Source organism: Protomyctophum parallelum, assembly GCF_964188405.1.
Source record: "Protomyctophum parallelum genome assembly, chromosome: 8".
Taxonomy (NCBI): Eukaryota; Metazoa; Chordata; class Actinopteri; order Myctophiformes; family Myctophidae; genus Protomyctophum; species Protomyctophum parallelum.
Window position 1 is genome coordinate 38879454 of NC_139703.1, and position 144179 is coordinate 39023632.

Consider the following 144179-nt stretch of genomic DNA (forward strand, 5'->3'; position numbering starts at 1 on the left):
TGTGTGTGTGTGGTTGTGTGTGTGCGTGTGCGTGTGCGTGTGTGTGTGTGTGTGTGTGTGTGCTACAGCTGCGCCCTGTGTGTGTGTGTGCTACAGCTGCGCCCTCTGGTGGCGGGCGGGTGGTGTAACAGTGGGACAGACACACACACAGACACACACACAGACATTCAGCCCTTGCTGTCATAGTAAGTGGCTCACTGCGTTCGCAATTACAATTACAGTTTAGGAGTGTTTAAATTTGTATCCATGAACATTTTGTTCAGTAAATGTGGAACCCGTGGTGAGTCTTTGTCTTTGTCACCGTTGCCTATTTTCAGTAAGTCTTAAACAGGCCAGACACGATGTACTCTGAGGTTATCAGTAAGTCTTGGGGCCGATTCATACTCCTATTTTACCGCTGTTTCGGTGCTGTAGTGCCGAAATGATTTCGGCTCATCAGAAATTTTCAGTAGCACCGAAGAGCCGACTTTAGGACTGTACCCAGCCCCCCGAACCTCAAATGACGTCACATTGTAGGCTCTACAGAGCCGAACCGACTTTTATTCGGCTCTAAAATAGGAGTATGAATCGGCCCTTAAACAGGCCAGAAACGATGTTACTCTGAGGTTATCAGTAAGTCTTAAACAGGCCAGACACAATGTACTCTGAGGTTATCAGTAAGTCTTAAACAGGCCAGAAACGATGTTACTCTGAGGTTATCAGTAAGTCTTAACCCATTCTGACCTGAGATCAGATTCATACGAGGTTTCCGCCGGACACACACTGGTCTGATGAACCCATTCTGACCTGAGATCAGATTCTAAAAATGTCAGTCGCTCTTCGATTTTTCAAAAATAGCAGACCTACAAGCTCGTATCGCGCCACTCGGTGGCGCGATACGAGCTTGTAGATCTGCTATTTTTCAATAGATAAAGCATAACATGATGCCAACACCAAAATGGGTGCCCGTTCAGAATGGGTTAAACAGGCCAGACACAATGTACTCTGAGGTTATCAGTAAGTCTTAAACAGGCCAGACACAATGTACTCTGAGGTTATCAGTAAGTCTTAAACAGGCCAGACACAATGTACTCTGAGGTTATCAGTAAGTCTTAAACAGGCCAGAACACAATGTACTCTGAGGTTATCAGTAAGTCTTAAACAGGCCAGACACAATGTACTCTGAGGCCTCTCCATCTAGGAGGCCTGTTCCATTACTATGAATGAACCAGCAGGGAACATTTACTCCATTCTTCACGTCATTTCTATAGTCCTTCTGCCAGCCTCTGTGGACCAATGAGAAAGAGACATTATATTAACTCTCATTAAAAAAACCTGCTACATTGACAGAAACACATGCTTACATAGATCACAGCCAGTGGTGGGAAAGTACTCACATGTGTGTGTGTGTGTGTGTGTGTGTGTGTGTGTGTGTGTGTACCTGGTTACAGTGAGCTCCTGGCCCTTCACATACATGGTGGCATCAGGTTTCTCAGGGGCCTCTCCTGGACGCAGCGCTCCCACCTCAAACTCAACCCCGTGGTAGAACTGACCTGGAGGACACATTTGGGTTCATTGATTTAATCATTTATTAACAGTTTGCAAAAAGTAGCTATTTAGACAACGTTAAAAAAAAGTACACTACTGGTTCAGGGGGTCTCCATCACAATAGCCACACCAGGGACCACGTGTGGCACGCCAGCCACACTGACGCACTATTGCTCCGCCCTCTCTGTGTTCCTATTGGCTCCGGTTCCTAGCATGCTAAAGGCTCCAAACGTGGTGGGTGGTCCCCACGGAGCTTCCTACTTCCGACTTGTCGGATTGCCCACACACACTTACTGCGATGGTGTGGAGTTCAATGGTGCAATCATTTACCAATGCAGGAAGTGGGTGTGTAGGCCCCTACCTCCCGAACACAAGGTCGCACAAGTACTGTATGACTGCTCAGCAGCAGTGTTATAGCAGTGTTTAATACTTCAAATGGTCATACTGTACATCAGTGTTATAGCAGTGTTTAATACTTAAAATGGTCATACTTCAGTGTTATAGCAGTGTTTAATACTTCAAATGGTCATACTTCAGTGTTATAGCAGTGTTTAATACTTCAAATGGTCATACTTCAGTGTTATAGCAGTGTTTAATACTTCAGTGTTATAGCAGTGTTTAATACTTCAAATGGTCATACTTCAGTGTTATAGCAGTGTTTGATACTTCAGTGTTATAGCAGTGTTTAATACTTCAAATGGTCATACGTCAGTGTTATAGCAGTGTTTAATACTTCAAATGGTCATACTTCAGTGTTATAGCAGTGTTTAATACTTCAAATGGTCATACTTCAGTGTTATAGCAGTGTTTAATACTTCAAATGGACATACTTCAGTGTTATAGCAGTGATTAATACTTCAGTGTTATAGCAGTGATTAATACTTCAGTGTTATAGCAGTGATTAATACTTGTGTTATAGCAGTGATTAATACTTCAGTGTTATAGCAGTGATTAATACTTCAGTGTTATAGCAGTGTTTAATACTTCAAATGGTCATACTTCAGTGTGACAAATATTTACCTGATGAAGACCTTGTAGGTCGAAACGTTGCAATTGTTGCCTCTTAATAAAGTAAGTCTCGGAGCGCTAGAAACTAGTGTGCGGATGTTCTTTCTCCTCCTTAACACTTCAAATGGCCATACATATACTTCGGTGACCATTGTTCTTATCAGCGCAACATAGGACTAGGTTGGAAGGATATTTCCGCACAAGAATATTTACAGACAAACAGCAGGGGGTCATTTATTTATGGTGGTTTTGAATCATTTTTTTAAAATAATTTGGGGACCCCCCCAAAATAATTTGGGGACCCTCCTAAATAATTTGGCAACCCCCCCCCCCCCCCCCCCCACCACGGATTGAGAGCCTCTGCCCTAGTGTGTGGTTCTGTCTGTACCTAGCAGGCCGTGCACCGTAGGGGAGAGAAGATGGCTGTCCAGGGTGTAGAAGCCCAGGTAGTCTTGGTGGTATGGGTGGCTCTTCCGGACCCGGTGCAGCAGGACCACAAACGTCACGGAATCCTTCAGACTGACCATCAGGCTGTGGTCTTTGGTCAGCAGGAGGTCCATCCTGGAGGTGGAAAGGAGACGCCATGGGCAGAGAGAACAGAGGGGGGAGGAAAGGAGCAGAGACGTGCACACAGTGTAAAGGCTCATACATACAGCTTATCACCGCGGTGTAGTTTTTGACCTCCCATAATTCCCAAATAATTGGACAGAAATGTTAAAAGAGCAGCAGAATAAAGTAAAACAGTCTACTACTATCTATTTTCACGTCAGAAAGGCTGACTGACGTTATCCGTCTGCATTGAAATGCACGATTCAACTTTTCACGGTTTATATTGTTTATATAAATGTTAAAAAAAAGCAAAGTAACTTGAGGGTGGAAAAAAAATAATTGTAATATCGAATCGCAACAATTGTTGGATCGCATGATCGCAATATAATTAAGCATCGCGATATATATATATATAATCGGCACCCTAGGTATCGAGATCGTATTGAATCAGGAGGTATAAGTGAATCGTCCCACTCCTATTTAATATCAATGTCTCCAGTACCTACTTCATGAAAGCATGAACTTACTTGGGTCCATCGAGGGCAGCTGTATCAGACCACAGAAACTTGACACGTTTGCCTTCGTCCAGCACAGAGATGTCTTCAGTGGTCACCTCCAGTCTCACACCGAGGGTCTTGTGAACGATGCCGAAACGGCCAAAGTAGGTGTTGATTTTACCGTCGGGCGCAACCTTCTTATCTCCAATAGTCTGACCGTTGACCAAAACACCTAAGGAAGCGAAAACTGGATTCAGACACACTTGAAAACGGTATACAATGAAAGAGTATGTCCCCTGACATAAAACATTTAACTCATACAGTACACTACAGTACAACACTATTCAAATCTTGCAAATATTCAGACAGGTCAATGCTGTGTCCAGATTTGAGGCCTAAAAAATAAATTGGTGTCAGAATAATAATCCAATGCTGTTCAGTGTCAAACTTATACTGTATGGATGTATGTGTGTGTGTGTGTGTGTGTGTGTGTGTGTGTGTGTGTGTGTGTGTGTGTGTGTGTGTGTGTGTGTGTGTACTCAAATATTTGCTTCTGTGGGTCCCTGGAACAACATATTTTGAGATGGGGGTCGGCAGCCAAATTGACATGGACAAGCGTACACGTTTTTCAGAAAACTGTTGTGATTTTGCAGGTCTTAAATGGGCTCTAATCACCTGTGGTTGTGTCTCTGACCAGGTTGTAGATGGTGCCTGGCATGTCGTTGATATTGAAGCACAGTGCGTCGTCTCTCTGTGGAAGTTCTATTATGAAATGAGGATCTCCGTCCACTGAAAGGACACCATCAAGGAGAGCACTGTTAACATTGGACACTCAAAGAACTCAGAGAAAGAAGCACTCACATTATTTACTTAAAAGTATCAATATCGCAATTTAGGTCTCTCACAATTATATTATGTAATCTAATCGCAATTATTTTAGATAATCGCAATTATTCTGTCATGTTGAAAAATGCAGATCTACAAGCTTACAAAGCGTCACTTTGCTTTGCGATACGTTGTGAGCTTCTATAGATCCTATCTTCATATAATTATCTAATATTATCTAATTATCTAATAATCATGATAAAAAATAACAACATTCTTTTCTACTCCAAGCTCCAAGCTAATAGAAACTGAAGGATATTCCTGAAAAGTTGTAATGCCAAAATGGAAACCATCGTTCTCTCACGATAATAACAAATTAAATATATACTGTATGTAGCAGAGTGGCTCAGAGCCTCAGCCTGATGGCCTTAACCCATTCAGGCCTGACGTCGAAATTAAAAAAAAAAAAAGTTTTCTAAATCATGACAATTTTCTGAAAGATTGAGGCACATTTTAACGATTTTTCAAAAATAGCAGACCTAGATCTGCTATTTTTCAATAGCTAAATTATAACATAATGTTTAAAACACCAAAAGGGGTTCCCGCCCAAGTCTAACCTTTGGTCTAGTGGTTAAGATGTTGGACTTTCATGCGAGAGAGACCCAAGTTTGAATCCCGGGTGTTACATATATATATTTTTTTTAATTTTGTTTAAAATAATGCAGCTTCCAATACCTGAAGCTGGGCTATACTATACGTTAGCACTTTGATATTTACCTAAGTATGTAGGAGCTGGAGGTGTAGCTGAAGCGCTCATTAGATATGATACACCTGGTTAGACACAAGTACAACATGACATCCCATTAAAACAATGCATAGATGGAGAGCAGAAAGCTATTATTCTGTTAACTGAATTCTTTACTTAGTCTCTCTGCCATTTGTCGTTGCTCTGTAGAAAAAAAAGAAAGAATGAAAAGCTTTTAGGCAAGAAGGTGACAACATAATTATACTGTACTGTTTATGCTATGGATTCAGCAGGTTTAAAGGAGTTCACCCCACCAAAAAGAACGTATCTTCTATCAGTAACACCCCCCATGAACGTGTGGCTGGCATCTCCCTTAAGCTAAATTCCAATACCCAAAATGTCGGCCACTCGCTCACTCCCACTCGGTCACTCAGGGTCATTCCAGCGTGACCCGGAAATGGTTAACGTTCCGATTGTTAAAGTGCTCCATCGAGGAGGAGAGTGGAGTCGAGTGGAGGAGCCGAGTGGGCTCTCCGAGACCGCATAGAGCGAGTGTACATCAGGTGCAGGCTCGTTGGGGCATTTTGTCTCCTCGCAGCGGATTTCCGCATCACGTGTACATGTTTTTTTTCTTCTCCAGTGACATAAGTCCGCCTCCTCCACATGTGGCACAGAAAACAGGGTAGCACTTTACAATAATGACCCGTTATAAAGCATTTATAAACGTTTATAAGCAGTTTGTAGACTATTAACAAATCATTATTAACCTGTTTGTTGACATTCGTAAATGATTATTAAAACCGTTATAACTATGTTTACAAATCATTTATAAGGTATTAGTAAGTAGTAAACTATTCATTAATAAGCCATTTATATACATCTGTAAATGATTATTAAATCATTTGTAATGACCCCATGATAAAGCATTTATAAACGTTTATAAGCAGTTTGTAGACTATTAACAAATCATTAACAACCTGCTTGTTTACATTTGTAAATGATTACTAAAACCTTTATAACAAATTTACAAATAACTTATAAAGTATTAGTAAGTAGTAAAACTATTCATGAATAAGCCATGTATAATACATCTGTAAATGATTATTAAATCATTTGTAACTGATGTTATATAATATATACAAGCTATTTGTATATTTGGGAAATGTGTTTGTTCATGTTTAACATATACTTTGTAAAACATTCCTAAAATATCTATAAATCCTTAGTAGGCCTACATGTTATTAAGTGTAGGAGGACAGTCATACTCGGATACGAGTGACCGCCGATGATGATGAAAGTGACGACAGTTCATCATTTACAACTGTCTGTTAATGTTTGTTCATGTTTAACATATGCTTTGTAAAACATTCCTAAAACATATATAAATCCTTAGTACATGTTATTAAGGTCCCTATAGTAAAGTGACGACAGTTCATAATTTACAACTGTCTGTTAATGTTTGTTCATGTTTAACATATGCTTTGTAAAACATTCCTAAAACATATATAAATCCTTAGTACATGTTATTAAGGTCCCTATAGTAAAGTGACGACAGTTCATAATTTACAACTGTCTGTTAATGTTTGTTCATGTTTAACATATGCTTTGTAAAACATTCCTAAAATATCTATAAATCCTTAGTACATGTTATTAAGGTGCCTATAGTAAAGTGACGACAGTTCATAATTTACAACTGTCTGTTAATGTGTTTGTTCATGTTTAACCCTACATCATTTTATGTTGAAGATGTTGTGTTGCATTGTGGGTAATCCTCAGTACAGAGGAACTCCATACTGAGGGTAAGATGGTCTCCTGTTTGCTCAGGCACAAACAAATTAATTACAAACATCTAAGCTTCATATAAGTGGCCAGATATGCACTCATGTTTACATAGTGTTATTCAGTAACATTCGTTTTTGTATGACATGGTATCATATGACATTGTTTATTTAATTGTTTGGAAAACGGTTAGCATGTTAGCTAGCTGTTAGCTGTGCTGTGTAGCCTGTGTTACATGAGAATTCACTGACACTCCATGTAAGTGAATTCTCAAAAACGAATGTTACTGAATAACACTATGTAAACATGAGTGCATATCTGGCCACTTATATGAAGCATAGATGTTTGTAATTAATTTGTTTGTGCCTGAGCAAACAGGAGACCATCTTACCCTCAGTATGGAGTTCCTCTGTACTGAGGATTACCCACAATGCAACACAACATCTTCAACATAAAATTATGTAGGGTTAAACATGAACAAACATTAACAGACAGTTGTAAATTATGAACCCTACATAATTTTATGTTGAAGATGTTGTGTTGCATTGTGGGTAATCCTCAGTACAGAGGAACTCCATACTGAGGGTAAGATGGTCTCCTGTTTGCTCAGGCACAAACAAATTAATTACAAACATCTATGCTTCATATAAGTGGCCAGATATGCACTCATGTTTACATAGTGTTATTCAGTAACATTCGTTTTTGAAAATTCACTTACATGGAGTGTCAGTGAATTATCATGTAACACAGGCTACACAGCACAGCTAACAGCTGTGCTAACAGCTAGCTAACATGCTAACCGTTTTTCAAACAATTGAATAAACAATGTCATATGATACCATGTCATACAAAAACAAATGTTACTGAATAACACTATGTAAACATGAGTGCATATCTGGCCACTTATATGAAGCTTAGATGTTTGTAATTAATTTGTTTGTGCCTGAGCAAACAGGAGACCATCTTACCCTCAGTATGGAGTTCCTCTGTACTGAGGATTACCCACAAAGCAACACAACATCTTCAACATAAAATGATGTAGGGTTAAACATGAACAAACATTAACAGACAGTTGTAAATGATGAACTGTCATCACTTTACTATAGGGACCTTAATAACATGTACTAAGTATTTATATACGTTTTAGGAATGTTTTACAAAGCATATGTTAAACATGAACAAACATTAACAGACAGTTGTAAATTATGAACTGTCGTCACTTTACTATAGGGACCTTAATAACATGTACTAAGGATTTATATACGTTTTAGGAATGTTTTACAAAGCATATGTTAAACATGAACAAACATTAACAGACAGTTGTAAATTATGAACTGTCGTCACTTTACTATAGGGACCTTAATAACATGTACTAAGGATTTATATATGTTTTAGGAATGTTTTACAAAGCATATGTTAAACATGAACAAACATTAACAGACAGTTGTAAATTATGAACTGTCGTCACTTTACTATAGGGACCTTAATAACATGTACTAAGGATTTATATATGTTTTAGGAATGTTTTACAAAGCATATGTTAAACATGAACAAACATTAACAGACAGTTGTAAATTATGAACTGTCGTCACTTTACTATAGGGACCTTAATAACATGTACTAAGGATTTATATATGTTTTAGGAATGTTTTACAAAGCATATGTTAAACATGAACAAACATTAACAGACAGTTGTAAATTATGAACTGTCGTCACTTTACTATAGGGACCTTAATAACATGTACTAAGGATTTATATACGTTTTAGGAATGTTTTACAAAGCATATGTTAAACATGAACAAACATTAACAGACAGTTGTAAATTATGAACTGTCGTCACTTTACTATAGGGACCTTAATAACATGTACTAAGGATTTATATATGTTTTAGGAATGTTTTACAAAGCATATGTTAAACATGAACAAACATTAACAGACAGTTGTAAATTATGAACTGTCGTCACTTTACTATAGGGACCTTAATAACATGTACTAAGGATTTATATATGTTTTAGGAATGTTTTACAAAGCATATGTTAAACATGAACAAACATTAACAGACAGTTGTAAATTATGAACTGTCGTCACTTTACTATAGGGACCTTAATAACATGTACTAAGGATTTATATATGTTTTAGGAATGTTTTACAAAGCATATGTTAAACATGAACAAACATTAACAGACAGTTGTAAATTATGAACTGTCGTCACTTTACTATAGGGACCTTAATAACATGTACTAAGGATTTATATACGTTTTAGGAATGTTTTACAAAGCATATGTTAAACATGAACAAACATTAACAGACAGTTGTAAATTATGAACTGTCGTCACTTTACTATAGGGACCTTAATAACATGTACTAAGGATTTATATATGTTTTAGGAATGTTTTACAAAGCATATGTTAAACATGAACAAACATTAACAGACAGTTGTAAATTATGAACTGTCGTCACTTTACTATAGGGACCTTAATAACATGTACTAAGGATTTATATATGTTTTAGGAATGTTTTACAAAGCATATGTTAAACATGAACAAACATTAACAGACAGTTGTAAATTATGAACTGTCGTCACTTTACTATAGGGACCTTAATAACATGTACTAAGGATTTATATATGTTTTAGGAATGTTTTACAAAGCATATGTTAAACATGAACAAACATTAACAGACAGTTGTAAATTATGAACTGTCGTCACTTTACTATAGGGACCTTAATAACATGTACTAAGGATTTATATATGTTTTAGGAATGTTTTACAAAGCATATGTTAAACATGAACAAACATTAACAGACAGTTGTAAATGATGAACTGTCGTCACTTTCATCATCATCGGCGGTCACTCGTATCCGAGTATGACTGTCCTCCTCCACTTAATAACATGTACTAAGGATTTATAGATATTTTAGGAATGTTTTACAAAGTATATGTTAAACATGAACAAACACATTTCCCAAATATACAAATAGCTTGTATATATTATATAACATCAGTTACAAATGATTTAATAATCATTTACAGATGTATTATACATGGCTTATTCATGAATAGTTTTACTACTTACTAATACTTTATAAATTATTTGTAAATTTGTTATAAAGGTTTTAGTAATCATTTACAAATGTAAACAAGCAGGTTGTTAATGATTTGTTAATAGTCTACAAACTGCTTATAAACGTTTATAAATGCTTTATCATGGGGTCATTACAAATGATTTAATAATCATTTACAGATGTATATAAATGGCTTATTAATGAATAGTTTACTACTTACTAATACCTTATAAATGATTTGTAACCATAGTTATAACGGTTTTAATAATCATTTACGAATGTCAACAAACAGGTTAATAATGATTTGTTAATAGTCTACAAACTGCTTATAAACGTTTATAAATGCTTTATAACGGGTCATTATTGTAAAGTGCTACCGAAAACACTGCTTGAAACCCGATACACACACACCCCCCCCCCCCCCCCCCCCCCCATGCACCAGCCGGCTGAGTCGCTGACCCAACACACACATGCACGCACTGTGCCTACATGTGAAAGTGAAAGGACCACAACAAGCCTCTGTGCATGCCTGAATGCACAAACTGCTATGAATGACGGTGACAAAAATGTATTTATTTATATGTGGACTGAACTGAATATGTAAGTCAGAGAGACTATACCTAATTCCTGTTATAGTGTCCGTTATTTGCAAAGACCGTCGGAGGAGGACTGACTGTCGGAGAAGGGGGGGGGGGATTTATACGTGTGCGCATCCTGGCGCTTATTCACTATTTCAGGAATAAATAGCCTTGCCTTGCACATGTTACCAATACATACACATTGGCCTCGGTTACATGCACAAAATGATGAATTGTGACAGTGACACTGTATTGTTCCACCACTTTTGCTTTGGCAATGTAAACGTATGTTTTCCCATGCCAATAAAGCCCTTTGAATTGAATTGAATTGATACACGTCATTAGTGATCGCGGAATGTGCCGTCGCTTTGAAATGACAGCGTAGTACATTCCGATTCTAGAGGAAAATTCGACCACCACTCTGTCCTCGCATCAAATCCTCTCCTCCTCCTCTCCTCCTCGCTGGGGGCGGAGCCGAGGAGCGAGTGGAGGACGCGAGGAGAGTGAAAGTTGTGGTATTGGAATTTAGCTTTAGAGATAGAGTGAGAAGTTCAGTCACACGAGAGAGACTCGGAGTAGAACCGCTGCTCCTTCGCCTGGAATGGAGCCAGTTTAGGTGGTTCGGGCATCTGGTTAGGATGCCTCTCGGGCGTCTCCCTAGGGAGGTCCTCGAGGCCCGTCCCACTGGGAGGAGACAACGGGGCAGACCAAGGATCACGTCCCACTGGGAGGAGACCCCGGGGCAGACCAAGGCGCAGTTGGAGGAAACACGTCGACTCACTGGCCTTGGAACGTCTCGGGATCCCCCAGGAGGAAGTCACTAATGTTGCTCTGGAGAGGGAAGTCTGGAGCACTCTGGTGGAGCTGTTGCCCCCGTGACCAGACTACGGATAAGCGGTTGAATATGGATGGATGGAACACCCCGTATGAAAGTGCCACTTCAACCCCTTTTCGCAACCAGGTGTTATTTTAATGACGTTTGGGAGACAAGAAACACTTTCCTGGGGGTTTTTATGTGGGAAATGACCCCTGATGACCTATTTTCATAAGTAACTTTTTGGGGTGAACTCCTTTAATAGTGTGTTACTGATTATCACACACTGTTCCCATTCCATGGTCCTTACCCTCGGTCAGTTTGTCAGCGATGAGGGAACCGGTCTCTCCGTCCTCAGACCAAGGCTTGGTGACCACCATGGAGGTCAGCGGAGTGACAAAATTGTACAGCAGGGACATTTCCAGAGCCTTGGCTGTGGCGTTGCTTTTCTCCCTCGCACTACCGGTCTTACTGGAGAAAGATGAAAGTGAAACATGGTTACGGTTTCAGACAGTATTGACTATTAGCCTTCGGCGGTGGCTCAGGGGTAGAGTGGCTGGATGGCAACCGCAAGGTTGCCAGTTCGAACCTGGGCTCCCCCAGAGTTAGTGTCGAAGTGTCCTTGAGCAAGACACTGAACCCCTGATTGCTCCTGATGTGCTGGTTGGTGCCTTGCATGGTTTCCGCCGCCATCGGTGTATGAATGTGTGTGTGAATGGGTGAATGTAATGCACAATCTATGTAAAGCGCCTTGGATAAAGGCGCTATATAAATGCACCATTTACCTTTATTTTAGCCTTCCCACATTCTAAGAAACGGAATAGCCTCAAAGTCCTGAAGGGGACTGCCCATAAGTCCGACATCCCGTTAGTCCGACCTACGTGGCCGGTTAAAACTGAGGTCAGTGTTGGGATAGTGCTAGAAATCGGTGGGACTAACTGGAGGTGGGAACAATGCTTGATAGGATTCAAACAGACCTCTGCTCCAGCAGCTGTTGGATGGTGATGTAGGCCCACATGCGCTCCGTGAAGTCCCCAAAGATGTACTCCTTCTCCGGGTATATAACGCTCCAATCTACGGAGCTCGCCATGCCCTCAATCTGGAAGTCTTCCTCAGCCTGCGGAAACAGAAGAGAGGGAAGCGAAACGGTTGATTTTTCAACTAATATCTTGTGATATGTAGTCGACTTAAACTAGACTAAATCAAAACGTTTTCAGATGACTAAAATATTAAAATGTATTAAAAAGACTATGACAAATACTAAATCAAAATGTGCTGTCAAAAACAAAATCAACGCTGCTTGCCAACCACGGAGGAGACGAGGCCCGAATTCTCCTGTCCTCACTGCATCCGGCCAGGCTGGGCAATATAGGACCAAACAGTACAAAGACCAACCAGTAGGGGTCAGCAACTACAAGATTACACAAGCGTGTGGTGAAATCAGTCAAACTATCCACACTTTTCCTGGGCTGTGTGTGCTCTCCAGTTCCTGTTGATTTTATTGGATATCATTGGTCATCTGACCAATGATATAAATGGGTGAGCGATACTCAGCTAAAGAGACTACAGTGAACTCCTCCGTCTCACCCCCTTGGCGAACACCTCCACCATGAAGCTGTCGATGTCAATGTCACTCAGACGCCCGGCCACCACGATCTCTGAGCCGTCGAACAGCTGATTGAAGTGGTTGTTGGTCAGAGAATCCACCGTGTTGTCAGGGTAACGAAGGTCCACCTCCAAGAGGAGAGTACTGGCCACCTCCTCATAGAAACCCTGGGGAGGAGGAGGAGGATGAGGAGGAGGAGGAGGAGGAGGATGAGGAGGAGGTGGATGAGAGGAGGATGATGAGGAGGAGGAGGATGAAGAGGAAGAAGAGGATGAGGATGATGAAGAGGAAGATGAAGAGGAGGAGGATGAGGAGGAGGAGGAGGAGGATGAGAGGAGGATGATGAGGAGGAGGATGATGAAGAGGAAGATGAAGAGGAGGAGGATGAGGAGGAGGAGGAGGATGAGAGGAGGATGATGAGGAGGAGGAGGATGAAGAGGAAGAAGAGGATGAGGATGATGAAGAGGAAGATGAAGAGGAGGAGGAGGAGGAGGAGGAGTAGAAGGAGGATGAGGAGGAGGAAGAGGATGAGGAGGATGAAGAGAATGAAGAGAATGAGGATGAGGATGAGGATGAGGATGAGGATGAAGAGGATGAGGAAGAGGAAGAGGAAGAGGAAGAGGAAGAGGAAGAAGAGAGGAGGAGGAGGAGGAGGAGGAGGAGGAGGAGGAGGAGGAGGAGAGAGGAGGAGGTGGAAGAGGAGGAGGTTGAAGAGGAGGAGGAGGAGGAGGAGGAGGAGGAGGAGGAGAGAGGAGGAGGTGGAAGAGGTTGAAGAGGAGGAGGAGGAGGAAGAGGAGGAGGAGGAGGTGGAGAGAGGAGGAGGTGGAAGAGGAGGAGGTTGAAGAGGAGGAGGAGGAGGAGGTGGAGAGAGGAGGAGGTGGAAGAGGTTGAAGAGGAGGAGGAGGAGGAAGAAGAGGAGGAGAAGCATTATTTATACATTTGCACATTTCCTAATATAAATTTAAAGTACATCCGAAACTAAAGTACAACGTGCTTTGCTCCCCTACACACACACACACACACACACACACACACACACACACACACACACACACACACACACACACAATTTACAATTTAGGCATTTAGCAGACGCTCTTAATCCAGAGCGACTTACATTAAGCAAAAACCAAAAAAAAGCATGGGAATACATCACATAAAAACATTTATCAAGAAACATGCGTAAGCTAAGAAAGTAACAGTGGAATATCTATATAATGAGGCTATACATATAAACTATACATCTATACTACTATGCTATTATGTACTATGACGTGCTATGGCTATATACAATGCAATGATATATAGTGCTGTCTACATAACATGCTATAAGTCTGTATCAAATGCTATCTAAGTCTACAGAAATGTTATCTAAGGGGGTAGGATGCTATGGGCTATGGGGGTAGAGTGCTATGGGCCATGATGGAGTCTGAAAAGGTGGGTTTTCAGACTACGGCGGAAGATTGGGAGTGACACACACACACCTGGAGTTGGATGGTGGCATCTGAGGCCTCGTAGATTCTGCGGGCCAGTCCCTTGTTCTCTTGGGCCATCACATCCAGAAAGGAGTAATCCACATCGTTTCCAATTCCCAGACAGAAGAGAGACATTTTCCCGTCAATAGCTTCACGGACGTTTCCTTGGATTGTTGGGAGGTCGGTAATTCCTGCGTGTCCATAAATGCACACATACACAAGTAAATCACTAACACAAAAATTGTCAGTGTCGTAATCCGCCACTGACGCCACAAACATTTCCCAGACTATATGGGTCCCCCAAACTGATATGGATGTGGCCGCAAACCAGCCATCTGAAAATGTTTTGTGTCATGAGAGCAGATTTCTAATTCCGACTACTAGGTTTCAGCCATAGAGTTACAACAACGCTGTTCACTTCATGGGGCCAGTCCAATGGCACCTCTTCTACATAGACTTCTATTGCCGAAGAGCATTGCGAAGAGTGACAATACAATGTCTGCTTAGTTTGCTTGGGTAATAGTACAACATAAACATTACAGAGGCTTTAGTTTAGTTGTCACTGTACAATACTTACTCTATGTCTCTGGTTTCAGACTAGCAGGGATAACGATACTTTTACGTTCAGAGTGAGTTCTCTTTACTTTAATTGCATTACTTTTATTGTAAATGTATATGAGGGCAGATTCTGCCAATACATTTCAATGAATGGAGCGTTGTTTTTATCTTTTTTGTTTTTTCAGGTGAAACCTGAACAGGCCCGTTTTTATTAGCGACCTAGTCATGATTGACTGCCCGCTAAGCCAATGGAAGTCTGACTACATACTGCCTAAGCCAATGTGAGTCTGAACCACTCATGTAGCCAATCGCATAGTAGCGTACCTAGTCATGATTGGCTGCCTCCTGAGCTATGACACACGCAACGCGGAAGAATGTTATGAGCTAACTGCAGATCAAGAAAGCCACAAGAAAACACTGTGATTTAACCAACAAAAGAACGTCGCAAACGAACGAAAACAAAACAACGGCCGTGTGGTTGTGACAGAGAAACATACACGGTACAAAATAATTTAATGCATTGGCAGAATCTGCCTAATAGGTACAATAATAAGTGCCGGCGTGCCCTCATCTTATAGGCTTCATTTCAGGAGTTGAGCTCACCGCCGCTTGGCATTCCATCAGTCATGAAGATGATCATGTCAAAACTCCTTTCTGGGAGTCTGTTGTGTTGCCTGTCTGTCACCAGCATGTTTACAGCAGCCAGCGCTGCGTCGTTGATATTGGTCCCTGAAAGGTGCACGCACACACGCACGCACGCACACACACACACGCACACACACACACACACACACACACACACACACGCACACGCTATTTTAAAATGTCTGAAATGTATACAGTATACTGTACTAAGTTTTTAATGTATGTTTTGGAATAATAATCACAATCTACAAAGTAACTCAAGTTTTCAAATAATTGTAGTTGTGTAAAACTACAATGAAATCAGTGAAATGTAGTGCAGTTGAAGTAAAAGTACCTCAAAATTTTACTTAAGTAAAGTACGTTAAATGGACTTTCCACCACTGTAAAATCGGTATCGGTATAGGGCAGGCCAACGTGTCTACTTACCAGTGGCGTGCTCAGACATTTAGAGGGGCAGGTGCTCAAGTGAAAAAAAGGGCACCTTGTGCAGTGCGTGGAACCGGCCGGTTGCCTTAATAGTGTGAGATTTATAGATTTTGGGGCCTAAATAATATATTAGAAGCTTTTTATCAAGAATTGATCAATGTCACCATGGTCCACATACTGTACAGTGTACACTGTAAAAAAAAGAAAAGGAAAAAAAAAGAAAATATGTTTTTTCTTTTTTTTAAAGGGCACATTTGTCCAGGGGAAAAGGGCAGGGGGTGCCCCTATAGCAGGGGTGCCCAAAAGGTAGATCGCGATCTACCAGTATACAAAGGCTGTGCATCTGAGGCAGAGGCATCTGCCACTACCATGCCTGAAGAAGGTCTTTGACCGAAACGTTGCCAATAAAGTTCGTATTGCAAGTGCAGATGGTGTGCGGGTCTTTGTGCACTTTATGTGCATTTTTCTGAAGGCATCTGCCACTTGAATTAAGTCGACTTGATTGACTGACATCAAAAAGGGCCTGTCAGCCTGTCAATGCAATACTTTGTTTTCAAGAGTGTTGCTGCTCACAATGTTGGTAGAATTACAAATTAAATCCAAAACCCTTACAGATTCCATTTGTCTCCCTCTATTTACCATTCCAAGTGCATTATACTGTACATAACGCCACCGCCGCTATTCCAAAGCCGCCCCAAGTACATTTTTTAATTTTATTTCGGTGGGTAGATCTTGTTGAGCTGGTCATTTTCAAAGTAGCTTTCAAGTCAAAAAAGTATGGGCACCCCTGCCCTATAGTGTCTATCTGTGCACGCCACTGCTACTTACATCCACGTTCCTGTATCCCCCTGGCGAAGCCACTGCTACTTACATCCACGCTCCTGTATCCCCCTGGTGAAGCTCAGGGCCTGGGGCCACTGCTACTGTACTTACATCCACGCTCCTGTATCCCCCTGGTGAAGGTGAGGGCCTGGGGCCACTGCTACTGTACTTACATCCACGCTCCTGTATCCCCCTGGTGAAGGTGAGGGCCTGGGCCACGTTGTCCCGGCTGGCCCTGGTGAGAGATTCTCTCCAGAAGACCACCTCGTGGTCAAACAGGACGATGGCAAAGTGGTCGTCCTCGTGGAGGTCCTGGAGGATGGCCAGCAGGGCCTCTCGCGTCTGCACGGGGTCACAGAGGTCACAGCTCAGCAGGGGTCGGGGGGGGAAGTATCTTACTTAAAAGGGATAGTTCCGATTTTTTGAACTTAAGTTGTATGAAATACTTGCCATTAATATAGTGGTTGCAACTGTATTCATTGATTGCCAGAGTCCTGTGGTGGGAGTTCTGCTCTGGTTTTGGTGAAATATCAAGTAGTTCCGGTCATTTTGTATTGTTGACCTATTTCTAAAATATTAGTGCAACTTCCGTTCTTTTTTTACCCCTCTATCACATGGAACTATGTTTTTTGTGTCCATATCACTACGCCCAAAAAATAGTTCCATGTTGTTAGTTCCAAGTTCCAAGTTCCAAGTTGAACGAAAGTCGCGCTAATATTTTAGAAATAGGTCAACAATACAAATTACGTTAGTTTTGTGGATTAATTTGCATTTACTGTGTGGCCGCAGTGCCTCCCACAAAATGACCGGAACTACTTAATATTCACTAAAACCAGAGAAGAACTCCCACCATGGGACTCTGGCAATCAATTAATACAGTTGCAACCACTATATTAATGGCAAGTATTTCATACAACTTAAGTTCCAAAAATCTGAACTATCCCTTTAAAGGGTAAATGTGCGTTCAGACTTGGATGGTTAGAGCGGCGCGGCGCGGCGTGACCTGCCGCTGATTGGTTGTTCCACCACCACCGATTCTCATTGGATAATACATTTTTGTACCGAAGAAATGATAGGTTCACAGTGCAACACCAGACCAAGAGATGCAGTCCACTCAGAGAGTGGGCGGGGTCTTTAGGCTGGATCCAGGCTAGCTTTAGACCACTTTTGTAGAGGTTTAGGGTTGGGTTGGGTTGTGTAGTTACCTTGCCATGATGTAACTCCAAATGTGGACAAGAAATAAAAAACAATAATTGCGCCAGTGATTAGAAATTGATAATTCAAAGTTAACGTCGTGTTGATTCCCAGACTGGAGCCGTGGGCCTGGATCCGCGTCTTCAAAAAGTAAAATCAACAGGAAGTTAACATTTGTATTAAAAAAATGTTGGTGATGCTCAGTCTAGTGTCTATATTATTGTCTGAATCAACTTTGTCTGTGTTTGTTTACGTACTAAAAGAGTGACTTTGAGAGCTGTTTCAGCGTACAATGTAAGTCAGCGAGGAGCCTATTTTGAATTATCAATTTCTAATCACTGGAGCATATTTATTTATACAGTTTTTAGATGTTTCTCTCACAGCCTCCTCACCTGCTCCATCTTCCTCCCTCTCATGGAGATGCTGATGTCGATCACAAACACCACGTTCTTTGGCACTCTGGGCAAGTCAGGAGGCGCAAAGAAATGGACAAAGTATCCATTCGCAATCTGAGGAGGGGGGAAAAAGACAAGCAGGATACATCGTCTCTGTCGGTTTGAATCCTCGTATGTTTGGAACAGTTACTTTTTTGAATTAAAATCCAAGAAGTCAAAAGTAGTACATCGAAAAGCTAAAACGCACACATTTCCACCATGATTTGATTTGCTACGTTTGATGCTTTTGTGTGACACTGTAGTAGTACGATGTACAATTTTTAATTAATTGCATTTTTATAGCGATTTTTCAAGTGCTCAAAGCACTTTACAAATGGTTCATTCATTCATACATTCATACATCGGGAGGTGAAGTGGCGAACAGCCGACGCTAGCGTCCTCACTTCCCACATTCACACACCGATGGTGGCGAGCTCACACCAACCGACTCATTGGAGGCAACGTGGGGTTCAGTGTTTTGCCCAAGGACACTTCCACATGTGGACAGGAGGAGCCGGGATTCGAAACGCCGACCCAGGGATCATTGGACGACCTGCTCTACCTCCTGAGCCACAGCCGAATAGGATGAGATACGAGGTTTCTGCCCGACAGCAACAATATCTACATTATATTAGTTACATTTTGGGCAGCAGCTTTGTTGCATTAAGAGTTACGGGACATCATGCTTTGCAATCATTCAGGGATTTTCATTTCAGGCCAAGAAGTATAATGTGAGATTTTAAGGTTCCAAACTGTTTATATTTTGTTGACAGCTGACCTGAACGTCCCCTAGGCTCGTGGCATGGTTTACGTCGTACTTGATGATGAAATCTCCGTCGATCAGAGTTCCATCGCAGCCCGGACACTTCCTCTGCTGCTCTGGTGTCGGCGAGAAGGAGATGTGTGCCTGAAAGAAGAAAAGAAATGGCAGGGTACAACACTTTGTTTGTTGTCACCATCCGAGTTGACTTTGTCCGAGGCTTACAGGTCTTTAAATAAATACTTTCTGAAACGTCTATGGGGAAAAAAATGGGAAATTATCTTCCGGGCCGCTCGTCGTCATGAAAGGGGGCGGGACTGCCACGCTCTGTAGGCCAGGTCACGGGTTGCCCGGCCGTGACAGGGACCTTAATTGATGTTAATTAAATAGATACATTTGATGAAGTATGTTATTCAATAGGGTAGAAGATACACAAAGATGATGAATGGAATGAATGAATGAAACAAGTACAGAACCCTACCTTTGTGTCTGTGACCGTTTTCTCCACCAGAGGGAGCAGCTCATTGGATAGGAAGGTTCCATAGGCATCACAATATGTGATACCCTGTGGCTCGTAGATATCTACCACAATCTGACACACACACACACACACACACACACACACACACACACACACACACACACACACACACACACACACACACACACACACACACACACACACACACACACACACACACACACACACACACACACACACACACACACACACACACACACACACACACACACACACACACACACAGTGAAGGGATATTTCACTTTCAAATATGTTTGATGTCACCGTCATGTTAACGTCTACCCAGGCTTTTGTGATCCACAGGTGAGTCTTAACTAGCCTGGGTAAACCCCTCCCCCCTCGCCAGATTTGCATTCTGCCTGAGGGGAGAATGCAATGCAATGAATTATCAACCACAATCATAGTAAATGCGACCTTCTGTGAAGTTTGGTCGCAACAAGGAGCTCCACCTGAAAGTTGCGGACAGGCTGCTTGGGTTTGACCCGGGTCAGGATCTCATAGTGGCCTAGTTTCCTGTTGAGAAGCTCCTCGTAGGTCAGAGTGAACTTCACGTTGCTGTTTGCAGCGATGTTCACCGACACAGAGAACTTCTCCATCGTTCGTCCAGAGGCCCTGTGGAAACGCAGACAAACCAGAACCAATGAAACACTACATATCAGGAATCATGTGACACTATAATGAGCATGCACGCCAACAGATATACAGAGTGAGAGAGAGATGTCGCCACGTGCCTCCTAAGCAGTGGCGTACTGTAACTAAGTACATTTACTCAAGTACTGTAGGTACTTTGTGAGGTGGACCCCAGCAGGGAGAAGGAGTCGACTCAGTCAAGGTCGACCCAAAAGCACCTGGCGACGAACTGTGACAGATGAGCTGAACCCATTAAAACCGGAAAAAACAAGTGTCATTTTAGATTTGGTTCTCAAACCTCGGAGTCCAGGGGTCCTTGAGGGCATACCAGGGGATCCAGAAGTATAGTCACTATAGCGCAAAGTGAGCTTTATGTTCATCTGGTGTTGTTGAATAATGTTGAAAAACTTAGAATACTGTACATATTCTTAAAGCAAACATGTATAACTTAAATCTTTGCTTCTGGAGGTCCATGGAAAAACAGATTTTGAGATGGGGGGGCGGCAGTATGTCAAATACATTATCATTTTGGGTGGTCCTTGATGAGCACCACCGAACAGAAAACGGTTAGGACTTAGGAAACATTTTGTATAATCGTCCGTATAAGGTCTCAATGCGTGAAGTAATTACAGTAAGTATAACTTTCCCCTGACTTACTTGACCAGTCCAGCAGTCTGTCCTGATGACACCGCTTCCTCGTACTGCTTTTTGGCCATCTTCTTCTCCTGGATCGCCCCGACGTACATATCATTCTCTATCTCCCTGGAAACACAATGAGAAGACTTAGAAAGCACACAATGCTTAATAATGTGTAGTCTCTCTCTCTCTCTCTCTCTCTCTAAAAAGCAGGCAAATGTGTGTGAAAATGTTCAGGGAGATACAGGGGGCACGCACACACACACACACACACACACACACACGACGAAGAGACAGAGGGGTGGCACTGACATGCTGAAGTTGGTGATGTAGGCGGTCTTGGGCATGTCCACCTCGAAGAAGATCTCCCGCGGGGAGTCGCCGTTGTTCCGAGCACTGGAGGTCATGACGGTGTGAGAGAAACGAGATGCCACGGTACAGTCCACTGTGACGCTGTCCACCTCCACCTGAGACAGACAGACAGACAGACAGACAGAGGAAGGTTAGACCCAATGGGCCTGACCTATGATGTAACTTCGGAAAGCCATGCTTTCATGTTATTGAGGGACTAGCGCCCCTCAATAACACACTCTGAATTCAGTGATTGAGGGGCTATAGCGCCCCATCTATAACAAACGCTGAATTCAATGATTGAGGGGCTATAGCGCCCCTCAATAACACACTCTGAATTCAGTGATTGAGGGGCTATAGCGCCCCTCAATAACACACTCTGAATTCAGCGATTGAGCGAAGAATCGCCAAGCCGTGTAGTAAAGGGAGTTACAGTAACTACCTCTATTGGTTTAAAGAAACACTTTGCTCACATGAAAAACATGAAGTCAGTAATTCCACATGTAGGCCTACAGCAGCTATGAGCTCATTTGGGAGAGTCTTTCTAACGACAGCTCTGTTTTTCCTCTCATCACCAGGCTGAGGGAAAGAGATATTTATTTCTTACCTCTGCGTTGTTTGTACTTCTTTTCTGCAATAAAAATATAAAGGGAGACTCGTCATAATGTGATGGATAAATAAAAAAACTTAAAAGACAATCTACAGTTATTTATTCAAGTAAGTTCTGTGAGTACCTTAAGTAACCTTGGAGGGGCACCCTGTGTCTCCTGGAATTCAAAAAGAAAGGTGAATTATCATCACTGATACAATTATATTAAATTAACCCAATATTCATTTGATTATAGCTGCAGATGTGTTGCTTACATCAGTGGTTCCAAAACGTTTTCATGTCAAGGACCCCCAAAATGATACTCATTAGGCTGCGGACCGCCCATTTGAAAATACATGTCAAGGACCCCCATATGAAAAGAGTTTTACGGCTCTAGGGCCACCAGTTTTGATTTTTTTAACCTGATGTGGAAAACTAACGACAACATCAGCCCAGGGAGTTAGTTACATGGTTTGAACGACAGATTGAGGATCCAATGGAGTTAGGAGGTTTAGGTAGAAAGCGCTTGGTTCAATATTTGTAAAAGCCCACACACAGAGGGTGTTCAGGTTGTTCAATAGCACAGAACAATTACAATAAAGAATAAAGGAAAACAAATGGAGATAGTTGGTTTCTCTCCACAGCGAGTCAGCGAAGATATGATCTGTGTGCATAGTATTGGAAGTGTATTGTGCTGTGATGAAATGATGATATTGCAGTACGGTAGACACTAGACCATAGGGAGAGGAAAGGCTACGATTGTATTGATATATATATATATTTAAACCATTTACAATTTTGCGTATCGGTCCAATTATTTATCTTATATTGATTCCCTGATCAGTGGGGAAAAGATAAAGCGTACAGTTTTATCATCAGTCTAAAACAGTATATAGAAAAAGATGAAAGCTGTTCAAATCAATTATAATGCTCCTTGTCCTTTGCGTATAGTCACATGACATCATTGTTTTGCAATGACACAATTCTGTCTCATTTTAGATTTTACTTAAACATAGAACAGTGGTTCCCACAGTGGGGTCCGGGGACCCCAGGGGTCCTTGAGGGAGTTCCAGGGGGTCCCCAGCTAAATGATAGTTTGGAAACAAATGGATCGTTGTGGTAACTCAGCCTAAATGCATGTAAAACTGGAGGGTCCTAGAAATGAAACGGGTTGAGAATCACTGCTATATCTTTTCAAATGGGGGTCCACGGGTTAATAAATGTCAATGTGGGGGTCCTTGACATGAAAAGGTTTGGGAACCACTGACAGAACATGAGTTTTTCAGAAAACTCTATTTTAGGAATAGTGGTTTGAACAGTAGTTCTCAAATAGCAGATATACAAGCTCACTGTGAGTCACTTTGTGCCACGCTGTGATCTTGTATATCTGCTATATTTGAACACAAATCTTTGATAACACAAATCCTCTCTTCTGGGGGTCCCTGGCACTGATTGGCCAAGCAGCCAATATAAGTAGTAATGTGCTCGACAATAAATGTTGCATTTTATATTGCTCTTTACACACACACACACACACACACACACACACACACGGCGGAAGAAACCATGCAAGGCACACATCGGGAGCAATTAGGGGTTCAGAGTCTTGCTCAAGGACACTTCGAAAACAACTCTGGGGAAGCCCGGGTTCGAACTGGGAACCTCACGGTTCCCATCCTGCCGTTCCACCGGCCACTCTACCCCTGTGCCAATGCCGCCCCAATACAGTTCTGATTTATCAATCAATAAGAATGGCATCATAATTTATAAATAAGATCTGGTTAATATCATTTTAAATTCAACAGCAGAAACAGAAAGCATACTGCTTACCTGTATGGCAGCATCATGTCGGGAGATAACCAACGCTCCGTGAGCCTGGCTGAGGAACCAGAGGCAGACACAGCTCCACAGCAGCAGCACAACACTCCTCCACCTAGACATGACTAAACTCCACTAAACACTTCATTGCCCAGAGGAGAGCCCAATGACCCTCCCTGTCCCTGCCCAGGAGGAGGGCTGGAAAAAAGAAAGTGTGTTGTGTTTACAAGTAGACTATTGACCAAACCAATTAAAGGCCTGACCGCATGTTGTGCATGCTGAGGTTTTACAGGTTAAGTGCTGGCACATCTGTTTGTCTTAACCCAACTATAACTTAACCCCCATTAAGACCTGAGGCCGGTTCTAGAAATGCCTTCTAAATGCTACTTGCAAAAAATAGATTTCAACCTTACTACTACTTTGTACTACTATGACTTATCAGAGGAAATTATGTAAAAAAAATATATATATATATTATGCAAATTGTATGCACATTTATAATAATTATTAAAATAATAATACATTAATAATTTACATTTGGGAGATATATTTCACAATAATGAAATAATGGTGAAAAATGGGTTACACAATCGTGGGATAAAAAATAAATGAAAAAATAATGATGTTTAGGTGGAAAGAAAAACAGAAAAAAATATTTATTAAGTAATTAATTAAAATAGAAATGTCTAGAAAAAGTCTTACAGGGTTAAAGATTTTTCAAACATTTTGAAAATTTGACGCAAGTTATTTATATCCATTCATGCAATAAAATCTAAAATGACACAACTCGACAGGTTTCTGATGTTTTGTTACATATTTTTCAAGCGTGGACTCAAGCAACAGCCTACAGTGAATACTAAATACAAACAAACAGCCCCAGTAGTACTAAATAGAAACAAACAGCCCCAGTAGTACTAATCCAGAAATGACTGTTTAGCAGAGTATAGACTATCCCTCGTACGACTACAGTACTTATTTATTAGGTAACACACGTATCTGTTGTTGATCTAGTTGTTGACCTACTGTTTCACTACTAAATGGTCATAGTGTTGATGCCATTGCACGCGTCTGTGCAATGGCACAGACACGTACTTTAGCTGTTGAATAATAGCACTCAGGATACTCAGGCATACCCAGGTTGTAGATCTGCTATTTTTGAAGAATCGCAAAAACGTGGCACAAATCTTTGAATTATATTCTTTCAGAGCGAACGTTTTTAACTCAAATATTTGCTTCTGGAGAGTCCCTGGAAAAACACATTTTCAAATAGGGGTCAGCAGCCAATTAGGTTACATAATTATGATATTGGGGGTCCCTGAAATGAAATAGTTTGAGCACCACTGACATTGAAACATAGGTTTTTCAGAAAACTGGGCCCAAAGATCTTTGTTTATTACAAAGTCATGATTTGTCACCATCCGAGTTGGCTTTGTCCGAGGCTTACAGGTCTTTAAAGGAATACTTTCTGAAACGTCTATGGGAAAAATGCATGGGGACTTAATTATCTTCCGGGACAGGAGGAGGAGCTGGGATTCGAACCGCCGACCCAGGGATCATTGGACGACCTGCTCTACCTCCTGAGCCACAGCCGCCCAGTCTATTGCACTTAAAGCTAAACACCCCCGTCCTAAAAAAAAGAAAAGAAAGAAAGAAATTCATGCCCACGGGCTGTAGAGCAATGAGGGCTTTGTGTCTTCAGAGCGGCATGTCTGTCTGGATGGACAAAAACGGCAGTCAAACATACCATGTTAACTTAACATTAAAAACACTTCTACATTCACTAAAATGCGCTGTGACATATTTAATTTGAGCACAACACGTGCCTATACGCAGTAAAGTATCACGCTGCAGAGAACACTATAGCAAGGAACCTTCAACCTATAATAAATGGAAAATAATAAAGGAGAAAAACAACAACCAAAGGGTGTCATCTTTTTTATTTAGTCACAGTGGTCATAGAGAAGTAAACATTTGTAGTACACATATCAAAAACAAGATACAAAAAAAACATCAGTGTATCTACAATACAGCAGCCGTTACCAGTCACACCAATGCGTAAGTATGCCCATTAGAGATGTAGGCTACACTGTGCAAACTACAACTACAATATAGAGATGTACACTGTGCAAACTACAACTACAATATTGATGAGTGTATCAATATTGCACACATTCACGCTGGATTTGTTAGGTTTTTTAACTCCAGATCCTCTTGAAGAAAGCAGTGCCGTTATGGCACGATACACACATTTTACCATTCACATTATAAAGTGTATACGTGTGTTACACACACACACTCATTGACAAAGTCTCTAGAGATCAAATTTCCTCAGCTCTTCGCCGTGTGCCGCTGGCCATCCAGGGGGTCTTTGCGGGTGTCTACTTGCCAAAGACACTGGCTCCTGGGGCCCCAAAGACACTGGCTCCAGGGGCCCCAAATACGCTGGCTCCAGGGGCCCCAAAGACGCTGGCTCCAGGGGCCTGGGCGGGAGGCTTGCCTTCTAGCACAGTCTCTGCTCCCGACCGTGCGCTGCTGAATACAGACGGTGCCACCTTCCCCATGCGCTCTGCACAGAAGGAAAAACAATACAGATGTTTCAACCGACAGGGCCATGGACTCCGTCCACACAACTCCACAACCAGATGTCATACAGTACATCGCCAGTTCAGATAAAGTTAACCCATTCTGACCTGAGATCAGATTCTATAAACGTCTTCTACATCCTGACAGTTTTCTGATAAAGCTACGTTTACTATGTCAGTCGTTCTTCGATTTTTCAAAAATAGCAGACCTACAAGCTCGTATCGCGCCACTCGGTGGCGCGATATGAGCTTGTAGATCTGCTATTTTTAAATAGCTAAAGCACGACATGATGCCAACACCAAAATGGGTGCCCGTTCAGAATGGGTTAAATTACCCTGGTAGAAAACTGTAGTACAGCCCTTGAGATTATATCATCTCGTTTGCAAATCTGCAAATACAGCAGACAGAACAATACAAGAAAATAGTGCTCAGGATTCTGAATAGTTACTACAGAGGGTGTGAAGCAGTGGTTGGCGGTCCTGGTCAGGCCCACCATTACCACATGAACGTCACTGAAAGACTTAAAGGGATTGTGACATAAAAAAAAGGTTTTGGAATTGTTCTTGTTTTTTTTAGGTTTTCTAATCTCAATTGCACCCAAAAAACATGAACTTTTAACATTCAGTAGATTTTCTGTGATCTGGGGTTTTCTGGCTCAAACAGGTGCTCTGATTTGCCGGCAGTAAGTGACATCACTTACTGCAAATCCCATATATGTCAATGGAATTTGCCAGCAGATGTCACTGTTTCACTGTGTTGCCTGTTTTCATTGTAGCTCAAAAGGCCCAAAAAACCCCAAAGAAAACTTCAGACCACAGAAAATCCACTGAATGTTCAAAGTTCAGGTTTTTTGGGTGTAATTGAGGTCATAAAACCTAAAAGAAAAAAGAAAAATAAATGAAAATGAATGTCATAAAACCTTTAGGATCTTCTCATTGGTCACTTCTTACTGCCAGTGGCCTGGGTTTGACCGATTCCCGTCAGGGACCGCTTATATTTTATTTGTAATGGTTAAAAGAAAAATCACACCTGTGTGAAGTGAGTGGTGCAACTCCGTGTGAGGGTGGGGGGAGTTCCAGACCCACAGGAACGCACCCAGGGGGTCGGCCCGATTCCGGCGAGCCGCACCGCATCCGAAACGGTTGCGAAATGACGGAGTTACTGTGTGGGGGTCCCTCTACTGTACTGTACTGTACTGTACTATACTGGCACACGCAAATTCACCATATATACAGTTAATATGTGCGTAGGTGTTTGTGTCAGGTTGCACACAGGTGGTGAATAACAACCATGCTGTTTTCGTGCTCAGACGCACCGAGCCACCCACCCACCCACCCACCCAGCCAGCCAGCCAGCCACACACAGCTCCGTAAGGGAGTGGTTGCACCACTCAAAAACATAGAAAGAGGGGTAGGATAAAAACTCCTATCCCTATAAAAGGAATGGAAACTCAACAACTTCTGTGCAATCTGGATGTAAACAGAAGAGGACATATGTAACCCAGGTTTATAATTGTATGTCTGTATTTGTATCTGTTTGTATGCATTTGTATGGTCACATGTACCATCTGCATCAGTTCACAGCTCATCACACCGATCACTCACTCACTCACTCACTCACTCAGTAACACCAGTTTCAATCAGCAATCACCACACCCTAGTAATCACCACACCCTAGTATAAAGCACAGCCATTTTGTCTCAGTCAGTGAGGTGCACATCACTGGCTGTGGCAGGTCTGTATCCCTATCCTTCTGCAAACATTTTACCATTTTACTCTTCATTACAATACATGATATTAACACTGACACTGATGATTGATTTTAGACTCCAAATACTGACACTGATGAGAAAGAACTGAACTGATGAGCTGGATGAGCTGTTGCATTTGAACTGAATTGGTGAGTTTGTTTGAAATGTTGTTTGTTTGAAATGTTTGAAGTGTTTTGTTTTGTTTGTTTTCATTTTGAATTGAAAAGATTATTTGACATTTGTTTATGCTGTATGCTGTTGTAGATCAGCTACTTTAATTATTATTTTGATAATGTATTTAATTTGGCCTCTTTTGTGTTCAGGCCAGGTTTTTTCCCTTAGTTAATGCAACCCCATGATGATCTTGAACACAATGGCGAGCTAGTCCCAGAGCGATCCCCTGATTCTGTCCTACCTGGACGGTAGGATATCAGCTTCACTCACACACACACACTTCCCCTCCATAACTGCATACACTCTAAAAACTGCCTCACATTCCCCCTGACTTGAATGACTTTGAACATTGACTTTGAACACACCATGACTGGATTTACACTTTTGGGTTGATTTATGTTATTGTTTGATATCTGAATTCATTGTTGTTGTTTATTTTTCTTTTGTCTTTTTCAATAATAATATCCTTAAGCTTAATTTTCAGTCTCTTGGTTATTTATGTTTTTCAATGCAAACTCCTTTCTACCAATCGCCTACTTCTGACAGCAGTACTGGTCCAATCATATTCCCATATCACGAAGTATATGCTACATAATTGTGGCGAGCCAGCCAGGAGAAAGGTTTTTGATTTTCATAAAGGTTTACTCAAGTTTAAGGGTTAAAGATGGAGGTGTTTGAAAGTATCAATATCAAAATTCCAAATGCAGTGTTGGTAAATGGACTGGTGGAGACAGAGGATTATGAGGAGGTTGTGGATTTTCTGAAGCAATATGGTTCAATTAACAAGACTGAAATAATCAATGACACTGAATCACAATTTGCTCACTATCTGGTTGTCGAATTTGTCTCAGGATCTGCTATGCTATCTCTAGAGCCGCTATTGCCATATTCTCATGTTACGGATGACAAAGGAAATACATTCATTATTCAAAACCTGTCTGATTTGTACACAAAGGGTGTAGGAAGTACAAAGACCCAATCCTACTTGGATGATTTAAAAACATTGTCTCAAGCTAGTGGAAAGGACTACAATGAAGTCCTCAAGGACATGATGTCTCAAATTGGTGACTCCATTGCTAGTCGCAAGTCACCGGAGGATCCAGCAGAGCAGCTGAAAACCTCACCCCAAACACCTTACAAACCCACTTCAATGTATACAGCTCAACCAAGCTCTAATATATCTCCTGATTTGAATCCCCCTGAAATCCAGCGGTATGTTGTGGAGCATATAGTTAAGACTGAGGACAATGCACGCAATGTTTCCTCTCAACGACTGAGAGTCTTTTCCGGCAAGGTACCAAGACCCTCTCATGAAGTTGACTATGATGCTTGGCGCTTCAGCGTTGATTTACTAATGAAGGATCCTGCTGTGTCTGATCTTCTGAGATCCAGAAAGATCCTTGAAAGCATTCTTCCTCCAGCTGCAGATATGGTGAAGCACTTGAGTCCAGACACTTTGCCTGTTGTTTATCTGCAACTGCTTGATTCTGCTTTTGGCACAGTGCAAGATGGCGACGAACTGTATGCCAAATTCATGGATACTGTTCAAGATGCTGCGGAGAACCCATCTGCTTACCTGCAACGTCTTCATGTAGCGTTGAATCTCACTGTCAAGCGAGGTGGCATTCCTGTCACAGAAGTAGATAAACACCTTCTGAACCAATTCTGTAGAGGATGCTGGGATAATTCTCTTCTTTCAGAGCTTCAACTGAAACACAAGAAAGCAAATCCCCCATCCTTTGCTGAGCTACTCTTGCTTTTGCGTACAGAAGAAGATCGTGAAGCAGCAAAATCTATGCGCATGAAACGGCATCTGGGTACTGGGAAACAGAAAGTGGCATCTAACTGGCAGGTTGCCCATAGTGAGAAGGATGACAGTGATGAGGAGAAAGGAGTGAGTGCTACACTGAAAGCCCTCACAAAGCAAATGGCAGAGATTCAAACTCAGTTAGCAGCGCTAACGGCTAACCAACAGAAAGCTAAAGGTTCCTTCTCTCAAACGCCAGCTAGTACCAGCAAGAAATCACATACAACTGGTAAACATAAACAGCCTGTACAATACTCACAGTCCAAGTCACCAAGTCTCAGACCAAAACCCGGATACTGTTTCCGATGTGGAGAGGACGGTCACATCAAACCACAGTGTGACAATGACCCAAACCCTGAACTCGTGGCGGAGAAAAGGAAGCAATTCAATAACGAGTGTCAAAAATGGGAGAAACAACACCCCGGTGACCAGTTAAACTAAAGACAGTTCCTGTTGTGGGACAAACGGGGACTGTAACGGCTCAATGTCCTAAGCCTAAACGCAAACGTTGTGCTAAACTCAACATGTCAAGTGCAAAGAACTCAGTCACTAAGCTTCCAAAAGGATTAGTTGGTTCCAGATGCACAGCAGTAGTCAACATTGCTGGTATTGATTTCAATTGTCTTATGGATACTGGTTCTCAAGTAACCACAGTTCCACTGTCCTTTTACAAGCAGAACCTGGCTGAGCAACCCCTCAAACCTATCTGTGATCTATTGGAGGTTGAGGGTGCAGCAGGACAGTCTGTTCCATATTTGGGATATGTAGAAATGGTTGTTCGATTCCCAAAAGACTTTGTGGGAACAGACATTGATGTACCAACTCTTGCACTTGTTGTTCCAGAGGTACGCCAAACTCCATCTCCAGTTCTCATAGGAACCAATACTCTTGACATACTCTATGAGCAATACTTTGGTGGCAAAACACCGCATCATCAACCCAGTCAGTATGGTTACCGAGTAGTACTCAAAACACTTGAGTTACGGCGGCAACAACAGAACCAAGATGGAAGTGTTGGAGTTGTGAGAATGCTCAGTAAGACACCTACCGTCATTCCTGCATGCCACAGTGTCATTCTTGAAGGCTCCGCTAAGGTCCATAGTCCATCTGCAGATTGCTGGGTGATTGTAGAGCATCCCACCCAGTCATACTTACCTGGTGGCCTATGTGTCAAGAGTTGTCTCAGCACTCTTCCTTCAAATGCACCTTACAAAGTTCCTGTAATGGTCACAAATGAAACTGATCAAGACATTTCCATTCCCCCGCTCTGTGTCATTGCAGAACTTGGTGCTTTTCATTGCATCCTTTCACAACACAATGTGACTACTTCCCCAGTCTCAGACCCAGAGAAGCTGAACATCAACTTTGCTGATTCTCCACTGTCTGCAGAGTGGAAAGAGCATATCACCAACAAGCTCAGTGCAATGCCAGAGGTCTTTGCTCTTCATGATTTAGACTTTGGGTGCACAGACAAGGTGAAGCATCGCATTAAACTCCATGATGAAACTCCCTTTAAACATCGTGCCAGGCCTATTCATCCTCAAGATATCGAGGCAGTACGCCAACATCTTAACGAGTTGCTGGAGGCCGGTGTTATCAGAGAGTCTGAATCACCATTTTCTTCACCCATCGTGGTTGTGCGGAAGAAAAACAATGATGTACGGTTGTGCATAGACTACCGGAAGCTCAATCTTCAGACGGTGAAGGATGCCTATGCACTACCTAATCTTGAAGAGACATTTTCAGCACTAACCGGCTCCAAATGGTTTTCAGTGCTTGATTTGAAATCTGGATACTACCAGATCGCAATGGATGAAGTTGACAAGGATAAAACAGCCTTTGTTACACCCCTGGGATTCTGGGAGTTTAACCGAATGCCACAGGGAGTGACTAATGCACCCAGCACATTCCAAAGGTTGATGGAAAAATGCATGGGAGACCTAAATCTGAGGGAAGTCCTTGTATTCTTGGATGACCTTATCATTTATTCTGACACTCTGGAAGAACACGAAATCCGACTGATGAGAGTACTCAATCGTTTGAAAGAATATGGGTTAAAACTGTCCCCGGAGAAGTGCAAATTCTTCCAGACCTCAGTTCGATACTTGGGACATATTGTATCAGAAAATGGAGTGGAAACGGACCCAGAAAAAGTAAATGCCTTAAAATCCTGGCCAATTCCTAAAACCCTGAAAGAGTTGAGATCCTTCTTAGGGTTCTCGGGCTACTATCGTCGCTTCATAAAGGGGTACGCTGACATAGTAAAGCCACTCAATGAACTCACTCGAGGATATCCACCCTCACGCAAATCTACAAAGGGCAAGGGAACCAGTGATCACTATCACAATCCACACCAGCCTTTTGGAGATCGATGGACACCCACCTGTCAAGACGCATTCGAGAGACTCATAGAAACACTTACCACTGCCCCTGTTCTTGGTTTTGCAGACCCCAAGAAGCCTTACATCTTGCACACTGATGCTAGTGCCACTGGGCTTGGAGCCGCATTATATCAGGAGCAGGATGGGAAACTGAGAGCTATTGCGTTTGCCAGTCGGGGTCTGTCAAGCAGTGAGTCCAGATATCCAGCTCACAAATTAGAGTTTCTTGCACTCAAATGGAGTGTAACTGAAAAGCTCCATGATTACTTGTATGGGTGTCATTTTACTGTAGTCACAGACAGTAATCCCCTTACATACATACTTACCTCTGCAAAGTTAGACGCAACCAGTTACAGATGGTTGGCTGCTTTGTCTACATTCTCTTTCAAGCTTCAGTACCGGGCTGGCAAACAAAATCTTGATGCCGATGGTCTCTCCAGGCGACCTCATGAACTGTATCTGGATGAGGGCCAGTCTGAGAAAGAGAAGGATCGCATTAGCCGGTTTACCCAAGAACACTTAGCTGATGGCTCCCTTGAAGATGTCTCCTCCGATGTCGTCAATGCCATATGTCAAAGTAGCTTGGTCAGAACATTGAATGATCCCCATGACCTTACTCTTGTGGAGTCTTTGGCAATTTCCGCTGATGCAATTCCCGACAGTTATGTTGAAGAGGATCAACACGGCTTACCTGTCATTCCTTCTCTCTCACACCTTGATCTTAAAGAGAAGCAGAGGTCTGATCCCTGCCTTCGTGAAATCATTTTCCAACTGGAAACAGGAGAAAAGGTTCCTCCAGCTGTAAGGAATGAGCTTCCTGACCTTCCCCTTCTACTCAGAGAATTGAATAGATTGGAGTTGCAAAATGATATCCTGTACCGAAGGAGACAAGAGAACGAACAAATTTCATATCAACTTGTTCTACCAGAAGAGCTGCGTGCAACTGTCTTGCAGAGCTTACACAATGACATGGGTCATATGGGCATAGAGCGAACCGTTGATCTTGTCCGTACAAGGTTCTATTGGCCCAGAATGTCTGCAACTGTAGAGCACAAAATCAAGACATGTGATCACTGTATACGCAGAAAAGCTCTTCCTGAGAAAGCCGCACCCTTGGTGAACATAAGAGCAACACGCCCTCTTGAATTGGTGTGCATGGATTTCCTTAGCCTTGAGCCAGATTCCAGCAATACAAAGGACATCCTTGTACTAACTGACCATTTCACCAAGTTTGCCCTTGCCATTCCCACTCCCAACCAAAAAGCTAAAACAGTAGCTAAATGCTTGTGGGATAACTTCATTGTCTATTATGGCATACCTGAACGGTTACACACTGACCAAGGACCTGACTTTGAATCAAAGCTAATCAAAGAATTGTGTGAATTTTCAGGCATCCAAAAAAGTCACACAACCCCGTACCATCCACGGGGAAACCCTGTTGAAAGGTTTAACCGGACATTGCTTAACATGTTGGGAACCCTAGAAAACAAGCAAAAATCAAAATGGCGAGAATATGTGAAGCCCTTAGTTCATGCTTACAATTGCACCCGCAATGAAGTAACCGGGTTCACTCCGTATGAACTTATGTTTGGACGTTCACCCCGACTGCCAGTTGATTTGGCTTTCAACTTACCTGTGCGAGGAGATCAGCAGAAATCTCATTCCCAATATGTGCAAAATCTCAAATCCCGATTGGAAGAGAGCTACCAACTAGCTTCTCGAAACTCTCTCAAAACGGCAGAAAGAAACAAAGCTCGTTTTGACAAACGGATAACTACCTCAGAACTTGAGGTAGGGGACAGAGTCCTAGTCAGACATGTACGCATTCGTGGGAAACACAAACTTGCGGACAAATGGGAAGCAGATATCTATGTTGTGGTCAGTCGTGCAGGGGATCTTCCAGTATACACTGTAAGGCCAGAGAACAAAGCTGGGCCGAAACGCACCTTACATAGAGACCTTCTCCTTCCCTGTGGGTTTCTTCCCTTGACAACAGAGGAAGAATGCCCTCAGCCTGTCTCTGTCCGGAGGCCACGAACCCGTCATCACCCTGGCGACAATGAAACTGAACCTGTTGACGCAGACTTCCCACTGGAGGAGGATTCAGATTATTGGGTCTCACCGAGCCATGTTCAGCCAAAAGTTAAGCCCACTGTGGAACACAACTCTAATACTGGAGGCCAGACTGAGCCTCGTACAACTATTGAGGAGCAATGTTCTGAACACAGTACAATGGAGGACTTACCTGAATCAACTGAAATGGAGGACTCACCTGAATCAACTGAAATGGAGGACTTACCTGAACCCACTGGAATGGAACATCTACCGGAACCTGTTGAAACACACTTACCTGAACCTGTGGAAATAGAACACTTACCTGAAATAACTAGAAGGACCCACTTACCTGAAACCGTGGAGGAAAACCAACCTATCAATATTGAGCCCGACGGAAACTTACTGGATGGAAACTCACTGGATGGAACCTTACCAAATGTAAACTTACCGGATGGAGAAATATCTGAGGAACCTGAAATGGACCAATCCACTGAACCTACAGTCATTACAACTCAACCTGACGCTGAGAGTTCACTTAGGCGTTCAGATAGAAGCCGACAAGCGCCTAAAAGGTTTCAATATTCTCAGTTGGGCAACCCTTTGATAAATGTTGTTCAATCTTTATTTCAAAGTTTGTCTACAGCATACACTGATGCATTGAGTGATAGGGGTGTGCCTAGTTCCTTCCCCAACCCACAAATCCATGTCGTGTAACATGCAACGGGACGTGCATGGATTTAGGGGGGGAGGATGTAACCCAGGTTTATAATTGTATGTCTGTATTTGTATCTGTTTGTATGCATTTGTATGGTCACATGTACCATCTGCATCAGTTCACAGCTCATCACACCGATCACTCACTCACTCACTCACTCACTCAGTAACACCAGTTTCAATCAGCAATCACCACACCCTAGTAATCACCACACCCTAGTATAAAGCACAGCCATTTTGTCTCAGTCAGTGAGGTGCACATCACTGGCTGTGGCAGGTCTGTATCCCTATCCTTCTGCAAACATTTTACCATTTTACTCTTCATTACAATACATGATATTAACACTGACACTGATGATTGATTTTAGACTCCAAATACTGACACTGATGAGAAAGAACTGAACTGATGAGCTGGATGAGCTGTTGCATTTGAACTGAATTGGTGAGTTTGTTTGAAATGTTGTTTGTTTGAAATGTTTGAAGTGTTTTGTTTTGTTTGTTTTCATTTTGAATTGAAAAGATTATTTGACATTTGTTTATGCTGTATGCTGTTGTAGATCAGCTACTTTAATTATTATTTTGATAATGTATTTAATTTGGCCTCTTTTGTGTTCAGGCCAGGTTTTTTCCCTTAGTTAATGCAACCCCATGATGATCTTGAACACAATGGCGAGCTAGTCCCAGAGCGATCCCCTGATTCTGTCCTACCTGGACGGTAGGATATCAGCTTCACTCACACACACACACTTCCCCTCCATAACTGCATACACTCTAAAAACTGCCTCACATTCCCCCTGACTTGAATGACTTTGAACATTGACTTTGAACACACCATGACTGGATTTACACTTTTGGGTTGATTTATGTTATTGTTTGATATCTGAATTCATTGTTGTTGTTTATTTTTCTTTTGTCTTTTTCAATAATAATATCCTTAAGCTTAATTTTCAGTCTCTTGGTTATTTATGTTTTTCAATGCAAACTCCTTTCTACCAATCGCCTACTTCTGACAGCAGTACTGGTCCAATCATATTCCCATATCACGAAGTATATGCTACACATACTACAGATAGCCTTCTAATCCTCCTATATGCTACCAGTATCACGAAGTATATGCTACACATACTACAGATAGCCTTCTAATCCTCCCGGCAGTGTTGCCATGTCCGCTTAATAGAAGCGACTTTGGTCTTGTTTTTCTTTTTTTTTTAATATATATTTTTTATCCCACGATTTTGTAACCCATTTTTCACCCCTGTGTCAATCATCTAATGTGAACCTGGGCTCTACACACCCTCCACCAACCTAGTCTCCATATATGGGGGACAAGGGGAGAGCAACGGACTTGAACTCATGCTTCCTTCATGCCTGAGTGTCCAAGTTGCTCCTTTACACCTGACAGGGGGGGGGGGTTTCCCTGGTTGGACGTAGCGCGTGGAAGGAACACGTTATTCCAACCAGTTCCTTTCCCCTCCATCAGTGGCCCTGGCTTGCCAGGGGGAGGCAGTTTAGTGACCAGGATTACTGCATGTTTTTGTGAGGGTACCTACCCTAGGGGACACGGGGAGAACATGCAAACTCCACACAAAGGCCCTTTCGCCAACCCCGCCTTCGGGTATGGGCACTGATGACGCGGAGGAGGAAACACGCCGCCAGCACCCACAGTGTCCCGAGCGGGAATCGAACCCAGGACCTTCTAGCTGTGAGGCGACAGCACTACCAACTGTGCCACTGTGCCCCTTTCTTGTTTTTCTGTAAAGCCGCTTGTAAATAATGGTAGCTGTTGGGTGTGTTTTCTTCTTCTTTTTTTTTACATGTAATAAGGGCTTGCTTCCTGATGATTGTACATTTTGTAACCATTTAACCATTGTTAAAATGTTTAACAAATATATTCAAAATGTTTCATTTTTGTCATCGCATTGCAACGTGTTGTGAGCTTGACTATCTTCATATATCTGACGCTCATGTGGCCAAAAGTCTCTTCTATAGAGCATCACAGTCCCTCCCCCTGGCGAGTGGCTCAGGAAATGAATCCCAATGCATTTTTCCCATAGGCATTTCGTAACGTATTTATTTAAAGACCTTTTAAGCGTTGTATGAAGCCAACTCTTGTGACAAATCATGACAACAAACAAAAAAAATCAGGCCAAACAAAGAATTATAAAGTAGAAAAAAACGGCAGGTTACAACAAATTTTTTGTTGTTTTTCTTCTTTGTAATTATTTGTTTGGTCCAAAATATTGTGTTTGTTGTCATGATTTGTCACGACAAGAGTTGGCTTCGTACGACGCTTAAAAGGTCTTTAAATAAATATGTTACGAAATGCCTATGGGGAAAAATGCATTGGGATTCATTTCCTGGGCCACTCGTTGTTCTGAAAGGGGGAGGGACTGCAACACTCTATTGGGCTTGTTTTCATAGACCTAGTTGCTTACGGTATGTCTCTCGCAAACTCTGGTAACACAGACGATGTCTGGATGCGTCTTTGATTAGAGCTCACAGCAGGTCGGTGTTACAAAACAAACACAGGCAGTAGCACCATGAAGCTCTTTCTGCTGCTCATTGGTGTAAAGTAACTCAGTACTGAAGTAAATCAATAAAAACACTAGTTTGTTTGGGTCCCACAGGGGGAAATGTCTAATTAATTTCACATTTGGGTCTTGAGCTGTTCTGAAACAAGTTTGGGGAACCACTGCATTCTAGGAAATGCTAGATATAAACACTGTGCAGGCCATGACAGTATGTCTGTGTGTCTCTGTGTCTTCTTACTCACCGCACTCCACCATGACCTCATAGGTCTTACTCTTGGGCTCGCCCTTCAGGCCCAGCTTGCCGCGGGCTCCCTTCAGCTCCTCCGCGCTCACCAGAGGAGGAGGACGCTTCTTCTTCTTCTTCACCTCTCCGGGCTAGTGGAGGAGATGAGGGAGGTTACACAAGTTAGACATGTACCCCTGTTTTCCCTTCCTGACACCGATATAAGGATAAGGAAAACTTTACTGTCCATTACATTTACATGAAATGGAAATTTGTCTTTGTCAGTTACAACAATAAAACTTTACAAAAAATACACAGATGCATTCACATAAACACAGCAACAGTGATCATGAATCTACTGTAGGAATAAATCTAAATTCCGTTAATACTTGTTAAAGTGCAGCTACAAAGTTAGTACAATAATTATGTAAATAGTACAGTAAGAGTAGTAGTGCAACATCAACTGAAGCACCCAAACAATGTCTGTCAATGAAATCTCAACATGTGATAAATGAGGTGGTATCGAATGGCGTGGACTAGCATAAACGGCTATACCGATGGTCCAATATATATACCGTATATATATATATACACATACATATATATATACACATACATACACGATATGGGTGAATTAACCACTTAAATCCCAGCTTCCGTGTTGTGGGGGTAAGGCAGTGTTCACAGAAAATAGCTTGTGGACCGGCTATTTGCGGCTAAAGCTTTCTCCACGGCCATACAACAATAACATAAAACGGAACAGGCACTAGTAAAGAGCCCTGAGGGACTCCGGTCAACCATGTATAGGGTTTTTAAGCCATTTAGGCCTGACGTTTTTTCCTGAAAAACCTCATGTTTCTATATCAGTGGTTCTCAATATTTCATGTCAAGGACCCCAAAAATATATGAAATTGGCAGCTGACCCCCCCCCCCGTAGCAGACCTACAAGCTCGTAGCGCGTCACTCGGTGGCGCGCTATGAGCTTGTAGAGCTGCTATTTTTCAATAGCTAAACTATAACATAAGCTTCTGTGATGAATTCTCTTACCTGTGACATGGTGGTGGTGTGTGGTTAATCCAAGGAACACTCCGTTTATCCGTGTGATAACAAAAGAAGCGGCAAGTTGTTATTCTGGTCTTCTACTCAGGGTCCAAAGAAGCCCGACCATTAAATAGCCTTCGTCCAGACCCCCCCTCCGTACTCGTATCAGTGAGTCAGTCGGACCCCCCACCACCCCCCCCTACGCTACCCCTGTCCCACTGTGTTGTTGTCAGTATGTATTATTAGGAGTGTGATGTGATGGCATGGGAATAACGCCTTCCCTTCTTCTTTCCGATCATGGGCATATATATAAAACCAACAGCTGATAATGCAGGGCGCCACACAACAAGGAAACATGAGAGGCTTGATAGCACACAGTAAGCAGCAGACTATGAATGACTGTCTGCCACTGACTCACTATCTACAGTATATGGTGGTCCAGTGATATAGGGATCAAGGAGACCCCCCCCCCCCCCTACTTCCATGGCTTGGATTCTGTTCGGGGTCTTGTAAAAGGTTTTAACCCATTTTGGGCGGGATGGGAACACCTTTTGGTGTTTTAAGCATTATGTTATGCTTTATCTATTGAAAAATAGCACATCTACAAGCTCATAGCAGTTCATAGCGCGGCAGACCTACGAGCTATGAACTTGTAGGTCTGCTATTTTAGAAAAATCGTCAAAATGTGATGCAAATCTTTGAATATATATATATTCTTTCAGAGCGTTTCAACTCAAATCTTTGCTTCTGGTGAGGTCCTTGGCACAACATATTTTCAGATGGGGGTCGGCGGCCAAATACATATACATTTGGGGGTCCTTGACATGAAAATGTTTGAGAACCACTGAATAGAAACATGGGTTTTTCAGAAAACGGTCAGGATTTAGAAGACATTTGTAGAATCTGTGTTTTGGCACTCTGCTTGGCTAAATCTGACTCCCCCCACCGAATACTACGACAATACTCCACAATATAGAAATACTCTTGTTAGAAGTCAAAGTCCAAAGTACATTTTATTTGAGTAAAAGGGGGTGCATACTTTAGTTTAGACTAGTCATTGGTTAGACATGGGTTAAGGTTAGGTTTAAGTGTGCTGCCCCGTGGGAGGTTAGGTTTAGGGTGAGGGTTTGAGATAGGTTGTAGATGTAGGACTAATGACTGGTCTAACCAATAGTACAAAAAGTACTTATCCCATTAGGACTTGAAGCCAATTCTACAACTAAAAATTAATCCAGTTTTGTCATGTCAGTGGTGCTCAAAACATGTTCATGTCGAGGACTCGAGGGCCTCCAACATGTCACACAGAGCTCATACCATCAGTCACAAAGAAGGGCCTCCAACATGTCACACAGAGCGCATACCATCAGTCACAAAGAAGGGCCTCCAACATGTCACACAGAGCGCATACCATCAGTCACAAAGAAGGGCCTCCAACATGTCACACAGAGCTCATACCATCAGTCACAAAGAAGGGCCTCCAACATGTCACACAGAGCTCATACCATCAGTCACAAAGAATGGCCTCCAACATGTCACACAGAGCTCATACCATCAGTCACAAAGAAGGGCCTCCAACATGTCACACAGAGCTCATACCATCAGTCACAAAGAAGGGCCTCCAACATGTCACACAGAGCTCATACCATCAGTCACAAAGAAGGGCCTCCAACATGTCACACAGAGCTCATACCATCAGTCACAAAGAAGGGCCTCCAACATGTCACACAGAGCTCATACCATCAGTCACAAAGAAGGGCCTCCAACATGTCACACAGAGCTCATACCATCAGTCACAAAGAAGGGCCTCCAACATGTCACACAGAGCTCATACCATCAGTCACAAAGAATGGCATTCTAATCCACAATTCAGCAGAGGTTACGTTAGAAATGTTACAAATGCACACCGCACCACACATTCAGTAGACTAAATGCTCTACTACTGAGCTGCACGTTACAAAATGCCAGGGTGCCAATAAAGGCTGCATGCCAGTATCATATCATTTTAAAAGTCAGTTCCTGAACCGTGCTCCTAAAATATAACCAGGACGAACCCTGCGTGTTTAGCAGAGTATACTTGGTATAGCACGATGACTCAGGATGATGCTTGCATCAATGTACTGTATGCACTGTAACAGGACTCTATGACATGGTTTCTCAAAGTTGGTGCTGTGACTGACACACCAGGGTGCCGCAGATTGCTTTGATACTATTTTAATTTGAAACTTATATCTCTTCAACACGCTCGCGCAGTGCACGCACGTGTAATACTACAAAGTCAAGCCCTTCAGTCACAAAGCTGAATGCATCTGCTGTGTGTGTGTAATGAATGATGTGTGATAAGAGCATGTTTGTTGACGTAGGGAGGGAACAGGGAAATGACACTCGTAAAAGGAACCGTGGTGTTATTCACTCTCGTCTATACTTTAAAAACACCACAAGTAGCTTTGGAAATCATTCAGCATTGTGTTTATGTGAACCATAAACATATGTACAGTACCAGAAATAAATGTAATAATGATATACAAAGATAAATGCCAGTCAGAGAAATGATATGGCTGCTGTGTTGGTCGGTACTTAAAACACTTTGAGGTCATGTACTAATAATGTGATTACATGTACTGTACTGTACATGAGTCAGGATTAAATATGTTTTACAATAAAACATGTCTATGATGTTTTGTGTTTTTGTGTATGACTGTGTTGCGTACTGTGTGCAGTCAAAGCTATTTCAGGACACAAATCATTATTCCAGGTATAGGAAAACTCGGAGTGCAATTATTGCATAATTTAAAAGGCAAACTGAAAATGTATTTTGTTTTCATATGGTCCACGGGGCAATGCCAATCGTCAATTGCAATTATGTGAGAATGACTTTAATTTTGTAATGGTCAATAGCCATTCCTGGACATAATTATTCTAGAACAGTGGGTTTTCAACCAGTGGTCCTTGAGGGGGTTCCAGGTGGTCCCTAGCTAAATGGTGGAGTTATAACCAAATAAGCGTAAAATGAAACCAAATGGATTCATTTTACGCCATCAATAATTTCATTATTGTTCTACACAATTAGAGAATGTGTGTTGTCTCTCCTAATTGTACCAACATCAACACAGCATGGATAGTGGACAAAACCAGTTTAGTTTCGGGTCCGAGAGGTTAATGTTATCAAAGTGGTCCGTGGCTCACATTCTGAATAAATAATGGACCTCGATTTCCCTCCAATCCTTGAAATGTACGTAAACTGTCACGATAAAAATAACAGTAACACATATCTGCTTCTCTGAACTCACATTCGGTAGCGCTGCCGAAGGTCCTGGGTTCGATTTCCGCTGGGGTCGCTGTGGGTGCTTGGGGGCGTGTTCCCTCCTCCACGTCACCAGTGCGGCAGTGCCCAATCCGACACATACCCTGGGGGGAGTTGGCGAAAGGGCCTTTTCGTGTGGAGATTGCATGTTGTGGTTGTCCCCATGTCCACCTAAAAAAGTTATTTTTCTCCACCAGATTTTGATTTAGTATTTTGAATAACACACCATTTAGCCTTAGTCCTATTTTGTCTTCTGAAATTGTTTAGTCTTAGTCGACTAAATATCAAAAACCTGACACATACCCTGGGGGGAGTTGGCGAAAGGGCCTTTTCGTGTGGAGATTGCATGTTGTGGTTGTCCCCATGTCCACCTAAAAGTTATTTTTCTCCACCAGATTTTGATTTAGTATTTTGAATAACACACCATTTAGCCTTAGTCCTATTTTGTCTTCTGAAATTGTTTAGTCTTAGTCGACTAAATATCAAAAACCTTAGTCTTTTAGTCTACAAAATGAACACTGCAAAAAACATCTCTCTCTAAACCACCTCCCCCTAGGCCAGCCGGGGCGCCTGATGGAGGGGAAAGGAACTGTTCTCTAAACTGCCTCGCCCTGGCCAGCCGGGGCGCCTGATGGAGGGGAAAGGAACTGGTTGGAATAACGTGTTCCTCCCACGCGCTGCGTCCAACAGGTGGAAAGACTCCGGCTTGGACTCCTCATGCATAGAAGGAAGCACAAGGTCAGTCAGTTCATTGCTCTCCCCAGGTTGGCAGAGGGAGTGTAGCGTAGCGCCCAGGATGACATTAGATAATTTAAACTATGGCTGAAAAGAATGGATTTGCAAAACAATCGTGGGATAAAACTTTAGAAGAAAAATAACTCACATTTGATATACTTTATTGCAAAAGCATATATGATAATAATGTATAGGTCTCATTGTTTGTCAGTCATTTTAATCATCAACCTTATTTTTTGTTTTCGTTTGCTTTTGTGAAACTTAAAAGCCCTCTTTGTCCTGGTTTTGAGCCGCGGGGTGACCATGAAAGCGTCCATGATGCCTTCATTCCTTGAAGCTGCATACAGTGGAGTCCCGTATCTTTGTTCCTCAATCTCAAAATGATCTCTATGGGAACCCATAGGTACCTTTGTCCTCTCCAAGAACGCAACATTCAAATCATTACAATACAGGCACCATGATCATCACAGCTTCCCTCTCCTTGTACCACAAGGTCCAAAAATAAAGAAAATAAAGAAAAACAGGCACACACACATTCACACAGCACACACACCATTCTCTCCATCATCATCTGGTGGTCCACAGTCAGTCACCAACAACAGTCTAGAGGTCTGCGTTTCTCCCAAAATGCTCAACATCTATAGTCTCGCGAGCCAGACCGCTGCCTCGGACAATTTCAAATGCTTTCAGTCCGGCGCAACTCTGAAATGATTAGAAGGATAAAGTGGATGTGATGCATTGATTCTCCCTATTTTTCAAAAATAGCAGACCTACAAGCTCGCTCGTTATGAGCTTGTAGGTAGGGTAGGTGTAGGTAGGGGTCACAGACTATAATATTCCTATCATTTAGGACCAGATGGAAGCAGATAGTCGCAGCCTTATGTTCCACCAGGAACGAAGAGGATTAAGTTAAAGTAACAGACTATTGTAAGTAACAGAGCATTGGGAGATTGTGGAATAGTTGTCTGGCTGCACGAGACTATACTCAACATCAGAACCTGCTGAATGCTGCGTGTAAATGTCTGAAGGTCAAAGGTCGGAGCTTCTGGTTGAAACAGCCAGATAGACGTGAGTTAAATATTCACTCAGGCACATCATCGGAAACAAAAGAGCAGACAGAACAAAAAGGACAAAAATCACCAGAAAATCACTCCCACCAAAAATACATTGCACAAACACAACAATGACAGAGCCTGAATGGCTGAAAAAATGTGCAATATGGATGTGTGTGTGTGTGTGTGTGTGTGTGTAGGAGGTTGTCGTAATAAAGAACAACAGCCTTTGCTTCGTCTGGTCTGTGAGAATGACTGAAGGAACACTTCCGGAGGAGGCATTGTCTCCCTTTTTGCCACTCCTAGAATGGCACAGAAAGTAAACATAGGATTCATTAACAGTTACAGAGAGCTCTTGCCTTCCCAGGGACAACAGTGGATACAGTAGGTGGACCAAAGATCACAGATGATTTAGTACCAGTGTAATGTAGTACTAGGGATGGGACGGTATGAAAGTTGCACGGCACCATTATTGTGGCAAACATTATCGAGATCAATGACATTCATTAAAAATGTGTTTAACATCTTTTGCGCTCTTTACCGGTCCGTTTTTTAGTAGGGTTTTGAGTTTGCAGCTCCAAAAGATCAAATAAAATCTCTGCGAGGCGGTTATAGTGAGCGGGTTTTTATTTAAATTCATAATATAACGATCATCGTCCCATCCCTAGTAGAACGATGAAGATTCCCATCATCATCATCAACGAGTGCTGCAACTTTCTCTCTCCCCCCCCCCCCCCCCCTCCCCCCCCCCCCCCCCCCCCCCCCCCCCTCCTCCTCACCTCCTCCTCCCGGTACAACAGTCACAACACACGTTCACATGACCAGCATTACAGATATTACAATTACTATATTGTGTAACAACAGGTAGCGTTGTAAAAGGGTTAGGACAACATCAACCAAACATACATTACAGTCATACATACAGTAAGGCTGATTTATGCCTGGTTGCGTGCCGCTGTCACGTTACCAAACAGGCTCACAACGCATCGTTGTGAGCTTCCCGGTAGGGGCCAGACTCAATCTGCCTCATGGGGCGATATGCACTGAGAGGGGCCAGACTCAATCTGCCTCATGGGGCGATATGCACTGAGAGGGGCCAGACTCAATCTGCCTCATGGGGCGATATGCACTGAGAGGGGCCAGACTCAATCTGCCACATGGGGCGATATGCACTGAGAGGGGCCAGACTCAATCTGCCCCATGGGTCGATATGCACTGAGAGGGGCCAGACTCAATCTGCCTCATGGGGCGATATGCACTGAGAGGGGCCAGACTCAATCTGCCTCATGGGGCGATATGCACTGAGAGGGGCCAGACTCAATCTGCCTCATGGGGCGATATGCACTGAGAGGGGCCAGACTCAATCTGCCTCATGGGGCGATATGCACTGAGAGGGGCCAGATTCAATCTGCCACATGGGGCGATATGCACTGAGAGGGGCCAGACTCAATCTGCCCCATGGGGAGATATGCACTGAGAGGGGCCAGACTCAATCTGCCACATGGGGCGATATGCACTGAGAGGGGCCAGACTCAATCTGCCCCATGGGTCGATATGCACTGAGAGAGGCCAGACTCAATCTGCCCCATGGGGAGATATGCACTGAGAGGGGCCAGACTCAATCTGCCACATGGGGCGATATGCACTGAGAGAGGCCAGACTCAATCTGCCCCATGGGGAGATATGCACTGAGAGGGGCCAGACTCAATCTGCCACATGGGGCGATATGCACTGAGAGGGGCCAGACTCAATCTGCCCCATGGGTCGATATGCATTGCAAAAGGCAGATGAAGGCTGGATATGCGAGGCTAATACTCCCCTGCACGCTATAGTGGTGGTTAAGTCTACGCATGAAAAATAAATGTTGACATTGTAGGGTTATAAAAGGAATCTTACATGAGGCATACATACAGTACAGACACAATCACTTTGTTTGGGATGTGGCCACTTTATATATATATGAAAAACAGGATGACAAAGAGGTTTTTATCGTGGATATTAAGTCAGGCTGTTCACAGTTGTTCTGCCGTCCTCCCCCCCCGTGAAATCTTACCAATATAATTATACTGTAGGCTCTCTGTGCACAACTGTAGTCCCCGTTTGAAGAAGGGGTCACACCTAGAACTAGGCCGGACACAATTCGCAATTAATTGAGACATATTATAATCGTCACGATCATTTCGATGTTCAAAAAGTGGTGGAAATAGCCGATCTACAAGCTCATAATGCGTCGTACTATCCACCATAGCGTAGTGCGAAAAAAAGATGGAGATCTAGGTTTAGGGCAGAACCTATGCAATGACATTTTGTGAAGAATCGTGCAGCACTAGTTGGCTGTCCAATTAATTTTTGTTATTTTATGTTTGTTTTTTTAATAAATATGTAATATATAAAAAAAATGTTTTTTACCAATGTTTTTTATTTGCGTTGCATAATCGTCAACGACCGAAACGCCATTCAATCGCTAATCTCACTTATTTGATCGAAAGTTGTCACGAAATTATTTTGGGGGGTCCCCAAATAAAAAAAGGCAGGAAAATGGAAAGAAGAAATGGAAAGAAGAATGAAAAGTGTTTACATAGTAAGACATGGCCAAAGCATTCCCCGGGGGTCCCCAGCCCCAGTAGTGGCTTTTAGTGTTGTCCTTTTTACCCGTTAATAAAGAATTCAATCAATCAATCAAAAAAAAAAAAAAAAACTGGGACTCCAGGTATGCACAGAGCCGATGAAAACCAGTGTCAACAGCTTTTCCCTATAATAATAATAATACTCACATAAATGACTTAATATATAATGGTCATAACATGATAGCACTCTTAACGCCCTTATGTCTCGTTAAAAGAGCATGGGGGTGAGCCAATCGTAGGCTCCGTAAGCGGTCCGTTGGTACGGGGTTAAGCCAATCCTAGGCTCCGTAAGCGGTCCGTTGGTACGGGGTTGAGCCAATCCTAGGCTCCGTAAGCGGTCCGTTGGTACGGGGTTGAGCCAATCCTAGGCTCCGTAAGCGGTCCGTTGGTACGGGGTTGAGCAAATCCTAGGCTCCGTAAGCGGTTCATTGGTACGGGGTTGAGCCAATCCTAGGCTCCGTAAGCAGTCCGTCCGTTGGTACAGTATTAAATGTGCTTTAAACGGCAGAAGAAGTACCCGTTTCCCTGTTTCTTGAAACGCAGTTTAGAGACAAACATGCAAAAGTCCTGTCTTCAGTAGAGGAGCATCCGATCCGATGGGCTATGGGTTCCTATATTCCATGTTGTCCACATCTTCTCGCGACGCCGCAGTCCACACAAGTCTGTGGGCGGCGTTTTCAAAACGCCATGTCGATTTCCGAGACATATAGGGAGTGTGTGTGTGTGTGTAGGGTTGGGAAACTTTTAGGATTTTAATGATTCCGGCTCCTAAACCATTCCCCTCTCCAACGGTTCCATTCCGTAACGGTTCCCTTTAACCATTCCTACCAAGGCGTTCCAATTCCAAAATGGATCCCGACAGGTCTGTGCAACTCAAGAGTGTACCACATTTTACACACTCTCCGAGTGTTATGGTGGTTCTTGAAAAATAATAGAACCACTGGTATTGAACATTGTACTGTACTACATACCGTACATGAAGTCCACGTCATGCCAGCTCTGACAGTGTGACGATGAAATGACCCATTTCCCGGGAAAACGGTTCCAAATGCGATGATGGAACCCATACCGATTCCGGTGTCCCTTAATGTTGGATCCGGTGTCCAGATCCCAACCCTACTGTACTGTAGGCGGAGCAGGGAGGGGGAGGGGAGGAGGAGGGGGGCTACCAGTGCAGGTCTTTGAGACCACCAGACAGGGAGGAGGGGGAGGAGGAGGAGGGTTGACCGTTGACAGTTGACCGTTGGTTCAAACGGGAATGCCCATTCGATGCTTCTTCTTCTTCACCGTCTTCAGGCCGGCGAGCCGGCGGACGTCGTCCTCGTCCGACTCGTCCATCTCGTCGTCCGCAGAGAAGAGGATCTGAGGGACGGACAGAGAACGAGAGGACATAAGTAGAAAAGGATGTGAGTGGACTGACATCAACGATATACAAAGTGATATTAACCTAGGATTTATCTACATAATGTACTACATTCATTTAACCCATTTTGGGCGGGTACCCCTTTTGGTGTTTTAAACATTGTTATAATTTAGCTATTGAAAAATAGCAGATCTACAAGCTTTACGAGCTTGTAGATCTGCCATAAGAATGAAATTCTTAAGGCCAAGCTAAAATACAAAAATAATATGGAGGAGGAGTTTAGGAGCATGAACACAAAACAAGCCTTCAATAAAGTCAAAATCCTTACTGGTGGTGAGACAAAACAAAAGAACTGTACAACTCCGGATCCTACCACCTTTGCAAACACCCTGAACACTTTCTACAAACGGTTTGACAGTCAAGACTACTCTGCTGCCTGTGAGGAACTGTTGGGAGCCCTCCCCTTTCAGGAGCCGCCACATTCCCCCTTCAACGAGGAGGATGTCCGACAGCTGCTGGCCAGGTGTAAGCCTGGCAAGGCGCCAGGGCCGGATGGCATCTCGGCAAAGATGCTTAAGCTCTGCGCCATGGAGCTCTCCCCCATCCTTCACTCCATCTTTTGGGAGTCCTACAGGACAGCAGCCGTACCCACCCTCTGGAAAACATCCACCATCATACCAGTACCCAAGAAATCCCGCCCCTCAGAACCCAACCATTATAGACCCGTTGCACTAACCTCAATAATGATGAAATGCCTGGAAAAACTGATTCTGAACATCATTCTGCCAGCTGTCAGGTCACAGCTGGACCCTTTCCAGTTTGCCTATCGGGCCAAGAGGGGGACAGAGGATGCTGTGGCATGCCTCCTTCACTCCCTTCTCCAACACCTGGATTCATCTTCGGACAATTTTGCCACTATTATTTTTGTTGACTTTAGTTCTGTCTTTAACACGACTCAACGCCATCATATGATCAAGAAACTGCATCAGCTCAACATCCCCCCACTTCTCATACACTGGACTCACAGCTTCCTGAGCAATAGACCACAAACAGTTAAAGTAGGTACATCATTTTCATCAACTGCCATCACCAACACAGGGGCCCCTCAAGGCTGTGTCCTCAGCCCCTTCCTCTACACTCTGTACACAAATGACTGTATTAGCCCCTCACCCACTAACATCACATACTTTAAATACTCTGATGACACTGCCATTCTCGGACTGCTCCATGACAATAACTCTATTACGGTCTATCAGAACACCATTTCTCATTTCACACAGTGGTGCACTGACAACTATCTAGAGTTGAATGTGGTCAAAACAAAAGAACTGGTCATTGAAACAACAACCCACACTGGACTTAACCCACTCCTCATTAATGGTAAAACAATAGAACAGGTAGACAGCTTCACATATCTTGGACTCACACTGGACAATAGACAATAGGTTTGATCAACACATTACATCTATCCAGTCACGCTTTCAGCAAAGACGCCATGTAATCCGTAAATTAAGATCATTATCTGTTGCTCCTCATCTTCTGCTATTATTGTACAAAAGCATTATTCAACCTGTTCTGTTGTACTGTTCTGCATGTTTCTACACCATACTGTCCATGCCTAACAGGAACAAACTTTTCAGTATCACCCGTATTGCTTCCAAAATCATCGGACTTCCTACACCCACACTTTCTGATATGAACAATAACGCCATCACACGACAAGCACTCTCGATATCAAATGACACCGACCATCCTCTGTGTCGTTTCTTTAACCTCATGCCATCTGGACAAAGATACAGAACCTTGCCATGGAAAAAGGTCAGTTTTAGTAGGAGTTTTGTCCCCTCAGCCATCGCGGCATTAAACAAACTGCCCCGCCGACAGGATGGTTCTGTACACAGTGGGGACCTCATGTTTTGTTTTTTGTACTGTCTTGGTGTTATGTGCTCTGTGTTGTTTTTGATGTGGGTGTTGAACTGTTGAACAGATTGTGAAGACAAATATCCTTCGGGACAATAAAGATGATTATTATTATTTTTGTAAAATTGTGAAAATGTGGTGCAAATCTTTGAATATACATTCTTTCAGAGCCAACGTTTTAAACTAAAATCTTTGCTTCTGAGGTGTCCCTGGAACAACATATTTTCAGATGGGGGGGTCGGAGGCCAGTTGCATTTGTGGGGTCCTTGACATGAAATATTGAGCACCACTGATATAGAAACATAGGCATTTCAGAAAACTGTCAGGATTTAGAAGTCCAATTTTTTTTAAGAATCGGCCTCAGGTCTAAATGGGTTAAAGGACCACTTCACCACTTTTCAACCTATCTTCATATAATAGGTCCTCACTAATAATCATGATAAAATGGCACAATTCTTTTCTACTCAGTCTGTGTCTCATAGGAGGGCTGTGGGCAGTTTAGAAACCGTCTTCCAGTGACATCATCATCATCAGGCAGATTATTTTTTAAACAAGATTTGTTTTCAAAAATGTTTAGATTTTCATTATTGTGAGAACGATGGCTTCCATTTTCGCATTGTAACTTTTCAGGACTAGAAAGCCTGCAGTTTTTATTAGCTTGTATTCCCCATCGATGATGTCACTGGAAGACGGTTTCCGAACTGCCCACAGCCCTCCTATGAGACACAGACAGAGTAGAGAAAAAATTGCGCCATTTTTTCATGATTATTAGTGAGGACCTATTATATGAAGATAGGTTGAAAAGTGGTGAAGTGGTCCTTTAATGTGAAACGTGTGACTTCATGTGTTGGTATACAGCTGTTTTTATAGGCCTGTTAAAGTGACTGGCCGTGGTCGTTAGAGTGATTAACAGCCTGTGTTTGTACTTTCTCTCTCTCTCTGCCAGAGGGTTATTTCTCTCTCTCTCTGCCAGAGGGTTAGTCAATAATGGACTAAAGACCCACCTTTTTAACGAGGCTTTCCCCCAAACACACTGATTTTATTCCTTGACCCGTGCCCTCATGTTCAATAACCGTGATCCTGTTTTCCTTGATGCTAAATTGTGTGCTTTTAATCGTGCAATGTTCTTTTTTTTTGCTTTTGCCTACTGTTTTATATTTTTTGTCTACTGTAGCACTTTGAGATTCTGAGGAATGTAAAGTGCATTATGAATTAAAAAAATCCATTACTATTATTATTATTATTATTAATACTCAATACAGACGGGAGAGGTCAGGATGAATGGTGCACACACGGTCCAGTGACCGTCACACACAGGTACAACTAGAAATACTGTAGGTGCTCCTCAGAGCACAGGTCTCCGCCAGGTCAGGTAGGTTCTTGTGGGTCAGCAATGTTATGAATTCAGTCGATACATTACAGAGGTTGAGTGGAAACCCGTAGAAGTTGAGGGTTTAATGGTTATGAAGCACAGACACAGTTAGTGATTTGAGGCATGATTTGAGGCATGATTTGAGTGATGATTTGAGGCATGATTTGAGGCATGATTTGAGGGATGATTTTGACACAGACAGTGGGATACAAACAACCACCGTGTGCACAGAGACAGTGGGGGACAAGCTGCCGGTTTGCGTTCTCTCTTGAAACATGAAATGTTCCAACCGTTGAAACATGCTTGTAGGCAGCATGTAAACGAGAGTGCAGCTCAGGCCAGGTGTGTTGGTAACCTCCGTTCCGTTTCACCACCCTAAAAACACTCAGCCGTCCTAGAGCTACAACACTAGGGCGAGCGACCATGGTCTGGCGACTGCCTGGCACCACCGAAAATGTAAGAACAAACATGTGAAAACTCTCCTATTACTTCTGCCACCAAAATGTGGAATTATTATTTTAGCCTAAGAAGAGTGCAGCTCAGGCCAGGTGCGTCGGTAACCTGTGGGCATCCTAAAACGCTGACCTCAGATTCAGAGTCGTCGTGGGATAGGGTGACCTGTGGGCACCCTAAACACTGACCTCAGATTCAGAGTCGTCGTGGGAGAGGGTGACCTGTGGGCACCCTAAACACTGACCTCAGATTCAGAGTCGTCGTGGGAGAGGGTGACCTGTGGGCACCCTAAACACTGACCTCAGATTCAGAGTCGTCGTGGGAGAGGGCGCGCCTGTAGCGCACTTTGCCGTTCCCCCGGGCGTCGTCTTCTCGCTCCTCCAGCTTGTCTTTTTTCCTGTGTTTCTTCATGAGGAAGTTGTCCACCACCCAGAACATCAGGGCCTAGCAAAGACACGGTAAGAAACACGGCAAAGACACGGTAAGTCACAGACAGTCAGAACATCACCCAGAACATCAGGGCCTGGCAAAGACATTTTGTCGACTAAAGACATGGCGAAAAATGTTCGCCGATTACCTTTCCCCCCCCCACCCCCACATACAAAAAAGAAATAAAAACCTAAGCAACGTCAACAAATAAAAAGAGATCCAGTAGAACCAAGACATTTTTATGCTTTGTTGCTCGATAATAGGCTATTTCCGGTAGCCGGTCTACAAATTGAAATGTATTTTGGCAGATTAAATTAAATTAATGCCCAGTCTGTAGATTTAGTCAACTAAAATTATATGATATTTTACTTTAAACTGACTAAAACTAAAAACTTTTCACATGACTAGAATAAGTTAGCGTCACGTAGCCAGACAATAATCACTGCGTTGGCAGATTTGTCTGGCTATGCAAGGCTAAAAGTTAAGTATGACCAAAACCAGGTGGAGTGGGGGTAAGGAGAAGAGAGACAAATAAAATATATACATATTTACTAATAGTATACCTCTACAATGCGGTAAGTACCTGAGGCAATAGAGCGTCGCAGTCCCGCCCCCTACCAGGGCCCAGGAAATGATTCCCCGTCCATTTTCCTCATAGACTTTTCAAAAAGTATTTATTTAAAGACCTTTTAAGCGTCGTACAAAGCCAACTCGAGTTGTGACAAATCATGACAACAAACACAATTTTTTTGGGCAGAAAAAGAAGAAGAAAACACTTTTTTTGTTGTTTTTCTTCTTTGTAATTATTTGTTTGGTCCAAAACAAATATAAAAATAACAACTCGAGTTGGCTTTGTCCGCAGCGTAACAGTCTCTCTAAATAAATACTTTTTGAAATGTCTATGGGAAAAATGCATTGGGAATGTTTTCCTGGGCCTGGCGTCGTCATGAAAGGTGGCGGGACTGCGTCGTTCTATACAGCACAAATACAGAAGGTAACACTATTTCACCACAAATTAGGGAAAGTGCCCCACATTAAGGTAAAAAGGTGACCACTGAAAACCACAACATGACGTCAAGCCGGTGGTCACCGCTCATATCTTGGTTTTTATTAACCACCGTTTCAGTGGTAACCTGTCAACCGAAAACTGGACTATGAGTAGGCCTTTAGTCTACACAGAAAACGAGGTGGAGGCTGTACTGCCTGCTCTATAGAGGGTAGTGAGACCAGGGTTTGAATTCTTACTGACCTCAGTTTCCCGTCAGTGTCTCTCTCATTTCTAATGAAGCAAACATTGCCAAAAGATGTATTAAAAATAAAATAAGACAAGTTTTGGGCACTTTATTATATCATCTGTCGGGTGGAAACCTTTCCTGTCCAAAACTGTTGCTTTTCAGGGTTCAAAATTCAAAAGTAGCAGATCTACAAGCTCAAAACGCGTCGCTTCAAATCACGATTCAAGTTTGCAGATCTGCAACTTTTGAAACTTGTGTTGTGGTGCTGTAGTATGACCAAGTATGTAGTATGACCAAGTGTGTAGTATGACCAAGTATGTAGTATGACCATTCATTTACGAGAGAAAAAACCAACCAGGTTTCTGGCCGACAGCAACGAGGTATATATAAACTTTATAAAGTCACAAAAGGAAAAAAAGACTTACGTTAACGAAGAATGGAACGATGAGCATGACGATGGCCAGTTCCAGATGAGGATTCTCTATGGGGAGAGCTATCTGTGACGCACACACACACACACACACACACACACACACAGTCGCACACACACACAGTCGCACACGCACACACACACACACACACACACACAGTCAGTTTAACACACACACACACACACACACACACACTATGACAGACAAAAAAGCGTGACCAAAATATCTCAGACTCACTAATTTTCATTATATTTTAATCATGTAAGGTCACGTGTTGTGAGCTTCATTTTATGGGCTTCATTTTTTTTATTTTGTGTCTGTTTATATTCATCTATACTTAAAACATCGACTAACATTCGTAAAACATAGTTGTGTTCTAAAACAGGGGTTCTCAACGTTTTTGGCCCGGAAATGCTTTGGCAATGTCTCGGGACCCCCGCCCCCACAGGTTGAGAACCCCTGTTCGAAAACATACCGGTACATACATGATAAAACATATGTGGTAAGTACATGTAGATCCACTATTTTTGACAATTCATTTGCCAAAATTTTGAAAATGTTTGAAAAATCAAAGAAACATTTTTCAACAAATAATTGCGATGAGGCGATTATTCTCTAAGTAAGCAATTCTAATAAGTAAGCGTTGCTGCTGACCTGCTTCCACTGGGGGACGAGGAGGACCAGGATGATGAGGATATTAATAATAGGTAATATATAATAAGGTAAGCGTTGCTGCTGACCTGCTTCCACTGGGGGATGAGGAGGACCAGACCTACTGACCTGCTTCCACTGGGGGATGAGGAGGACCAGACCTACTGACTACTGACCTGCTTCCACTGGGGGATGAGGAGGACCAGACCTACTGACTACTGACCTGCTTCCACTGGGGGATGAGGAGGACCAGACCTACTGACCTGCTTCCACTGGGGGATGAGGAGGACCAGACCTACTGACCTACTTCCACTGGGGGATGAGGAGGACCAGACCTACTGACCTGCTTCCACTGGGGGATGAGGAGGACCAGACCTACTGACCTGCTTCCACTGGGGGATGAGGAGGACCAGACCTACTGACCTGCTTCCACTGGGGGATGAGGAGGACCAGACCTACTGACCTACTGACTACTGACCTGCTTCCACTGGGGGATGAGGAGGACCAGACCTACTGACCTACTGACTACTGACCTGCTTCCACTGGGGGATGAGGAGGACCAGACCTACTGACCTGCTTCCACTGGGGGATGAGGAGGACCAGACCTACTGACCTACTGACTACTGACCTGCTTCCACTGGGGGATGAGGAGGACCAGAATGATGAGGACCTTCTCAAACATCATGATGAGGATGTAGAGAGCACACTGACCGGCCCACGCCACGCACTGCACCGGCTCCCCTAAACAACAACAACAACAACATAAACATCACTGCACCGGCTCCCCTAAACAACAATAAACATCATGATGAGGATGAGCACACAAGTCAAAGTCAAAGTCATACGATTTGTCACACACGTTACCACAGTGAAATTTGTTCTCCGCATTTGACCCATCTCTTGGAGCGGTGAGCCGCAGCCAAGGAGCGGTGAGAGGCTATTTTCAGCAAGTGTAAAATAAGTCATTATGACGGCAACAAGGCCCGCAAAAATACATTTTAGTCGACTAAATCACCTGTAGATTTAGTCGACTAAAATCTTATGACATTTAGTCGACGAAAACTAGACCAACACTAATACATTCCAGGTGACTAAAATGTGACTAAGACTAAGTGAAAACTATTCAGGAGACTATGACTAAAACTAAAATAGAAATGTGCTGCCAAAAACAACACTGCCACCCTGACCCGCCCAGGCCACGCACTGCACCGGCTCCCCTAAGCAACAACAACCAATTGTCTGTTCTAAGAATTGGTAAACCAAGAGGATATGTTCTATTGTTCTTGGTTTTTTATTTTATTTTATTTATTTAGAAAAGCAATCATAATACAACATTATAATCAGCGATTCAAGGATTACACAGTAAAGTCCAAAGACTTATTTCCACTGAGGTCCTCTCACACTGAACTGAACAATACTTTAAAATACAAATACAAATCACAAATACATAGCGGTACATATACATTACATACACAACACAACAAGTACTGTACGTCCCTATCCATCCCTCTAAGATGACCCTTTATAGGGGAACCTTTTCCAGTAGCCATTTTTTTTGTCTTCTGTTTAAATGTCCTCAAATTGTTCCGGTCTGCTTCTGCGATGCATGTCCTGTAATGTATCTTCTTGTGATGTATTGTATATGTCTTGTCTGTATCTTGAACGGTGACGTCATGGACGCAGAACAGTGAAAGTTACAGAGTTTAAGTTACAGATCCAGTTACAGTGCAGAAGATAAAAGAAAACAGAAGACAGTGTAAGGATCTAGGAAGTGGAACTGGAGTGATATGCTCCACTTTCTTGTTAGTAAGGACTCGGTACAATAGTGTACACTTATCCGAGTACAATATTTGCCTCAGATAAGTGGAGTAGAAGTAAAAGAATGGAACATTGGAAATACAAAGTATTAAATACCTCAAACTTGTACTTAAGTACAGTACGTATTCGTAAGTATATGCATTTAGTTACTTTCCGCCACTGCCTGCAACGCATATCATTACCACAACAATTATTTTCTTGACCTGAGATCAGATTCTAAAAATGTCTACATCCTGGCAGTTTTCTGAAAAAGCTATGTTTCTATGTCAGTGGTTCTTCGATTTTTCAAACATAAAAAAAAAAAAAAAGCAGATCTACAAGCTCATAGCGCGCCACAGAGTGGCGTGCTACGAGCTTGTAGGTCTGCTATTTTTCAATAGCTAAAGCATAACATAATGCTAACAACAAAAGGGGTTAATCATGGTACACAAAAGGTGCAGGACATGAGAGTGCAACATTGCTGCAATAAGTGGTGTGGTGTGGGGGCAGATACTGCCCTCTGCTGGACGTTATGGGTATCAGCCAAGTGGAGGATGGCCTGTACTCAATGTTCTTCTGGAACTAAACAGTCCACCAGCTACCATTCCAGACCGTCTACAAAAGGACCTTTCTAAATCCTATAGTCCGGCAGCCGGGGTTGACGGGTGGGAAATTTGGTATATCGTCTTTTAGCCTAAAATATTGTCTATATACATACATTCATGAATCCACTTGCGGACCGGCTGTGGGTATCGGGCAACTTTTTAATAGGGGTTTCTTGTGACATTAACATCCTATGGCAGGCAAAAATGTCAAAAATGTCAAACTCTCCTTTTGCTTTAAGGGGGTTTTCATGATTCTGAATCCATTCCAATCATTAGTTTTGCACAGAAATACACTCCTTGGACTAAAAACGGCCGTAGACGTCATGACAAATGTGATGAAATCAGCACAAATGTGATGAGTTCACACATTTGGGCAAGTGGCTATTGCTGTGGCTGTATGTATATAGACAATATTTTAGGCCAATAAAAAAAGACTATATACCAAATTTCCCACTTTAAACAAAAGAAGGCTGCCGGACTACTATGGATTTACAGTGCATTTGATTACAGCGGTTCTCAGGGGTCCTTGAGGGGGTTCCCACTCTGTATAGCATAATTTTAATCACATTACCCATTTCTATGTTGGCATTTCATGCTGCGCAGCCAGCTTGTACATCTGCCATGTTCTGAAAAACCTTGAAAGTGATGCTTTTTTTGTTTTTAACACAAATCTTCTCTTCTGGAGGTCACTGGCACCAAACATTTTCAGAAGCACTGCATTAAAGGGACACTTCACCCTTTTTGTAAAAAAAATAGATGTTTTAATGATGTTTAGAAGATTTAGAACACTTTCCTGGGGGTCTTTGTGTGTGTAATATGTGGTTTTTGCAGTGAGCCCCAGTGTCTCTGATGTCATGATCGACACTGGGCTCACTTCCTTCCTGGACTACATGTTGTCTCAGTAAGACAGCCCTCCACCTAGTCTCACATTACCAGAATGTTGCCTCCGCAATTTCCAAACGCTTCATCATACAGTCTGGAGCAACGGAAGAGCTGTCATGAGTAAGCGATGAAGCAGAAGTGGAGCCTCCTGTCCACTTCCGTTTCGTCTTTACAGTCGCACACATTTATCCTAATATAAATAGAAAACATCTAAGCATATACAGTAGCTTGTTGCTTAGCAGAAAGGGAAAGAAAATCAGCTCTAAAGATATTTTAAAATATATTTGCTTGAACGGAAATGGCAGCTTCCGTTACTCGGCTCATGGGAGCTGTAGTTCCTATAGCATTCGGAGATTGTGGAATAGTTGTCTGGCTACGCGAGACTACCTTATAGTATATATGAATACAGAGAAGGCACCCAGCGGAAACCCTGAGGCGAAATGGACATAGTGGCCGAATGAAGGTATTGCAGCCTGGCCCCAAACACATGAACGCGCTGGTCCGTTGACTATCATTGTGCACGCTCACGACGGCAGCACGCTCGTGCGCGTTCATGCACGTTCAACGGCAGCGCGTTCATGTGTTTGGGGAAAATCCATCCCAGAATGCAATCTGTTCCTACCCGGAAGGAGGAGTGAAATCGCCTCATGCGCTTTAGAGCAACTTAATGCAAGTGGATGGAAGGAGAACTCGGATGTCATCTCTATTCATATATACTCTAAGGAGACTACCCTCCACCTATCAACAACATGTAGTCCAGGAAGTAAGTGAGCCCAGTGTCGATGACATCAGATACACTGTGCTCACTACTAAAATCTAAAATATCTAAAACCACATATTACACACATAAAGACCCCCAGGAAAGTGTTCTAAAGCTTCTAAATGTCATCAACATATATTCTTTTTGCAAAAAGGGTGAAGTGTCCCTTTAATACATATTGTCCGGTTCAAATAATCAAATAAAATAAACTAAATGAAAGCGATGTTCTCTCTCTCTCTCTCTCTCTCTCTCACCGTATTCTCCAAAGCGTAGAGACTCCCACTGCCTCCACTCGACCACCACGCTGACCGCTCTCACCCCGGCATAGATCAGAAGCATGCCCAGAGACGCGTCCAGCAGGAAGTTGATGAGGTATCTAGAAGGGAGAGAGAGAGATTACACTAATAAGTTAGCGGTTAATTAATTTGTCACACAGATAACTGCAATTAGCTATTTAACCTGTTTAGACCTGTTTTCCCAGAAGTCTCCTGAACTTGAACACAGCATTTTGCGTTGAACAAATTTGTTTTAGAAATACAATGTCGTACATACCGCATCTCTACTAGCTAAAGAGTGCTGGGTTGCGCCCCGAAAATAGCTGATCTACAAGCTATCAACGCGTTGTGCTGCGACGCGTTGGGAGCTTGTAGATCTGCTATTTCCGCTATTTCAGTCCAAAATTGCCCTCTTCTTATGTGATTTCAGCCCCTGCCCCTCTCTAACGCTCTCTACACGTTCCTGACCATGAGTTACATTTTATTCATGTTTCTTTATTTTCTTATAATGTTTATCCCACGATTTATTTTGTAACCCATTTTTCACCCCTGTGTCAATCATCTAATGTGATCCTGGGCTCTACACACCCTCCGCCAACCTAGTCCCCATATATGAGGGACATGGGGAGAGCAACGGACTTGAACTCATGCTTCCTTCATGCCTGAGTGTCCAAGTTGCTCCTTTACACCTGACAGAGGGGAGTTTCCCTGGTTGGACGTAGCGCGTGGAAGGAACATGTTATTCCAACCAGTTCCTTTCCCCTCCATCAGGCGCCCCGGCTGGCCAGGGGGAGGCAGTTTAGAGACCAGGATTGATATATTCATGTTTCTACTAGGGCATTCACTTCTAGTCATTTTTACTAGTTGCCTAGTTTACTAGTCGACTAGTTGTTTAACTACCTATTATGTTTTTTTTTGTGGAAATAAATATTTGTACATTTAAAAACTGTGCACATGGTGACTATAACTATAATCTACCTGATCTTGAGGCCTACAAAATCGGGGAAAAAAAATAAAATAAACCTTTATTTTTATGGGTTAGTTTACTAGTCGACTAGTAAATCCACTAGTCGACCTTGTACAAGGTTGACTAGTGGATTTACTAGTCGACTAGTAAACTAACCCATAATAAAAAAGGTTTATTTTTTTTATTTAGTAAACTAGTCGACTAGTTGCTTAATGCCCTAGTTTCTACCGTATTACTCACAGCGAGCAGGGGTCCTCCTCTGTGAGGTCAGACAGGAAGACGTTGGCGAAGTGGATGAACAGCATCCCGATGGCCTGTTTGGACGTGTCCAGGAACCTGGGAGGAGGAACAGAGGAGGTGGAATCAGACAGGCTCAAAACAACACAGGAACCTGAGAGGAGGAACAAGAGGAGGTGGAATCAGACAGGCTCAAAGAGGAGGAACAGAGGAGGTGGAATCAGACAGGCTCAAAGAGGAGGAACAGAGGAGGTGGAATCAGACAGGCTCAAAGAGGAGGAACAGAGGAGGTGGAATCAGACAGGCTCAAAGAGGAGGAACAGAGGAGGTGGAATCAGACAGGCTCAAAGAGGAGGAACAGAGGAGGTGGAATCAGACAGGCTCAAAACAACACAGGAACCTGAGAGGAGGAACAGAGGAGGTGGAATCAGACAGGCTCAAAACAACACAGGAACCTGGGAGGAGGAACAGAGGAGGTGGAATCAGACAGGCTCAAAGAGGAGGAACAGAGGAGGTGGAATCAGACAGGCTCAAAGAGGAGGAACAGAGGAGGTGGAATCAGACAGGCTCAAAGAGGAGGAACAGAGGAGGTGGAATCAGACAGGCTCAAAACAACACAGGAACCTGGGAGAGGAGGAACAGTGGAGGTGGAATCAGTCTTATTCGCACCACATTTCGATCTTGCAAATCTACTACTGTACTGCAGTGGTTCCCAAACGTTTTTGTGTCAAGGACCCCCAAAACAACATCTATTAGGCCACGGACCCCCCTTTTGAAAACATATGCCAGTGACCTCGATAAGGGAGGATTTTTACGGCTCTAGCAGTGTTTCCGAAACATTCATTTCATGGACTACCAGTTTGACATGCATTAGTCTACGGACCCCCGTTCAATGGAATTTCTATCTCTGGGACCCCCAATTTATAGTGTAAAATCAATGTTAATGTTTAACTCTGAGAGTTAACGGGTCCATTTGGTTCCATTTGTACACTCTCTGAGTTACAGACCCGTAAGGGTCCATTTGGTTTAATCCTAACTATCTCTAATTGAGCTAGGTACCCCCTGGAACTCCCTCAAGTAGTAAGTTAGTTGCAAAAGAACGAGATGGAGGCATGGAGCATGCGTGTAGTTAACACTTTAATTGCCCGGGGTTATTTAATATATTATTTATGGTTATTTAATTACATTATAGCGCCCATTCGATTTATAAACACGGACTACTTTTACAGACGGACCGGATGTTGTTGTGAATGTGTGTGTAGCACACCCCTAAGGTCTTCCACTGCTGGCCTGCTCGCTTTGCCTAAAAAAATGGCAACTAAAAAATACGAGGAAGCAGCTTTTTGCTTCTACAGGCCGACGGCATGGAACAAACTCCCACTGTACCTTCGTCAGGCAGCCTCTGTAGACATTTTTAAAGCACAGCTTTTCCACTTCTAAAACATTGCTTTTAATTGATCTTTTTTTTGTTAGTTATTCATGTCCTCACTGTATTGCATTACTGCTTGTTTTTTAATGTCGTTGCCTTGCTTTTCTTTTATTCTCCATTGTTCTGTAAAGCACTTTGAGCTGCATTTCATGTCATGAAAGGTGCTATACAAATAAAGTTTTATTATTATTATTATTATTAACAACTACGGGAGGTAAGAATAAATCTATCATGACTAGCGACTGGACAGCGGAGGGCCGTCAAACACAGTATCTTTTTTCATAATTAGACGGGATGATTTAGATCGAGTTATTAATGTTAGATTTTTGTTTTCGTCGACTAAACAGGGGAGGGAGTTTTTCGATGACGTCTCACTCTTGTGCAACATCGAGGATTGCCCAACAGGCGCTCCTAGGCTGTGGAGCCGTGGCCCAACAGGCGCTCCTAGGCTGTGGAGCCGTGGCCCAACAGGCGCTCCTAGGCTGTGGAGCCGTGGCCCAACAGGCGCTCCTAGGCTGTGGAGCCGTGGCCCAACAGGCGCTCCTAGGCTGTGGAGCCGTGGCCCAACAGGCGCTCCTAGGCTGTGGAGCCGTGGCCCAACAGGCGCTCCTAGGCTGTGGAGCCGTGCGATCCGTTTTCATATCAATAAACTTCGTCTTTTGAACAATACTTTGTCTTGGGCGGCCGTTACTAATAGAAAGGACAAAGAACTTCGTTCTGGGCGCTGGGGGTGAACCTTTATTGAAAAGGACATCCCCTTGAGATGCATCGTCAAAATACAGCAAAAACAGTAGACGGAACAATACAACAAATACTTCCATCATGCATATAAACGTGTCTTCACTCACCAGATCTTCCAGGGTCTCCGCTCATGTTTGGGCTCCCTGAAGCGTTTCACTGCAGAGCAGACAGACGGTACAGTATGTGAGTTATTACTGTAAAGGCTTAACGCATTTTGTACTGAGGTCGATTACATGTTCATGTCAAGGAGGACCCCCAAGATTATATGTAATTGGCCGCCGACCCCCATCTGAAAATATCTTGTTCCAGGGAAAACTGTCAGGATGTAGAAGACATTTTTAGAATCTGATCTCAGGTCAAAATATGTTAAAACGATTTGCACCACATTTAAAAAAGAATAGCAGACATACAAACTCGCAGCGCAGCTATGAGCTTGTAGATCTGCTATTTTTCAATAGCTAAAGTATAACATAATGCTTTAAAACACCAAAAGGAGTTCCCATCCAGAATGACAATGCATTCTCTGCTACCATATCATATCATACTGTATCATATCATATCATATCATATCATATCATCAACTGGGAAAGGTGTCGACATGAGGTGGTGCATCTATATTAGCCTCAAATTAGACTTGAGAGTGAGGATTGAACGCATATCATGCAGTCAGTGCAAGTGAGACACACACACACAGATCAAACGGAATCCCCCCCCCCCCAGCAATTCATTAGTTTACACAGTATATCACAGGGCTCCAGGGAGCTGTCCAAAGGGCCTGTTCTGCATTCTAACAGTGTTTGTAAGTGTAATAGCAGCTTTTACTTCCCTCCGATGCACCGTGGTGGGGAGGGAACTCTAATTCCCTGCCCTGTGTCAGAACAATGCCTGCCCGGCATAATATCACAGGGATGCTCTGACTTCTGTTTTCACTTCCCCATTCGGATCGTTTAATTAAACTGTAAACTGTTATACTGTAGTTATGATGCATAATGCCAGTAAAGTGTATGAGTCAGTGAAGCAAGGGTGAGACTGGAGCAAGGGTGACATGTTATTTGAGAAAGGTTTGACAGTGCAGATAAAAAATAAAGAACAGTTTTGATATCGATAGCCCTCATCGGTGGAGAAACGGAAACCTTGCATGTCCAAAACTGTTACTTTTCATGAAATGCAACGGAAATGAAGGTCTACGAAGTTCGCGATGCGAGCTTGTATATCTGCTATGCAGTGTTGTTTTTGGCAGCAAATTTCTATTTTAGTTTTAGTCATAGTCTCCTGAATAGTTTTCACTTAGTCTTAGTCACATTTTAGTCACCTGGAATGTATTAGTGTTAGTCTAGTTTTAGTCGACTAAATGTCATAAGATTTTAGTCGACTAAATATACAGGTGATTTAGTCGACTAAAATGTATTTTTGCGGGCCTTGTTGCCATCATAATGACTTATTTTACACTTGCTGAAAATAGCCGATCTACAAGCTCACAACGCGTCGCAGCGCGACGCGTTGTGAGCTTGTAGATCCGCTATTTTCAGCATGCAACCAAGTGTAAAATGACTTTTACTGGATCTGTTGTCCACTAGTCCCTTCCTAACATTTTAGTCTAGTTTTTATTTGTTGACGAAATTGTCAGTATATTTAGTCTTAGTTTTAGTCACCATAGCTTAGTTTTCATGTAGTTTCCATTTAGTTTTCGTCAGTGAAAAAAGGTAGAAGACGAACATTTCTCGTCTTAGTTTTAGTCGACGAAAACAACACTGCTGCTATGTTCACTGCATTTGTAAGAGATCCATCCAGAACGGGAACCCCTTTTGGTGTTAAGCATTATGTTATGCTTTAGCCGTTGAAAAATAGCAGATCTGCTATTTTGAAAAATCGTGAAAATGTGGCACAAATCTTTGAATACATATTCTTTCACAGCGAATGTTTTTAACTCAAATCTTTGCTTCTGGGTGGTCCCTGCCTGGAACTACATATTTTGAGATGGGGGTCCGCGGCCAAATACACATAATTCCGGGGGTCCTTGACATGAAAAAGATTCAGCACCACTGACATAGAAACATAGGTTCTTTAGAAAACGGTCATGATTTAGAACGCATTTGTAGAATCGTCCTCAGGTCTAAATGGGTTAAACATTAATGTCTGGGCATTAAAAAAATAAAATAAAATAAACTGAAATATGGAGATATAAGGTTTCTGCCCGACAGCAACGAATGATGAGTTTGAAACGACAGCTGGTAATATAATACAACATTTTAAGCAGCACAGCAGAACTGCAGAGAATCTGAATCTGAAGAGAAACGTATGAATACAGAATCCATATAGAATATGAACCCAATGTACCATGTTGCCTCGACCGACCGCTGCCAGATCAGTGCTCTGAATCTCGCACGGAACTTGTGAGCGCCTCGTTCGTGTGGCTTCTACTTAACCACTCATGTCAAAGTAGTTTCCCTATTTTGGGCAAATCATTGAAGGCAAATCTTTTTTTTTTTAAATAAACATTTAAAATAGAGGGTATGCGCGTGACATCATCATCATACCAGGAAGTTATGCGGGAATGCCTACTGAGTGGCAAAAAAACTACTTTCTGGCCTTGACAACCCCATACATCCAAACAGAAAAGTCCTATTTCATTGCATGAAATGACTTTAAACAACATTAAATTCACTTTGTCACTCACTTTGCCACTCAACTATATGCATGCGCATACCCTCTATTAAATTAACATTAACAGTGTTGCAATATGTAATGCTGCATTCTTTCACACTAGGTATAGGTAGATACAAAGATACAATTATATTTCAATTCAATGGAAGCCAGCGACATGAAGATAAGACAAAGACAAATCCAGTTACAAAGCTACACAAAAAGAAACAAAAGGTTGGGCAGCCAGGTTTCAACTTCAGCTGCAAAGATACAAATATGCTGCAGTGTGGTTTTGTACGCATTGTGAGCTATTGTGGGCTATTTCCGCGATCTTTTAAATGAGCGTACTGCTCAACGCATTTTGGGCAGGAAGAACCCCTTTTAAAACGCAGCACAAATCTTTGAATGTATATTCTTTCAGAGCGAACGTTTTTAACTCAAATATTTGCTTCTGAGGGGTTCCTGGAACAACATGTTTTCAAATGGGGGTCGGTGGCCAATTACATATAGTTTGTGGGGTCCTTGACATGAAATATTGAGCACCACTGATACAGAAACATAGGTATTTCAGACAACTGTCATGATTTAAAAGACTTTCTTTTTTAATTTCGAAAATTATTATGGTAGAGTTACTAGAGGTATTCAAAACCCACAGCTCCAGTCAATGTAAGGGCTTCTCTGGGGTGTATTTATGACTGATTTATGGACTGGATTTTTAATTAATCTCTGTGTGCGAGAACGACATGATGACAGTTTTAAGAAGCCTCTGCTCCCTTCGGAGAGAAGGCAGCAGTGTCAGCTATGTGTGCCCGACAATAGTGGCTTGTTTTCCATCGTGTGTGTCAAACTTCTATGACACAGAGATGCCAGTAGGATGAGACAACTGCTCGTCTGACCAATGCATTAGCTTTGTTTCTGTACTGGATATCTTAAACTCACAATCAAAGTGTAATGAAGTCGAAGTCCAGATCAAGGAAAGGTTTAAAAGTGTTACATAGACTGAAATGTCATTTTCACATTACATTTTCACAACACCGGCCAGACACCAGATGTGTCAACTAAACACTATGATGAATTATTTTTTTCGACCTCCTGTTTTCTTTAGGGACGAAGCTTGATGTAAATGTTGCTTGAAGATCTGTTATTTTCAGCACACAGCTAAGAATGAATAAGGCATTATGTCGTGTCCTGACAATTTATTTTAGCTGACAAAATCAACTGTAAAGTTAGTTGACTATAATCATATATTCAGTCAACTACAACTACACATTCAGGTGATTAAAATGTGGCTAAAACTAAACTGGAATTTTATTCAAAAGACTGACTAAAACTAAATAAATGTTTACTGTCAAAATTAACACTGCACGACTTGACAGGTCAGTCCATTCTAGTGTACAATCTGTGATGTCCAACGATCCAATTCCCTTACATAAACTCAGTATGTGACAGCAGTCACAGGACGACCACATCATTAGTGGCCACGTGTCAGAAACGACACTGGGAGGAGGGCGGTGGCCTGGCCTCTGGCTATGAATGCACGCCAGGCCGGTGGCGGTGTGTCTAAATAAACATTAACCCGAGAGGGCTTTCCGAGTCCTCGTGTGTGTATGTATATGCTGTGAACTGTGACCTCTCACTTTCCTGTCGAATGGACTGAATTCTACCAGGACAGACAGACACAGAGAGACACCCCCGTCGGCCGGCATGCGTTTGGATGTTGGGGGATATTTGATGCAGGCAAAGTCAGGCAGAGGAGGAGGAGGAAAACAACACTGCCTGCCTGGCCTCCAGGTCTCGGGTCACAGCATGCAGAACCCTCCCAGCCCCAGCTGAACAACACCGCTGCCTGGCCTTCGAGGCCCGGGCCACGGCATGCAGAAACCAGCCAGCCCCAGCTGAACAACACTGCTGCCTGGCCTGGAGGTCTCGGGCCACGGCATGCAGAACCCTCCCAGCCCCAGCTGAACAACACCGCTGCCTGGCCTGGAGGTCTCGGGCCACGGCATGCAGAACCCTCCCAGCCCCAGCTGAAAACAACACTGCCGGCCTGGGCTTCGAGGCCCGGGCCACGGCATGCAGAACCCAGCCCCAGCTGAACAACACTGCTGCCGGGCCTCTAGGCCTCGGGTCACGGCATGCAGAACCCACCCAGCCCCAGCTGAACATTCCTTCCTTGGTGCTGGGGAGGTTAGGCTGAAGGCTCTAACTCTTAACCGTGACACTGAAGTCTACTGGACCACCACCAGACAAGGACACTGAGGTTCTGGGCAGTGCTAAAAAACACTGGCTTTGAAGCAGGAAACCACAGTGGAAACAAGGACTTTTTGTGTTCTCCTTTTCAGTGATGTAAATAGGTTTTCAATGTAATGAGTCCCGGGATGCAGGGATGGTCTTTTCGATGAGTTCCAGGGACATTTTATGAGTCCCACTTCAACTACTTTAGGAGTCATATTTTGTCATTTTTACAAATTGCAGCATTTAACTCCCATTTCATTTTATATGGTTATAATGTGGTTATATTCATGTAGAAAACAGAAGAAGAAACGATTATTATAACTAAAGCTAGCAAAATAAATAAACTAGAATAAAAGAAACAGTACAGTAGTACAGTAGTGCATCCCGTGGATGCAGTCAGAGGTCGTTGTTTTATTGCGTCCCTCAACTATAAACTGCGTTTTGGGATGCAAAATGCACCCTATGTTATTCTCTGCCTTTTAGTGCCGTTGTAAAATTTTACCACTGTACCATTTTGCAAACTGTTAATAAAGTGTTCAATCCATCAAAAGCTGCTCTACTGGTTTGAGTGTAATGGTTCATAAACGCTAAAGAGCATGATGTACACCGACACATTGTGTCATTTGCCAAAGGCAAATCAGCTTAATCACTCAATTGACTATGGGTTGGGGATAGAAGGAAGGAACACAATGAACACAATGAATATTCGAAGCAAAAAAAAACCCGAATTGGATCAATAATATTGCACTGGCATCATTGATTAACCCAGGAGCTGTGATTGGCTCATTGTCCACTTTCTCTCAGTCAGCACCTAAGTGTCTGATAATAGGACAGCTGGGCTGGCTCCCCCTTCTCACATGAGAGTATACTGGCAGGATCTGAAAAACCTCCGTTTCTATGTCAGTGGTTCTCAAACTATTTAATGTCAAGGACCCCCAGAAATATACTGTATGCATTTGGCCACCGACCCAGATCTGAAAATATGTTGTTCCAGGGACCCCCCCCAGAAGCAAAGATTTGAGTTAAAAAGGTTGAACAAAAAGAATGTTCAAAGATTTGCACCACATTCAAGATTTTTCAAAAAAAGCAGACCTACAAGGTGCCGCGCTATGAGCTTGTAGATCTGCTATTTTCCAATTGCTAAAGTATAACTAAATGCTTAACACCAAAAGGGGTTCCCGCCCAGAATGGGATAATGTCCAAAACTGTTACTTGTCAGGATTCAAATTCATTATTTAACGTAACCATCAAAAGTAACAGAGCGTTGAGCATTGACGTCGATCTTCCACTTTTGATGCTTTTGTGAGACGCTCGCTGTCGCTGTAGGCGTTAATTTACGAGAAATAAAACCAAACAAAAAATAAATAAACGCACAAAAAGTTGTTAGAATATGGAGATAAGAGGTTTCTGCCCAACAGCAACGATGTACTCGCTGACATAGTAGCGTATAGAAGGCATGTAATCACACATCACTGCAGTGAATGAGCATGTGCTCACATGTCACTGTACAGACATTTAAATAACATCAGTGTACTGTAACTGTACCAGGGCCGACATGTATTCACACGCACGTGGTGTGTTCCGTGTACTGTTGGCCTGTACAGTACGCACACACACACCAGTGTGTAACACAAAGGCATGTTACAGACTCAGCCCGATCGTTGCCATATTTTTTGGGGGGTAGAATGCCGAGTCCCAGGCAAACGATCACTGATGCTTTGTATGTCTGTCTGTATGACCACGGAATCGATTACTTAGTTTGAATGTTCTCATCATCACGATGAAAATGCACAGCTTTGTGTATTTCTGTCTGTATGATGACATGAGAACATCATCATACATCAGCCAACCAAAGTCCTCGATTCCATTGCTCATATGGACAGACGTACACACAGAGCTGTGCCAAGTCCCTCATCATTGTGATGAAAGCCAGGTGCCGCTCCCTTCACACGAGTGTGATTTTACTTACAATTTAGGTCACAAGTGTCAGCTGCATACAAGGACCACAATGGAAACAAGGCAAAGACCTCAGGCCTTTTTAGCATCATTGTATAATCATACCACTGTGTACCATTTGCAAAGAGTTCACACACACACACACACACACACAGCTGGCTTGCAGTATTCACTATACTCACTGAACTGTAGATACCACCGGTAAAATTAACACATCACTGACACTAGTGTGAGTATTAGTATCTTCAGTGTACTGAAGATACTAATACTCACACTAGTGTTAGTGTGCAGTTAGGTCTGTTTGTAACCACTGTAGCTCAGGAATATATCCCTGCATCGGTTTGAACGGGGGTGTTGAGCTGTACAAAAACCAGTGTATCGTAGTATCGTTTACAAAAAGTCAAAGGTATCAGAACCGAGCTACAGATGATAAACTTACACGTAACATGTTTAGATAGGGGTGAAACAAGACAACTGCTTAAATCAGGCTTAAATCAAATGTACTAGTCCAGTCAGTCAACCCCCGTCCGCATGCGCAGTACTGCTTCTGTAAGATTGCATTGGGAATGTGAAAACATGGTACTGGGCTGGCTGACTTAGTGACTTCATATAAGCTTTGTAAGCAGTTGAGTCTCAAGGACACTTCGACACTTAACTCTGGGGGAGCCCAGTCCACAGGGATCGAACTGGGATTGAACCTTCCAGTCAGATGGTTCCCATCTGTTCCACTCTACCACCTGGGCCACTTAATACTCACACATCAGTGTACTGAAGACACAAGAAATAATACTCAGTTTACTCACACATGGGTGGCAGTGGCTCAGGGGTAGAGTGAACCCTGTGGGCTCCCCCAGAGTTAGTGTTGAAGTGTCCTTTGCTCACGATGTGGTTGGTTGGTTGGTGGTGCCTTGCATGGTTTCCTCTGGCATCGGTGTGTGAATGGGTGAATGTAATGCACAATCTATGTAAAGTGCCTTGGATAAAGGCGCTATATTAAATGCACCGAGGCGTTATATAAATGCACCAGTGTACTGAAGACAGTAATAACTCACACATCAATCAAGTGTACTGAATGCACCAATACTCACACATCAGCGTACTGAAGGCCAGCAGGGCGAGCAGTCCCTGCAGGAAGATGCCGAAGGAGTTCATCAGGGCGCCGTTCTTGCAGCCGCGGTCGGGGTCGGCGGTGGCCGACACGTTGGTGGAGAAGACGGCGGCGGCGGGCCCACCGGCCACGTTGCCCCCAGACAGCCCGCTCACAGACATGACGATGGAGGTAGGGGTCACTGACTGTACTAGGCCAGTCCAGTGGATGAAGGTTAAACACTAGGCTAAGTGGATGTGTTTGTTGTTTGCGCTGCGGCACACAGACAGATGTTTGGGGGTCAGTCGGTCAGTCAGTCCTCCTGGAGCTATTTTGGTCAGCTGGTGGTGATGGACCCATTTAAGAGCAGGACAGGTCTTCTTCAGTCAGTGACAGATGGCAACCAACAACATCCCGCTGGTCTGTTTGCAAACTCATCCGCTTCTTAACAATTCCCCACATCCACGACTGACTTGAGGTCTTTAAACATAATAACTAACGCACATTGGAGCAGCCCAGCCAGCCAGCCTGACAGTAAAGCAAACTGAAAGCCCTGATACGAGGAAGAGGATGTTGAACCAATCTTTTAACACACTAAACTTGACGCCTCCTCTCCTCATCGGGGTTCAACAACAGCAGGGTGACACCGTCCTCCTGACACGGAGCCGTGACAAGAACAACAGCACGTAGAGTAGCTGCTGCTTGCACACTTTGATGCAACAAGCGAAGCACTGGCAGCTGTTATTATAATAATAGTAATAAAACGAACCGTGGTGGAGCTCCCGTTACTGCTGCTGCTGTGCTGCAGCTGCAGGAACATCCTGATTATATCCTCCTCCGCATGAGCTGCTGAATAGCCTCCGGAGAGACGACCCGACCCGCCGGAGATTCATTCACTGTAGCATGTCTGTTTATATGATATTCTTCTAACACAAGCCTGCTTTGCTAAAAGTCCATTTATCTAGGGGAGGGGGGGAGGGGAAGGGGTCCGTTTTAACCGTCTTTTTACCGCCGCGAGGAGGAGAACATCTGTTGACGTATTTATTTTTAACGTCAGGCGATCTCTGCGACTACCTACCTATCGCTCGCGCTGGCTAACACCACAGGCTAGCTAGCTTTAGCTAGCCGTTAATAGCTAATAATGTTCCACCAAGGCAACAACAACCAACCTAGATTCTTCCATTACAGCCTGGCTGTCAGCCGCCGCCGCTCGGGAACTGTCTGCTCCTCCTCGGCCGCAATGCAACGACCGACCCGCGGAAGGTGTTCAGTGTTCAGCTGCGACGCCACGGTCCTCTCGGTGTGACATAACAGTCAACATGTACAAAGTGGAATATGGGCATTTATTTTCCAGCTGTTGGAGCATCGCGTCCTTCCAGCTGGGTTTTTTTCCTTCCTCTACAGTGGGAGGATCATGAGGATGCTATTGGTCAAGCGGTGGCCACTCATGTTGACAGACGCACTGTCACGTGATTGACGTCAACCCCAATGGCACTCTGGGAATTGTAGGAAAGAATACGTAGCCTACACACTGACGGAATGAATTTTGATTAATTGAACATGGTGGAGTCCACCATGTTCAATTCATCAAATTAAGTTAGGCTTTTATAATTACCAGGTGCTGTATGCCGTGCAGATTTCTGCAATGGGTGTCATCACTTACCTGATGTTTTCTGAGGCTAATTTGAAAACAGTCAAGTGGCATTTCTTCCTCAGCCTATATATAGTGGGAATAGGCATGCACGGCTTGGGAAGCCGTGGATATGCACGGTCCACGGATATTTCCAGATTCAATCAATCAATCAATGATGATAGGACAACTCTTGTCATTTTAATATCGTTGTTTGTTTATTATTGCAGTGTTCTTCTTTTAAATAATTCACAAAGATTAAATCAAAAGTAATTCCCCGCCGTTTTGTGTCCAGCCGGAATTACGGAACAAGCAATTAAAGTAAACATTTTTTATTTTCTCCTCACACAAAATCAAATATCACAATCTGCTGTAAATCCACAAAAAGAAAAAGGGAATTCTGACAGTGATGTGCTGGATCAGTATTAAGTACATCTGTTTGCTTTTTAATTTTAATTAAACAAAAGAGAATAATATGAAAAATTCATACAGCCTATAGCTGCTTTAAAATGTCTTCAGTCTCAACCATTTCTGAATCAGGATCCACTTGAAATTCATGGTATTTTCAGTTTGTTTTAATGGTGAATCAATCAAGTGTGTTCCGGCTAGGACCCATGGAACACAAGTAACCAATTTATTCATAGGAATCACCATGAAAACACATTTTTCAAGGTTAAAAAACCCCCCAAAAAAGTATAATATTATCATACTTTGGTGGCCCACTTGCAATACCCTCACAGCCCACCAGTGGGCTCCGGCCCACAGGTTGAGAATCACTGATACAGCTCCAGGCTCCTGAAAAACAGCACTCACCTTTGGAATTATGCTTACTAACTACAGTATGATAAAGCAGATTTTACTTATTTTTTTATTTTTCTCCATTTGGAAGATACCCTGGCAGGCTAGTATCTACACGCCCAGAGCAAGTTGTTTCGGCCTATGCTGTGCAAATACCCAAGTTAATTTTACACACTAGGCTGGACAACAAAGAACTACCTCTGAAAGGGTCTAATTTAAATGGAAGTGAAGGGCTACAGGGCTATAGGGTGGGGATCCTGGATCCAGAACCGGATCCAACATTGAGGAACCGGAGTCGGTTCCATCGCATTTTGGAACCGTTTCCGAAAGTGGAATTTAAATTATTACACTGTCCGAGTCATGGTACGGTACGCTATAAAATTACATTAGTGGTTCTCAAACATTCTAATTTCATGGACCACCGTGACCATAACTGCGTGCACAAATGGAACCATTTGTGCACTGAAGAGTTACAGACCTGTATTAAAGGGTCCAAAGCAATACTGTTAGTACATACGATTTAACTTAGCCAACATTTTACATATTTAAAAAACAAATATATACAAATCATTAAAGGGAACCTTTAAGGAATCAGACCGTCAACCAAATAAAACCGGGAAAGCTTATATGTAGCTATAAGCTATATATAGTCAGTCAGTGGCGTGCACAGACATTTAGAGGGGCAGGTGCTCAAGTGAAAAAAAGGGCACCTTGTGCAGTGTGTGGAACCAGCCGGTTGCCTTAATAGTATGATATTTATAGATGTTGGGGCCTAAATAATATATTAGAAGCTTTTTATCAAGAATTGATCAATGTCACCATTGTCCACATACTATACTGTACATACTGTACTGTACAAGAAAAAAGAAAAAAACGTTTTTTTTTCAGTTTTTTCCCCTCAAAAGGTCACATTGCTGTCCAGAGGGAAAGGGGCTCTAGCACCCCCTAGTGTCTATATGTGCACGCCACTGCTTCCAGTTAGGACACTTTTGGACGGTAGTTCTGCACCAGGATTTAAACTGGGAACAAGCATCACTCTACAGTCTACACACACAACACTGGAGGAGATGGCTAATTGCTTCGGTAGAAAATCGATCTAATAATCACCCTGTTGCACTAGAAGAGATTTGATATGTATGTACACTATATACAAAACACATGCACTTTTATATACATTTTTGCATACCACTGTTCAGTACATGGCTCCAACTTGTGCTTTGCTGTATAGGATCCTTGCATTGTCAACCGCTCTTAACCCATCTGGACTGAGGTCGATAAAAAAAAGGCTTCTAAATCATAAAGAAATTCAGAAAAACCCATGTTTCTATGTCAGTGGTGCTCAACCTTTTCCATGTGAAGGAACGCCCAGAATTATCTCTATTGGGCCACGGACCCCCATCTCAAAATATGTAGTTCCAGAAGCCAATATTTTAGTTAAAAATGTTCGCTCTGAAATATATATTCAAAGATTTGCGTCACATTTTTATGACTTTTCAAAAAATACAAGCTACCTACAAGCTCGTAGCGCGCCACAGAGTGGCGCGCTATGAGCTTGTAGATCTTCTATTTTTCAATAGCTAAAGTATAACGTAACGCTTACAACACCAAAAGGAGCTCCCCGCCCCAAAATGGGTTAAGTAGTCTAAATATGAAACCTTCTGGTCCCTCATAAAGACTGCGTACGTTCGCTCAACTCTCAAATATGTATTTTTCTACTTAAAGGGGGAACACCGCTCAACTCTGGTAGTTAAGAGTTAATGTATTATTCACGTGATACAAACCATTAATAAATGGTTAAACACAAACACTCGCTTGAAATTAGAGCGATAAGCATAACCCTGTGGTTATTATTCGGATCGAGTTGCTATAACACTGGAAATGCATTAGATTAGATGATCAGTGTTGTGGAAGCAGGTTATAGGCTGGACCTTAACAGATGGCCTGCACAACAATAATGCAAAGAACCCTCTATATAAACATTCTTGGATACGTACGCTGCCGCGTAGCCTATGTTACATTTCACAACTTCGATTCTCTTCGTATAGCATTGAAATCCCATGTTCTATAAGGACCACTTCGCCTTTTTTTTTTTACAAACGTTCCAGACTATGGAAGATGTTAAGTATAGTGCATTTCTCCCACAACACACACACACACACACACACACGCACACCCAGCTGCCCTGGGTCATATATACCACAAACATGTTTAAAATCGAGCGTTATTCTCCTTTCAAGACGGCGCAAGGCGGGTAGAAATTAGAAAACAACAATAGATGAGACACAAGAACAGCCCAATGTGGTTGTTGTTGTCGCTCTTGGAATGAGGAACAGAAACCGCCGGCTCCTGTTCGATCCATCACATGTCCACGCATGGTGCACTGCCGTAGACCCCCCCCCCCTTCCTGTGGACCCCCCCCCCCTTCCTGTGGACCCCCCGCTCCCTTCCTATGTGCTGGAATGCAGGGTTCAAAAGAACGTGCGGCGGCGGCAGCAGAACAGCGAAGGCGCCAACGCGGTCCAGTCTGATTCTCGTGGCTTCTCGAGTTGTACATTAACCCATTCTGACCTGAGATCAGGTCCTGAAAATGTCTTCTACATCCTGACAGTTTTCTGAAAAAGCTATGTTTCTATGTCAGTCGCTCTTCGATTTTTTCAAAAATAGCAGACCTACAAGCTCATAGCACGCCACTCGGTGGCGCGCTATGAGCTTCACCCTCTCGATGTGGGCTATGTGGCGAACTGCTGATAGAAGGCCAGCTTCACCCTCTCGATGTGGTGGCACAGCTTGATGGCCGGGCCCAACTTCAGGTCCATACACTCCTGCACAGTCGGGAGGTTGAGGAGGAGCAGGGCCTGTCCATCGATCTCCTGGAAAATAAAAGAAGAAATCTATTTGATTATTATCATCAATGCTCTTCTCACAGTTGTGAGGAAAGCATTAGTTCTAAGCAGCCAGATGTCAAGCTTAAACCCATTAAAGCCCATTAAATTAAAGCAGATGTCAGACCAGAAGAATCAGACCAGTCTGAAGCAAGTGGTGCAACAGCACCCCCTATTGGTACTCTAAACATAGTCACATTAGTAATCTAAACATAGTCCCATAGTGACAAAGCTGTTCCTTAGAGTGGTTGCACCACTCAAAAATTGCACATAATTATACTTGGTTTTTAAGTTGTGGTGCATCAAACATATCAGATCTACAAGTTCACAAGTCGGTAGACTAGCTTGTAGACTAGTGGGCCATGTCCTCGTTACCTGATCTAAGAAGATCCGTGCCAGGGGGGCACAGTCGGTGGTCCTGATAAAGCGCACCACATCCGTGACCGTCCACTCCAGGGGGCTGGTGTCCAAACACAGCTTCTGAGGAGCCTCTATTTTAGCGATCTATAAACAACACACAGGAGGACAGTCAAGACACGGCGTAGTACATATTGTTTTAGAGCTCTATAAACAACACCCAGGAGGACAGTCAAGACACGGCGTAGTACATATGGTTTTAGAGCTCTGTTGTGTCCGAGTAGCTCATTCGGTATAGAGCACTCGCCTCTTGACCAGGGGGGGGGGGGGGGGGGGGGGCAGGGATCAGGGGTAGAGTTAGTGACAAAGTGTCCTTGAGCAAGACTGAATAATAAAAGCGCTATATACTGTAAATGCACAATTTAAGGTCATGGGTTCGATCCCGGGCACCGCCAACTCAGCGAATTGAGTAGCACGGCTTGGGTGTGGCAAGTTGTGCGGTAAATACTGGGAGCTTATAGTTTCAGTCTAGTGCAGTAAGTTAGTAAGTACATTTTATTTGTAAAGCACCTTTCAAGACAAAGTCTCACAGGAAAACATAGCAGTACCAACAACAAATTTGCTGATACCAACAAATTGCCTCTCCGACCTACATACTGTATATATATATATATATATATATATATATATAATATATAATATGCTCTATTATAAAACACATACAGTATAAGGAGACAGTCACACATAATATAGTGGTCCACCTACCAGCTTAAATGGTTGGTAGCTTATTTCATCCCTGACAATTAATATTACTACGCACAAGTCATCAAGAATTGAAAGCAGTTGATATCGATCGGGAGCCTTGATTATTAAGCTCTCTAATAAATAAATATTAAAAAATTAAAAATTAAACAAAATAAATAAATAACGCAATTTTACGTCTTGGCACAGGTAGGGTATGCTGGTTAAAACGTAACGTGACGTTCCTGGCACAGATTGTGTTAAAATAAATAAAGAAGATATCACTGTATCACTGTATTCGTTTGAGTCTTTCTTGGAATAAAGTTATGACCAGAGAGGAAAGAAAAGATGCAAAGCACACGTGGTCATGGTAGAAAGGTACCTTTGGCGAGGGCGGGCGGTTCTCGTCGTCAGAGAAGGAGGGCGAGCGAGGCTTCCTGCGCCGGCGGGCGGGTCTGGGCGTGGCGGGCGGTGAGGGCGACGGCGTCGGAGGCTGAGATTTACCCACGGAGTATTCAGAGTCGTCCTGGAGGTCGTCCGGCAGCTCCGACCCCGAATCCTCACTCAGGGAGTCGTCCTCGTCCAGGTCTTCCTCCTCTCCGCTGCCCTGTGATGTCAAACACACACGCATGGATGGAAGGCATAAAGAAAACATGCCTGGGGAATGTTTGTGTGAATATACGGTACATACTAGTACAGTTCTAGTTGTATCCAAGCCCCCCACACACACACCATCCACATGTGCAATACCTCATTTTATATACATGTACAATACAGTTGTCTCTGAAAACGCTCCATTCACATTGAAATATATTTCCAGAATGCGTCCTCATAGGTAGAATAAAAGTGCGGTGTGACCGTGCCCTTAGGAGGCTATTTGTAGGTATTGGGGTTAGAGTTTTCCCTATTTTAAACTTAGTGCGATCATATCATATCACACACCAACAAATAGATGAGGTTGTAGATCTGCTATATGCTTTAGACTATTTTCAGCTTTTTTTTTAATACCGTCCTAAAATCTTGACGTCGTCGCAAGTAATACTAACCAGTGTGTGTGTGTGTGTGTGTGTGTGTGTGTGTGTGTGTGTGTGTGTGTGTGTGAGAGAGCGAGGTACTGCTCAGTTTCAGCCACTCAATTTGGAGGAGGTGTTGTTTCCTTTATCCATGATTTATGCCTGCTGTCCTGTGTCTGACATGTCAGCTGTACTGTATGTAACGATGCTGTCCTGTGTCTGACATGTCAGCTTACTGTATGTAACCATGCTGCCCTGTGTCTGACATGTCAGCTGTACTGTATGTAACGATGCTGTCCTGTGTCTGACATGTCAGCTGTACTGTATGTAACGATGCTGTCCTGTGTCTGACATGTCAGCTGTACTGTATGTAACGATGCTGCCCTGTGTCCGACATGTCAGCTGTACTGTATGTAACGATGCTGTCCTGTGTCCGACATGTCAGCTGTACTGTATGTAACGATGCTGTCCTGTGTCCGACATGTCAGCTGTACTGTATGTAACGATGCTGTCCTGTGTCCGACATGTCAGCTGTACTGTATGTAACGATGCTGTCCTGTGTCTGACATGTCAGCTGTACTGTATGTAACGATGCTGTCCTGTGTCTGACATGTCAGCTGTACTGTATGTAACGATGCTGTCCTGTGTCTGACATGTCAGCTGTACTGTATGTAACGATGCTGTCCTGTGTCTGACATGTCAGCTGTACTGTATGTAACGATGCTGTCCTGTGTCTGATATGTCAGCTGTACTGTATGTAACGATGCTGTCCTGTGTCTGACATGTCAGCTGTACTTTATGTAACAATGCTGTCCTGTGTCTGACATGTCAGCTGTACTGTATGTAACGATGCTGTCCTGTGTCTGACATGTCAGCTGTACTGTATGTAACGATGCTGTCCTGTGTCTGACATGTCAGCTGTACTGTATGTAACGATGCTGTCCTGTGTCTGACATGTCAGCTGTACTGTATGTAACGATGCTGTCCTGTGTCTGACATGTCAGCTGTACTGTATGTAACGATGCTGTCCTGTGTCTGACATGTCAGCTGTACTGTATGTAACGATGCTGTCCTGTGTCTGACATGTCAGCTGTACTGTATGTAACGATGCTGTCCTATGTCTGACATGTCAGCTGTACTGTATGTAACGATGCTGTCCTGTGTCTGACATGTCAGCTGTACTGTATGTAACGATGCTGTCCTGTGTCTGACATGTCAGCTTACTGTATGTAACCATGCTGTCCTGTGTCTGACATGTCAGCTGTACTGTATGTAACGATGCTGTCCTATGTCTGACATGTCAGCTGTACTGTATGTAACCATGCTGTCCTGTGTACGACATGTCAGCTGTACTGTATGTAACGATGCTGTCCTGTGTCTGACATGTCAGCTTACTGTATGTAACCATGCTGTCCTGTGTCTGACATGTCAGCTGTACTGTATGTAACGATGCTGTCCTGTGTCTGACAGGTCAGCTGTACTGTATGTAACCATGCTGTCCTGTGTCTGACATGTCAGCTTACTGTATGTAACGATGCTGTCCTGTGTCCGACATGTCAGCTGTACTGTATGTAACGATGCTGTCCTGTGTCTGACATGTCAGCTGTACTGTATGTAACGATGCTGTCCTGTGTCTGACATGTCAGCTGTACTGTATGTAACGATGCTGTCCTGTGTCTGACATGTCAGCTGTACTATATATAACGATGCTTTGCCGTCCAATGCACGTTGTAACTATGGCTGCTCTCCTGCTCTCAAACTGCACTGGCAGTGTTTATGTCGTTTGTACAAGGTATTGCTGTACTTCTCATTATGTGGACATAAATAAACATTTCAAATGTGTGTGTGTGTGTGTGTGTGTGTGTGTGTGTGTGTGTGTGTGTGTGTGTGTGTGTGTGTGCGTGCGTGCGTAACGTGCGTGCGTAACGTGTGTGCGTGCATGTGTGCGTAACGTGCATGCGTAACGTGTGTGCGTGCATGTGTGCGTAACGTGCGTGCGTTACCAGTGGAGAGCCAGCGGGTGTGTGTGTGTGTGTGTGTGCGTTGCCAGTGGAGAGCCAGCGGGTGTGTTGTCCAGTGTGTGTGTGTTACCAGCTAGAGCCAGCAGGTGTATGTGTGTGTGCGTGCGTTACCAGTGGAGAGCCAGCGGGTGTGTTGTCCAGTGTGTGTGTGTGTGTGCGTTGCCAGTGGAGAGCCAGCGGGTGTGTTGTCCAGTGTGTGTGTGTGTGTGCGTTGCCAGTGGAGAGCCAGCGGGTGTGTTGTCCAGTGTGTGTGTGTTACCAGTGGAGAGCCAGCGGGTGTGTGTGTGTGTGCGTGTGTTACCAGTGGAGAGCCAGCGGGTGTGTGTGTGTGTGCGTGTGTTACCAGTGGAGAGCCAGCGGGGGTGTTGTCCAGTGTGTGTGTGTTACCAGTGGAGAGCCAGCGGGTGTGTTGTCCAGTGTGTGTGTGTTACCAGTGGAGAGCCAGCGGGTGTGTTGTCCAGTGTGTGTGTGTTAACAGTGGAGAGCCAGCGGGTGTGTGTGTGTGTGCGTGCGTTACCAGTGGAGAGCCAGCGGGGGTGTTGTCCAGTGTGTGTGTGTTACCAGTGGAGAGCCAGCGGGTGTGTGTGTGTGTGCGTGCGTTACCAGTGGAGAGCCAGCGGGGGTGTTGTCCAGTGACGCTGAGGAGCGTCTCTTCTTGTGGACAAACAGCTGCTTCCTCCTCTTCCTCCTCCGCCCCCTCCTCTTCACCCCTCCCCCCTCCAGGTTGGAGTGGCCCCCGGGCGGACGGCCCACCCGCCTGCTCTTCTTCTTACCGTAGTAATACGCTGGAGGAAAAAGAGAGAGATTATAATAATAAATATTAATAAAGTAATACGCTGGAGGAAGACGAGAGAGATTCTCATTAACCCATTCTGACCCGGGAACAACTCTACTAATGCCTTCTCTAAATCCTGACAGTTTTCTGAAAAACCCATGTTTCTGTGTCAGTGGTTCTCAATATTTCATGTCAAGGACCTCAAAAATTATATATGTAATATGCCGCCGACCCCCATCTGATATTATGTTGTTCCAGTGACCCCCCAGAAGCAGATATGATTTAAAAACGTTCGCTCTGAAAGAATATATATTCAAAGATTTGCGCCACATTTTCATGATTTTTCTAAAATAGCAGACCTACAAGTTCATATCGCGGCACTCGGTGCCGCGATATGAGCTTGTAGGTCTGCTATTTTTCAATAGCTATAAGGTATAACATGATGCTGCTTGAAACACCAAAAGGGGTTCCCGCCCAGAATGGATTAATGAAGGACTACAAGTGAAGGACGTCCGACAGGTTCAGTGGTTAGCAGTGCATCATTAACAGGTTCAGTGGTTAGCAGTGCATCATTAACAGGTTCAGTGGTTAGCAGTGCATCATTAACAGGTTCAGTGGTTAGCAGTGCATCATTAACAGGTTCAGTGGTTAGCAGTGCATCATTAACAGGTTCAGTGGTTAGCAGTGCATCATTAACAGGTTCAGTGGTTAGCAGTGCATCATTAACAGGTTCAGTGGTTAGCAGTGCATCATTAACAGGTTCAGTGGTTAGCAGTGCATCATTAACAGGTTCAGTGGTTAGCAGTGCATCATTAACAGGTTCAGTGGTTAGCAGTGCATCATTAACAGGTTCAGTGGTTAGCAGTGCATCATTAACAGGTTCAGTGGTTAGCAGTGCATCATTAACAGGTTCAGTGGTTAGCAGTGCATCATTAACAGGTTCAGTGGTTAGCAGTGCATCATTAACAGGTTCAGTGGTTAGCAGTGCATCATTAACAGGTTCAGTGGTTAGCAGTGCATCATTAACAGGTTCAGTGGTTAGCAGTGCATCATTAACAGGTTCAGTGGTTAGCAGTGCATCATTAACAGGTTCAGTGGTTAGCAGTGCATCATTAACACCACAGTGAGGACACATTATGCATCTTCCAACAGGCAACATTTACATGAATGCATAATGCAACCTAATGCTGTTACCGTCCCACCACATGCTCATGTGGTTCATGAATCTACTTTGTATATATTCATTCCCAGATTTTTAGCGCTAGAGCCAAAAGAGAAATTACAGTAGATGTTTGCCCAGGACCCAAACTGGTGAAAACAGCAGATTGCTATTTTAACTATTTCTTAAGCATTTATTTCGACTTTATGGGAATTATTTGGTTTTAAGATTGTGATTATGAAATACTTTTGAAAAATGTTGGAATTGCTTTTAATTGTTGAAAAGTTGAGACTTTTTCATTTTTTTAAAACTGTTTCGGGACCAGTGTCTTCCAATGTAAAACTGGAGTCACTTCCTGACTTGTCTAACGTAATTGAAATGCGAGTCAAATCGGACCCTGGCCAGACTGAAGGCCTATTCATACTCCAGTTTTAGGTGATGAGGTGACCAGGTGATAAGGTGATAAGGTGACCACCAAAACAGTGGTCAGTAAAAACAGAGAGCGGTGTGTCTGCTGCTCAGGGCTTCATCCAATCATTGCAAAGTCTGTTTCTCCAAGCTGGCCAAGCAGCCTTACTGTATTTGGTCTTGGTGTTCTAACTTACTGTATTTGGTCTTGGTGAGCACGGAGCAGTTCTACAGTAACTTACTGTATTTGGTCTTGGTGAGCACAGAGCAGTTCTACAGTAACTTACTGTATTTGGTCTTGGTGAGCACAGAGCAGTTCTACAGTAACTTACTGTATTTGGTCTTGGTGAGCACGGAGCAGTTCTACAGTAACTTACTGTATTTGGTCTTGGTGAGCACAGAGCAGTTCTACAGTAACTTACTGTATTTGGTCTTGGTGAGGACAGAGCAGTTCTACAGTAACTTACTGTATTTGGTCTTGGTGAGGACAGAGCAGTTCTACAGTAACTTACTGTATTTGGTCTTGGTGAACACGGAGCAGTTCTACAGTAACTTACTGTATTTGGTCTTGGTGAGGACAGAGCAGTTCTACAGTAACTTACTGTATTTGGTCTTGGTGAGGACAGAGCAGTTCTACAGTAACTTACTGTATTTGGTCTTGGTGAGGACGGAGCAGTTCTACAGTAACTTACTGTATTTGGTCTTGGTGAGGACAGAGCAGTTCTACAGTAACTTACTGTATTTGGTCTTGGTGAACACGGAGCAGTTCTACAGTAACTTACTGTATTTGGTCTTGGTGAGGACAGAGCAGTTCTACAGTAACTTACTGTATTTGGTCTTGGTGAGGACAGAGCAGTTCTAACTTACTGTATTTGGTCTTGGTGAGGACGGAGCAGTTCTAACGTACTGCATTTGGTCTTGGTGAGGACGGAGCAGTTCTACAGTAACTTACTGTATTTGGTCTTGGTGAGCACAGAGCAGTTCTACAGTAACTTACTGTATTTGGTCTTGGTGAGCACATAGCAGTTCTACAGTAACTTACTGTATTTGGTCTTGGTGAACACGGAGCAGTTCTACAGTAACTTACTGTATTTGGTCTTGGTGAGGACAGAGCAGTTCTACAGTAACTTACTGTATTTGGTCTTGGTGAGGACAGAGCAGTTCTAACTTACTGTATTTGGTCTTGGTGAGGACGGAGCAGTTCTAACGTACTGCATTTGGTCTTGGTGAGGACAGAGCAGTTCTACAGTAACTTACTGTATTTGGTCTTGGTGAGCACAGAGCAGTTCTACAGTAACTTACTGTATTTGGTCTTGGTGAGCACAGAGCAGTTCTACAGTAACTTACTGTATTTGGTCTTGGTGAACACGGAGCAGTTCTACAGTAACTTACTGTATTTGGTCTTGGTGAGGACAGAGCAGTTCTACAGTAACTTACTGTATTTGGTCTTGGTGAGCACAGAGCAGTTCTACAGTAACTTACTGTATTTGGTCTTGGTGAGGACAGAGCAGTTCTAATGTACTGTATTTGGTCTTGGTGAGGACGGAGCAGTTCTAACTTACTGTATTTGGTCTTGGTGAGGACAGAGCAGTTCTAATGTACTGTATTTGGTCTTGGTGAGGACGGAGCAGTTCTAACTTACTGTATTTGGTCTTGGTGAGGACGGAGCAGTTCTAACGTACTGTATTTGGTTTTGGTGAGGACAGAGCAGTTCTACAGTAACTTACTGTATTTGGTCTTGGTGAGGACAGAGCAGTTCTACAGTAACTTACTGTATTTGGTCTTGGTGAGCACGGAGCAGTTCTACAGTAACTTACTGTATTTGGTCTTGGTGAGCACGGAGCAGTTCTCAGAGCAGTGCTCCAGGACCATCTTGGGTCCAAACAGGTTGGGGCAACACTCCAGCTTGATGCAGGTCTTCCTGCAGAAGTCTGCCACGCGGTCCGCCGTGCGGACCACCTCCACCGTGGCCCGGTAACTCTTCCCTTTATACCTGAACCACGGGAGAGAGAGAGAGAGGAAGCCCCTGTTCATTTAATATTCAGGAATTGTTCATGTAAATGTTTTTTTGTATATCGTTGCTTTTGGGCAGAAACCTCTTATCTCCATATTTTAGATCTGCAAGATTATCTGTCGTTTGCGCCGCATTTTGCGCTTGCAGATCCTCTACTTTTGATGCTTTTGAGTGACAGGATGTTTTTCAGAAAAGATCAGGATTTGGAAGCAGTATAGAATTGGCCTCAGGTCTTAATGGGTTAAACAGGGAATTAAACAGGCTATTTCCAGTGCTATTTGCAAAGTAGCATTGTTACAGATACATAATCTACACAAGCACAAATTCCGGAACTTCGTATTGTATGTGATTTCTTTCCTACACGCATCATTCAGCGCCTGGCCCTAAACCAGACTGGATGAGAACAATGCTGAAGGACTGTACAGTAAACCAGACTGGATGAGAACACTGCTGAAGGACTGTACAGTAAACCAGACTGGATGAGAACACTGCTGAAGGACTGTACAGTAAACCAGACTGGATGAGAACACTGCTGAAGGACTGGACAGTAAACCAGACTGGATGAGAACACTGCTGAAGGACTGTACAGTAAACCAGACTGGATGAGAACACTGCTGAAGGACTGTACAGTAAACCAGACTGGATGAGAACACTGCTGAAGGACTGGACAGTAAACCAGACTGGATGAGAACACTGCTGAAGGACTGTACAGTAAACCAGACTTGATGAGAACACTGCTGAAGGACTGTACAATAAACCAGACTGGATGAGAACACTGCTGAAGGACTGGACAGTAAACCAGACTGGATGAGAACACTGCTGAAGGACTGTACAGTAAACCAGACTGGATGAGAACACTGCTGAAGGACTGGACAGTAAAAAAGGTGATTTCTCCTCACTTGGCTTTGAGCGTCTCCCCGTTGCCCTGGTAACGAGCCTCCTGGTCCAGCTGGAGTTCTCTCAGCACACGGCTGGGCTTGTACGCCGAGTTGATCAGCAGAGTCAACACCTGTACCATTAAACACATGATCAGCAGAGTCAACACCTGTACCATTAAACACATGATCAGCAGAGTCAACACCTGTACCATTAAACACATGATCAGCAGAGTCAACACCTGTACGATTCAACAGAGTCAACACCTGTACGATTCAACACAGAGTCAACACCTGTACGATTCAACACAGAGTCAACACATGTACGATTAAACACAGAGTCAACACCTGTACGATTCAACACAGAGTCAACACCTGTACGGTTCAACACAGAGTCAACACCTGTACGATTCAACACAGAGTCAACACCTGTACCATTCAACACAGAGTCAACACCTGTACCATTAAACACAGAGTCAACACCTGTACGGTTCAACACAGAGTCAACACCAGTACGATTCAACACATGATCAGCAGAGTCAACACCTGTACCATTAAACACAGAGTCAACACCTGTACCATTAAACACAGAGTCAACACCTGTACGATTAAACACATGATCAGCAGAGTCAACACCTGTACCATTAAACACAGAGTCAACACCTGTACCATTAAACACATGATCAGCAGAGTCAACACCTGTACCATTAAACACAGAGTCAACACCTGTACGGTTCAACACAGAGTCAACACCTGTACCATTAAACACAGAGTCAACACCTGTACCATTAAACACAGAGTCAACACCTGTACGATTCAACACATGATCAGCAGAGTCAACACCTGTACCATTAAACACATGATCAGCAGAGTCAACACCTGTACGATTCAACACAGAGTCAACACCTGTACGATTCAACACAGAGTCAACACCTGTACGATTCAACACAGAGTCAACACCTGTACCATTCAACACAGAGTCAACACCTGTACGGTTCAACACAGAGTCAACACCTGTACCATTAAACACAGAGTCAACACCTGTACGATTAAACACATGATCAGCAGAGTCAACACCTGTACGATTCAACACAGAGTCAACACCTGTACGATTAAACACAGAGTCAACACCTGTACCATTAAACACAGAGTCAACACCTGTACGGTTCAACACATGATCAGCAGAGTCAACACCTTCTGCGTTGCTTTCGGAACTCGCCCTGCGGACTCGTTCCTGCAGCATCGCAGGCGTGCATTAATAACGTTAAACCACCCCCTCTCGTGTAATATTGCTTAATTCAAGCATCTTAAGAACTGTCTGGGGTGTTCCAAGTTACCAGAGAGTAGACGTTAAAATTACCCCAAACATGTTTGAAAGTGAAATATCCCTTTAAGTTTAAGTATCTGACCTAGCCTTCTATTCTGCCTCACCTCTTTGAGCACCAGGGCACAGTTCCCGGGGCCGATGAACTGGGGCAGCTCAGCGATGCGTCCCTTGTTCAGGTACGGCCCGGAGAAACAGCGGTGGTTGAAGTAGATCTGGGGAGAGCTGTACTTCCCGTTCCCCTGATGTCCTGCAGCGCGGATACGCAATACACCACGACAACAACAGAGACAGACAGTCAGTATAGACACAGTGGAGTGTATTGTAATTACTCCCGTAAAGTATAAGCAGCCCTAAAAAAACCCACAGTACTTGAGTAACAGTACTTATGCTACTTTCCACAACTGTAGAACCTTAAAGCTCAAAGTGGAGAGCGGAGGGACGTGACGTCACTCACCTGTCTCTGATTGGCTGGACACGTGTTGCTTGACGGAGTCAGGCGATGAAGACTTGGGCGAGTTTCTGCTGTTAACGTTACGGGAGGCAAAATAGCAGAGTTTCAGTTCAGAGGGCGGGCACTAGGACCTGGAACGACTTCAAACTCTACAGACACGAGCCATCCCCCTCCACTGTCATAATTATATGTTGTATCGTTGTTATATTGTAATATCTGTACTGCTCCTTGTTTTGGTGTTGTTCTTTTGGGAGAGGGGGAGAGGCGACTATGGATGGAAAGTTAGTTTTGTAAATCCGGAATATTTACACTTGCACATAATGTGTATGTATTTAATTACACCAATGGTACCCAAACTTTTTAGGCTGTGATGCCCCTAAAATAAATAATGTTCCAACATGATTGTGAGCTTGTAGATTTGATATTTTCACGTTTGCGTTCTTATATAATATTTGGCCAATATTGGTATTAAAAAGATAATTAAATAGTAACTGTAGAAATGTGCAGTTATACCCCGTGCACACGTATAGTGTGTTGTGTGTGTGTTGGTTTGTTTATACGGTTGAGTGAGAAAACAAGGTTGGACGTTAAGTAACATTTTGGCGCCCCCAGTTCACGCACCGCTGTATTACACGTGTCTTGAGTTCATTCATGGGCACTGACCCCTGACCCCCGACCCCCTGACCCCGACCAAACTAAATGAAGAACTCACTGTGTCTCCGGCTGCACGACAGCGACCTTCCTCTGTTTCCCCGCTGGAAGAGAAGAGAGGGAAGAAGTGTTAAGTCACGCATCGCTTCAGGAGTGGCGTGAATAGCGTCCGTTTGTGTCATTCGTTTGAAGTCCTGTGAAGTCCAGTCCATGCCAACTGCTATCAGACTATACAATGCGAATGCATAAGAACTGCCTCCCCCCAAATGGCATAATATGGTCCTTGGTGGTCCTGGTCTTGTGTGGTTATGTCCATTTGTGTCTGTTTTGTGTTCTTCTGTCTGTCCAGCTGTTTTAGCTTTTTATGGGTTACATTATGCTGTTGTAAAACGCTTAGATTTCACCTCGGGGATTAATAAAGTATATCTCATCTCATCTCATCTCAATGACTGAAATAGGTTTTGTTGTCGCAGTTATGATACTTATGAACAGAAAAGACAATACCCACTGTGTTTGTGTGTGGAGTATCCGAGTAAGTAGTAGTATCCGAGTAAGTAGTAGTAGGCCTTGCCGAGCCGTGAGGCCCATGGGGCTGTTTCTGTAGTATGAGGCAGCCTGATGTACAAGTACACCCCTACAGTAACACCCCCTGGATATGACACTAGTGTGTCACATGCAGGGACCAAAGAAAGGCCCACACACACTCCACTTTTAGGTGATGTCGGTTAGTAATGTGGCCGGGTGGGGTAGTGACGAGTAGTGTGGGCGTGTCTCTGGTGTGAAATAAAACTTCAGAGGCACCGGAGGAGAACGAGACCAAACATTTCGGTGAGAGGGCTGCAGCAAGCCGTGTTGCTCACAACGGGAGAGAGAGGGCTGCAGCAAGCCGTGTTGCTCACAACGGGAGAGAGAGGGCTGCAGCAAGCCGTGTTGCTCACAACGAGAGAGAGAGGGCTGCAGCAAGCCGTGTTGCTCACAATGGGAGGGAGAGGGCAGCAGCAAGCCGTGTTGCTCACAACGGGAGAGAGAGGGCTGCAGCAAGCCGTGTTGCTCACAACGGGAGAGAGAGGGCTGCAGCAAGCCGTGTTGCTCACAACGGGAGGGAGAGGGCAGCAGCAAGCCGTGTTGCTCACAACGGGAGAGAGAGGGCTGCAGCAAGCCATGTTGCTCACAACGGGAGAGAGAGGGCTGCAGCAAGTCGTGTTGCTCACAACGAGAGAGAGAGGGCTTCAGCAAGCCGTGTTGCTCATAACGGGAGAGAGAGGGCTGCAGCAAGCCGTGTTGCTCACAACGGGAGAGAGACGGCTGCAGCAAGCCGTGTTGCTCACAACGAGAGAGAGAGGGCTGCAGCAAGCCGTGTTGCTCGCAACGGGAGAGAGACGGCTGCAGCAAGCCGTGTTGCTCACAACGAGAGGGAGAGGGCTGCAGCAAGCCGTGTTGCTCACAACGGGAGAGAGAGGGCTGCAGCAAGCCGTGTTGCTCACAACGAGAGAGAGAGGGCTGCAGCAAGCCGTGTTGCTCACAACGACAGAGAGGGGGCTGCAGAAAGCCGTGTTGCTCACAACGCGAGAGAGGGTTGCGAACAGGGTTTTGATGCTAAAGTGTTCGGGTGAGTAACCTTAGCCTAAATAAAAAAGAGAGCTTGCTTCTGTGATCGCTAAGTTTGACATGTATTATGTTTAGTTAACCAAACTGAATCGGTATCCCGTAGGAACGTTCCGACGAGGAAAGGAGAGGAGGCAGGGAGTTAGCAACTCGCACTGAAAAGGTATTGCTTTTGTTCCGGTTATTTGCACTGTGTATTGGGGCAATGTTTGTATCATAATTTGTTAGAAATATAGGCAACGTGTCATGGTTTCCACAGAGGGATGCAACCACAGGGGGTGAAAGACAGCCATATATCCTGAGACGTGTAATCGGGGTGAGCGGTGAGGAGGTCATCACCTAAAAGTGGCGTATGCGTTGGGCCTTTACCTACCAATCCATCCCTTGATGCAGAGTTCCTAGCAGGGAGGAATGGGGTCCCGTTTTTATAGGGATCGAACCCCCTACCTCCCAGTCTTAGGGCGGACACTCTAACCACAATGCCACTGAGCTGGTCTTCTCTGTAATGTGTTGTTGTCTTGTGCATTTAAGCCAAGGTATTTGTGTAGGTTATTGGTATGGCATATACCTAAGGGTTTGATGGGGTAGACCAGAGGGTATCCGTTCGTCTCACACCAGCTGACGGGGAAGATGTCCAGAGAGTCCACGTGAACGATGACCTCCGCCATGGGCTGTTTCAGCCCTGGAGAAAACACAGAGACAGACATTCAGTTAGGGTTACCCTAAGCCATGGGCTGTTTCAGCCCTGGAGAAAACACAGAGACAGACATTCAGTTAGGGTTACCCTAAGCCATGGGCTGTTTCAGCCCTGGAGAAAACACAGAGGCAGACATTCAGTTCGGACTTAAATCAGTGGTTCTCAAACCTTTTCATGTCAAGGAAGTTGTGTGTGTATTTGTGTATGGGGGGGGGGGGGGGGGGAGGGCGCTACTGCATGCCGAATTGAAGTGGACTCGGCTTTTTTTTTTTCTCCCTGGAAATAAAAACGTCTGGGTTTCCGAGGCTATAGTGTAGCAGAGAGGACAGAACAAAAAAGCCGGGTTTATGTTCTTCTCACCTTCTAGGCCGAGCCAAATGTGTTGACCTTTGACCCTGGTCACCGTTGCCACGTGAACGTTCTCGGGTGACAGCGGGTTGACCGCCTCCAGTTTCATGGCCTCTCTGAAGCCGTGCTCGCATTCCTCCTGTCCAGGAAAACAACACAACAACACACACTTATCAGAACCAGCAGGCGGTCTCACATCACTCCAACCCTGGCCTCCCTGCACTGGCTTCCTGTGAATTCCAGGGTCCAGTTTAAGGTGCTGGTGCTCACTTTTAGAGCTATGCACTTTAGAGCTAGGCCCCGGGTTATCTGACTGACCTGGTGCCACGTTATGTGCCCAGAAGGGCCCTTAGGGCTGATTCATACTCCTATTTTACAGCTGTTTCGGCGCTGTAGTGTCGAAATGATTTCGGCTCGTCAGAAATTTTCAGTAGCACCGAAGAGCCGAGCCAAATGACGTCACATTGTAGGCTCTACAGAGCCAAATGACGTCACATTGTAGGCTCTACAGAGCCAAATGACGTGACATTGTAGGCTCTACAGACCCAAATGACGTCACATTGTAGGCTCTACAGAACCAAATGACGTCACATTGTAGGCTCTACAGAGCCAAATGACGTCACATTGTAGGCTCTACAGAACCAAATGACGTCACATTGTACAGAGCCAAATGACGTCACATTGTAGGCTCTACAGAGCAGAACCGACTTTTATTCTGCTCTAAAAAAGGAGTATGAATCGGCCATTAGGTCTGCAGAACAGGGTCTGTTAGACCCACCCTCCACTAAATTAAAAACCAAAGGTGACAAAGCATTTCAGGCTGTAGCAGCCACCAGACTTTGGAATGCTCTTCCACTAGCCCTGAGACTTGCACCCTCTGTGGACATTTTTTTTAAACAGCCTTAATATAAAACGTTCCTCAAGGATTTGTGAATTGTCACATATTTCAGCAGGTCACCAATTTCACCATAACACCACCATGCTGGAGTGTGAGTCAGCAAGTGGCCGAGATTTGGGGTATTGGAATTTGCCATTTGCACCCATCCTGAGGAATGGGTGCCCAGAGTGCCCAAAAAGAGTAAAAGAAACACAAACAAGCCAACTCCATACCCACTTCTAACCCATTTTGGGCGGGAACCCCTTTTGGTGTTTCAAGCATTCTGTTATACTTTAGCTATTGGAAAATAGCAGATCTACAAGCTGTAGGTCTGATATTTTTGAAAAATCTTAAAAATGCGGCACAAATCTTTGAATAGGTATATATTCTTTCAGAGCGAACGTTATTTTTATTTCGACGTCAGGCCTAATTGCCGGTAATGTTGACAACAGCAATGAAAACATTCCGTCAGACGGCTGAATGTGTCGAGTTATGTCTTATATAGTTAGTAGATCATTAAAGATAACACGACTTATTCTACAGTGTTAACACGACGAGGCAATGAAAGTTAATTAGCTGCCCACATATTTCTAGTTTCTACAGGCAGTCAGCCAGCCAGCCAGCGAGACATGCAGTCATCATCACCAGTGGAAACGAGGGGTTGCAATGTATTTATTAATAGCCATGTTGGTAAAACTCTAATTTCCTGCATGTACTTGTTAATGATAGGCAATACAAAATAAATCAAATAAAATTAATGCTGGTTAACTTAGGTTAAGTAGTTGCACACAGAAAGATTGGGTAAGACTTAGTATTCAGGCTAAATACAAAAAAGCTTTATATAACCACATTTATTTTATACGGCATTATAACACCTAGAGGATTTACAGAGGATTTGCCCAGAAGCACGCCCAGCAGTCTGCAGTGCAGACTGCAGTGTCTCCTTCAAATGACTCCTTCACTCTCACTGTGCAGCGCGCGCACACACACACACACACACACACACACACACACACACACACACACACACACACACACACACACACACACACACACACACACACACAGTACCCAGACAAACGCGACAAGAGGCGTCTCTTCCTGGGTTTTAACCTGGATCCAATGTAGTTATTATTTATAGTTGATCTTTTTTTCTTTTATAATACTTTTGTTGTTGTTGTAGAAACTCTAACGTATACCCACCCACGACCCACCCACCCACCTGCCAGCCCTGAGGGGAGAATTTACTTTTCATTGGTTCAATATTTATTTAAAAACACTGACACACTTATCCACTTTCAACTTTTTGCAAAAAACTAAATATTTGCAGATGTCCAAGCGCAAACGCACCGCGCCAAATTATACGCCTGTAAGATTGGCTGTTTTTGCGACAGCATGACGAAGTCGGGCACTGATTTACAATTTAAGGAGGGGGGGGGGGGGGAATTACCATAATAACAAATATGGAGATACAAGGTTTCTGTTGTGTGACTCACCGTGGGGAAGCAGTGCTGTGGAGCTGCCTCTGCCTCGCACTGTTTCAGGTAGTCGGCCCAGTCAAAGTCCTGGCCCTGGAACCCTGGGAGGAACATGGGACAATACAATACTTAGTTTAAACAGTCAAAGTCCTGTCCCTGGGACCCTGGGAGGAGGAGGGAACAACACAATACTTAGTTTAAACAGTCGCAGTCCTGACCCTGGAACCCTGGGAGGAACATGGGACAATACAATACTTAGTTTAAACAGTCACAGTCCTGGCCCTGGAACCCTGGGAGGAGGAGGGAACAACACAATACTTAGTTTAAACCAGACCTGGGCATTGTATGGCCCACGGGCCAGATACGGCCCGCTGGCTGACTCTGACCGGCCCGCGAAAGATTACTTGATAATTAGAAAATAAAACCTACTTTCATTACCATATGGGTGGACTAAAACTGCATTGCTTTTATTTTGAAGCCCATGTATTCTCACACTGCACGCAATCTGCACATCAAATGTGCACGTGAATTGCGTGTGATTGAGAACCTGTCTTCCTTCCTTCACCCCCCCCTCATATGCGAAGATTTCGGCTTTTTGGATTTATTGGTGACAACAGCATCGGTGAATGCAAGCCATGAAGCCCAGCTAAGCATGCAGCTCCACAACACGGTAGGGCAGGCGCATGATTACCAAACTTCCTCGCAGGAGGACAAGTTAAATCCCATTATGCTTTATTGCTTTATTTAACCTGCCTTGCCAATAAAGTTAACTTAAAATATGTGTTGCTGCATCGTAAGGCGGTGTTGCGCCCCGAATGTGGCATGCTTCTGAAGTTCAGAACGGTTGGTTGGGCGATGCGCCGTGAGCTTGTGGATCGTCTGTTTTAGCACGCGAGTCGACACCGTTGAACCAAAAGTAAATCTGGCAGAACATGCACACATCAATGCCTGCCAGGCGGTGCCAAGTCTCAACAATATCATCACTGATTGGCTTGTTATTGTGTTTTCAGAACGTTGTTGTTTAATGGTTGTGAGTGACTCAACAGTTCTCAGCTCACGCTGATAAAAGGCTAAGCAGCGTGCCATGTGGGTTGTGAAAGTGGCACCACACACACACACCTGGAGGGGGGCTAAGGGGGACCCCGTTCTTGAGGCACCACTGGGCGGGGAAGATCCCCGGGCTGTCCCTGTGGCACAGGAAGCTCCGCCCCCCGCCGCCGCCCTGGGACTCCTCACAGAGGTCACAGAGGTCGTCCATCCTCACCAGGAAGAAGTGCTCGTCGAACACCTGGAAACAAAGATGGCGGATTTAGAAATATACACGCCGTCTCAACTGTGGCAGTTTTCTGTCGCTATAGATCTCACGAGAGTGTGCTGCTCGGACAAATAAATAAATCAGGTCAAATATTTAGTTCAGTGACCATGGGTGCATACTTAGTTTAGACTAGTCATTGGTTAGACATGGGTTAGACAAGGTTAGGTTTAGGTGTGCTGCCCCGTGGGAGGTTAGGTTTAGGGTGAGGGTTTGCGATAGGTTGTAGTTGTAGGACTTATGACTGGTCTAACCAGTGACTAGTCTAAACCAAAAACTGTCTAAACTAAGTACTGACCATGGGGCTGAAGAATGGTTCAGAAGCTGTGTCCATGTTCACTTCTCCCATTGGAAATAATAGACTCAAACCTAATTCCAGAGATCTTTCTTTTGTGTGTGTGTGTGTGTGTGTGTGTGTGTGTGTGTGTGTGTGTGTGCGTGTGCTTGATTGTGAGTGTGAGTGTGTGCGTGTGTGTGTGCGCTTGAGTGTGAGTGTGTGAGTGTGAGTGTGTTGGGAAGGAGGCAGCGTGAGGTCAACTGGTCAACGTCCATTCATTCTCCATTGGTTCAACAGGGTGACCTATAGCTGGCCCTCTGGTCGCCCACCATCTGGTTCAACCTCGTCACGGTAGAAAAGCAGCAACACAAGCTTTCCTTCCACACACGTTTCAGGTGTTCAGAAGAGTCTGAGAAATCTGCTGGCCTTTGGTTGAAACTTTTAACTTCTTGAAATTATTAAAAAAGCAAGGCTTTTGCACACCCAACGAGCGGCAGGTGCGTAGGAGAGGGACAACCAAACTGTGCCCGACGTCGTAAAAAAGAACAAATGCCCGCACACTGTCTTCAAATGCAGTGGAAAACTTTAATAGGGAAACGGCATCGTTTCGGCCTATATGCGGCCTTCATCAGGCTATCTTTATGAAGATAGTCTCTTTATGAAGATAGCCTCTTTATGAAGATAGCCTCCATATGAAGATAGCCTCTTTATGAAGATAGCCTCCATATGAAGATAGCCTCCATATGAAGATAGCCTCCATATGAAGATAGCCTCCATATGAAGATAGTAGCCTCTTTATGAAGATAGTAGCCTCTTTATGAAGATAGCCTCCATATAAAGATAGCCTGATGAAGGCAGCATAGGCCAAAACCTTGATGTTTCCCCTATTAAAGTTTTTCGTCAGACGGTTACCTTGGTGACCGTTGCAGGACGGATGGAGATGGCTGCAGCGGGGTCAACGGCCTCCAGTTTCATCCCTTCCTTAAAAGAGTGAGAGGCCATGGCAGGTTGCTCCTGACACACGCACACGCACACACACACACACACACACACACACACACACACACACACACACACACACACACACACACACACACACACACACACACACACACACACACACACACACACACACACACACACACACGGATTAAAGCATAATAATATCTTTATCCTTTTGTCCTTGTGAAACTGTGTGCAAGGAGAAACACATTGTTTCCTAACCAAATAACACTATATGGTATACTTATGATTTTGGGGTTCCTTTTGGTACAAAAACTACTACTACTGAGAACTACTGATTTAGAAGGCATTTGTATAATGGGGTCTTAATGGAGTATTTAACGGGTCATTCATTGGTCAATAGGAGAGAGACTCTGAGAGTCATCACATGATTGGCTCAGGAATGCAACAAAAACAAAATAAGTTCAATTAATTCAAGGCTTCATGAGGTGTGAAATTGATAGACAATAAGTCATGTTTTGGGTGAACTACTCCTTTACTGAGTGATGAGAACAAAGGATGCGAGTGTGTTCTGCTACACTTTAACCATTATTTTAAACTCTAGCTGTTGAAAAATAGCAGATCTACAAGCTCGTAGGTCTGCTATTTTTGAAACATCGTGAAAATGTGCCTGAAATCATTGAATATATATTCTTTCAGAGCGAGTTTTTAACTCAAATCTTTGCTTATACTGAGGGTCCCTGGAACTACATATTTTCAGATGGGGGTCGTTGGCCAATGTCATATATATTTGGGGTCCTTGACATGAATATGTTTGAGAACGACTGACATAGAAACATGTTTTTTTTTCAGAAAACTGTCAGGATTTAGAAGACAGTTTTTAAATGTGTTAAATGCGTTAATGAGTGTGTTCTCTGATACCTTGCTGAACTCCTCAGTGAGGGCGGCGTCTTGAGGCAGATCCTGGATCCTCTGTCTGACCTCCTCCCACTCTGCCTCTGTCCTCAACGGCACCACGTCTGGAAAAAACACACACACATCAGCCAAAAAACGGAAAAGAACAATCGGCTTACTGAATAATAATAATATTCATGATTCGCTGAGTTTTTGGCGTCGTTTCAATATCGATGCCGTCAGGCGACTCAGGCAGAAACCTTTGCGCCTCCATATTTCAAACCTTTGTTTGTTTGTTTGTTTTTTCCATAAATTAATACCACACATTAATATAGTGCCTTTATCCAAGGCGCTTTACATAGATTGTGCATTACATTCACCTATTCATACACACATTCATACACCGATTGCAGCGGAAGCCATGCAAGGTACCAACCAGCAAATCGGGAGCAATTTGGGGTTCAGTGTCTTGCCCAAGGACACTTCGACATGTAGACAGGAGGAGCCGGGATTTGAACCGCCGACCCACGGATCAATGGACGACCTGCTCTATCTCTTGAGCCACAGTCGCCCCGCAATGTATGCTATTTTCTTGTGACACTGTAGTAGTATGACGATATACAAGGTCGCGCAACACGTTGAGAGGTTGTAGGTCTGCACATTTTGCCATATAGATTTAAAGTGTGTCTTTGTGTTTTATTACTACACACGTTCTCTTTTGGAGTCAAGACCACAATTTCGTTTTCTAATGCGTTTGCCAAACCGCAGAGGTTACATTCTGAATCTCAAAGAGATGACCCCCCCTCGGAAAACAACAAGCAAGCTATTCTGGTGCAGAATCAATCTAAGGTACACGCTGACCAGACAATACACTCCCTCACTGCATTCCATCTTTTCCAACACCCACCCCCCTTATCTTCAAGCACTCAAAAAAAAGAAACTGCTTTTTACAAAATAATCAATAGAGTCCCAGTGTCCAAAAAAAGTAATTTAAAAAAGCGACACTGTTGCTGGTAAAGGGGCGAATACACATTCCTCCTGTCAGCTAGCTATAGCGAGCAAACCTTATCCAATTATAGCCCAGAAGCTAGTGGATCCTGTCGACATCAAAAGCATCACAATTAGCAGATCCACAAGCTCGAAAAAGGACCTGCTGAGCTCGGCTAATTGGATAAGGTTTTCTCACATATTCCATATTCGTTCAATAACATCTTTTCATTTGTTTAAAACTGTGCTGTCCTCTCATCTGGAGACTACCTGTTCATGTTTACACTAATCATCACTGTAGCAGATCCATGATGCAATGATCCATGTGTTATGTCTACGTTATGTCCATGTTATGTGAAATGTTATTTTGTTGCAGTTTTTGTTTTGTTGTCTTTGTTTTGTTGTTGTTGTTTGTTTCTTGTTTATCTAGGAATTGTATTGTTTTGTTTTGTTTTGTCTGGTTGAATTGTTTGTAAAAAAGTGTCTTTATGTATGAAGTGTATTTAGTGAATTGTGGAGCCCCTTGAAAACGAGATGGTTCATCTCAAGGGATTGTTCCTAATAAAGAATTTCAGACATACTCGCTATAGCTAGCTGACAGGAATGTGTGTTCCTGTTGTAGCAACAACAGAACAGTGGCGCTATTGGTGTTATTTTTGTATTTTAGATAGTCCTTGGTCGGGCACCGGGACTCCTCAAATATTGATTATTTTGTAAAAAAAAAATTGTGTGACGCTGTAGTAGGATCAAGTAAGGCTTTAATTTAACCCATTCTGGGCGGGAAAACCCTTTTGGTGTTTTAAGCATTATGTTATGCTTTAGCTATTGAAAAATAGCAGATCTAGGTCTGCTATTTTTTTTAAATCGTGAAAATGCGGCGCAAATCTTTTGAATATATATTCTTTTAACTCATATCTTTGCTTCTGGTCCTTGACATGAAAATGCTTGAGCACCACTGACATCGTACCTGAGTCGTCCTCAGGTATAAATTAACAAAAAATCACACCTGTGTGAACTGAGTGGTGCAACTCACCTCTTCCCTCTCCCCCTGCCTCTCTCTCTCTCTCTCTCTCTCTCTCTCTCTCTCTCTCTCTCTGTAATTAGCACTAGGCAACAGTGCAACACTATCTCTCTCTCTCTGGCACAACAACGCCACTTTTGCCACCACTGGTACTCATAGTCACATAGCCACACACATAGTCACATAGGTGAACACGGACATTGCTGTTCCTTGGAGTGGTTGCACCACTCAAAAATAAAGTAGAGGGGGGGGGGGGGGTGTCACTGACCTGCGGGTGGCCTGAGGGTGGCGCTGTGCTCCTTGGCCCAGCCGGGCGGGTGGAGGCGTGGGTGGAGGTAGTAGAGCCAGAGGGTGGTGGCGCCGGACGGTGCCGCCGGGGGGGCGGTGGCGTCCTTCTCCCCCGGGGGGGGGAGGAGGAGCCCCTCCTCGGTGCCCAGGAGGCGGAGCTTCAGCCGGCCCCCGGCGTTCTCCTCCACCTGGGCGGCCCAGGCCGCCGCGGGGTCGGTGGCGTCCTGGAGCTCCACGTAGCAGCCGGCGCTCAGCAGCTCCACGGGGTCCGCACCGCGCCGCGGCTAGCATGGGGGGAAAAGTACTCAATTGTCTTACTTAACCCATTTTGGGGCGGGAACACCCTTTTGGTGTTTTAAACATTATGGTATAATTTAGCTATTGAAAAATAGCAGATCTACAAGCTCATAGCTTGTAGGTCTGTTATTTTTGAAAAATCATGAACTTGTGGTGCAAAGCTTTGAATAAATTATATACTCTTTCAGAGCGAACGTTTTTAACTCAAATCTTTGCTTCTGGGGGTGTCCCTGAAACAACACATTTTCAGATGGGGGTCGGCGGCCAAATACATATATGTTTGGGGGTCCTTGACATGAAATATTGAGAACCACTGATACAGAAACATGAGGTTTTCAGAAAAAAATACATATTTTTAAAATGTTGACGTCAAGCCTAAATGGGTTAAGTAAAAGTACCAATACTACTACTACTAGTAAATCTACTTAGTTACTTTACACCACTGCTCTCATCCTGGCGCGACAAGCTAAAGTAAATCAAACAAAGCCCAATTGGCCCAGACTGGGGCTGCAGCGCAGTGTTGATTTTTCGTCGACTACCTTTTTCCACTGACGAAAAACTAAATGTAAACTAAATGAAAACTCAGCTATGACGACTAAAACCATGACTAAATATACTGACAATTAAGTCAACAAATAAAAACTACACTAAAATGTTAGGAAGGGACTAGTGCACAAGAGATCCAGTATAAGTCATTTTACACTTGGTTGCATGCTGAAAATCTGATAGCAGATCTGCTATTTTCAGCAAGTGAAAAAAACAAACAGTTATTACGGCGGCATCAAGGCCCGCCAAGACACATTTTAGGCGACTAAATCAACTGTAGATTTAGTCGACGAAAATCTTATGACATTTAGTCGACTAAAACTAGACTAACACTAGGACATTCCAGGTGACTAAAATGTGACTAAAACTAAATGAAAACTAAAGTCTAAATTTACTGCCAAAAACAACAGTGCTACAGTGAGTGTTTCCAGGGCCTGTGAGCCCCTCACCAGCTCCAGGATCCCTCTCCTCTCCTCTCCTCTCCTCTCCTCTCCTCTCCTCTCCTCTCCTCTCCTCTCCTCTCCTCTCCTCTCCTCTCCTCTCCTCTCCTCTCCTCTCCTCTCCTCTCCTCTCTCTCCCCATATTTGACCCACCACTGTACCTTGTACGAAAATCTCAACGTACCATCTCCCACCTCAAGAAGACAGCAGCACTGGCTGCAGTTCATCTTTAAATGTATTCATTTCAATTATTCACAGTATTTGAAACAGCTTATGATACCATACACTTCTACACATCAACTTAGACATTGCTCACAGGTTTACTTCAATATACCCACATCAGTTGGCAAAAAATAATTTATGTTCAAAGCTCCTTGTGACTGGAACAATCTACCTGTCCATATTCGTTCAATAACATATTTTCATTTGTTGTCTGTCCTCTTATCTTGAGACTACCTGTTCATGTTTTCACTAATCATCACTGTAGCAGATGTGTTATGTCTACGTTATGTCCATGTTATGTGAAATGTTGTTTTGTTGCAGTTTTTGTTTTGTTGTTTTTTGTTGTTGTTGTTTGTTTCTTGTTTATCTAGGAATTGTATTGTTTTGTCTCGTTTTGTTTTGTCTGGTTGAATTGTTTGTAAAAAGTGTCTTTATGTATGAAGTGTATTTAGTGAATTGTGGAGCCCCTTGAAAACGAGATGGTTCATCTCAAGGGATTGTTCCTAATAAAGAATTTCAGACATTCCTCCTCCTCACCATCTCCAGCAGGTTGGCAGGAGCACTGCACTCCTCGGCCAAGACCTTCTCCAGGAGAGACTCCCAGTTCTGCTGTCTCTCTCGCACACCTGGAAGCAGATGTTGCACATACGCACGCACACACAAGCGAGCACACGCGCGCACACACACACACACACACATGCGCACGCACGCACGCACACACGCGCACACACACACACACACACACACACACACACACACACACACACACACACACACAGTCCAACTTTTAGTGCAGATCATGGGATATAGGCCTACGTTTCTTTCTTTCCTTCTTTCTTTCTGAAATTGAAAACTGTTAACTGTTATTTAATATTACAGTCGAAATATTAAATACAGTATACTACAGGCAAATCTGGCGTGTTCATTTTAACTCAAAGTTGAATTAATGCTCCAGATTTTAAACAGTGGTGTAAATGTATATAATTATGTATATAATTATGTTATGAAATCAATATGTGCGTGCGTGTGCATGTGTATGTGTGAGTGCGTGCGTGTGCATGTGTATGTGTGAGTGTGAGTTGCGTGCGTGTGTGTGTGTGTGTGTGTGTGTGTGTGTGTGTGTGTGTGCATGTGTGTGTATGTGTGAGTGCGTGCGTATGTGGCGCTTCACCCTTAGGCCTGTCACAATTATTATGTCAATCTTTTTTTTTAAAGCAATAACAGCAGATCTATAAGCTTTCAACTTCTTCCGCAATTTTGTAAATTATTTGGACAGAAATAATTATAAAAAAACCTTGTGTGCATGCGTGTGCGTGCGACCTGTGGCGCTCTCATGACCTTGCGTGTGTGCGTGTCTGTGTGCGTGTGTGTGTTTTAGACGTATTAACGTCTAAAACACACCCGTTGTAACTGCCATCGTTAATGTAGAGGATGAGAGCAATGCTTGGAAAGCTGCTCCTAACAATGCGTCTGTGCACGTGCGTGTGTGCGCGGCCTCACCCTCGGGCGCCCTCATGACCTTGCCCTCCCGGCGGCTCCAGCCCAGCGGGTGGAGGTCGGCGGTCATGATGTCACACCAGAAGTCGGCGCGGCGGTCGTCGTGGTAACCCTCGTAGCGCAGCAGCAGCAGCTGGCCACAGGTGGTGATGATGGACGCCACCCAGTAGGAGGCGCCGCGCTCCACGCACACCTCCAGCTTCATGCCCGGAGACAGGCCCGTCTGGAGGCCCTGGTCCACCTGAACACACACACACACACACACACACACACACACACACACACACACACACACACACACACACACACACACGGTGGAGGAGAGCACATTATGGTACCTTTACTCAAGGGATGTACTTAAAGGAGAATTCCATACTAGAAGGCTTTCTTATACCTTTCTTTGTAGTTGTTACGTCCCCACCAAAGAGGTCCAGGTGTTTTCTTGTGCAAAAGCTCCCTATTGGCTATTTTCCCTACCATAAGCCCTCAATGAATTGCATTGAATGGAATGGGAATTGAATGGGGCTATGGGGTGTTGTGCTAATTCGCTTATTTCCATCGAAATAAGTAGTAAAGCGTGCCGCTTGGGATATTATTTACATTATGAATAGAGAGGATATATACAACAACAAAAAAAAGATTAAGTGATGGAAATAAGCGAATTAGCACAACACCCCATAGCCACGTTCAATTCCCATGCAATTCAATGCAATTCATTGAGGGCTTATGGTATAGGGGAAATAGCCAATAAGGAGCTTTTGCACAAAATAACACCTGGACCTCTTTGGTGGGGACGTAACAACTACAAAGAAAGGTAAGAAAGCCTTCTAGTATGGAATCTCCTTTAAAGTAGCTACAAGCAATATCTCAACATTTGTATCACCTTTTTCTTGAGGGGCGCTAGCCACTCCTATATGCAGGTTAATGGTTGTTTTTAGTTCAATGTTTGTTTTAAAAACGCCATTGACAATGAAGAGAGTTTAATGTTTGTTTTAAAAACGACAATGAAGAGAGTTTAATGTTTGTTTTAAAAACGACAATGAAGAGAGTTTAATGTTTGTTTTAAAAACGACAATGAAGAGAGTTTAATGTTTTTTCGTCATAGTTTCAGTCGACTCACGTGTTTGAAGGCGTGATGGGGAACAGACACGGCCCCGCTCTCCTCCAGATAGTCGTCCCAGTTGAAATCACACGCATCCTGACCCATGTCCCCGTCTGAGAACGCACACGCACACGCGCACGCGCACACACACACACACACACACACACACACACACACACACACACACACACACACACACACACACACACACACACACACACACACACACACACACACACACACACACACACACACACACACACACACACATTTGAATGCTTAACACACAGAGGGAAAAGAAGGAAAAAAAAATATATATATAGCACATTGTTGACATACTATTACTTGACACTACTAGACAGGATGTTTGTTTTGGGTTTTTTAAGCCACCTAGGGATAAATGAAACAACGCCTTCTCCAGACAGACAGACTGCCCATAGTAGCTAAGACAGAACAGTATTTAGCCAGCTTTTTTGCATTTGTTTTTAGCAATCCACACGCACACGCACACGCACACGCACACGCACACAAACACACACACACACACAAACACACACACACACACAGTGTTAGTCAATAACTGACCCGCTTGACCTTGGACCTGACGGACCATCAGATAGCCCCTGTGTGTCAGATATTGAGTTGAGAGGTCAACTCAGACATACAGTACACACACAGCCTGATCCTTACATCATCACGTTTCTAAACTTTTCAGGATTCAAATAAATAAATAAACGCCAAAAGTAGCAGATCGACAAGCTCGAAACGCGTCACTACTTTTTCATGCTTTTGGGTGACTGCAGTACGGCTTATAGCGCCACCTAGCTGCCAACTGGCCCTGTGTGACTCTGTACTAGGGCTTTATGTGACTCTGTAGTAGGGCTTTAATCTGTAGTAGGGCTTTACACTGTAGTAGGGCTTCCATTTCTAGTGATTTTTACTAGTTGACTATAGTTGCCTAGTTTACTATGTGACTATAGTCGACTAGTTGTTTAACTAGGCCTACCTATTACGTGAAAAAAAGGGGGGGGGGGGGGGGGTTAATAATAGTTGTACATTTACATTTAAAAACTGTGTACATTGGTGACTATAAATATAATCTAGCATTCTAGCTGATTTTGAGGCCTACAAAAACGGGGAGAAAAAATAAATAAAATAAAAACTTTTTTTTCTCCTTTTTTTTCTTATCAACTAGTCAACTACCACAACAAGGTCGACTAGTGGATTTACCAGTCGACTAGTTGAATAGTCGACTAGTTGAATAGTCGACTAGTTGAATAGTCGACTAGTTGAATAGTCGACTATAGTTGAATAGTCGACTAGTTGAATAGTCGACTAGTTGAATAGTCGACTATAGTTGAATAGTCGACTAGTTGAATAGTCGACTAGTTGAATAGTCGACTATAGTTGAATAGTCGACTAGTTGCTTAAAGCCCTACTCTGTGTATGATCATGTAGTAGCCGTTGCGAGGGAGGGGGGGACAACAAACACAGAAACTCTCTATGCAGATAAGAGCTTTCTGCCCTACGTTATTAAATGTATATCTTACCAGACTCCAGTGACTCCTGTTTCATATTGGCACCCCCTCCCCCTCTAACGGTTCGGCCACGCCTGGAAGCTCTGAGGGAGGAACAAGGGAGAAAGGTAGATTATTTTCTAGGGAAGATAAGTGAACAATTGATGCAACAACCAACCCTCTTGCAGCAGGCAACACTTGACAGGAGAACTACAGTAATAACATTTTGGGCGGAACCCTTTTTGGTGTTTTAAGCATTATGTTATGCTTTAGCTATTTCAAAATAGCAGATCTACAAGCTCATAGTGCGGCACTCGGTGCCGCGCTATGAGCTTGTAGATCTGCTATTTTTGAAAGAATCCTGAAAATGTGGCACAATCCTTTGAATATATATTCTTACATTCGTACATTTCTAACACATATCTTTGTTTCTGGAAGGTCCCTGGAACAACATGTGTTCAGACGGGGGTCGGCGGCCAATTATATATATTTTTGGGGTTCCTTGAATGTTTGAGAACCACTGACATAGAAAATGGGTTTTTCAGAAAACTGTCAGGATTCAGAAGGCATTTGTTCGTCCTCAGGTCTAAATGGGCTAAACACAGAAGAGAGAAATGTACGTTTTCTTTCCATCACTAGGGACAGTTTGACAGAAGACACTATACTAGTAAAACTCTGTTTCAGAAGACACTATACTAGTGAAACTCTGTTTCAGAAGACACTATACTGGTGAAACTCTGTTTCACTATAGTGAAACTCTGTTTCAGAAGACACTATACTAGTGAAACTCTGTTTCAGAAGACACTATACTAGTGAAACTCACTATACTAGTGAAACTTTGTTTCACATTGTTAAGGGACTCTTCCCAATTTGGACAAGAAAACAAGAAAACGAAGGCAAAGAAATAAACTCAAATTGAATTGAATTTGATACATTCCCAAGTTTTTTTTTTACAAATGAAAGATGTTTAATAGATCTCGTCTCGTCTGAAACACGAAATGAATATGAACGTTCAATCATTATTATTTATTATGAAGCCATACCAAATTCCCAAAGCAAAATTCTGTCTGCTCTTTTTTTAAATAAACGTAATCTTAACCCATTTAGACCTAGAAGTTTGATTCTACAAATGTCTTCAACATCCTGACAGTTTTCTGAAAAACCTCATGTTTCTATATTAGTGGTTCTCAAACTATTTCATGTCAAGGACCCCAGTCATTTTATGAAATTGGCCACCGACCCCGATCTGAAAATATGTTGTTCCAGGGACTCCCCAGAAGCAAGGTTTTGAGTTAAAAAACGTTCACTCTGAAAGAATATATATTTAAAGATTTGCACCACATTTTCGGGATTAAAAAGAAATAGCAGACCTACAAGCTCGTAGCTATGAGCTTGTAGATTTGCTATTTTTCAATAGCTACGGTATAACATAATCCTTAAACCACCAAATAATCCCGCCCATTTTGGGCGGGAACCCCTTTTGGTGTTAGCATCATGTCATGCTTTAGCTATTGAAAAATAGCAGATCTACAAGCTCATAGCGCGCCACCGAGTGGCGTGCTACGAGCTTGTAGGTCTGCTATTTTTGAAAAATCGAAGAACGACTGACATAGAAACATAGCTTTTTTCAGAAAACTGTCAGGATGTAGAAGACATTTGTAGAATCTGATCTCAGGTCAGAATGGTTTAACAGCCCAAGAGATAAAAGCTGCCACCCATGGCATTAATATTCTAACCAAACCCTCCGTTCCCGGACTTGAATCAATAGAGAAGATGTGAAGCAGTGAATACAATGAGAAAATGGCACGGCGCGTTATATCCATCATTCATTAGAGGCAACATTTACCACCAGAGTGAGTGAGTAATTAGACCATGTTAATATCTGCAACGTGTTGTTTTTGGCAGCAGATTTTTATTTTAGTTTTAATCATAGTCTCTTGAATAGTTTCATAAGATTTAAGTGGACTAAATCAACTGTAGATTTAGTCGACTAAAATGTGTTTTGGTGGGCGTTGATGTCGCTGTAATGACAATTTTTTTCACTTGCTGAAAATAGCCGATCTACAAGCTTAAAACTCGTCGCTGAGCTTGTAGATCGGCTATCTTCAGCATGCAACTAATTGTACAATGACTTATCGTGGATCTCTTGTCCACTAGTCCCTTCCTAACATTTTAGTTTTTATTTGTTGACGAAATTGTCAGTATATTTAATCTCACTTTTAGTCATCATAGCTTAGTTTTCATTTAGTTTCCATTTAGTTTTCGACAGTGGAAAAAGTTTTAGTTGATGAAAACAACACTGCCCGCAGCCATCATTTTTAACACATTAAGACCCGAGGCGGATTCTACAGTTTTCTGAAAAACCTACGATGCTAATAATTGTTGTCGATCAGAAATCTCTTACTACAGTAAGTCCACATTTTAACTTCGTAAATGAACACCCTACTTCATACTATAGCATCACACAGAACAGTATCAAAAGGAGAAGATCTACAAGCTCCAAGTGCAGTGCAAAGCGGCACGTCTCAAGCTTGTGGATCTGCTTTTTGATGCTTTTGTGAATTGACCGTTTTGGACCGGTTTCCACCTGGGTCGTTTGTCAGAATTGAGAATTGTCACCAATACATAGGTTTTAACCCATTTTGACCTGAGATCAGATTCTAAAAATGTCTTCTACATCTAACATCCTGATAGTTTTCTGAAAAAGCTATGTTTCTATGTCAGTCGTTTTTTTTTAAATAGCAGACCAACAAGCCACTCGGTGGCGCGCTATGAGCTTGTAGATCTGCTATTTTTCAATACCTAAAGCATAACGTAATGCTAACACCAAAAGGGGTTCCCGCCCCAAATTGGGTTAATAAATCCTAAATCCCCCATTATCAGCCTATTCATGGTTGTTAAAACACCCCAGGAATTACACAAAACGTACCACACTTGGTCAAAATGCAAGTCAGGAGTTCTCAAGTCTAGTTTGTGTCATTTAGGTCCATTGTGCCATATAATAACTACGTTCCATATGCATGAGACTGGGGGTATTATGGCCCAGTGGACCTAAATGACAATTACGTGAGAATGGCAACAGAATCTGAATAAGTGTGGTAAGTCTTGCAGATTTGTCCTTGACTGCCCATATTTGACCCACCACTGTACCTTGTACGAAAATCTCAATTTACCATGCATCTCCCACCTCAAGAAGACAGCAGCACTGGCTGCAGTTCATCTTTAAATGTATTCATTGAAACAGCTTATGATACCATACACTTCTACACATCAACTTAGACATTGCTCACAGGTTTACTTCAATATACCCACATCAGTTGGCAAAAAATCATTTATGTTCAAAGCTCCTTGTGACTGGAACAATCTACCTGTCCATATTCGTTCAATAACATATTTTCATTTGTTTAAAACTGTGCTGTCCTCTCATCTTGAGACTACCTGTTCATGTTTTCACTAATCATCACTGTAGCAGATCCATGATGCAATGATCCATGTGTTATGTCTACGTTATGTCCATGTTATGTGAAATGTTGTTTTATTGCAGTTTTTGTTTTGTTGTTGTTTGTTTCTTGTTTATCTAGGAATTGTATTGTTTTGTCTTGTTTTGTCTGGTTGAATTGTTTGTAAAAAAGTGTCTTTATGTATGAAGTGTATTTTGTGAATCTCAAGGGATTGTTCCTAATAAAGAATTTCAGACTTCAATAACACTCAGGAATTTACTATATCGCTGTAATGGACAAAGATATCAAAATAAATACCGTTTGAGGAATAATTCAATCCTATAAGTGTGACAATGGCTGTCAAAGGCTGACACACGCATGTTTCGGAAAATCTCTCTTTATGGAGGGCAAGTTAAACCCCAATCAACAAAAGAAAATGGTCAAGTAATCAGTGCAAAATAATCACACCTGTGTGAAGTCAAGTGAGGGGCGCTCGTATCATCCTACAATCATTATGACATAACATGTCTATTTGCTCAGACACTATGACGTAGAATTCTCCATTCAATGTCAATGGGAATTTAATGTCTGTGTAGTACGGAAATCTACACTAATAGCTGAATATAGGAGGGGCCTCAAAAATAAAAGATGAATAAAATAAAGACAAGATGTTTATCGTCACCGTATTGAAAATACAACATGTGCAGTTTAGTGCAAAGACTACTAGGATGCCAGATAAACAACACCAAAACCTGGCATCTGTCTGGTGTCTAAACAGATCACCACACCAATGAAGCCATGGAACAAACTAACGCAACGAGAGAGAGAGAGAGAGAGAGAGAGAGAGAGAGAGAGAGAGAGAGAGAGAGAGAGAGAGAGAGAGAGAGGGCGTGTATAATAGTGAAGAGGGCCAGAGCGATGGGAGATGATGACAATAGTGATGAGCGTGGTGTATGGGGATGCCGAGGGGAGCTGCTCTGTCACGGCACCTCCATTCAGCTGGCCTGTCAAGGCCTTTTGTCACATCTGACGTCTCCATTAAAGACGGGCCGCTGTCACACACACACCCTTATGACCACCGGCCGGCCGCCGCGACCCCCACGCTCCTCTGGGGATCACCCTCGACCCCGAGACTCCCCGCCTCCGTCGCCCCCTGACTCCGTCGCCCCCTGACTCCGTCTCTTCCTTTTCTCCATTTCGTATTAAACAAAAACAGTTAAAACATCCACTCGCACGGAAAAGTGTATTGCTTGTGAGGGCATCAGTGATTTTATTAATGTCATTTTCGCAATTTCATTCAAGTTTTTACAGTGAAAACTGAAGTCGCAAGATCTGATCTACAAGCTCACACAATGCACCGCAAACTTGGAATTCGGCTATTTTGAGGTGCATGACACTATGGCCCAAGCCACATCCTGCATGCTGCAACTCCTTGCAACTATACTCGCAACTCCTTGCAACAAAACAAATCACACCGATGCATGGAGTTGCATGGAGACCTTCTGGTGTGGCTTTACTCTTTAGTATATAAAGTTGTTGTTTAACTCTAATTTCAACCCCTAAAGCTAACCTCTAAATGTCTTGTTGTAAACACATCTCTGAAAAATATTTTAACATGTTCTTCCTTGTGAGGACCAGTTAAATGGTCCTCCCAACTATGTCAAATTTATCATATTCTACTATACTTCTGGGGACATCTGCTCCTCTCATTGTGTTGTGTGTGTGCGTGTGCGTGTTGGGGGGTGGGGGGGGGGGGGGGGGTCAGACTCCCAAACATAAGCGTCGATGAAAAGAGCAACTTGGAGGCATTTCCAGAGGCCCTCCAGGTTGGGAGGGATGTTGTATTAGTATAACAACACATTGATCCTTATCTTCAGGCCAATATTATACATTTTAACCACCACACAACTTTGGAGTTGTGTCTACAATCTACCAACAACACTTTTGTTACTATCTGCTTGGATACAATTCCAACAGCATAACTATTGATATTTAGAGGCAGGGTTAAGTGATATGTTTTGGTTAAAAAGGATTAACAAACCCAAAACAAATACATTTTCAGTAGTAGTTTGTTCGGCACACACACGTCATTCCGGGGTATGTATTGAGACCTTTCTTTTGAAATTTCTGGCAATGAGCTTTGGAGATTTCCTGGAATACTTCTTGCTGCATAAGCTGTCTGCTATTGCTCCACTGACTGCACAGAACAGAGGCTACACACACACACACACACACAGTCTCTCACGCACGCACGCACGCACACGCACACGCACACGCACACACACACACACACACACACACACACACACACACACACACACACACACACACACACACACACACACACACACAAGACACAACTTCCCTCTTTCATAGAATGGGTTCACACACAACACAAGCCACAGCTTCTTCCATCAGCTCTCCTCTCTGTCTCTCTGCATCACCAGCTAGACTATAGTAGCTGCAATGATGGAACTTGAAAAAGAAGGGCTACCTACTATCATCTATGTCGGGGGTGGAAAGTGGAAACCTCATATATGTCCATATAACGGAATACTTTTCAGGATTCAAAAACATTACGCAGATAAGCTTTTGTGATGCTGTAGTGTGATCAAGTAGGCACAGGCGTTCATTTACAAACACACTAATGTGAGGTTTCAACGTTATGTGTGCGAATCACAAATATCACGTCTCACCTATCTATACTGGATCTCACACACATTTTGACCTGATGGTCAAGATTCAATTTATCCCCCGAGCGAGCAGGCTGGCTCTGAAAAATGCAGCACTTTCGCAGGAAACCGGGTTCAACTCACTAACTCAGCATATAATGCTATATAGCCTAGTAGCCAAAAAATTAACCCGGACATGCTGAGTACACCAACGTTTTATGTTAGAAACTTTTAGTATGGGTCCCCAGCATGTAGAAACTGATGTTATAAATGTTTAGTATGGGTCCCCAGCATGTAGAAACTGATGTTGTAAATGTTTAGTATGGGTCCCCAGCATGTAGAAACTGATGTTATAAATGTTTAGTATGGGTCCCCAGCATGTAGAAACTGATGTTATAAATGTTTAGTATGGGTCCCCAGCATGTAGAAACTGATGTTATAAATGTTTAGTATGGGTCCCCAGCATGTAGAAACTGATGTTATAAATGTTTAGTATGGGTCCCCAGCATGTAGAAACTGATGTTATAAATGTTTAGTATGGGTCCCCAGCATGTAGAAACTGCCGGATGCTAACTTGCATATGTTGAGAAGTTTTCATAATTGGCATAATATGTGTCCATACCATTAATACCATTAACAACCTATAGAAGGCAAAATATTCAACATTTCATCATGCTTTATGTAGCATGTGACGTGTCAAACTAGGGGGTTTTCATGATGCTGAATCTATTCCAAGCATTAGTTTTGCAAAGCAAAACACTCATTGGGCTTAAAACGGCCATGCCCATTTGCCCAAATGTGCTGACATCATCAATTTGTGATGACGGCATTGGCCGTTTTTAGCCCAATGAGTGTTTTTGCACACTGCACACTGTGTATATTGGATCACATCGTATTTGGCAAAGCTGCTGAGCATTCACTATTGAACCACATTTTGCACCCGCAGGAAATGCTATATATGATCGAAATGGATGGTGGTTAAGAAGTGCAAACAAGGCAATAGAAGAATAATATTATATCAACTGTACGTTCAGTCATGATTTGACCTGCAGGGGCATTGATAACACAAGAATGCTATAGTTGTATGCATGACGTACAGTAAAAGGTTTTAATGTCACCATTGTAAATGTCGCACGGTTTGAGATTAAGTGACATTTCATAAATGAGCAAACACTATCATGAGTTGTTTCTATTGTTAGAAGCAGCAGCCGGGTTCTTGTACATTGTAATAAATCAAGTATTAATATTAGAGAATGGGCTTCCCGACAACAAAAGGCTGGCAATGGAACTCAACGTCAAACTGCAGTGATTCCACTGCTACTACAAAACCCTGGCATAACTAAATGTGTCCAATGTCAACAGCCAAACCTTTCCCCACCATACGGAACTATACGGATGCTGGGGTTTAAGTGGTCTGGCGGGGACCCCTGGCCGGGGGTCCTTGAGGAGGTTCCCAGCAAAATCGAGAGCTTAAATGGAAATCTGCTTAAAATAATAATAAATAAATTACAATCTTGGGAGCAAAAAAAAACATATTACAGCACAAATCTTGGGTCACATCATGGCACTACATATTTTCAGATGGGGGTTACAGGGGGTCCTGAATCCATGTCAAAAGGTTCAGAACCTGTTCAGAACCTGGTTCAGAACCTGCTGCTGGGCTGGGGTCTCTTTGGCGCGTCAGTGAGAGTGAGTGAAGAGAGTGATGAATTGAACAATGTGGACCCTGTTGTAAACAAGTGTAATGCTTAATTGGGTCGTCCACTCACAGTTAACAGTCTTTGTATTGAGTTTGTGCTTGAAATGTACTGTAATTCTACAAACTGTTAATAAATATTTCAATAAATCAATCAAAAAAGGATGCATGTCGACCGAACTATACTCCGTCCGTACAACGGTGCCGCTCGGTGCCAGCCAGGAGGATCACTCAAGTTGCACAATAGGGGAAGTTGGACCCGAAGAAGAGAACGGGTTGGTTGCTAATATTACAACAAGCCAGTGAGTGTGGAAATGAGTCAATATATGCTCTGGTAAAAAAAAAATGTGTGAATTAAAAAAAAAATATTAAGTTGCACGGTTGGTTGGTTTGGTTATTGTTTTCGAGAGCCGATCCTGCAACCTTCATTGTGTAAGACCATCACATCTAAATTAAATTAAATAGCCTACACAGAAAAGGAATTCATGTAGGCTACACGATCTGTCACGGCTTTCCGCGTAGATTGTTTTCCTTAAAATGACTACACAAAACCGTTGTAGCCAGCTATATTGACGGGCGTCGCTCGATCGCCGGCCCCGGTGCATGGGAGCAAGAAAAGCTCTCTTGCGGAATCTGTTCTTTTCGGTATAAAGCGACAGCTATCAAATCTTATAAATAATAATAACCGCACCGCAGCATTCATATCATTCAGCATGAAGCAGAGATGACGGCCGCGGCTTTGCAGAGAGAGAGAGAGAGAGGGAGAGAGAGAGACTACGTGCATCATGGTCTTAACTTTCAACACTGAGCAAGTGCGATTATATCATTTCATGATCATCATGCGATTATGATGACCACGTCTTATCAAACAGGCCTACATGTGTCCTCCAAAAAGGTGCGCGTTGGTTGGGGGGGGCACAGCCGCATGCGTGTATGTATGCTAAAAGACGCCTCTTGTGATCAAGTCAAGTTAGCGTGTTTCAACGTCACGGCTTGAATAGAGAGAAAGCTAGCGAGCGTTGCGTTATAAGAGACCCGAGAGATCCCGAGTCATCTTTTTTTTCTCTTTTTTTTTTTTAGAGACGGGAAAAAAGCCCAAATAAAAAGCAAATGACCAAACACCTCCACGGATCGCTGGCCCGCGTCGCCCTGCATGTGAATGTTGAGTCGCAGGATGCTCGACTTACCCGTAAAATAGTTTTCCAAGTGTCTTTTCTGGGGTCCGTCGGCTTTCTTTCCGCCTGCTCTGTAGCTCAGTTCAGTTTGCACGACCTCATTCCAATATGGCACAAACCGCCACTGCGCATGTTCTGCCGCCGCCTGGCTGTGTGTGTGTGCGTGTGTGTGTGTGACCGTGTTTGTGTGTGTGTGTGTGTGTGTGTGTGTGTGTGTGTGTGTGTGACTGTGTGTGTGTGTGTGTGTGTGTGTGTGTGTGTGTGTGTGTGTCTTGCAACACGCGCACAACAATAACATTTTATAAATTAGCCCCCAATGCGCGGAGTGTGGAAAATATTGATCGTGTGATTCGTGTCCACTTTCTATTTAGCTATTTATTCCAAAAAAGGGAATGATCAATGATTTGTGTCCCGAATATGAGTCTAGGGGGAGGTTAATTTCCCCCCGTGGATTCAACACTTTGTTAATGTTGAACTAGAATACATTTATTGCAGATGCACTTTCGACAAGTAGGTTACGTTCTCTCTCTGGAGTCTGGACAGAAGTGTAGAAGACTGGAATTCTTATTTCTGTTGTCTTTTAAAGCCGTGGATGGCCAGAGTATAATATTGGCCTATATGGTTTCATTTCATTCACCCGCTATACGTTAACAGCCTAGAAGTAATTTCTAAAAATGAAATGCGAAACGACAATGAATGGGAAAAAAACAATGAATGGACCACCACTTGTATTAAATCGCTTTAAAACAACATCCTAGTGATAATTGTACATGATGCAATGCCATTTCGGCGCTGTCACCGCATGTCTTAAATTAAATAAAATCATGAATCACACAAAGTCGCCGGGCCGGCCGGGTCTATAGGCCTATAGGGTATAGGGAGAAAAGAAATGCAGGACCCCGGATGAAATATTAAACCTATTGCAAAAGCATTTTAGTTTAGTATTAAAACGCTGGAAAACGTTAGCTATAGAGTAGCCTAATCCGTTCCCTGGAACAGGTTTTGTCGCTTTACTTCGACGATGTGTCGGCTAGATGATACTGCTGCTTATAGGCTAATCCCCCCGACAATATCACACAGTGCTTTAGCACATTGTAACAATAGAAACAACATACGAGATAAGAAAGAAATGATCAAGGCTCTGTTCGACTCTATATATTAACAGTCAGCTCGAAGAAAGAAAAACAGAGGCGTCAAGTCCATTTTTATTCAAAGTCCTTAGCTGTGTTATTGAGGTCGAGTCGCGAGGTGGGGTTTTTTTCCTTCCTTAAAATATGTTTTAGATTATAAAACTGGTCGACGGACGGGGCAGGTTTGGTCGAAAACAGTATACGAAAAATAGAGCCAATCGTGGTTTAATTAAGCTTTTCACGAGGTCTACAACTTTAAAACTGCACTGTGCAAAAGAAAAAGAAAAGGGGCTATTTTGCAAAACAGCTATATGAGCTCCCTGTTTCGTTTTCGTTACAACTTAAGGGTTTTTGTTGTGTATCAGTCAAGGCCGGTGCATGACTCCTTCTTGTCTCAATGTTATGTCATAATGTCTGTCACATTATGAATCGCAGTGTGACTGACTGTGTGTACAGGCTACTGACTGATAGTGTGTTTTATTTAGACTGAGGACAGGACACGATCCGTACGCACTGCAGGAATGTCGAGTCGACTCCCTGTGCTCTCTCTCTCTCTCTCTCTCTCACACACACACACACACACACACACACACACACACACACACACACACACACACACACACACACACACACACACACACACACACACACACACACACACACACACACACACACACACACACACACACACACACACACACACACACACACACACACACACACAATAAACGGCAAAGTGCGATTGCAGCACCTGACCCCTAGATGGTAGTAAAGTCAGCCACCTGCCTCACCGTCACCCACCCTGAGCCTCAGCCCCCCCCCCCCCCCCCCCCCCTAATGTATATTGACTGTAGAGGAGCTGAGGAGTGGTTCCCCTAGGCCAGCAATGCCAGTGGGTCAGAATCAGATTCGGTTTTTAATTAGGCCTATTATTATGTTTAGATTCATGTGTAGACTGAGGGAATCAAATAATGTATTAATTATGGCCTTAACAGGGATCACTCAGAGTGATACAGTCTTTTCCTAATGTTTCTGGAAACACTGGAGGCAATGTTTATGTTTTTAATTGACAAGGACTGTCTGGAGTGAAAATAGCCTGATACACAGGCTATCTCTGAGTTGTTGTTTTGTTTTTGTTTTGTTTTTACTGTCTTGTTTTTCCCTGTTGTTTGTATGGACCCATTGTGTCTGAAATAAAGTTTTCAATCAATCAATCAAAAGACCCCCCCCCCCCAACCCAAAACAGAACCTAAAATCTTCATGGATTAAAAACAAATTATAATAATGGTCTAATTGCATTGATATGCCTATACCACAACAAATATAAAATGATAAAATGTAATAAACCAGTATTATATAAGACGCCCTGAGGGCTCTGAAACTACATGGCCGGGGAATGCCTATATGGACCTTTTTTATTGACGTTTTTGGGTAAAAAGAATGTGCTAATTACTAATTAGTAAGGCCAGGTGGGGCCTCGGGCCAGCCCAGGTAGGGCCGGGCCTTATCGGCTGCGCTAATAACTTTAGGGCGGCCCTGTGTAGAGTTTGATGCAGGTATCAGTCAAAAGGGAGACCTAGAAGAGACCGGAAGGACGGCTGGGGTAGGATCAACATATGGAATGTCAGAACAGGTCAGCTCCATATATGGAGATCTAAGGGTTTGAGGTTTGAGGTCAGATGTAGTCATGTAGAGTTTCTGGCCGGCTCCATGTATATGCAGATCTAGGTGATGATCCAGTCTTCTCCTTGTATGGCTATATCCAGTATCCAGGGTTGGATGTTGTCAGTGTCGTGATCTTCATATGGAGCGTGTCAAGAGGCGTGACGGACTGACGGCCATATATGGTGGCATGACGTGTCACGATGTGAGACGGACTGACACCCATTATATGGAGGCGTGACGGACGGACATGACTGACAGGTTTTGCAGATATTCATAGTAATCAGAGTAAGTAATCTGCGACCTATATTGTCGCACTAAATAAATACAATTCCCGGTAGGAAGGAAGGAACACGATAGTCCAACCAGTTCCTTTCCTTTCCCCTCCATGCAGACACCCCAGCTGACCAGGGGGAGGCGCTAGTGTATAGGAAACCAGACGCATACAAGCTCACATTTAGATGTCTGGGGGGGGGTCTACTGATTTAGAAGGCATTTGTAGAATCGGCCTCATATAATGGGTTATTATATGTAGGTGTGCCAAGAAGAACCTAGTAGTTTCTATAAATGGAGTTATAGGGGAGATTATTATTACAATAATTAGGAATGTATGTGTCCGTTCTGTTCTCTAACCCACACTGTGACCCCCTTTCCACCGGTCGGGAACCGGTTAAGTTCAGAACCAGTTTTTAGTTCATGAGCCAGACCTTGGAGAATTGAGTGGGAAAAACCACACCTATATTAAATTGTTTATAGGATCAATATAAGTAAATTAATATGTGATATAACCCTTCCACAGTAGTAGCTTTTTTTTTTTTTTTTTTCTTTTTGCATATTTTCCTATATAATGCCTAATTTGCATATTTTTAAATTTAAGATTTGTAAAACAATAAATCATTGTCTTTGTGTAAGTAATCAACTGGGGAAGTTTCACTGTGATAACAATTTAATATAGGTATGTTTTGCACACTCAATTAATAATTAACGTTCCAATTTTGGAGCTCTGGCTGACTGGCCTGACATGGACTAAGAACCAAAAAGAACCGCCCAACGGTGGAAAAGGGGCCTCAGTGTTCAAAACATATGTGAGTAATAGCACCAACCTCCCCCAGAAATCCATGAAGAATCCTGACAACTCCAAGATTTTAAGAGTGCAGCGGACTCTAGTGGTGTGAATATGTCATTGCAGAACTCTTCCTAAAGACACTGGTGCTACATTGACTAGAGAGGTGGGCAACTTTGAGATTCCACACTCACTCCAGAGGGCCACTGTCATAGCAAAAATAGCTGATCTACAAGCTCAAAACACGTCGCAGTGCGACACGTTTTGAGCTTGCTATATTTTGAGCTTGCTATATTTGAATTTAAATCCTGAATATTTTTTTAATTGGAATCCTGAAAAATAACCTTTTTATTTAATTTCAAATGCATTGTTAGTTATGTTAACTTGACAAACTAAATCAAATTACATTGGACACAACAAAGACCAGGTCATGTTTGTATGTTTGGAATTGAAACAGCTGAAATCAATACTGTATCAGTATTCTGATATTAACATGCGGGCCACATTAAGTGAAGGTGGAGGCCGCCAGTTGCCCAACCCTGGATTAGAGTTAGACATTCACAAAAAGTATGAATTTGCATGTGTTGCATGTGTGTGTGTGCGTGCATGCGAGCGTGTCCAAATGTCCTCACACAGGTATGGGTTAGTAGAATATGAGAAATAGACATTGTGAGGACCATTTTTCTGGTCCTCCTCACGAGGAAGTAATATGGTTAAAAAGATTTATTGGTTTTTAATTAGAAAAAGATTTTGTTTGGTATTAGAGCCACCGCGGCATTAAACAACATACCCGTCGATAGGATGTATTTCTGTGTACAGTATGGGGACCTCATGTATAGGGCATAGCAGTGGCAGTGGCCATAAAGCATAGTGTATTATTATCAGCATATTATCAGGATAATATCTGGTTAAATGGTAAATGGTGCATTTATATAGTGTTTTTATTCAAGGCGCTTTACATAGATTGTGCGTTACATTCACCCATTCACACACCGATGGTGGAGGAAACACCAACCTGCACATCGGAAGCAATTAGGGGTTCAGATTCTTGCTTCGACATGAACTCTGGGGGAGCCCACAGGGATTGAACTGGGAACCTTGCGGTTCCCATCTGGTCACTACACCTGTTATCTCGTTATGTCATTATGAATTAATTGGACAGTGTGTTGGTTTCTTATAATTTCTTATAATAATTATAATTTGCATAGACCAGGGGCTCTTCAACTGGGGGTCCGGGACCCCTATGGGGGTCCTCGGAGCTACTACAAGGGGTCCACCAAATCTTTGAGTGATGGGGATTGGGAACATTAGCAGAAAATAGCAGATCTACAAACTCACAACCCTGAGGGGTTGTCAATTAACCCTTACACCGAGGACTTCTACTGCAGCTAACAAAGCTACAACATGACCAAGCGTTTCTTTAACCATTTCCACTCACCTCTATCTGTTGAATCCCATGGCGATCATCTGCAGGCAGCTGGAAGTCCTCAGTCTCCAGCATCCGGTGGTTGGAGGCAACGGCGTCAACTCCGCGGGTGCTCAGGAGCAGAAGCACCCACAGGCAAAATAATAAGTCAATATCAATATGCAGTATATGCACCCACTGTCCACTGAAATGTCTCTTCCCAGGTGGTCATGTTGTCATGCACGTAGTCACATACCTTTACGGGGGGTTGGGGGCGCTTGGGCCAAGATAGGTGTTGGGCCGCCGCCCATGGGCATTCAAATGCTAATATTTGCGATCCACAATGGGACAAGCAAGACTCAATCACCTTGTTCTGAGAAACTGTCACAGCGACATGGTGCAGGAATTGGACATGGATGTTATAGCCAACGAGTTCATCAGCCGTGCAGCTGTAAGGAGAAACACTTTCCTCGTACGTTAAATGGTACGCACCCACTGCCGTTATAGGAACCTGTCGCCCCTGGTTGGAGGGATAGATGATGATGGCCGATGGGTCTTTGGGGGGTGGTCCAGACCCAGGCTGTGGGCCTGCTGTGTCCCAGCTCATGGACAGCTACCAGAACCACATCAACGAAACCTGTATGGATGGAAGAAGAGCAATTTGAGGGGCAACATGGGAACCCTGGGGAGGCTGTGGCTCGATCAGGGGGTAGAGCAGGTCGTTCAATGATCCAGGGTTCGGCGGTTCGAACCACGGCTCCTCCTGTCCCCATGTCGAAGTGCTCTTGTCCAAGACACTGGACACCACATTGCCTCCAGTGATTGCCACCATTGGTGTGTGTGCGTGCGTGAATGTGTGGGAAGTGAGGACGCTGGTGTTGACTGTTCGACCACTTCACCTCCCAAATAATGTATGAAAACTATGAATGAATAGACCATTGTAAGTGCTTTGAGTAAGCAATCCATTATTATTATTTATATTAACCCCTTTGCTTTGATAAGAAGAGCTATTCTATATTATGTGGACAATGTGTTTGGGGTACTTTGGACTGTGGGATGATGGAGTCACCCTCCCGAGTCAGTAGATGGCAGTAATAAGATACGCCTCCTCCACCTCTATGATGCGTCACGAATTATTAGCATAGAAGAAGAAGAATGATGCAGAGTTGCAGACAGACAGACGAAGAAGAAGGAGGAGGACATTCCGACACGACACACACACTGTCAGGTGGGTTCAAAATAAACATCATTTCCAGGGTTTAACTTCATGCAAACAACGGCCGGGGAAACAATGGTGAGCGCAACACGCCCTAGTCTAGTGCATGTGCGCCATTCATTTCTGCGTCCCCCCCCCTCCCGCAAAGAAAGCGGCACGTCGTTGGAGGAACCAACATGCTGCATTCATGCTAATGTCGTTAGCCTCCACGGCTAGCTTACGTTCGTTTTAAATACGTTTTTATGCTGGCCGTTAATGCGGCTTTAAAATGGCCAGGTAAAAAAGTGACATTGAACGGCGTATCTGTGCCATTTAGAGCCATTATATATTATGTGTCCGTGGTGGTAAGCTCGCTGCTGACCTGACGAAAACAAAGCTAGCTAAAGAGGCTAGTCCTAGAATGGCTGATATTCCATTTATCGCTGCAGTGGTTCTCGAACTGTTCATTTTTAGAGTGTGCAAATGGGCCCGCAAGCCAGGGTCCATTTGTACACCCTCCCTCCATTCATTGACAGCTTATTCGTCCAAATAGGAAATTCATATCTGCTTAGTAATATTAAACGACGTTAAACTCACCAACACTGCAGCTGTAATTGTCCTCTTTCAATCTGCAAAGCGTTTGTTTAATAAAAAAATCACACCCGTGTGAAGTGAGGGGCGCAATCATAGCAACTCATGTTGCTATGATTAGGTGATGTAATGGTGATGTTAAAACAAACGGTGACAAAACAAACATTAAATTATCTTTATTGTTAATGGTATTTTAATGTTTGTGTTAGGGACAAGATGATGTACATTTTCCCTTCACAAACATTAAACCTGTAGGAGGGGCTAGCGCCCCTCAAAAATCACACCTTGCATCTTCTATATGAGGCACAAGGTGACAATAAAGATACAAGACTGGCAGCCACGCTCGCATGACTATGCAAATCGAGTAACCGTTTATGACAATGTGTTGCGCAACATCTCCACCATTTCCCTATAATATTGTTCACTTCTCTCACTCTGTGCTTCTGTTCCAGGCTGTTGTGTAGCTAGCACACTTCTGTTACACTCTGTCACAGAACTGGAGTGGTGGCACAAACATGGAGCAAAGAATCCATGTGGAATTCCTGGCTCAGACTTTTCCTTATCATGGAGAAGATGCCGTAGACTCTTCAAGGCTGGATGAAGGTGGAGGACGACCCCCAAGTCAGGACGGTCTTCCCCATGACCAATACGACTGAGAACATTGACGGAGTGATTGACACAGCTGGTGTGGAGTGATCTCAGGTCGTCGCTGTGGATGTGCTCACATTTTCCCCAATTTGTTTTTGGGATGTCCTACATCAGCACAAAGGGACTCGATCGATGTCACCAGTGCTGAGAGGAGGAGCTCTGACTGGGTGGTTAGGAGGTCGTAAATTATTATGCCCTCTCCCCCCACCCCCCAGGCTTCCCCAGGCTGAGGAGCGTGCTCGAATGAACTCCTTTGTCGAGGTCGAGGCCACAGTGACCAAGGAGCTAAGGGGCCTCTGCTTCCGTCATTGAATGGTGCATTCATATAGCGCTTTTTATCCAATGCATTACGTTCACACACATTTCATACGCTGATGGCGGAGGAAACCACACACCATGGACATCGGGAGCAATCGGGGGTTCAGCGTCTTGCTCAAGGACACTTCGACACTTAACTCTGGGGGGATGCCCGGGAATCGAACTGGGAACCTCACTTTGCTTTATTTGTTTATTTTGACAGGGGGGAAAAAACACAAATCGTTGATGATTAATTGTCAGACAAATACTTGTGATTAAGTAATGATTGTGGCAGGCCTAAGATTTTGCTTGCATAATAATCAAACGTTTTCCCCCTGGAGAAGTCTCTAGTGTTCTAGAGTCGGTGGCCTCGGCCGTCGGTGGTTTTGACGGACGGAGCTCTCCAACATGAAGAGGACGGAGGCGTTGGCGGCGGCGCTGTGGGATGAGGTAGTAGGTTGTATAGTTTTAGGGTCACACCCACACTGGGAGATAACTATTCAACCTACTATCTTTCTCAAAGTGACAATGACATCTTCTCGCTTCGACGTGTCCATGATTTGACGGATCGGTCCAATGCGCTGGTTTCTCAAACGGAGGTATATGATTTTACTGTTGTGTTTAACGATATATCAGTGTTTAACGATATATCAGATTGACAATCCTCGTGAACGTGCTGATCTGTAAGGGGCCATGTCCGCTGTCCACAGACATCTGCCATGCATTTCTCTATCCAAAATAGCAGACCTACAAGCTCTATGAGCTTGTAGATCTGCTATTTTTCAATAGCTAAAGCATAACATGATGCTAACACCAAAATGGGTTCCCGTTCAGAATGGGCTAGGTATAGATGCCGCTATCGGTGTCCAGCATGTATGTGGACACCTCTCCAAAAAGTTGAAAACGGTTCAACTTTTTGGAGAGGTGTCTGTCTGTCTGACAACCCGCTCATTTACCGCCTCAAGTTGAATTGTACCACAAAATAAATCACACCTGTGTGAAGTGAGGGGCGCTCTTATCTTCATGATTTATGATGATTTTGTCAATGGGGAATTTCATCTCATTTCATCTAGGACAAAATAAAATAGCCGATTTGCTCGTCTACATATGACGTCATTTCTCCATTCATTGTCAAAATGGCATTTAATGTTTGTTAGGACAATAAATAATCTAATAATAATCTAAACAATATAATCTAATAAATAATCTGAATAGAGGAGGGGCTAGCGCACCTTAAAAAATAATAATTAATGTTATATGAAATTGGTCCAAATTGAGTCGTGTTGGGCCCGCCACTCATGTCGCTCATAGTGATGTTGCTGTCAGTCATGTTGGCTCTGCCCCTCATGTCAGGCTCATGGTGCTGCCGTTGGTCATGTTGAACATCGGGTTGTCGTAAGAACTCAAACTTTGAATTCTCATAATGGGGCCGTGGATTAAAGTCCTCAGTCGCTACGACTGATCTCAGTCAAGCTCTATCATGAGTAAAATATTAATGCTTCCGTCGTACAGTCTGGAGCAACGGAAGCTCCATCATGATTAAAATATTAATGCTTCCGTCATACAGTCTGGAGCAACGGAAGCTTGAGCATGAGCATGAGTAAAATATATAAAGTGGAAGTCGAGCCTCCTCCCCACTTCCGTTTCGTCTTTACAGATGCGCAAATCTATCCTAATATATAAATAGAAATCATCTAAACTGTGTTTGTGTGTGTGTATATATATATATATAGCTATAGCTTGCTGCTTAGCAGAAATGGGGAAAATATATTTTCGTGAACAGAAATGGCAGCTTCCTTACTCAGCTTTCAGGAGGTGTAGTTCCAGAAATGGCAGCCTCCTTACTCCGATTCCAGGAGGTGTAGTTCCAGACACTATAGCGTTCACAGATTGTGGAATAGTTGTCTGGCTACACGAGACTGGGGTGTTGATGAGACACGCTCCATACAAGACCCATGAACCATGCGGTCGTGGCCAGATCAAACTGTCATACCTATGATCACTTTCCGGTGATTCGTGTACTAAGAATGTGCTCATGCAGTGTGAGGTAGTAGTTTGTATAGTTGTGGGGTAGTGATTTTTGCCCTGTTCTGAAGATAACTATACAATCTATTGCCTTCCCTGTGGAGCTCTATAGCATCTATGTATGATTGTATGTGATCTGAAATATAATGTTGGGTTTTTTTAAAAGAAGAAGAAAAAAAATGCAGCCTTGGTGTCCCACTGATTCTGAAGTGGAATCAAGTCCCAGTTGTAGGCACTGTAGTAGCCACCTCTTTTTCTTCATATAATAAGGTCAAGGTCAGTAACCATATTTGTCTTTTTTGAAAGAAGGTCGGCAAGACGACGCATTGCTGCCTTGTATCTCTAAGGTTTTAATGTTTCAATAATGTCTTGATCTGTTAGGTCACGGTGACCGTTCTTTAGGTGGTGCTTTACGTGGCCCACACAACGGCCGGGCAGCCAGGGATGGGACACGGATATTCCCCCTCCTCCAGAACAATCCTACTTTAAGTATAAGGTCAATGCATGACATCGACATGCCCCTAAAAACATGTTAAAACATACAAACATATTTATGAACAAAATCACAAAACTCATCTTTTTGGCATCTTGAATGAAGCCATTAAGACCTGAGACCAGATTCTACAAAATGTCTTCTAAATCCTAACGGTTTTCTGAAGAAAAAAAGAATATGCTTCTATGTCAGTGGTGCTCAAACTATTTCACGTCAATGATTCCTCAAACATGATATATGTATTGTATACAATATTGTATGTGTCACCGTTTCCTCGATTCACTTGAAAGGGGTTCCAGTGGTCTGGAAATTTGCCAGACTAGTTTTGGTTCTCTTTTTTTAATTTGTGATTACTTGAGATTTTACCGGGTGTTTCTTCTTGTCCCAAGTGTGGTTTGGGGGACAGCAGAGTCAGTGTTAGGTCCCTGTCAAGAATAACCACGTCTTGGTTGTACCTGAATGATGCTGTTTGTTTGGCTGAGTTTGAACTTGTTTCCATGTGCCTGAAGCAGTTAACCAGCTATTCAGTATTGTACATCTTTCAACTAGGTAGTAGGTACCCAGGTGACACACAAATAGCATCGCTGTGTCCTAACTTTATTTAAAAAAAATATATATATATTTTTATTTTGGGTGGGTTAATACTTGTTCATACTACAGTGTTACACCAAAGCATCAATGGCAGATCCACAAGCTCAATACACTGCGCAAAGCTTGTAGATCTGCTACTTTGGAATGTTGAATACTGAAAAGTAACAGTTTTGGACATGATGAGGTTTCCACCCAACAGAGACTATATTCATATGATATTGGATTATTTTGTGTCGCCCCCATTTGTATGTATTTATTTTCCCACTGCGAATAATTATGTTTTGCAAATCACTACATTGTATTTGCGCAATTTGTATGTTCTCTATCCAAGTTATGATTGGCTGTCAAACAAGATAATAAAATACATTTGTATGGCATTCCTTCACTGTATGTGTCTTAATGCAGTGGTTCCCAAAGTGGGGTTCCCAGGGGTCCTTGAGGGAGTTCCAGTGGGTCCCCAGCTAAATTATAGTTTGGAACCATTTGGACCATTATGTGTCTGTAGATCTCAGACTTAAATTAACAGTGATTTTACAATATAAATTGGGGATCCCAGAGATAGAAATGCCATTAAATTGGGGGTCTGTAGACTAATATGCATGTCAAACTGGGGTTTCCTTGAAATTAAACTGGTTGAGAATCACTGCTGGAGCCGTAAAAATCTTCTCTTATGGGGGGTCCCTGGCATATCTCTTCAAATGGGGGTCTGCGGGCCAATAACCAATAAGTGTCAATTTGGGGGTCCTCGACATGAAAAGGTTTGAGAACCACTGTCTTAATGTTTTATAAAGGTTTAAACCTGACAGACGGGTCATGATAGGCCTACACTACAGCAACTTGATGATCGCCCCATCATACATACCTCATGTAGTCTGCTTGTGCATTTGAAATAAATACATTTGACTAGGCTATAATGTGTTCTCTCTTCAAGGCTGCAAGGTGCATTATTATTTATTTTGCACAGACGTATCCATTTCATTACTGTCAACTTGTGTTTCAATTGCATCATCATGAATGATCATTATGAAAGTTCAAAAAGTTAATTTGTATCCACGACCACGTAATTCTTACCATGGTAGTCACACACTTCCACCAGGAGATGGCGCCGTTAGGCAGCCATCATGACGGCTCTCTTCTTGTAGAGACTTGGATTTCATCTCAAACCAGACAAGATAGCGTCATAATTCTTGTTGTTGCACAATTGTTGCCGAACTTGGCTGATAAAATAATAGGTGTTTATTAATGCCACAAATCAACCTCTTAATTGAGAAATGCGATGCAATATTAGTGCATCGAAATTACAAAATGCAAATCTGTAGGCCTAATCCCTTTTTTAATATTCATATTATATTATATTAATTTTGAAAGCTATTTATCAATTATGTAAACTATTAAAGTGAGAGGGTTCAACTCAACATGTTGTTTACAAAATGCAAATCTGTAATCCTTAAAAAAAAAAAAAAGATTAATCTATTTTAATTTTGAACGCTAATCTAAAATTTCTGTAAACTATTAAAGTGAGAGGGTTCAACTCAACATGTCGTAGCCTACGGTCTCTCGGAGTTCCTAGGATGTCTGCCTGTCTGCCCCCGTCCCGTGGGAGGAGCATTTCCATCAGAACAGATAAAACCTGGCGGTAGGTAGCTCTGCTTGTTGCACAGGATCATAGCAGCACTGCAGCTTCTGTTTATCAACGGAACACACTTCTCCAGTCTGGTCTTCACATCATCAAACACAGGACGGACAGGAGGGTCTCAAAGAGAAGATCTACGAGAGAGAGAGAGAGAAAGCAAAGGGGGATTAATGGTTCCAGCCGATCTTAACTTGTAGTGTAGTTTTGTTTTGATCGAGGTGCATGCGCTGCAAAGTGCATTGATTCCAATCATATATTTGTGTGTCATATCTTTATGTTGCGCTCGTTTTTTTTGTGCGATCGGAGTATTCTACCTTTAGGGTGAAATTGTCTTTTTGTTCCTTATTTTTTTCCTATTTTTGCGGAACACGCCCTGATACAAAAGGTATAGAGAAAAAGACCTCAGGGGATCCTCCAGAATATTCCCGAGAAAAACGACAGCCAAAGCCTTCTAATGATACTGCACCAGACGGATTATTATTCTGCCAACAACATAGACCCAATGAGACTGAGACAAACTTCTCAGCTCTGTCCTGGGGACACCACCACCATCATCATCTTCTTCTTCTTCTTCGTCGTCATCAACACATCTGGAAACACCTGGGGCAGCCGCTGCACTGACCTGCGGCCGGACACATCAGCTGAGTCCAGCAACATCTCGTAGAGATAAACTATATAGGCTAAGACAAAAAATAACCCCAGAGAGCCGTTCAATAAACGCACTTCAACCATGAGTAGGAAGACACGACGATGGATTTTCCATTTCTTCCTTTGCCTTGGAATTGTATATTTGAAAATCGGGTAAGTTTGACGGCATAATATTTTTGTTCTAGGCCTATAGCAATAAACCCATCCAAACCTTTTTTATTTTTTTATTCTTGAATTGAGGCAAGGATATAAAAGTCAGATGCGAGTATTTGTTTTTAATTGTCTTGATACAAAAGAGCATGAAGGGGCACACATGTTTGTAATTGCAACTCATCCTAGCCTATCTGACACTATAGCCTACACCATAAAATTGTTAATTTAACTTTGAGCAGCATTGAACTACGACCCTTAAGGGGATGTCAAATGAGCTCCCGTCCCAGAATATGCCCAGATCCTATTTATTTGTGATAATTTGGCAAAACATCTGAATGAAGTTCTTTAAACATTGATCTGACAATTGGCAAAAAAGTCAGAAATTTGAATTGAATGTATCCTATAACTTACTGCAATAGAATGGAGTTTTATAATTTACTATAGTAATGATTGTCATGATGCAACAGATGATGAATAGAGCTCTTGCTCAGTATAGGAAACTGACTGTGCCAACTGTAAGGACCCCAAATTGACCGTGGACCCCTATCTGGGGGGGGGGGGGGGGGGGATAAATAAATAATAATAAATAAATGTGAGTGACATATAAGAAGATTTGTGTAAAAGAAAGTTCCTAAAATGATTCCAACATGTTCTAGACCAGGGGTGGCCACACATTTTTGACTTGAGAGCTACTTTCAAAATGACCAGCTCAACAAGCAAAAAAATATATATTATTCTATTGCTGAAAATAGTTTAAACTGTACCTTTTTATTTTTTATTTTTTGTATATAACTTTGTAATACTGACGCTTGTGCGCAACACTCTTGAAAAAGTATTGCTTTGTGGGTTTGAGCTGACATGCCCTTTTGATGTCAAACAAGTCACCTTAATTCAAATGGCAGATACATTTTTTTATATATTAAAATTATATATATTTTTAGGGACATGTCATGTGGTCTACCTGTATAGGCTTTGAGATCTACTGGTAGATCACCTTTTGGGCACCCCTGTTCTAGATGTTATTAGATCTACAAGCTCACCCCTGTTCTAGATGTTATTAGATCTACAAGCTCAATGAGTGCAAGATCGGCTATAGCAGATGCAGGGGACCCCCAGGGGTCCTTGGGGGGGGGGGGGGGGGGAGGGGGCGGCGGGTTCCAGCTAGGGGTCCCCACCAGCAAAATGCGTTAATCACAAATCACAATCATTTGAACCACTGCATCCACCTATAGCCTGGCTATTCAAACATAGCAATGTCACTTGATTATGTCACATCAGCTATCTTTGAGCATTTTTGGAAATACAAAATAATATTCTCTTCTGGGGGTGGTCCCTCCCCCTGGCACAAAACATTTTTCAGATGGGGAGGTCTGTGGCCTAATACACATGTATTTATTTGGGGGTCCTTGACAAGAAAACGTTTGAGAAGAGTTGTCCCCTGACCGAGGGGGTCACTGAAAACCCCTATCGTTCACCATGTGGTCGAGAATACATTTGTGTGTCTACTGAAGTTGAGTAGCCTCCTAATTTGCCTCCTAGTTTGTCCATCACTGACAATTGACAAAGTATCAACTCCAGAACTTGAGTCAAAGTATAAATGCTCTTTGTCAAATATTACTAGAACTACAAGTGAAAGTTGCTCTGGCAAATTTGTACTCGAGGTAAAGTAACGAGGCATTTATTAATTCTGAAAAATGTCTAATGGATCACTTAATTTCTTAACTGTAGGCTTTGGCGTTTTTAGATTGATGGAATAATGTATTAGTCAGAAATAGATGTGAACAACACTCGGTACAACCAGACATTAAGGCTAAAAGGATCCTGCCATCCTGGGGACTTGTTTCCATTATGGTCCTATGTGTGTTCAATTCATCAACATAGCATTAAAAAATAGCATCAACGAATACAAAGCTCGGTTAGGGTTATGTGAAAACATAAAACATAAAATATATGTTTTTTCCCCTTCTTTTTCTAAAAGGAAAAACAAAATAAGTAAAAAAAAAATAGTCAAAATAGCAGATCCATCATGATGTGTTGCAGATAAGATACCCTAGTGGCCTGAATATAAGATGGAAATAAATTATTCAAAAAGATGGGGTCGTATTATAATCGGGGACTATTTGACATTCATTGTTCTTCTTCCACAAATTAATCTTGAAAAATGGGGGTCGTCTTATAATCAGAGTCGTCTTATATTCGGCACAATACGGTATTAAAAAAAAAAGAAGTTTGCACCACTACTACACTGTTGTCCGAAGGTGTATATAAAAATAAATGAAAAACATTTTTCCAGATTATTGTCAGAACAAACGCTATATGACAATAGTTGATATAGTTGCAGCAACACTGTTTTCTCTTCATGCATGCGAGTGTACAGATATACCAAACCATTTGGTTAAATAAACACATTTATTCCAGTGTAGATGTGTGTCAGAGGTATACTACAACATAACTGAATCTAATGGGGGTAATGTCTAACAAACTGGGGGTCCCGACTCCTTGAAAATGCTGAAAATTGAGATTGAGAATGACTGAACTAATAAAGTCTCGTGTCATCCACACATCCACACAGATTACAGTTCTCAGTCGCCTTGACAGATTTCAGTCATTTGGATTCCACAGAAGCCACTTTGTCTTCTGTTGAAGCATGTCATGCATGCACCGAAAATAGCCGATCTACAAGCTCGCAACACGTTGCGCTGCAACGTGTTGCGAGCTTGTTGATAGGCTATTTTCAATTGGTTAATTTAAGATGAAATTGTATTTGAAGCGGTCAAACTAGCAATGGAATACGTTACGGTATGCTCAGAAGCATCTTCCATAAACACGAATGGTCTCAGATTAAGGTTAAAGCCGATCACTCTGTGATTTCTTCAACTGGTTGGCTGTATATAGAATATATATATACAGAATATATATTTAAACAATGTGTTTTGTTTTTCATTCAATGTTTATTTATTTGTAATGTTAATTTACATTTTCCTTTTTGATAACTAGGCAAGTGCAATCGTGTGTGTACGTGTGTGTGCACGCGCGCGTGTGTGTGTTGTGTGTGTGTGTGTGTGTGTGTGAGAGAAAAAAGACAACATATTGGGGAGGAAAAGTATAATACTTAAACAGCATAATTCCATAACATTCCTCTTCCACCACCGGATTTGAACCCGGTGCAAGTGCTGACATTTTTACCATTGACCTAATAGAGCCTGCATGCGCCTGCTTGCTCAGGAGATACATTGAATCTTGACCTTCAGGTCAGATCCCGTGTCTAGGTTAAGACATGACCTTTGACACGATCTAAATCTCTCAAAACAAGAGCATGCAGGGAGCCAAAATAACAACCCCAATTGTATTTAAGTTGTATTGTATCAACATGCTCTACCCGTCTACCATACAGATTGGACAAAATTACATTTTATTTACATCGTCCTTCTTTAAGTAATCAAGCTCCTTTCATGCTCTTTCAAAAATCACAGGCTAGGACTTGGCCTAACAAAATGGTTCATCATGTTGTGATGTCTGAAATTCTTTATTAGGAACAATCCCTTGAGATGAACCATCTCGTTTTCAAGGGGCTCCGCAATTCACAAAATACACTTCATACATAAAGACACTTTTTACAAACAATTCAACCAGACAAAACGAAACAAAACAAAACAATACAATTCCTAGATAAACAAGAAACAACAACAAAACAACAAAACAAAAACTGCAACAAAACAAAATTTCACATAACATGGACATAACGTAGACATAACACATGGATCATTGCATCATGGATCTGCTACAGTGATGATTAGTGCAAACATGAACAGGTAGTCTCAAGATGAGAGGACAGCACAGTTTTAAACAAATGAAAAGATGTTATTGAACGAATATGGACAGGTAGATTGTTCCAGTCCAATTCTATGAATTTAAAACAAAAATAGTTACATCGTCCTGCTTTAAGTAAACAAGCTCCTTTCGTGCTCTTTCATAAATCACAGGCTAGGACTCTGCCTAACAAAATGGTTCATGAGTCGTGTGATTTGATGTTGTTGTCTTTCCTTTATTCCATGGGTCCTCCTCCTGCCAGGGGCCTGTCGTCCGTGGTGGCGCTGGGAGCCAGTATCATCTGCAACAAGATCCCGGGCCTGGCGCCGCGCCAGAGGACCATCTGTCAGAGCCGTCCGGACGCCATCATCGTGATCGGAGAGGGAGCGCAGATGGCCATCAACGAGTGCCAGTTCCAGTTCAAGCACGGCCGCTGGAACTGCTCGGCGCTGGGCGAGAGGACCGTCTTCGGGAAAGAACTGAAAGTGGGTATGTCAACGATGCTCCGTTCTATAGCTCTGTATGTCAACGATGCTCCGTTCTATAGCTCTGTATGTCAACGATGCTCCGTTCTATAGCTCTGTATGTCAACGATGCTCCGTTCTATAGCTCTGTATGTCAACGATGCTCTGTTCTAGCTCTGTATGTCAACGATGCTCCGTTCTATAGCTCTGTATGTCAACGATGCTCCGTTCTAGCTCTGTATGTCAACGATGCTCCGTTCTATAGCTCTGTATGTCAACGATGCTCCGTTCTAGCTCTGTATGTCAACGATGCTCCGTTCTATAGCTCTGTATGTCAACGATGCTCCGTTCTAGCTCTGTATGTCAACGATGCTCCGTTCTAGCTCTGTATGTCAACGATGCTCCGTTCTAGCTCTGTATGTCAACGATGCTCCGTTCTAGCTCTGTATGTCAACGATGCTCCGTTCTATAGCTCTGTATGTCAACGATGCTCCGTTCTATAGCTCTGTATGTCAACGATGCTCCGTTCTATAGCTCTGTATGTCAACGATGCTCCGTTCTAGTTCTGGTCCCGCCTGTAGAGCGCCGAAGTTCTGACGTCGTTTATGCATCCTACATGGGTCCCGTTCCCTCCCCCCCCCCCCATTCTGAATCCCCATAGGTTTGTTTTCGTGCCAAATAAGAACTGTGTTCCAACAATAAACAAAGGAGCCTCTCAGCCTGGCGGTTTGACTCATATGGACATGAAGCATCGACTGACGGCGATAAGACGCTAATGTTAATGGCCGCGCCAAATTCGTGAAGTCTTCGCTAGAAACTGACCGTATCAAATATGAGCGACTGACTATCGTTTACAATAAGTCAAAAACGATACAGAGCCACCTATACCTGACAATACAATTTGTTTTGATAAGATGAACCCAATGTTATTCTCTGCAGAAAAACTAGTTCTGTGACCCCAGGGGATGAACGAGTGACATCAGGACTTCTGTACTCTCAGGGTTTAATGGGGTTTATGGGGTTATCTATGGGGTCTATGGGGTTTAATGGGATCCTTCAGGATTTTAAACGATTCTGCATTTAACGGTCCCCCATTCCTTAACGGCTCCTATATATTTTTTTGAGACAAATATGATTTTGGCCATCATTTTAATACTTTATGTTGTACTGTATCTCGGCGACACTGCAAATGACGGGAAACCTCAATGTCTCTCGAGAATAAATAAGGGTTTGAATGAATGAATGAATGAATGACATTATTGTATAGCGGTTCTGAAAGTGAGGTCCAGAGACCTTTTGGGTTCCTAAATGGACCCTTATGTGTTCTGTAACAAATGGAACTAACTACCTACAGACACTGAACCCCTAATTGCTCCCGATGTGCAGGTTGGTTCCTTGCACGGTGTCCTCCGCCATCGGTGTATGTGTGTGTGTGTGTGTGTGTGTGAAACTGTGGATGGGTGAATGTAATGCACAAAATGTGGAAAACGCTTCGGATGAAAACGCGCTTATATAAATGCACTATTTTCCATTTACCAACTCTTGACAGTGTGATAAAACAAGGTTCCTGAAACTGGTCCCCAGTTCAAAATATGATTACTTTGGTGGGTCGGTCACGGCCCTGAAAAAATAGTTTTAGAACCACTGCCTTACATCATAGAGCTGTTGACAGCATGGCTATCATACTAAGATAAGATGTCATAATACCTTTAGCAAGTTCCTTCTATTTAGCTGACCCCCCCACCCCCGCCCCCACCCCCGCCCCATTGTATGTATATTTCCTGAAAATTGCAAACCTTGATACTATACGACTCCTTCTGCAACAGTGTATAGTTGTTCTATTCCGATATCCAAGGGTATACTACGTATTATCACCATTGTTGCAACATTATTGCTGATTATACTGTGGTCACTATGTGTGAGTTTGTGCTCACATTGAGGCAGTGAAACATGATTTGCTTTATATTCCCAAGCTGAACCTTTCGTTTGTTGAATTAGACATGCACTTATCGAGTATACGTGTATGCAACGCTTTCGGTCAGGTGGCCAGGTATTTTTGGCATATCACTAATATATATATATGGAGGTTATGCGCGTGACATCGTCGTACGATTCGTACCCGGAAGTTATGCGGGAACGCCTACTGAATCAGTCTGAGTGGCAACAAAGCTACTTTCTGGCCTTGGCAGTCCATACATCCAAACAGAAAAGTCCTGATCTGATTGTATTAAACAACGTTAAAATGTGCAACATTGCAGCTGTACAGAAAGCTTGGAATGTCCTCTTTCGATCTGCAAAGTTTTTGTTTAATGAAAATGCAGCGTAGACATGTCATGAGCTACTTTCTGTCAAGAAAGTCTGCGCAGGTGATTATTTTTTCTAAGTGTCAGAGTTTGGAAGCACTTGTTTTCTATAACACAACGTCCTGCAGAGTAGACTCCTGCATTATGTGGCATTTAGATACAGGTGGTACTAAGGACCGTTGAGTGATTTCCAACGAGCGCTTTCAAACTCCAACACACCCACCCATTCTGACCTGAGATCAGATTCTAAAAATGTCTTCTACATCCTGACAGTTTTATGTTTCTATGTCAGTCGTTCTTTGATTTTTCAAAAAATAGCAGATCTACAAGCTCATAGCGCGCCACTCGGTGGAAAAGTAACGCATGTGCATATACTCTCTATAGTTGAAAAGTGTTGAAAATGTCAGATCTATAAGCTCACATTGCGTTGGTATCGTGACACATTGTGGAGTATGTAGATCTACAATCTTAACTCTTCGTCTTTCAGTGGAGCATATAGGGAGTAGCTAAAACTACTACTGATAAATAATCACTTAGGAAAGTTTTGTTTTGCCCCCCGTTTTTTAATCAGGTCAGAGCTTTTGTTTTGACATTGACTGAAGGTGTTCTGGGTGATAAATGAGAGAGAGACATCCTGCTCTATGAGTGGAATAACCCATTTACCACTGAGACCAGATTATAAAAAATCTCTTCTAAATCATGACAGGTTTTATATATATATCAGTGGTTCTTGTTCCAGGGACCCTCCCAGAAGCAAAGATTAGAGTCAAAAACTTTTCCTCTGAAAGAATATAGATTTGTGCCACATTGACGATTTTTCGAGATTTTCTTTTTAGCAGATCTACAAGCTCGTAGCGCGGCACAGAGTGCTTTTTCAATAGCTAAAGTTTAACATATAATGCTTTAAAACGGAAAAAGGGGGTTCCCGTCCTGAGTGGGATAAAGCTGGGGGCCATGGATACTCAAATGACACAAATGAATGATCTGACAGATGAATCATCTTTTTACCTTGGAGCACACACACACTCCCTGCCTGTACCTCTAGCCCATGTTGGGCGGGAACGCCTTTTGGTGTTAGCATTATGTTATGCTTTAGCTATTGAAAAATAGCAGATCTACAAGCTCATATGAGCTTGTAGGTCTGTTAGTTTTGAAAAATCGAAGAACGACTGACATAGAAACATAGCTTTTTCAGAAAACTGTCAGGATGTAGAAGACATTTTTTAGAATCTGATCTCAGGTCAGAATGGGCTAGTGAGAAGAATAACTCATATAACTGTTGATCACACACTGCTGCCAGAGCCACGCAACTTACATCTCAATCATACCTACTGTATAGATAGGCCCCGGAGACCTACTGTACCTACTGTAGGCCCCGGAGACCAATATCAGATGTCTGTCAGATCCTTGTGAGACGAGTCAATAAGTTGATGTTATGCAAGCAACATATTTACTTTGCCTAGTAGTTGTCTTTATTATAAGGGTTATGTTATGTAGTATGATCAAGTAGTACACGTAAGGCATTCATTTACCTTTTTGGTGTATTAAGCATTATGTTATACTTTAGCTATTGAAAAATGGCAGATCTACAAGCTCGTAGCGCGGCACAGAGTGGCACGCTACGAGCTTGTAGGTCTGCTATTTTTTTAATATCGTGAAAATGTAGTGCAAATCTTTGAATATGTGTTCTTTCAGAGCCAACGTTTTTAACTCAAATCTTTGCTTCTGGTGTGTGTGTGTGTGTGTGTGTGTGTGTGTGTGTGTGTGTGTGTGGGGGGGGGGGTTCCTGGAACAACATATTTTCAGATGGGGGCCGGCGGCCAATTACATATAATCTTAGGGTTGACATGAAAATGTTTGAGAACAACTGACATAGAAACATGGGTTTTTCAGAAAACTGTCATTTTTTAAATTTCGACGTCAGTCCTAAATGGGTTAAGATGTTTATGTCCTACAGCAACATTGTCTTTTAAAATCTTGTCAAAGATCCTATAGTAAGTTCAGTGAAAAGTACCTTCATGTATTCATAAAAATACTTTCCCCCCCTAAAAGCAGAAATGCTTCAAGTCCAGACAGGCAGGTCGGCTTGTAGGTAGGTAGGTACAGTAGGTAGGTACTGGTAGGTAGGTACTGGTAGGTAGCTGCTTTATAAATGTAGCTGCTGTCTGTGGGTGCTAGTCCAGACAGGCAGGTCGGCTGGTAGGTAGGTAGGTAGGTAGGTAGGTCGGTACTGGTAGGTAGCTACTCTATAAATGTAGCTCCTGTCTGTGGGTGCTAGGTAGGTAGGTTGGTCGGTATATAGGGGTTTACGTGGTTATGTCAGTAATTCACAGAAGCTCCACATGCCTTTCTGTCATATCGCACTAACCTTTTCCCCCTCATATCCCTGGACTGCATTTTAAAGGTGCTTTTAAGGTTTTTTTTTAATGATTTTCTTTCGTTAGAACAATGAAAGTAGAACAGCTCCGTGTCCCGATAGTGATCAGTGCTATGTGGACTCCAGGTGTTTGTTCAGTAACGGGAGGCTTTCTGTCTCTCCGGGATCTTTAGTAGACAAACAGAAAATATAGGTACCCTCACAGAAAACATGCAGTAATCCTGGTCTCTAAACTGCCTCCCCCTGGCCAGCCGGGGAGCCTGATGGAGGGGAAATTAAGGAACTGGTTGGAATAACGTGTTCCTTCCACGCGCTACGTCCAACCAGGGAAACTCCCCCCTGACAGGTGTAAAGGAGCAACTTGGACACTCAGGCATGAAGGAAGCATGAGTTCAAGTCCGTTGCTCTCCCCAGGTTGGCGGAGGGTGTGTAGAGCCCAGGATCACATTAGATAATTGACACAGGGGGTGAACAATCGTGGGATAAAAAATATTTAAAAAAAAAGAAAATATATTTTGAGGTCGGGACACCAATTCTATCTAATCAGGAGAGAGGGCTCATACAGGATACAGGATAAACAAGTGAAATTGGAAGTGATGGTACAGAATTCTAACATACTGTATATACAGTGTAAGTGACGCGCGCACGCGCACACACACACACACACACACACACACACACACACACACACACACACACACACACACACACACACACACACACACACACACAGCTCTGCCCTCCAGATGGCGAGATATACTCGGCTGTACCTCGTACCCATTCCACGTGATAACGCAAGATTTCTTCTCGAAGAGTCAAGAAGGGCATCTTGATATAGCGAACTGCTTCGCTTGCCTGTTACAGTACCTACGTAACCTAATGTTTTATTAATCAGTCCGTACTTCAGCAGTTCGCTATATGGGAGTAGCGTCGTCCTCGGGTTGGGGATCGCAGGTTGAAAGATGCTGTTTGAGATGCCATGCCATACCATACCATACCATACCATACCATACCATACCATACCATACCATACCATACCATACCATACCATACCATACCATACCATACCATACCATACCATACCATACCATGCGTTCAGTCAGTGCTAAGAATTTCACCGCCGTACCATACTGTCCGCAGTGATCTTCCTCCCGGCCCTACTCCACTCCAGCTCAATCCGCTGGTGGGTTTGTGTTGTGTACCATTTAAAACAGCACCAATATGGTTCCGGGTGCAACTCAAACTCCTTGGCACTCCTTTTTTTATTTTTTATTTTTTAAGCAGATACAGGCTATGAGAAAAATACATCCAAAGAGCCTATCAATGACCTGCAGCTACTCAGTCAGGCGTACAATATGTCTAAACTGAATGTTGGATGAATGACAGTCCTTGAGCTCTGTGGGATTACAGTCACATACTGAGGAGGTGTTTGTTCAGCCTCTTCTTGAAGGCGTGAACACTGCTAGATGTAATGTATAACAACCACACAACTTTGTGCTTTGTGTTTACTGTGGAGACGTGCAGAAAAGTCTAACCAATAATAAATAAATATGTTAATACAATTTCAGTAAATAGCAAAAAAAAACAACAACAACAACATGGGTATACTGCAAATGGAACCTGCTAAAACTCAACTCACCGATGGTTATAATTAGGTCCAGCTGCTAGTTTTTTATATATATCTTTTTTATATTGTTTCCTCCTTTGCAGACTTATCTCCATTTCTCCTTTTTAACGAACCTGAGCTGGATCAGCTGATTTATAGAGTGGAGATCAGCTGTATCAGTGTGCTCGGTGCAGGGAGGCTATCGGCGCTGTCTGGTGGAAACCCTGTATGTCCCAAAAAACGTGTTCCTTTTCACTATCATGCGTACAATGTTTTAAAATAGCCAAAACAACCAATCTACAAAGTCGCAACGTGTGAGCTTTGAATTGAAATAGAAAATTGAATTGAGCTTTTGTGCAACACTAATGAAGTAGAGCATTACTCAATGAAGAAAATAATAATAATATGCAGTTTAAAATAGAGAGGTGTTTCATATATCATATCAATGATGCTAATTAAGGCTCTGTCCCATACTTTGTGTAGCGCAGTGGTTCTCAAATCTTTCAATTTCAAGGACCTCCTCTGTTCACACGGGCAGATGAAGCGATGCAGAGACGCATTGTGAGTTGATTTGGAGCAGCTACATGCATCGTTGCGTCTTTGCAACGTCATGTCACTGGCTTCCATCGACAATGAATGGTAGACTGCATCGTTGCATCTGCCTGTGTGAACGCACCATGAGAGTGTACACACGGAACTACTATTTTCACTAGTTTGGGTCACGGGCAAACATCTCATTTCTCTTTTGAGCTAAACAGTTTGGGAACCACTGCTTTATATGATATCACTGTTTCTTAACAGTTTCCGTGCCTTGAATGGATTACTCCAGGTTAATGTCGCTGCCGTATCGGACATACCCGCCTTTTGTTTTATGTGTTTAATCCGCCGTAATGTAATGAATCAAAAGAAAATCCGTCTTCGTCGCAGAGTATGAGACTGGATGGCTTCGCTGTGATGACGAAACCGGAAATCGTCACATGCTGTGGGCTGCTAGGGCTTCTGGGAAATTGAGGCCAATGGAAATGCATTGGGTGCAACGCCTCATTGAAACCAATCTTGTGTGCGTCTTCCGCGTGCACCAAGATGGTGGATGCTACACACAGATCATAACAAACCACGGGAGCTTTTTTTGATGGATTTTCGCGGATTAAAAGCCCAAATAATTCAGCGTATGCTCTAAAGGTAATACAACAATCTCGGCAGTGAAGGGGGGTTGATTAAAATGCGGGTTAATCGTAAAAAACAGTCAAACTGTTAATGTTGGGTCCAGGGACCCCGGGGGCCATTGAAGGGAGTTCCATCTAACATGTAATGTTGTTGTAGTTTGTGTGTATATATACTCTTAGAGTTACACACAGTGGCGTGCACAGACATTTAGAGGAGCAGGTGCTCAAGTGAAAATAAAAACGGCACCTTGTGCAGCGCGTGGAACCGGCCGGTTGCCTTAATAGTGTGAGATTTATAGATTTTGGGGCATAAATAATCACCCGTAAGGGGTCATTTAAGGAACCCCCTCAAGAAAACTTGCAGGTTCCTGGACCCCACTGTGAGACCCACTGTCGTCTCACCGCCTGACTGTTTGACCAGAATGGAGCAGAGCCTCCATGATCACTAGTATCATTGGTAACACCCGTGAAAGGAATAAAGGCAGAGGGCCCAATGTCATTCCAACATGGCCGCCGTGCCGTGCATATAGTCAGAGCCTATATACGAGGTTTCTTCCCCGGACAGCAGCGATGGGTGCGTTCCAGATCAGCTGTATCAGTGTGGCTGGTCTCGCAGGGAGGATGGGTGCGTTCCAGCTAGGTTCACCTCTCCCCCGGCAGGGTGCATGCTGGGTGGATCCACTCTGTGACGGAAGCTGGGACAAGAGCCAGACTGATGTCTAAACATAGACGGAGCGCTGCCCCCACCCCACCCCATCCCACACCACCCCGCTTCCCTCCCACCACCCCACTCCACTCCACTCCACGCACCGGCTCACTGAAATACTGTATAGCACAGCTTCAGGATGTTAGAGAGGTCTGCAATAGAATGACCCAAGCTGACGTTTTTATGTTTTTTTATGATTTAATTAATTAGCACCGTTTACGATACAGTGCAGACATACAGCATGAACAATAATGAACCCATTTTGACCTGAGATCAGATTCTAAAAATGTCTTCTACATCCTGACAGTTTTCTAAAAAAGCTATGTCAGTCGTTCTTCGATTTTTCAAAAATAGCAGACCTACAAGCTCGTAGCGCGCCGCTCATAGCGCGCCACTCTGTGGCGCGCTATGAGCTTGTAGATCTGCTATTTTTCAATAGCTAAAGCATGACATAATGCTAATACCAAAACGGGTTCCGGCCCAAAATCGGTTGAACACAAGATAAAAAGCGCCAGGAAGAGGCGAGAAGCCCAAAGGATCTAAAAGGTGCCGATCTGCCTATATAAGTCTAGAAAACAGATTTAACAAAATGTATTTATTATTTTAGTTTATTTAGTTTTCAACATGAAACCCTCAACCTACCGTTCCTAATTCTTAAAAAGAATATGAAAAAAAAAAGAACTTATGACCTTATATAACTTAACCACAGGGATCCTAAAGCGTTTGTTTTCCGGAGCAAACCCTTTTGCCGAAAAGTGATATTTGGTGTTTAGAGAAGAAAAAAAGAGTGTGGGGCTTTGTCTAGTGCCCTGTGGGACTCCAGCCAACAAAGTATAGTGTTGTTTATAAGAAACTTTAAGTGAATGACATAAAATAAATTGTTTGCCCTCTTAATGTAGAGCCTATCGGCCTTTCTCACGATATGAATGAATGTGCTTTACTGTAGTGTGTATGATGACTTTCCATTTACTTTATACTTCATAAATACTCTGCATTGAATAGAGGGGCTTAAAGCAGCCTCGTTTGTGTGTAGACCAAGGGTGCCCTAAAGGTAGATCACTACCAGGCCACATGACATGCTCCTAAATATAATATAATCATAGATACTGTATATAATGCAATACTTTGTTTTCAAGAGGGTTGCACACAAGTCAGTAGCAGGGTTGCACACAAACGTCAGTATAGCATTACAAAGTTGCATACAAGAAATCCTACCAATTTTATTTCCCATTCCAAATGAGTCTTATGTAACTTATTTAAACTATTCCCAGCAAAGGGATTATAATTAGTTTGGTCAATATATAATAGATCTTGTTGAACTGGTCATTTTGAAAGTGGCTCTCAAGACAAAGAAAAGTGTGGGCACCCCCCTGGTGTAGACCTACCCTCACCTACCACCCCCCTGGTGTACCCTCACCTATACCACTGCTTCTACCTGTCAACATTAATCCCTTTAGACCTGAGAAAGGATTCTACAACGTCAAGGACCCCCAGAAATATATGGAATTGGCCCGCCGACCCCCCATCTGAAAACATGTTGTCCTCCAGGAGCAAAGATTTGAGTTAAAAACGTTCGCTCTGAAAGAATATATATATATTCAAATGGTTTGCGCCACATTTTCACGATAAAAAAAAAAAAAAGCAGATCTACAAGCTCGTAGTGCGGCACCGAGTGCCGCGCTACGAGCTTGTAGATCTGCTATTTTTCAATAGCTAAAGTAGAACATAACATAACACCAAAAGGGGTTCCCGCCCAAAATGGGCTAATCCCTTGCAGAGGAAGCGTGATGAATCAGTCACACTTGGCTCATATGGACTATTTTTATGTCTGGCTTGGAAGCAGTTATGTCAGGTATGTAAGGAGGCTTATTGGCAGAGAGGACGTCTTTATATCACTGCTTCCCAAAGTGGGGTCAGGTCGGGCACCCCCCAGGGGTCCTTGGGAGAGTTCCATGGGGTCCCCGACCTGACCCCGACCTAAATGATAGTTAGGAGACCAAATGGGACCATTATGGGTCTGTACAAATGGAACCAAATACACTCTCAGAGTTAAATTAACATTGATTTTACAATAATATACATTGGGGGAGATAGGAAATGTCATTAAATGGGGGGTCCATAGCCCAATTCAGGTCAAACCTGGAGTTCAGGTCAAAAGTATTTACATATAGGGGCACGGTGGCACAGTTGGTAGTGCTGTCGCCTCACAGCTAGAAGGTCCTGGGTTCGATTCCCGCTCGGGCGCTGTGGGTGCTGGCGGCGTGTTTCCTCCTCCGCGTCATCAGTGCCCATACCCGAAGGTGGGTTTGGCGAAAGGGCCTTTCTGTGTGGAGTTTGCATGTTCTCCCCGTGTCCCCTAGGGTAGGTACCCTCACAAAAATATGCAGTAATCCTGGTCTCTAAACTGCCTCCCCCTGGCCAGCTGGGACGCCTGATGGAGGGGAAAGGAACTGGTTGGAATAACGTGTTCCTTCCACGCGCTACGTCCAACCAGGGAAACTCCCCCCTGTCAGGTGTAAAGGAGCAACTTGGACACTCAAGCATGAAGGAAGCATGAGTTAAGTCCGTTGCTCTCCCTAGGTTGGCGGAGGGTGTGTAGAGCCCAGGATCACATCACAGGATGATTGACACAGGGGTGAAAAATGGGTTACAAAATCGTGGGTCAAAAAAAAATATATAATATATAAATATAAATATAAGAAAAAGTATTTACATAGATACTGGACAGGAGACCCTAGCTCCTTCCACCTGCACAATCCTGCTTTGGGAGGCCTCCCTACCTATAAAGGCTAAGCCACCCACTGGAACACACCACCCTGAATTGATTACACAATTTACACCAGTACTTCATAATGTCCAGGGACAACACATATTATTCATCACATATTATTATACATCACTTATTATTCAATCAATTAACCATATCATATGGTATATATATAAACAATAAGAAAGCAGGGTGCTCTAACCAAACCCTCATACTGTTGGTATGTTCCCCACACCCCACAGCTGATAGTTGCTCCCTACTATGGAGACAAGCAATTAGCAATCAAGCATCAACCCATATACATACACAGCCCAAAATAATATAATTATCTGCAACATACACAATAAATAATAATTCAAACGTTAACCCATTTGTGTCCCGAGCTTCCTGTTAGATAAATAAAATAATCAGAATTTAATGCAGGTCATACAATATATCCTCAGTGGCAGGGTGAACTGCCACAGATACACAACCAACTGAAATAAAAAGACAAACAAAAAAACCCTCAAAATATTTAATAATAAAGTTAAACTCTGGTTGACATTAATATGTTATGCATATTTTAAAACTTTGAAGTGTAATCTGGGAATGTTAATGCTTTTGTACTTGATGTACTAGATGTATTTGCATGTATTTATTTTGTAAATGATTGTTTTTAGTATAGGTAGATCATATTTGTATAGAAAAGCCTAACCAGGGACTGGGGTTGCAAATAAATTCGCCTTGGCTACAATTACAAACCCTATGTACAACGCAACGGTTTCATGTTTTGACAACTTTATACATTGTTCTTTGTATTGTCCCTGTTAAAATAAACGTATGAATAAAATAAATAAATAGAGCTCCAAATCAGCTCTTTTTCCACCAGCGGTTTGTCTGAAATTCTTTATTAGGAACAATTCCTTGAGATGAACCATCTCGTTTTCAAGGGGCTCCACAATTCACAAAATACACTTCATACATAAAGACACTTTTTACAAACAATTCAACCAGACAAAACAAACAACAACAAAACAAAAAACAACAACATGGACATAACGTAGACATAACACATGGATCATTGCGTCATGGATCTGCTACAGTTTGGGGTTTGGGGCGTTACTTGACATCAAAATGTTAGAGAACCACTGCTCTATGATGTCAGCAAAGGTGTTTGAAAATGTCTTCCCTTCCTCCTCCCTCTCCATCTCTCTCTCCATCCCTCTCCCTCTCTCCATCTCTCTCTCCATCTCTCCATCTCTCCCTCTCTCCATCTCTCCATCTCTCTCTCCATCTCTCCATCTCTCCATCTCTCCCTCTCTCCATCTCTCCATCTCTCTCTCCATCCCTCTCCCTCTCTCCATCTCTCTCTCCATCTCTCCATCTCTGCCTCTCTCCATCTCTCTCTCCATCTCTCTCTCTCTCCATCTCTCTCTCTCTCTCTCTCTCCATCTCTCTCTCCATCTCTCTCCATCTCTCTCTCTCTCTCCATCTCTCTCTCTCTCTCCATCTCTCTCTCTCTCTCCATCTCTCTCTCTCTCTCTCTCTCTCTCTCTCTCTCTCTCTCCCTCCAGGCAGCAAGGAGGCGGCCTTCACGTACGCCATCATCGCGGCGGGCGTGGCCCACGCCATCACGGCGGCGTGCACGCAGGGCAGCCTGTCGGGCTGCGGCTGCGACAAGGACAAGCAGGGCTTCTACAACCAGGAGGAGGGCTGGAAGTGGGGCGGCTGCTCCGCCGACGTGCGCTACGGCCTGGGCTTCTCCAAGGTGTTCGTGGACGCCCGCGAGATCAAGCAGAACGCGCGCACGCTCATGAACCTGCACAACAACGAGGTCGGACGCAAGGTGGGTTTCGTATCGTACCGTGGTGGCTGTCACTGTCATGGTCGTGGTCGTTTTAAGGTCCTTTTAAGCGTTATTCATAGTCGGGGTTTTCGGTGGTGAGGTGACCACTGCTCCGGTGGTGAGCTGACCACCGGAGCTGAAATAACGTTGAGCAGTGGTGAGTAAAAACAGAGAGTCATCAGTCATGTTGTAAATGTTAAATGGTGCGTTTATATAGCGCCTTTATCCAAGGCACTTTACATAGTGCATTACTTTCACACATTCATACACCGATTGCGGCGGAAGCCTGCATGCAAGGCACCAACCAGCACATCGGGAGCAATGTGGGGTTCAGTGTGCCCAAGGACACTTCGACATGTAGACAGGAGGAGCCGGGATTCGAACCTCCGACCCAGGGATGATTGGACAACCTATTGTAGTTCGGTGGTCACCTCAGTGACGTCATGTTGTAGTTCGGTGGTCACCTCAGTGACGTCATGTTGTAGTTCGGTGGTCACCTCAGTGACGTCATGTTGTAGTTCGGTGGTCACCTCAGTGACGTCATGTTGTAGTTCGGTGGTCACCTCAGTGACGTCATGTTGTAGTTCGGTGGTATCCTCAGTGTTACAATCATCTCAAGTTATTGCAATTAGGCAATTATTTAAAGTCGTGACAGGCCTGTATATGTCGCTACTCGCTTTGCAGTGGCACGGCGGCCACAGTTCAGAATCCAAATCGCCTTAGTTGTCACGTCGCAGGTTTACAGGCGTAAAGCTTTAGTTGTCATGTCGCAGGTTTACAGGCGTAAAGCTTTAGTTGTCACGTCGCAGGTTTACAGGCGTAAAGCTTTAGTTGTCATGTCGCAGGTTTACAGGC

At 43.2% G+C, this 144179-nt stretch overlaps 5 protein-coding genes across 6 annotated transcripts in view; 1 reads left to right on the forward strand and 4 right to left on the reverse strand.

The window, feature by feature from the left end:
* Positions 1 to 213: 213 nt before the first annotated feature.
* On the reverse strand, positions 214 to 24005 carry LOC310863631 (inter-alpha-trypsin inhibitor heavy chain H3-like). 2 transcript variants are annotated; one of them, XM_083772104.1, is made up of 24 exons: positions 23884 to 24005; positions 22199 to 22231; positions 22072 to 22095; positions 21426 to 21580; positions 21135 to 21239; positions 20297 to 20459; positions 19788 to 19898; positions 19325 to 19453; positions 18505 to 18621; positions 17092 to 17260; positions 15629 to 15754; positions 14477 to 14658; positions 12974 to 13159; positions 12364 to 12503; positions 11697 to 11857; positions 5329 to 5355; positions 5184 to 5237; positions 4257 to 4370; positions 3612 to 3813; positions 2924 to 3096; positions 1421 to 1532; positions 1161 to 1265; positions 644 to 687; positions 214 to 598 (listed from the first exon to the last, which is right to left on the reverse strand). In XM_083772104.1, the coding sequence occupies exons 1-23, from the start codon at positions 23992 to 23994 to the stop codon at positions 654 to 656; spliced, it is 2733 nt and encodes a 910-aa protein (XP_083628230.1). In that variant the 5' UTR covers positions 23995 to 24005; the 3' UTR covers positions 214 to 598; positions 644 to 653. The 2 variants fall into 2 exon arrangements, with proteins under 2 accessions (XP_083628230.1, XP_083628229.1); XM_083772103.1 differs by lacking the exon at positions 644 to 687 and having other exon boundaries at positions 1117 to 1265.
* A 1785-nt stretch (positions 24006 to 25790) lies between these two features.
* On the reverse strand, positions 25791 to 39277 carry mustn1b (musculoskeletal, embryonic nuclear protein 1b). The gene is made up of 3 exons (XM_083772121.1): positions 39137 to 39277; positions 38109 to 38241; positions 25791 to 26437 (listed from the first exon to the last, which is right to left on the reverse strand). The coding sequence occupies exons 1-3, from the start codon at positions 39143 to 39145 to the stop codon at positions 26250 to 26252; spliced, it is 330 nt and encodes a 109-aa protein (XP_083628247.1). The 5' UTR covers positions 39146 to 39277; the 3' UTR covers positions 25791 to 26249.
* Positions 39278 to 45780: 6503 nt separating this feature from the next.
* stimate (STIM activating enhance) lies at positions 45781 to 71670 on the reverse strand. Its single transcript, XM_083772119.1, has 8 exons — positions 70315 to 71670; positions 62500 to 62548; positions 60226 to 60321; positions 58998 to 59119; positions 55328 to 55440; positions 54043 to 54114; positions 52254 to 52397; positions 45781 to 48207 (listed from the first exon to the last, which is right to left on the reverse strand). The coding sequence occupies exons 1-8, from the start codon at positions 70493 to 70495 to the stop codon at positions 48094 to 48096; spliced, it is 891 nt and encodes a 296-aa protein (XP_083628245.1). The 5' UTR covers positions 70496 to 71670; the 3' UTR covers positions 45781 to 48093.
* A 3766-nt stretch (positions 71671 to 75436) lies between these two features.
* sfmbt1 (Scm like with four mbt domains 1) lies at positions 75437 to 112903 on the reverse strand. The gene is made up of 21 exons (XM_083772105.1): positions 112779 to 112903; positions 103817 to 103887; positions 102285 to 102379; positions 101168 to 101405; positions 100205 to 100293; positions 98143 to 98446; positions 95894 to 95991; positions 94922 to 95023; positions 93540 to 93708; positions 92439 to 92521; positions 90078 to 90204; positions 89589 to 89702; positions 87477 to 87519; positions 86768 to 86835; positions 86418 to 86560; positions 85011 to 85120; positions 83915 to 84090; positions 80359 to 80540; positions 77104 to 77328; positions 75999 to 76127; positions 75437 to 75611 (listed from the first exon to the last, which is right to left on the reverse strand). Exons 2-21 carry the CDS (start codon positions 103839 to 103841, stop codon positions 75471 to 75473), a joined length of 2661 nt encoding a protein of 886 aa, XP_083628231.1. The 5' UTR covers positions 103842 to 103887; positions 112779 to 112903; the 3' UTR covers positions 75437 to 75470.
* Positions 112904 to 126208: 13305 nt separating this feature from the next.
* The window catches only part of LOC310863639 (protein Wnt-7a-like), a gene marked incomplete at its 3' end in the record, with an annotated part of 29076 nt that continues 11105 nt past the window's right edge, over positions 126209 to 144179 (forward strand). The window contains exons 1-3 of the mRNA XM_083772118.1: positions 126209 to 126300; positions 130373 to 130599; positions 143053 to 143324. Coding sequence (XP_083628244.1) covers positions 126230 to 126300; positions 130373 to 130599; positions 143053 to 143324 — 570 coding nt within the window. The 5' untranslated portion in view covers positions 126209 to 126229. The remainder of the gene's footprint in view (positions 126301 to 130372; positions 130600 to 143052; positions 143325 to 144179) is intronic.

Bases quoted from the DNA above. Each gene is read 5' to 3' on its own strand.
- LOC310863631 (XM_083772104.1), bottom strand. From the start codon at position 23,994: ATGTCTAGGTGGAGGAGTGTTGTGCTGCTGCTGTGGAGCTGTGTCTGC. The intron at 20,460-21,134 runs GTAAGTCAGGGG...GCGTTTCCACAG, and splicing joins CAGACTGCTGGACTGGTCAA to GGCCTCTGGACGAACGATGG. The intron at 1,533-2,923 runs GTACAGACAGAA...TGTGTCCTCCAG, and splicing joins TACGGTGCACGGCCTGCTAG to GTCAGTTCTACCACGGGGTT.
- mustn1b (XM_083772121.1), bottom strand. The intron at 26,438-38,108 runs GTGAGTAAGAAG...CCTTCTGTGCAG, and splicing joins TGAGGTCATGGTGGAGTGCG to AGCGCATGGGGAAGGTGGCA.
- stimate (XM_083772119.1), bottom strand. From the start codon at position 70,495: ATGTCTGTGAGCGGGCTGTCTGGGGGCAACGTGGCCGGTGGGCCCGCC. The intron at 60,322-62,499 runs GTGAGTGAAGAC...TCCTCCTCCCAG, and splicing joins CGGAGACCCTGGAAGATCTG to GTTCCTGGACACGTCCAAAC. The intron at 59,120-60,225 runs GTGAGTAATACG...TCTCCCTTCTAG, and splicing joins GAGGAGGACCCCTGCTCGCT to ATACCTCATCAACTTCCTGC.
- sfmbt1 (XM_083772105.1), bottom strand. From the start codon at position 103,841: ATGAAACAGGAGTCACTGGAGTCTG. The intron at 92,522-93,539 runs GTGTGTGTGTGT...TGTTCCTCCCAG, and splicing joins CCCCCTTAGCCCCCCTCCAG to GGTTCCAGGGCCAGGACTTT. The intron at 89,703-90,077 runs GTGAGAAGAACA...TGTTTTCTCCAG, and splicing joins CATTTGGCTCGGCCTAGAAG to GGCTGAAACAGCCCATGGCG.